Source organism: Microcebus murinus, chromosome 3 (genome assembly GCF_040939455.1).
Source record: "Microcebus murinus isolate Inina chromosome 3, M.murinus_Inina_mat1.0, whole genome shotgun sequence".
NCBI classification, from domain to species: domain Eukaryota; kingdom Metazoa; phylum Chordata; class Mammalia; order Primates; family Cheirogaleidae; genus Microcebus; species Microcebus murinus.
This window is the reverse complement of record NC_134106.1, coordinates 39,709,781-39,853,959: the sequence shown is the minus strand read 5'-3', so window position 1 is coordinate 39,853,959 and position 144,179 is coordinate 39,709,781. Positions and strand designations below refer to the sequence as shown.

General features: G+C 40.8%; 2 protein-coding genes and 2 long non-coding RNA genes across 6 annotated transcripts in view; 1 reads left to right on the top strand and 3 right to left on the bottom strand.

Moving 5' to 3' along the window:
• The window catches only part of STON1 (stonin 1), a 51,136-nt gene extending 3,877 nt beyond the window's left edge, over positions 1 to 47,259 (bottom strand). The window contains exons 1-4 of one of the 2 annotated variants that reach the window (XM_076000725.1): positions 47,142 to 47,236; positions 21,396 to 21,515; positions 10,505 to 12,466; positions 2,282 to 2,484 (exon numbers count right to left, since the gene is read on the bottom strand). In XM_076000725.1, coding sequence (XP_075856840.1) covers positions 2,282 to 2,484; positions 10,505 to 12,419 — 2,118 coding nt within the window. In that variant the 5' untranslated portion in view covers positions 12,420 to 12,466; positions 21,396 to 21,515; positions 47,142 to 47,236. Of the gene's footprint in view, positions 1 to 2,281; positions 2,485 to 10,504; positions 12,467 to 21,395; positions 21,516 to 47,141 lie in introns of both variants that reach the window. The other variant, XM_012755397.3, reaches the window with a different exon arrangement.
• Positions 47,260 to 58,848: 11,589 nt separating this feature from the next.
• PPP1R21 (protein phosphatase 1 regulatory subunit 21) lies at positions 58,849 to 118,521 on the bottom strand. Of its 2 annotated transcripts, none has more exons than XM_012755450.2 (22): positions 118,438 to 118,521; positions 106,721 to 106,789; positions 103,769 to 103,915; positions 100,796 to 100,897; positions 99,134 to 99,298; positions 98,895 to 98,953; positions 97,834 to 97,928; positions 94,047 to 94,099; positions 93,413 to 93,562; positions 89,760 to 89,861; positions 89,574 to 89,662; positions 87,453 to 87,589; positions 81,168 to 81,260; positions 76,895 to 77,022; positions 73,815 to 73,967; positions 72,589 to 72,681; positions 70,193 to 70,435; positions 67,826 to 67,858; positions 66,206 to 66,322; positions 63,798 to 63,896; positions 62,524 to 62,661; positions 58,849 to 59,535 (listed from the first exon to the last, which is right to left on the bottom strand). In XM_012755450.2, the coding sequence occupies exons 1-22, from the start codon at positions 118,492 to 118,494 to the stop codon at positions 59,506 to 59,508; spliced, it is 2,352 nt and encodes a 783-aa protein (XP_012610904.2). In that variant the 5' UTR covers positions 118,495 to 118,521; the 3' UTR covers positions 58,849 to 59,505. The 2 variants fall into 2 exon arrangements, with proteins under 2 accessions (XP_012610904.2, XP_012610922.2); XM_012755468.2 differs by having other exon boundaries at positions 62,533 to 62,661.
• A 280-nt stretch (positions 118,522 to 118,801) lies between these two features.
• Positions 118,802 to 125,630, top strand: LOC105866282 (uncharacterized). Its single transcript, XR_012918557.1, has 3 exons — positions 118,802 to 119,003; positions 121,687 to 121,816; positions 123,243 to 125,630. It is a non-coding gene; the product is annotated as an uncharacterized LOC105866282 (long non-coding RNA).
• A 7,456-nt stretch (positions 125,631 to 133,086) lies between these two features.
• LOC142870036 (uncharacterized) lies at positions 133,087 to 138,511 on the bottom strand. The gene is made up of 3 exons (XR_012918556.1): positions 138,267 to 138,511; positions 136,828 to 136,985; positions 133,087 to 133,171 (listed from the first exon to the last, which is right to left on the bottom strand). It is a non-coding gene; the product is annotated as an uncharacterized LOC142870036 (long non-coding RNA).
• Positions 138,512 to 144,179: the final 5,668 nt, after the last annotated feature.

The following is a 144,179-nucleotide window of genomic DNA, read 5'->3' as shown; positions in this document are numbered from 1 at the left end:
CCCTGTCTCAAAAAACAAAAAAAACAAACAAAAAAAAAATGTCATTTGTTGAAATTATATTATTTATTTGTTTACTAATTGTTTTTTGTTTCCTCCTCATAGAAGGTATACTCCATGAGGACAGGGACCTTGATTCTCTGTTCACTGCTGCGTCCACACATGCAAAGCAGTACCTGGCACTTTGGAACTGCTCGACAGACACTTTTTTTTTTTTTTCCAGACAGAGTCTCGCTTTGTTGCCCAGGCTAGAGTGAGTGCCGTGGCGTCTGCCTAGCTCACAGCAACCTCAAACTCCTGCGGTCAAGCAATCCTCCTGCCTCAGCCTCCCGAGTAGCTGGGACTACAGGCATGCACCACCATGCCCAGCTAATTTTTTCTATAAGTTTTTCTATATATTAGTTGGCCAATTAATTTCTTTATAGTAGAGATGGGGTCTCGCTCTTGCTCAGGCTGGTTTCGAACTCCTGACCTCGAGCAATCCGCCTGCCTCGGCCTCCCAGAGTGCTAGGATTACAAGCATGAGCCACTGTGCCCAGCCAACAGACACTTATTAAATGGAAAAAAACATTTTGAAGCTGCCACCAGGTGCAGATAAACTTGTAAATACTATTTAAGCTGAAGGTACTTTGGTAATTTTGAGTTGTCCACTAAAGCTACATGAAACTGGCATCTTCTGTGAATAGGAGAATCAGAACAAATGCAGTCTCCATGTGTGCTTTACTCACGTCTCAGTGCCATATAATACTTAGATACCCAGTGTTATAGGTCAGGTTCCCCAAGAAGCAGATTCTTAAGATGGAGATTTGTGTGCAGAGCGTTCACTGGGCAGTGCTGTTGGGGTCAACACCCAGGGAGGAATGAAGCAGGGAAGGGAGCAGAAGGGGCAGAGGGAGAAGCTGGGCTGCAAGGCAGTGGAAACCAAGGCTTCACCAATGCCCTTGCCCAGGAAGAGCTGAAGCTGGGCTGGCCCTGCAGTTAGCCCAGGTTGAGGCAAAGGGGCCTTTACACCCCTGCACCTACCCGTCACTGGACACAAGCTGACTCAGGAAGGGGGCATGGCCTCAGGCAGGGCAGCTGTCTTCAGCTGGGGCAATTCCCAGCTGCTAGGGGAATAAGTCCTTCAGCTGAAGGGGCTGCACAGAACTGCATGTACCCATCAGTACTTTTATCAATAGAAAGACGTCACTGACCCAAACATGTCGACTTCTAAACAGACGAGCCAAAATAAAGAAAAATCCTATAGTACAGGAGCATTGGTTGGTATTAATGAAATCTTATATAATATCACTATTATTAAAAATCACTATTTTTAATAGGAATAAATGAGTACAAAATCAGAATGGTATTGATCATAGCTGAGAGTCAAGCAACACAGATTTTAAAATGCTATTAAAAAGTATAAAATGTCATTCATGTGAAAGCTAAAAAACAAACATGCAAATTCTAAACTGAACCACCTGTTTGTTATGTGCTATTTAATTTTGGTGCATTTTTAAATACTTTCTAGTTAGAAAAAAAATACTCTTGAACAAACCAGCAACCTATGTCACCATTTCATGATACTATGGGAAATATGTGGCAGAGGTTATCCATGTATCTACTAACCTTGAAGATAAGAAGGAAAAACAAATTTAGAAACAGATGTAAGCGCATGCGGCTCTTTAATTCATCTGGCCCAAGAATGCAGAAGAGTTGAGGGTGAGCATTTAAAACTGTTGTCATAGAGTCACTCAGCATTTCTAAGAGTTCTCCAAATATTCCACAAGATACTGACAGGCATTCTACATACACATACCCACACAGACAAGATTCCATAGCCAGTGAGTTGGGAAAAACTGGGTTAAGTAAGTATAACAAGTTTCATTATTGCAGGACTTCTCAGAGCCTTCATCTAACATTAACTTAATGTATGGCATTCCCCAACTTAGTCTTTTCTTAGGTTATTATATGGGACAGATGTTTCACAGAACACATTTTGGGAAACAATGTTCTAACATCATAATTTTTATTGTGAATATGCTTCTAAAATATTAATTTTTTTAATGTTCTGTTTTTTCATGGAAACCTGAATTATTAGGTGTCCCAACATTCTCTAGAATGATGGGGAAGAGCTAAGCTCAATGGTGACCACCAAGTTTCCATAGCTGAGCTCCTGCCTAGGTGAAATGTCATCATACGCACGCACATACACAGTCATATAAGAGGGCAAAGCAAATATTTAAAGCCGAATCAGGGCACAGTTCTGGAAGCCCCAACTGGCACCAGGGGCTCTGAGAGGTACCTGGACGTTGTAGCAAGCTCGCTGTTGAACATGTTTCTGGGGCTGGACGTCACTCTCCACCCCCAGAGACCCGACCGCAGTCCTTGAGGCACAGGTGTCAAGCATTGAAAACTGAACAGTAGCAAATGGATACCAATCAGAGGGAATTTCTTGGTCTGATCCAAGTTCTAGTTTGTATGACAGACAATGGGGATGGTCAGGACCTTGAAAAAAAAAATCAAACAGTCAAAAGCATTTCAATGGCAACTGAACATTTCTCCTAAGCATAAAAGGCACTCGTTTCTCTCCTTAATAAGCAATTTCATTAACACTATGGCAGTGAGAATTCCAGTTAAGCAACATACCATCAAAATCTACCATTTTGCACTAACTGGGGGAAAGCTATCTGCAATTTTAAGTACTAGCTTTAAAAGAAGTATGACTTTATTACTATATATATGCATAGATTAACTCCTAAAGATGTTTTTAATTAGAAATAGTACTAAGTTTTCTTTAATTAAAAGATAGGAGTAATATTTATATTCAACATACTTATTTTGCTACAGTGTGCTTAGGTCTTGTAGAAAACACTTTCTCTTAAATAGACTGAGTAAGCTCTTACAATAATTCTTTTTTTTTTTTTTTTTTTTTTTTTTGAGACAGAGTCTCACTTTGTTGCCCAGGCTAGAGTGAGTGCCATGGCATCAGCCTAGCTCACAGCAACCTCAATCTCCTGGGCTCAAGCAATCCTACTGCCTCAGCCTCCCAAGTAGCTGGGACTACAGGCATGTGCCACCACGCCCGGTTAATTTTTTCTATATATGTATTAGTTGGCAAATTAATTTCTTTCTATTTATAGTAGAGACGGGGTCTCGCTCTTGCTCAGGCTGGTTTTGAACTCCTGACCTCGAGCAATCCGCCCGCCTCGGCCTCCCAGAGTGCTAGGATTACAGGCGTGAGCCACCGCGCCCGGCCAATAATTCTTAATTTATTCATTTTCTTACCACTCTATTTATAATGTGAAAGTAAACTTCAGCCCAAATTAGGTCATATTATTGAAAAAATCTGATTTTTAAAAGTTGGTGAAATTTCATTACATTTCAGAAAATATTCCAGGCCAACAATTTTTTTCAGTAGAACAGATTATTTTTCACTACTGTAATTCTCACTTATCCTTCCAAAACACTTTGACTGGAACAGATGTACGATGTAGAAATGGGCATATTGGCCTTCAATATTTCAATCTAATATTTATTTTCACTCAATTCAATTTGTCATTTATTGAGCATCAACACTATGCCAGGCTGGGCTCTATGCCAGACCCAAGGATATTAGATATACTCAAAGATTTTAGATGGGGGTCATATAGTGAGTGTGTGTGTTTGTGTGTGTGTGTGTGTTATAATGGAATGAAAAAATATTTTCACTGTAACCACTGTAGCAACTTTACAAATGTTCTGTGATTCTGTTGCTTTGTTCATAACATTTACATATCCAATGCAGCTGTCTTTACTGAAATAAACGTACAAGATAACAGTAATTTCAAAAGCCAGATTAAATTACTGTACCACCAACATAGCTGGAGAAAGAACATTGCTATCAGAACATAGCTTTAGGCACAAAAACAAGAGTTTAAAGGATTTTACTTAATTCTTAAAAGATAAATTGCCTTTCATTCCTTACACCCGGTTTCTTGTAGAGAGACTAATAGAATTCTAAGGCTATAAAAGGCCTTGAAATGTCATCAATCAATTAACCAACTGATGCTCATTATCTATCTCCACATTTACAGCTAGGGTAGGACAACAGTGGCCTTCCAGGTACTCTACACACCCCAGAGCACCGCAGGCAAGTGATAACTTCATTCACATCCACACATACCCAGAGACACCCCACACTCCATTACTCTTTCTGTCTGGAGTGAGGATATAGTACATTCATTTACACTTAACTCAGGCCCTCTTCAGTCCCGTTATGGCAAAGTGGCTAAAAACACAAACACTAGACCCAGATTGCCCAGAGTCCAATCTCAGCTCTGCTACTTATAGCTAGGTCATCCTAGACAAGTTGCTTATCCAAGTCTCAGTTCATCCATCTTAAAATAAGGGCAATGATGATAACCCAAACCTTATAAAGTTATCAGGATTAGACAGTTGATACACAATAAAGCACTGGGTCAGTAGTACTGGATAGTAGTGTAGATGGGCTGAACATACACTATTACTTTGCAAAGTGCTATTCAATTATACATCCAGTATTATTATTTAATTACTTTAACTTTGCTAATAAAGAGGATGAATTCTATATGCTTAGAGTTGAAAATGATATTGGAAGTGATCCGATATGCACCTTTTATAGGAACAAACATGTTCTCCGAAGTTTTGCAATGAAAATTGGAGGAAAAAAAATTAAACCTGAGTTGAAGATCTAGTATTCCAAAAATGTTAGAAACAAAACATTTCTACCAGCTTGTCTTAAAAACTGGTAAAAGATCAAAGAGAGGATTATTTTTCCACAAAGAAAAAAAATGATTTATTCTGTTGAGTTGCTTTGTCAGCTTTTTTATCCGCATAAAAAGCAGTTAGACCAAATTCACAAATTGATTTGGTGGAGGCAAATGGCGCAGAAAAACAGAACAGAAACACCAGGAGGCTTTAGTTTTGCGGGAGAACAAACATAAAGTACAAAATAACCTGTCCTCTAGGGAAAAAGTGACACCACTATTTTTTAAAAAATCGTATCTCAATGATTCTGTTGGTAAGAGAAAACAGAATTCTGATCTTATGCTTCTAACATGCAGAATTATGGTCTTAATCAAGAGTTGCTACGTTTTTGTGCCTTTTATTTTTCAGTCACTTTTAAATTGGGGATAAAGTGAACTAGGTATTTTCCCAAATCCATTCCTATTCAAAAGCACGATATGCACACAGCCTAGCATTACCCCTGCAACACTGGAACTTAATTTCATGTGAATGTAGGGTCCCAAAGGTTGCTGTGGATGGTTACCTGCATTCTCTGAAAGTGGCACCTCCAAGCCTTTCAGAAAGGAAAGATAGAGGATTGGGCCATCACAAAGGACCTAGGGCTGCCCAAGTGTTCAGGGGACCCAAGTTCAAACATACCAGTGTGTGGAAGGTTTTTACTGTCTACCTGTTTGAAAGAGGGCTCAGGAGCAAGCAGTCACCCTGGATAAGATTTGTGGGCGCTAAAGACCTACATGAAGCCTCCACTCTATTAACTAGCTGGAAAACAGGTACTCACAGTGAACACAGACTAACAGGTGTTGAGACGCTGCTAAACCCAGTGCAGTTGAGTGGCCTTTTCTGGCATTCCGCACCACCAGCGCTAAAACGATTTCTACCATGACTGGGAAACCAGTAGTGTTATCAGGCACTAAACGTCTTATTTCGGAACTCACTTAATCTTCTGAACAGCAAAGTACAAATATAAAATAGCTTTAAAAGAGAGCATTTTTCCTTTCAAGTTTTCTGGCGTATTCTGCCTGGCTTTTGGAAACTCTAAATACTCTACAGTGTTTAATTACACAGTCCCTCTTCAGATGTTGAGCCCCATAAGAACAAGTATCATATCTGTCTCTAGCACAATGTCTGACAGATTTGAGGCTTAACACGTATTTGTCAAATTCATGAATAAATGAATTAGATGAAATTTGTGTTATGTCGATGCTGACCACTAGGGGGCAATCTCGGGCTTTGGTAATTATTCTCTCACCCTAACTCCTTTTCTTGGGACCAGGAATGCAAATCATAAAATCTTCCTAGCTCTCGTTGATATTCAGTCCTTCTTGAACCAAAATATCACATATATAAAAGTGAACTGTTGAGGGGTAAAGGGTATGAATGGTAGGAGGATGACACAGGTGGAAGAGAAGAGAACCAGTATGCTGATGACAGAAGGCAAAGAAAAAGAGAAAAACTGGGAAGTTAGAGATGGATATAGGTGTTAATTGACCCTCCACCACTTCCATCCCCCTTTCTAATTCTATGCCACAGGTATACCTCCTTTGGCTAACCTGCGTCCTCCTTTGTCCTCAATTCTCTTTCTCCCCCTCCCCCAACAAAACCTAAGCTCCTCTGTTGTCACTCAAACATGAATTTGAATGAAATCTAGGAGCTACTGCCCCAAGCCAAGCTTTTTTTTTTTTTTTTTTTTTTTTTTTCACTGTATGGCTGTTTCCAGAACCAAGCCAAGCTTTGTTGTGAAATGAAAGGCAGGGGCACTGTTGAAGGAACATTACCGCCTGTGTTCCGCAGGCCAGCAGCATTGGCATCACCTGAGCACTGGTTAGAACCACAACGTCCTGGGTCCTTACCTGCTGACTCAGAATCTACATTTTAACAAGGTGACTCAAGGTCTGGCAAAAGTTTGAGAAAGATTTGCTCCCTGCCCCAGCCTTGCTCCTTCCGTGCCACTTCTCAGGAGAGAAATCAGGTAGTACAACACCCGGCTCCCTCCCACCTTCAGCATCGCCCTCCCCAGCCCATAGTGAAGCAGCCTTAGGACAGAGCCCTGTGAGCCCAGAAATGTCCCCAGCCCGGCTTGGGGCTGTGCCCTGCCCTGTGGGCTCCACCCCACACAGCCCCATTGCCTTTTCCCTGGGCCTTCTCTTTGCCCACAGACTCCATCTCAACAAAGCTGCCTTGGTCCCAAAGGATTGATTCAGTGAATTATCACCATATAATTGAAATACTTATGAAACATTGTTCTGCGTGGGCCTTGTGGTATGACAGTCTTCCAAGAATAATTCATGAAGGCCAAGATCCAGTCCAACCAGCCTCTCTGGGAATGTCCATTCTTGTAATTGTTCTTGGTGAGCTCAACGGCCAGTAACTGCTGGTGGGAGGGCGATAACAGAGCTCTAAAAGACACGGGGACACACGGAGCGGAGAGGAACGATGTCTGCCTAGGGACCATCACAGGCTTCACAGGAGAGCGACCAGGCAGTTCTCAATCCTGGCTGCCTGGGAGAGGCTTTACAAACACCGGGACCTGGGCCTCACCCCCAGAAGAGAGTCTGACTGGTAGGCCATGGGACCTAAACATGGGTAGTTTTTGAGGCTTTAATGATTCTAACATGCAGCCAGGGCTGGGAAATAGATTTTAAAAGGATGGGTAAGAAGAGGATGTTGTCTCAGCTGTCTCCGCTAACGGCACCATTGCCCACTACTTGCCAAAGCCAGAGCACCTGACCCATCCCATCCCCGCCCTTTCCCTCATGCCCATAGCCTGTCATTGTCTTGGGGACACCTCCTCTGAATTTCCTCATCCATCCCTCACCTCCCACTGCCACCGCCCTTGCTCGGCACCTCTCACCTCCTCCCAGCCTGTGGCTATCATCCTGAATCTCTCTCCCACGCTGCCCTGCCCTTCAGAAACAAGGTATGATTCTGTCACAGTCATGCCTGAAAACACCCTGAGGCCCTGCAGACAAATTCCACAGCCACAGCCTGCTCACAAGGCCTTCACACGCTGGTTTCTTCCCCCACTACTCTCTCAGTCCCAAAATGTAGGGAGCATCTGCCACCTGCATGCCTGGGGCTCTGCCGTTTCTGTCCCTGATGGAACCCTGCTGATTCTCCCATGCCAGACTTGACCATCAACTCTGCAGCAAAGCCCTCCCTGGGACCCAGGTAGTTTACACCCCTGTCTCTGGGATCCCTGTATGTTTGTACAGGCCTGGAACAGAGCACTTTTCCACAGTGCATTTGGATAGATGCTTCTGGATTTGTCTCATCTACTCTAGACCCTTAAGTTTCTGGAGAGCAGGGATCATGTTTGTGTCTGTATCTTCCAAGCACCTGGCACAGAGCCTATACCTAGAAAAAATGTAGTGGGTATTTGTGGAGTGAATGAGTGAGCCCTCTTCTCAACAAATTCTTGTTGATTGAATTCAGTTCACTACACCATTAACTCTGGGAAAATGCAGTGTTATAAACAGGATCATTTTCACAAGAAGCTTTATACATTGCTCCACTTACAAAATCAGAAAAGGTGATTGGTATTTCTCAGTTTGAAGAGTAAGTGAGGTTGCCCTGGCCAGGTCTCCTTCAGGGCCTCCGAGAGCATCCGCATTCCAACCTTTCTTTCCCTTTTTGCTTAGCAAAATAAAAGCCAATATCCTGATTTTGTTGAACCCCTCTAAGCTAAAAGTAGCACAAATAACTTTTAGAACAGATCATTTGGAACCTTGCACTCAAGATCTCAAAACTCATTTTCATGGCATGAAGATAGTCTGCAGATGCTTATACTCGCCTCCCCAGCCAAGTGACAGATGAAGGCAGGAAACGTTATCTCTGTGGATTATGTCATGGGAGATGTGGATGTTCCCACCGCACTGGAGCTGACCAGGGGTGCTGTCGGAGGCCATCCTTTATGACCGTTCTGCACTTTGTGACCATCACCACTTTGCCCTGCCCTGAGCCTGAGCTACCCTCACTACTGTGGGTGCAGAACACAACTCATGGGAGTCATGAGAACACTGTGGGGCAGATCTTTGTATTAATGAAGAAGACTGTGGGTGTCAGGGAGGACCACAGTGTAGGGACTTCCCTTCTGCCCGGGGTCTGTGGCTCCTCAGCCCACCAGGCCTGTGTCTCTCACCTGCTGGACTCTGTCCGTAGCTCAAGCTCCAATCAGCTGACAGATGTGAAGTCAGCAAACTGCTAGTCATAGACAAGGTGGTCCTGTGGCCCTCAGTGTACGCTCCATGCCTCAAGTCCACTGTAGTCGGGGGCTTACTCTTGCCACTCTAGAACATGACAGTGTTCCTCACCCTGGCTATATCACATTAGGTTCACCTGGGGAGCTCTTAAAACATGGCCCCTTCCCCAGAGATCCCAGTTTAATTGGCATGGAGTGGAGCCTGAACATCAAGATTATCCAAAAACTGTGAGCCTATTTTAATATACAGTCAGTTTTGAAAAATACTCCTATAAGGCCATCCCAAATAAAAATGCTTCCTCCAAAGTCCACAGCTTGGGGGGGCCTAAGAGGAGCTTAAATTTCCCTGAACAACTAAAGCAGCTGTGAGTTATTTGGAAACAGGAACCAGATCTCATTCCTCTTTATCCCCAGCACTTGATGGGGCTCTCGGTATACAGTAAGTGCTCGTAAAGGATTGGTTGAATAAATAAATACATGCATCAACTCAGATCCCCCAAATCTGCCCCCAATTTACCTCCTGCTAGACAAAACTCAACCAAAACAGGGAACAACTCTAATTTCAAATTTTGCTATTTTACTTTATTATGCCCACCACCAACTTACTATTCTAAAAGAAATGTGGTACTAGAACAGTCTCTTCAAAGTTCTGAACTCCTAGATTGTTTTCTTAGCAAAATTTTAGAAAAAATTAACTTATTTTTAACACTTAGGTTGTGTCTACTCAATTCTAAAACAACCAGCTGAGATGGTCAAATGGGTCATTCAGTCAAAGAAATCACTTTGATTAAAAATAAGACAGTCGGCCGGGTAGTGGCTCATGCCTATAATCTACCTGTAACCCTAGTGCTCACTTGAGCTCAGGAGTTTGAGACCAGCCTGAGCAAGAGTGAGACCCCATCTCTACTAAAAATAGAAAAAACTAGCCAAGCATGATGGTGCTTGCCTGGAGTCCCAGCAACTTGGGACACTGAGGCAGGAGGATCACTTGAGCCCAGGAGTTCAAGGTTTCTGTGAGCTAGGCTGACACCAAAGCACTCTAGCCTGGGCAACAGAGTGAGACTCTGTCTCAAAGAAAGAAAAATTAAAAAAATAAAAGGCGAGCAAGAGGCAAAAACCTAAGGAGGAAATGGTACTGGCTGAGAATACAAAAAAGCTCAGATATATTCATGGGTGACAGATCTTTAAGGGGTAATTAGGGAATCTAATCTATGTTAACAATACTTTTAAGAACTGAGGTTGATGGGTTAATCTCAAGAAGCTCAACCACAAGTGTCTACAAATTTTTCCTCAGTGCCACCAACCACAACAGATTCCCAGGATGGTGTTTCTTATAATATTAAAAACATGTAAAAAGTTAAACTTATGTGGTAGAAATAGGTGCAAGAGGAAACAAACAAACCAGCTGTTTGGCTTAATGTTCCCTCTCCCACCTGTCTAAGTATGTGTGGCCTCAGCTAACAAGTCACCATCTGTCTCTGCCTGGTTTCAATCCAAGAAGGAGAAGCTGAAAACATTTAAGCTGTTTCCCATGAAAATCAAACTGGGGTGTTGAATATTTACTTGAATTTTTGTCTGGAAGCCGGTCTATCTTCCATACCACCGCCTGGTAGGCACTCTCATATTTTGCTGACCCCACAGTGACCTGAATGACAGGTTCAGATTCAGGCTCATGGAAACTCCCCAGACATGCCCGGCGGTTCATTTTAGCTTTTAGGGACTTCTGCCTTTGGAGGTTCATGGTCCAGAGGGCCTTGATCCACTGTGATGGGACAGGAAAGTGTATCATTACATTGTCACAGGACCTCAAGGAACCAGTGTGGGATGGCCGCTGAGCCAACGGGGCCATGTTGACGAAGGCCTGAAGTTCCACATATGCGCCCTGGACAACCACTATAGACTTCACAGAAAAGGGGAGGTCGTCCTCGTGATACAAAGTCTTAAAACGCATCAGCTCAAACCGGCAGGCATCCAGGGGTACAAACTTGATGATTCTTGACTGCTCAAATTCTTGTGCTTTCACACACTTGTGAAAGTGGTAGTCGAGAATATCAATCCCCTTCTTTTCTGGGTCTTTTTCAAAATAGCATGCATCTCGCTTCTGCAGCTCAAGGTCATTCAGGGTTAAAAAGCATTCCATGTTCCCATTCAGGAAGCAGAGGCACCAGATTTGGGTCATCACAGCACTTTCAACCAATTTTCCTTCTTCTTTTGTGACTTTACCCCAAAAGTTATCCACAATTTCCAAGGAAATTTCTTGCTCCTCGTAGTTCTTTTTTGGTTTTGAAATAGCTGGCAGCTTCACCAGCTCCTCCTCCACAGTAGTCAGAAAGTCGAGGAAGTCGTGGTACTCTGTGGACCCTAACTTCAGCATCTGTTCTATGTCTGGCTCATGAGCTACTTCTGTCTTCGAGTGGTATTTCCTTTTTTCTGTGTAAGACACATGTTCGATCTTCACGGTGTGGATTTTTCCTGCCACACTAAAGTTCTCAACTTTGGGTTCAGAAAGCCTGCAATGTGGATCAAGCTGTAACTCTTTAAATGGTTTCTCTAAGCCCTGCTCATAATACATTTGCAAAATTCCTCCAGGTAAAACTTTCAGAAAAATTGGTCCCCACTGCCGGGAAGACATCATGTTCTTCTTCTCAGGGATTCTCAGCATGAAAGACCATCCAGCTTTTGGCTGACTCCTGAAGAGCGCTTGGGGGACAAAGGAAGGGACAGTGTCTTCAGCACACAGACATTGCATAGACAGGTTTCCAAGTGGGTCTTGGTTCTCAGCTGACTGTAGATGTTCAAGCTTCTCACAGATATAGTTGAGTGAACATTTATTTAGACTTTTTTGATCAATTGGTATCTCCTTGTCTCTCGATGAGAATATCTTTCTGCCTCCTGGGGGCTCAAAGGTAAACTGGGAAGCACTGCCTTCATCTTTCCAAAATGGACTTGAAAAAGCCCAGTCCTCCCGAAAATATTGAAACTGGGGAGCATCACCACTTTGAAACCCTTGGCTTTCAGCCTGGTGAGGGCTGATTTCATCTGGAAGACCAGTACATGAGTGGTCACTGGGTAAGAAAGCATGGGATAAGCAGGTAGGTTTAGTAGGCGGTAAGGAGGAACCTACTCCTGGTGGTGTGAGTGGGCTGTTTGAAGATGATTCTGGAATAGGATAAAGCACATGAGTCCCTGCTTTGGGGATGCCAGGAATACCCGGGAAGTCTTTGGTAGGTGTAGAAAGAGGAGAGTTACTTGGAGGTCCTGGACTGAAGTAAAAGTCTACAATGGGAGAGGAGAGAGGGGTGCTGCTGGTAGAGGAAGATCCACTGGGAAATTCCTTGAGGCCAGAAAGGTTCAGCTTAAGTCCATTTGGTCTACAGACACCTTGATTCTCCAAAGGCAAATTCTTTGACTTTTGAGAAGACTGGAAAGCGGGATCATCATCAAAGGTGACCCAGTTGCCTGGGTTTGTGGAGCACATGTTTGGGATCAGATTGTGGTCTTGTCAAGGAATCAAATATGTTGGCTCTGTTAAAGAAGAAAGAGAAAATAAGAATATAAAATGAAGGGAAAAACAAGATACTAAAAGTCTTTAGTTCTGAAAGATACTTGGATTTAAAAGCATTCAGATATATAGATTAACTGAGTTCAAAGAAAAGCTTAAAAACTCAACCCTTTTGATGGCTGAGTGGATAAAAAAAAAAAAAGAAAACAAGACCCAACTACATGCTGTCTTCAAGAGACTCAGTTTAGATTTAAGGACACACATAGGCTGAAAATGAAAGGATGGAAAGTAATTCCTTGCAAATGGATCCCAAAAGGACCAGAGGTGGCCATATTTATATCAGACAAAATAAACTTTAAGTCAAAAACTGTCACAAGAAACAAAGAAGGACATTATAAATAATAAAAGGGTTAATTCACCAGGAAGATATAATAATTATAAATATATGTGAACCCAACATCAGAGCACCCAACCAAATATATGAAGCAAACACTGACAGAACTGAAGGAAGAAATAAATACCCATACAATAATAGTATGAGATTTTAATACCTTACTTTCAATAATAGAATATCAAGAGAGAGAAGACCAATAAAGAAACAGAAGACTTGAACAACACCATAGACCACATGGCCCAGCCATATATGTACAGAACATTCCACCTAACAGCAGCAGAACATATATTCTTCCCAAGTGCACAAAGAACAAGTCTGAACAGATTTAAGAAGATTGAAATCATAAAAGTATCTTTTCTAACCATGGTGGAATAAAACTAGAAATCAATAGCAGAATGAAAACTGAAAAATTCCCAAATATGTGAAATTTAAACAAAATACGCTTGAACAACCAATGAGTCAAAGAAAAAATAAAAAAGCAAATTAGAAGATACCTTGAGATAAATGAAAATGAAAACACAGCACACCAAAACTTATGAGATGCCGAAAAAACAGTACAAGAGAAGTTTATAGTTGAGTGAACATTTATTTAGGCTTTTTTGCCTAAAAGCCTAAAAGAAGAAAGACCTCAAAAAAAAAAAAAACCTAACCTTATACTTTAAGGAACTAGAAAAAGAAAAATGAACCAAGCCAAGTTAGCAGAAGGAAAGAAATAATAAAGACTAGAGTAAAAATAAATGAAAGAGAGATAGAAAAACAATAGAAAAAAATCAATGAAACTGAGAGTCATTACAACTGATGCCACAGAAATAAAAAGGATTATAAGGGACTACCATGAATAATTACATATCAACAAATTGGATAACTTAGAAGAAATGGATAAATTCCTAGAAACATAGAATCTACCAAGACTGAACATTAAAAAAATAGAAAATAGGAACAGATCTATAACTAGTAAAGAGATTGAATTAGTAATCAAAAACCTACAACAAGGAAAAGCCCAGGACCATCCTGGGTTCACAGCTGAATTCTACCAAACATTCAAAGAATTAACATTAATTCTTTTCAAACTCTTCGAAAAAACTGAAGAGGAGGGAAAACTTCTAAACTCATTTTATAAAGCCAGCATCACCCAGATCAAAGCCATACAAAGACACTACAAGAAAAGAAAACTACAGGCCAATATCCCCCAATCAATATAAATGCAAAAATCTTCAACAAAACAATAACAAACAAAATTCAACAGCACATTAAAAGATTCCTATACCATGAGCAAGTGGGATTTATCCCTGGAATGCAAGTATGGTTCAATATATGTAAATCAATCAATGTGATACACTATGTTAGCAGAATAAGAAAGAAAATTCATTAAACTATCTCAATAGATACAGAAAAAGCATTTGAAAAATTCAGCATCCTTTCATGACAAAAAAACACTTAACAAACTATGAATAAAAGGAAATTACTTCAACATAATTTCCATATATGAAAAGCCCACAGCTAACATCATACTTAATGGTGAAAGCCTGAAAGATTTTCTCTAAGATTAGAAACAAGGCAAGGATGCCCACTCCCGCCATTTCCAACATAGTACTGGAATTCCTAGCTAAGGAAATTAGGCAATAAAAAAATAAATAAATAAAAGGCATCCAAATAAAAAAGAAAGAAGTAAAAGTATCTCTGTTACAGATGACACAATCTTATATGTAGAAAATCCTAACACACACATACACAAATCTGTTAGGACTAATAAGTAAATTCAGCAAAGTTGTAAGATATAAATCAACATATAAAAATCAGTTTTTTTCTATACACTAACAAAAAATTAATCAAAAAAGGAAATTAAGACAACAATCCCATTTATAATAACACCAAAAAGAATAAAATACTTAGGAATAAACATAAGCCAGAAGGCAAAAGACTTATACATTGAGAACTGCAAAACATGACTAAAAAAATTTAAAAGACACAAGTAAGTAAAAAGACATCCTCTATTCATGGATTGGGAGACTCATATTGCTAAAATGTCCATACTACCCAAAGCAATCTACGGATTCGATGTAATTCCTATCGAAATCCCAATGGCATTTTTCTCCAAAAAAAAAAAAATCTTATAATTCATATGGAACCACAAAGGACCCCAAATAGCCAACTTAAGAAAGAAGAACAAAACTGGAGGCTTCACACTTTTTTACTTCAAAATATATTACAAAGCTGTGGTAATCAAGACAGTATGGCAACTGGAATAAAGACAGATGTAGAGATGAATGAAACAGAATACAGAGCCCAGAAACAAATCCACAGTCAAATATATGGTCAAATGATCCTCAACAAGAGTGCCAAGATTATACAACAGGGAAAAGATAGTCCCTTCCTTAATGGTGTTGGAAAAAGTGGATATCCACATGCAAAAGAATGAAATTTGACTCTTACACCATACACACACAAAACTCAACTCAAAATGCATAAAAAATATAACTCATTGAGCTGTCCAAAAAAAAAAAGAAAAAAAAAAAAGAAAAAGAGAACAAAATGCATAAAAAACTTAAACATAAGACCTAACATTAAAAAACTCCTGGAAGAAAACATAGCAGAATAGCTTCATAATATTGGTCTTTGCAATGATTTCTTATATGTAACACCAAAGCACAGGCAATAAAAGCTAAAATAAGTAGGACTATATCAAACTAAAAAGCTTCTGCACAGCAAAGGAAACAATCAACAGAGTAAAAAAGGCAATATACAGAATGGGAAAAAAAAATTACAAACCATATATCTGATAAGGGGTTAATATCCAAAATATGTAAGGAATTCAAACAACTCAATAGCATGGAAATAAAAATCCCGATTAAAAAACAGGCAGAGGATCTAAATAGACATTTCTCCTAAAAGGCATACAAATGGCCAAAAGGTATATATGAAAAGATGCTCAACACCACTAATCATCAGAGAAATGCAAATCAAAACCACAATGAGATACCACCTCACACCTGTTAGAATAGCCATTATTTGAAAGAAAAAAAAGGAAAATAACAAATTTTGGCAGGCTTGTGAGAAATTTGAACCCTTATACACTGTTGGTGGGAATGCAAAATGGTGTAGCCGCTACAGAAAACAGTATGGAGATTCCTCAAAAAATTAAAAATGGAATTACCATATGATCAAACAAACTTACTTCTGGGTATTTAACCAAAAGAATTGAAAAAAGGATCTTGAAGAGGTATTTGCATTCCCATACTCCTTGCACCATTATTCACAATAGCCACTTGACAGAAACAACCTAAATGTCCATTGATGGACGCATGGATACAGAAAATGTGATATATGCATACAATGGAATATTATTCAGTCTTAAAAAGGAAATTCCTTTTTAAGAAGTTTAATATGTTACAACATAGAACCTTGAGCATATTATGCTAAGGGAAATAAGATAGTCAGAAAAAAGACAAATACTACATGACTCCATTTACATGAAGTATCTAAAGTAGTGAGACTAACAGAGAAAAAGTAAAACGATGATTGCCATGGGCTGGCAATCAAATGGGGAGTTGCTGTTCAGTGAGTACAGAGTTTCAGTCATATAAGATGAAAAAATTGTAGAAATAGGTACAATAATGTGCATATAGTTAATAATATTGTACTGTATACTTAGTAATTTGTAAAAGGGTAGATCTCAAGTTATGTGGGTTTTTGTAATCAAAATTTAAAAAATTGTAATGCTTTTCAATCAATTCAATAAATCTTTATTTGATTGATGGCTATGTAGACAGACCTTGTTAGTGCTATGGAAAATATAGGAGAAGATTTTAAAAACCCAATTTATAATAAATTTTAAAAGCCCAAAAATGTGCATAGTTTACAATTTAGAAACATTTTCAAATTCATGATCTCATTTATCAAAATGACCCCACGATTCCTGTTTCATAGCTGAGATTAATTGGGTTTAAGTTCATTGCCTAAAGTCATTCAGCCAGTAAGAGGCAGAACCAGGATCATATTTTATAATGGTTTTATTGAGATATAATTAAAATACTATAAAATTTACCCTTTTAAGAAAAGTGTACAACTCAGTGATTTTTTTAGTATACACAAGAGTTGTACAAACATCACAACTATCTAATTCCAGAACATTCTTATCACCCCAAAATAAACCCTGTGCCCCATTCTCCCTTTCCTCCAGGCCTTGGAAACCACTATACTCTCTCTCTCCATGAATTTGCCTAATCTGTACATTTCCTATAAGTGGAATTATACAATATACGGCCTTTTGTGGCTGCCTTCTTTCGCCTAGTTTAATGTTTTCAAGATTCGTCCATGTTGTAGAATGTATCAGTGCTTCATTCCTTTTTCTAGCTGGATAATATTCCACTATGTGGATATATCACATTTTGTTTATCTATTCATTAGCTGATAGACCTTTGGTTTGTTTCCACTTTTTAGCTATTTTGAATACTACTACTATGAATAGTTGTGTATAAGTTATGTGTGATCATTTTTCTTGGGTATATACTTAGATATGGAAAACAATCAGGATTTGAACACAAGTCACTTTAGCCCAATCTGATACAACATAAATTATCAAAATTATTCTAACGACACCAGAGGCAATGAACTATACAGACCACAGCACTGACATGGGGCTCGGGTCACCTGAATGCTGGGCACTGCTCTGTCACTTGCTAGCTATATGCACAGCCTCTCCAGACATTCTGTGATTATACTAGAATGATCTCTGGCATCCTTCCAACTCTAAGACAATTTTATAGTGATTGACATCCAATGGAAAAATTTTTCAAAAGCAGAAATTGTATTACCACTAAGTACATGGGCCTTAGTGCTGGGATTTTTAACCAAATGTTCAAACTGACAAAACTCCATGAGATCCACTGATGTGAAAACTCAAAACCTGCTGGAATAATGCCCATGGGAAAGGCCTATTTTTCTCCCTCCAGCCTCCCCTTGCGGATAATGAAGGCTCAACCAATGCAATCACTCAAGTCTGGAAAAGAGCCAACACAAAGAGCAGCGGGCCTGGGGCTCCGCCAGGGACAGACAGCAGCAGTGTTGTCATATGCTGCATCCACACATTCCTGAGGGCACAAAAACACACAGTGGAGCAGCAGGCCAGGCTCGCTGGATCTCTGGAGGCCATTTCACTGTCACTGCCCTTAGGCTGAAGTCACCATAAAGCATTTTCCCTCGGAGCTGGGTTTCGGTGGGACCCGCCAGGAGGCTCAGAGGCAGGAAATCAGCAGCAGTATCTCCCACCCATCCCCATCTCACCCTCTTCAGAAGGAATCCAGCAAAAATAACTCCTCAGATAGGGTGAGAGATCATAATAATATTTTCTTTAGTTGGGTTTATTAAAAAAGAAAGAAAGAAAAGAAGACCAAGAGAAGAAATAATTCAACTTCAGACTGAATCCTATTCTGACCTATGCCAACCATTTTGCCTGGTCACTTTTCCCTTGGTAAATTTAGAAGAGTGGTGTTAGTTTCTCCAGTTTTGGTTTATTTAGAGAAAAAATTGATTTCCATAAGCAAGACAAAAGAAATCAAGTTCATTATTTTGTAAATGGCCCTGAATTTTTTTTTAATCTTCTATCTTGAACCCAAACTCTATACAAAGTGCACTCCTATCCCCCACTCTCAGCTCTGTGCAGGACTCTTCCATAGGAGGCACTTGGAAAATGTGATATGAGTTTAATTCAACCAAACAATTTTGTATTGTGCTCAGTAGGAACCCAAACCTTTGTCTCTGCTTAAAAGGCGGGAGTTGGAGGCTGTTCTGAAATCAGCAGCTTAGGTAGGCTCTAGCTCCCCATGGTCAAGGTTAGGCTTGTTTCTCACTGTGCTCCTCTTTCTCCCTTCTTCTATCCTTGCTGCCTTTCGTTATCAATCCTTTTTACTCATTTCCATTTTCTTACCTCTTTCACCCCCTGCCTCTATATGATCTCACCTTTTCCTTCTGGTCTCAGAGGCCCCATTAGTCAGTTGGCCCAAAGTCAGCAACTAGGACCAATTCCATCGAGGCTTCCTTCCCCTTTCCTTCCTCCTAATCTTCTGGCAGGGAAAGGGTACCACACCCTGTCCAGAGCCCTGGTCTGTCAGAAAAGCCAAGGAGGAGGAGAAGGCTCAGGGAAGTCCAGATGCATCTTCCTTCAGTCCTCTGCCACTTCTCCCCACCTGCTTCAAGACATCGGAATCCAAAAGCATTCAAGCAGCAGCATCTATATTTTTTACCCCAGGTTCGTTTTGTTTTGGTTTGGTTATTTCTGCATTGCAAGGAGGGTTAGTACCTGCGTCTCCCAGATGGCCCTTTCGTGGGCAAGATCTCATGCAAACTGCACGACACTCCAGAGCAGACCACAGCTTCTGGGCGCTTTCCCCAAGGTCTAGAATCCAGTGAGAGCAGAGCCGGGAACCCAGGACTCCCAGAGCCAAGTCCCCAGCTGCCTTCCTCTGAAACAAAGATTCCTCCAGGCTGATTCCCTGGCCTTTTCCTCAGGATTCCATCCTACCCTGTGTGCCCCAAACCTTTCAGAGCACTGTTTTCAGCGAATCTACATTATCCTGTAAATTCCTACAAGACAATGCCACACAAAATTCAGAGATAGGGCAAGACACCAAGACTATGAATGAGAGACAGGTAGAAAAGGAAAATGTGTTATGGTGCGAATTTCTAGAAATCCATTTCTCAGGTTGGAAGGTTTCTAGGGAAGTGTTGATTTCCTCTTAAGATTATTAGACATGTTTTTCAGCTGACAATTTTCAAAGCACTGAAATCAAGAACAAATTAAAAGTAGACACATATGTATATTCACACTGGGAAACAGTGGTTTTCAAACTTATACCTCAGCACGTGTGACAGATGGCAATCAGAAGCCTAGCCATGCTCTTGGATGTACCCAGAGTTGAGTAATCCCCATATTTAGGGAAACCTTAAAGGAATTAATTGCCCCAACCATTCTAAATTGTGGGTCCACGACACCAGGGTGCGGACCACAGCAAACATGAACAAAAGCTGCACGTACAGTTCCTACACGCCACCCCTTTCTCCTGTGTAAGAAATCATATTGGAATTCTTGTAAAAGTATAAGGGAGATTATCATGAGTTGACACTAAATTGTTTAAAAATAAATCTTTCACAAACAGCAATGCCTTAAATATTAACAGAGGTCAAGTATTCCTAATCCAAAAATCCAAAATCTGAAATGCTTCAAAATTCAAAACTTTTTAAAGGCCAACGATATGCAAAGGAAATCTTTTTTGGTGCATTTTGGATTTGAGAATGCAAATATTCCAAAAAAAAAAAAAAAAAAAAATCGAAAACCCAAAACACTTCTGGTCCAAGCATTTTGGATAAGGGATATCCAGCTTTTGATAATACTGCAAATTATTCACAACGAGCCTTATGAATAAGAAGCACTAGTATGGAAAACTGGAGTCACCAAAAGAATTTAGGGATAAAAACTTTCAAGTTATCATAGAAAACATTCATACATTCTTTGAGAGACAGAGTGAAACGTTTTCAAGGAGGGGTCATGTCTCATTCATTAGGGCATTTTTCACATTGCCTACAAATGCCTGACATAAATAATGCATAGTTCAGTAAGTTTTCAGTTGAATAATTTTTAAATGGTCTTTTCACTTTTCCATAAAGCATATCTCTATATTTCCCTCCGCATTTCAAAGAATCACTGAATTTTAGAGTTAGGAAAAAATCAGAGGTATTCTGTTCAATTAACCACACTAACAAACATGTATCAAATGCCATGTGCACATGGTATGCAAAGGACTATATATGCATCTCATTTAATACTGACAACCTCATCAGGTAATATCATCATCATTTTGTAGAAGAGGAAAATAAAGTACAGAGAGGTTAAGCTACTTGCCTAAAGTTGCCCAGCGAACAAGAGGCAGAACCTAGACTATGACCAGGTCTGTCTGATGCCAAAGTCCACCACCCCAGAGGTCTAGAGAGACTTCACTGGTGTCAGGTGTCCTGCTTTTTCTGAGCACTTTCCACCACCCCACCCTTCACTGGAAATGGCACCAGGGTATAGCCAACATTTCCTAGAGCCAGGAATTCCCTAAATTGGAAAAATGCTATTCTCCCCTGAAAAGAGCCTGGTTTTCCACCGAGGCCACCACATGTATCTGCCCATTGGACATCAAACTGTGGGAAAAGCATAGTCTGGGAACTTTTCCCCAAGGTTGCTCAAGCACAACAACAGCTCAGTATCAATTTGGGTCATTTCTGAGAATAGCTTTCATAACTCAGCCTGCCCTATTTTTTGCCCCTTCTTGAATGCATCAACTGGCCATCCTACCCTTAGTGATGAACAATTTCTCAGAATTATCTAACAAATATATTTAGGGATCCCCCTCTCTTCTAGTGGCAATCTTGGTATACGGCCCAGTTCTCCAAGCTTTGTGTAACTGCCTGCAAAGTCCTCTCCCCTACCATCCCCACCTCTATTCTCAGGGTCTACTTCCACTGTTCTTTGCAGTTTTCCTTTGCTTTTCAAATGAAATGTAAATATGAAGCTCTACCTTCTCCTGCAGATTGTAGAGATTAGATTAGATGCATTTGCTTGGCGAAGCAGCATTCCATGTCATTTGCAGCTGAAGAATTTGTGTCCTCTTTGGTGTGTATCTGTGGAGAAAAACACCCTCCAATATGGTCCCTAATATCTGGCTTCTCTGAATCTGCCAGATGTCAGCAGAGAACTGATGCTGAGGAGGTATTCAGCAGCACCCAGGAACACTTCACCAACACCTATCAGTAGCCTTCTAGTACCAGCCCCGACCAAACTGTCACTGTCGCCAGTTCCTACTCGTCTGGACTCCCAGGAACACCCTCCCCTTTGCAGAGGGCTGAATTGACTCCTTTATGCCTGTGACTTTTTTGCTCTGTAACAATGCTCCATAATCTAGAGAAAGAATGTCTTAATGTCAGTATCTGTGTAGTTTCATTGGCTGTTCCCCTAATAAGGAATTCGCAGACTCCCTGTAGCGCCAGGCTTCTCAAGAGCAACACTGTAACCAGACAGGAGCTGCCTTTGCAAAGCCTCATTCTTGTTTTGTGTGGTTGGAGGTCTGCAATCTCATGACCCTCACTGCTATTCCAGAATGTATATCCTGGAAACGAAGCCAAAGTCAAGGACAGGCCAGTGTGTAAAAACGCATGCATGAAGAATTTTCTTAAAGGTTTGCTACGACAGTGTTTAAAATACCACTTCTATAAAAGTTTTCCCTTTAAAGGGGAAACTTAAAGTTTGAGACAAAAAGGAATTCTAAGATAACACAAAACCTTAAGGAAGATGAAAAGGCTTTATTGTCATCTTAGGTCATGGGAGAAGTGCCCACAGGCTGCATGAACCATATTATTAGCACTTATGTTCTGCAGCTCATAATACTCAATCGCAAACATGTGTGGTATTTAGTTCAGCTATGTGACAGGAAATAGCATTTGTAAAATATTAAACCACAGCAGAAATCTACCCATGCCTTCAAATATTGTCAGCACTGATTCCAACTCAACTCTCCAACCCTGCCCCTCCCCTGTGGCACTTAACCTTCACTTTTCCAGCATGAATTTGGGTCCTGGCTATTTTTTTTAACCTTGTTTTAATAATCTGTTCATTTCCTAGATTTAGAGAATAGTGACAAAGATTCTCTCTTGACCGAACTCTAGCCAGGCTCAGAGCCTGCTTCTTGAATAGGCCTTTCAACTTCAGCCTATAAAGCCTTGAAAAAACACTGATATCGTTTCTGATGGCTCAAGGCCACATCCCTAGGATGATGGTAGCCCCTCCTTAAAGTGCCTGTTTGGGAAAACTCAAGGCTGCCTAAAGAATTTACTGTTTCTTTTATCAACACTTGAAGACAGGGTCCCAGGGTCCCAGATTCGGTGGGAAGGTAGGAGCCTAACTTCCATGCATGCCAGTTTGCAAACCCAGATGGGTTTCACATGGACCAACCCCCTTTCTGACTTTTTGTAAGTTTTCACTTCCCCGACTCTACTGATCTCATTCTGTCTTTAAAATACCCAAGACACTTCCGTACAAATCAAAGTTGAGTTCAGTTCACAGTGGACTCTTTTCCCTATTGCAATAGTTAAGAACAATTAAAACGTTCTCATCACTTTACTGTCCAGCTGTGTTTATCTTTGACAGCAGAATGAACAGATATCAACCCAAACTGGCCAGTCCCAGGAAATGGTCTTTACATGAACAAAGAAAAGATTTGGAGTTGTGTAAGCATTCTGGTTTTAGAATTTTGTTCTTATTATCATGACATTTTTACTAATCCATACCGTATTTGTCACTGTCATAGAGGCTATAGAAATTTACTAAGCAGAGGACTCTGTGCCTCAGTTTCCTCATCTGTAAAATAGTGATATTAATATTTACCTCATATGTAAATTGCCTAATAGGAGGAACTCGATATACATCTTCCTTTCTGTTCCTCTCCCTGTTTCTCCTCTATCCCTACTCTAGCCTTTGGAACACATACTTCCATTAGTTAGGAGGAAACTAAGAAGCCCTAACTCTGGAGTTTACCATCAGGTCTGCTTGTTATGACTCCTTTTGTAGAACTGTGTCTCCATTCTGCCTAACTTCCTTGGGGATCTAATCATGTAGTTCCTGCCTTAGTCCCTGTGCCTGATTCCCTGCTCAGGGATTCTCCTTTGTTATGAGTTAAATGTGTCCCCACAAAATTCATATGTTGAAACTCTAATCCTAATGTGATGGCATTCAGAGGTGGGGCCTTTGGAAGGTGATTAGGCCACAGGGGTGGAGTCCTCATGAAAGGAGTCAGTGCCCTTATAAGAAGAGGCCAGAGAGTTAGCTCACTCTCTTTCTGCCATGTGAGGATACAATGAGAAATTGGCAATCTTTGCAACCCGAAAGAGAGCCCTCACTAGAACCCAACCATGCTGGCATCCTGATCTCAGACTTCCAATCCCCAGAACTGTGAGAAATACATTTCTGCTGTTTATAAGCCTCTCAGGCTATGGTATTTTGTGATAACAGCTCGTACTAAGACATCCTTGAAGACAGCACCTCCTATGGTGGAGAAAAGTTAATAGGTATGGAAAGAAAAGACCCATGGTCAATAGCATTTGAGAAATCCTGGTTAAAAAGAGTTTATAGGTCTCTCCATGGCAAACCTTCCCAGAGCCTGTAGGATACTAATGTTCTTGTGGGCCTCTGGGAGGAGGGAGAAACAGGTAGCTTTCCTTAAGAACCCCATGGAGGGTGTACTTCTGAACACTCCGGAGCATGAGAAAGATGAAAGTGCCCAGGGCCTATGGAACACTCGGTGCACCTTTGACTCTGGAGCCTCAGCCTTTCCGTTCTGTTGCCAGCCTCTCTGCTATGGCATGAGGATTGGCTCTGGGCCCGTAGCAGCTTCTCTGACCCTTCTCGTAACAGAGTCTTAGCATTGCTCTCAGGACAAGCTGCAGGCATAGGTTCTTTCCCTGGGACACCAGCAGTCCTCTTAGGAGGCCATTCCTGCCCTTGCTCTCCCAGAGAGGGGACCAACAGGCTTCCACATGGGCCAGGGTTGGAACAAACTCTGCATTCAATCTCAGCAAGTCTGTGAGGGCTGTCTTCCCCACAACATCCTCGGCAGCATTTGGCAGCTCTCATCACTGCCCCTCTGACCAGCAGCACTGAAGCCTACTCTCCCTCCCAGACCTGGCCTCTCCTCGCCAAGCCAGGCAGACTCAGACGCCCCACCCCATGGGAACGGGGCTCTGCAGTGCTACAGGACGCCCAGTGTGCCCTCTGCCTAGGGCCAGGGGGCCACAGTCTCTCTCCCCCAACCTCCAACCATGTCCCCACCTGGTCATCTACCCTTCACAGGTCCCTGGGGAGGACCTCAGTATCCCGCTGTAGAGGACCAGACTATGGGGCAAAGGTCAGCCTCTCACTTGCAAGCTGAGTGAGTGGCACTGAACTCTTGGCCTGTTCTCTCCGGGGAAAGTGAGCAACCAGCATCCTGTACAACCCAATTTTGTACAAGTTGTGAAGGAGGAAACTATCTTAATTGGGGCCTTCCCTATGCTGGACACAGTTTTGGGGCTCATGTTCTCAACCAGCCATCTGCCTAGGCCTCTAGATCTGTTCTCCATCCTTAGACCCTGTGGTGGCAAGATGGGGAGCCCCAATTAAGAGGAGCTCCTCCTCCATGGGTTCCTGTGCCCTAACCACAGCAAAGGCTGATCCAGGAAGGCAGAAGAACACAGAGGTTTAGTGCCACAGGCTTTTGTGCCATATTGCCTGGCCTCTCATTGCAATTTCTCTACTTTATATCTCTAAGGCATGTTCCTTAACATCCTTTGTGCTTGCTTTTCTTACCATTAAAGTAAAAATAAATAACACCTACTTCACAAGGACCAAATAAGTTAATGATAGTAAAATGCCACAGAGTAGGTAGGCGCTTAAAAAATGGTAGCATAGTGCTCACAAGAGTGGGGTTCCTGGATCTGCATTCATCATTGATACAAGCCAGGGCGCCCAAGCAGCAGGCTGTGCCAGGCTTCCAGGGGTCCCTGTGAGAGTCCTGGGGTTCCTTTTCCCACTGTAATTGGTCTTTCGCTCTCCAGCAAGAGAAAAACAAGGTGCAATCCCAGTGTATGCTGAATTGAGTTATGAAATGAAAGGCACTACTTAATGAAGCAAGTCAGCACAGTACCTGGAGACTTCAAAAGTAATCAAGAAAAAGACTAATCAGAAGTGATGTAGGCCCTTCATACATGTGGCTAATGACTGAAAGGTTAAAACCTGAAAACCTGGGCCTGTGCTATTACCCACAACCCAATACTCAGAGTCACTCTACTCCAGTGGGTCTCAACCATGAGCGATTTAACTTCCCAGGGAACATCTGGCAGTCTCTGGAGACATTTTTGGTGTCACAACTAGGGGTGGGAAGATGAATCTAGCAGGTAAGAAACAGGGAGATGCTGCTAAATGTCCTACAATGCACAAGACAGCCCACACAACAAAAAATTTTCCAGTCCAAAATGTCAATAGCAGCAAGATTGAGAAACCCTGCTCTATATCGAAATCAGAGAGCTGGGAGTGAGGCAAGCATGAGTCCACCCTTCTACATGTGTCTACTTTGTGGACAATGAATCAGGATTTAAGTGTGGCCATTTGCCCAAAGTCGTGCAACCAGAAAACTGTGCTGTCAGAATCGAACCCTGTCTCTGGGCCCAAGTCTGCACTTTCCACTACACCATACTGACTTCCAAATCAGAATAGAGGAAAGGGAAGATAAAGGAATATTTTACAAGAAAATCTGAGAGGACTTGGACACTAAATGTGATCTGGAAAACAAAGGAAAAGGGAAAGTGAGGCACTTGGACTAGTGAAGCCATAGGAGAGGCAGGAAGGGGAGCTGGTTTTACGCACCTAGGTCAGGTCTTGAGGCGCATCCGCGTGGAAACAGCTACCAAGAAGCCAGACACAAGAGGCAGGACCTTGAGAGAAAACCAGGGGCTAAAGATGTAGAGTTGGGGTCTTTCAGGGCTAGGAGAGGATGGGAAAAGCCCCAGGGCATCCAAAGTTAAGGGCTGAGTCATTTTACAGGAGGGAGAAATGAGAAGGAGAAAGTAAGACACATCCAGAAAGGCCAAGGTAAAACCAGGGGATGCAGGAACCACAGAGGCAGGGAAGTTTCTCTTGGGTCTTGAAAAATTGCAGAGCAGGGACACTGGAGACGGGAAGACTCTGGGGCTTACTGATTTGGTCAGTGGTGAGAGGCGGAGGGCAGTTTCAGTGAGGCCAGCTGCCAATCTGGAAGCAAGTAAGCAAGTGGCCTGTTCACCCTGCACGGATGCTGGGGCCAGTGGGCAGAGGCTGGGCTCTTGCTCCCCCCAGGTTCCTGGGTTTTTGCAGCTCTGTTTATGGCAACTGTGTTGCTTCCTGGGTGGACCAGTCTCTAGCAGCCCTAGTAACAGCCTGCCTCTTCTCACCCTACCTACCTTCTGGTCTCAGAAGCAGCACAAAGAGGACCCCAGGGCTTCCCACACTTCAAAAAATTCAGCCCACCACTGGCCTTCAGGAGGGGGCAGACAAGCAAGCCTTGGTCAGGCCAGGCTGGGCAAACAAGGCTTGCTTTCAGGGCTGCCTTCTGGCATCTGTATTCCCGTGGGCTCTTCAGTGGAAAGAGCAAGGCACTCAGAAAGAGAGAGAAATGAGAAAGGGCGTTTTCCCCGAGGGGCTCCCAGGGCTGGGCTGGGCTGCAGGCCCTGTGGTTACTAGATGGTGGTTCCTGGATTTTGATTCTGAATTCTCAAAGAAAGCCAGGAAAATGATGTGAGATAAAGTTAGCTAAGAGGGGTTTGGCTCAGATCACACACACATCTTAAATACCATATGCAAATCTCCTTCTTACCCTCTCCCCTGCAGGCCTGCTGCCCCTCCTGAAGATAAGCAGAAAATCCTGGATGTTTACAGAACTATAAAGAAGATCCCACTCCAGATTTATGGAGGAATAACCAAAATCAATCACTTTGCTATGAAAATCGATCAAGTAATTTATCTTAATTACCATGCAAGTGCTTTTAGTGTTTTGAGAGGAGGCAGTTAGCCAAATGGCCCAGAAAGGATATTTAATGCTCTGAAATATAATTCCTTCCCATACACGAAACAAGCTTTGTTCAGATTGGAATGGCCTGTATGAGAAGTTCGGGACCAGCACCTGCAGGGAGAGCCCTCCAGGGTCTCTACCCCTGGATGCTGGGCTTTGGGGAATGCTGGCCAAATGTTATAGTACGAATTCTTGTATTGCACATCCCACTGCTCGTTCATTCAGTGAATAATAACAGTGTCTCCTAAGTGCCAGGTTCTGAGTTGAGGAGCATGGAGACCACAGACATGAGTATGGCCTGATTTCCTGGTGGCATGGTGGGGAAGGAAGAGTTTAGAAGCTAGAGAGACTGGTGTTCGAATCCCACCCCTGCCACTGACTGGCATGTGACATAGAGCAAGTTACTTCACTTCCTCGAGCCTCAGTCTCCTCAGGTGTGAAACGAAGATAACATTACTTCTATGCTCTAAATATCTCCCCCAAATTCATATGTTGCAACTTAATCCCTAATGTGATAGTAGCAAGAGGTGGGGCCTTTGGGAGGTGATTAGGTCATGGGTCATAAGGGCAGAGCCCTCATGAATGGGATTAGTGTCCTTATAAAAAAGGCCTTTAGGAACTTGTTTGCCCTTCCACAATGTAAGGACACACAGAAGGTACCATCTGTGACATCTCACCAGACATCTAATCTGCCCACGCCTTCATCTTGGACTTCCCAGCTTCCAGAACTGTAAGCAATAAGTTTCTGTTGTTTATATTAATAAATTACCCACTCTAAGATATTTTTTTATAGCAACCCCAGCAAACTAAGTTACATTAAAAGGTTCTTGCAGGCCGGGCGAGGTGGCTCACGCCTGTAATCCTAGCACTCTGGGAGGCCAAGGCGGGCGGATTGCTCAAGGTCAGGAGTTCAAAACCAGCCTGAGCAAGAGCGAGACCCCATCTCTACTAAAAATAGAAATAAATTAACTGACCAACTAAAAATATATATACAAAAAATTAGCCGGGCATGGTGGTGCGTGCCTGTAGTCCCAGCTACTCGGTAGGCTGAGGCAGTAGGATTGCTTGAGCCCAGGAGATTGAGGTTGCTGTGAGCTAGGCTGATGCCACAGCACTCACTCTAGCCTGGGCAACAAAGTGAGACTCTGTCTCAAAAAATAAAAAAGGCTCTTGCACATACTAAAGTAACATCTGGAAAATAGCAGGTACATGGGGAATTGAGGATCCCTTATCTGAAATTCTTGGGATCAAAAGTGTTTTAAATTTCAGGTTTCTTTGTATTTTAGAATATCCGTATTATATCTACCAGTTCAGCATTACTAACCCAAAAATCAAAAATCAAAAATGCTCCAATGAGCATTTCCTTTGAGCCTCAGCTTAGCATTCAAAAAGGTTCAGACTCTGGAGCATTTCGGATTTCATATTTTTGGATTAGGAATGCTCAACCTCTATGAACTCCTGCCCCTACAGTGCTTATAACCTGGCAGGAAAGGCCAGAGCAAACAACAAATGAATGATAGGATGCACTCTTCCTCCTCCGCTTAAGTGAACGGGCAGCATCACATGCAGCCCTGGCTCAGGAGCAGGGACGGCTTCACGGGGAGGGGACAGCTGCTTCGTTGAAGACCCAGGACAGCAAATCAGCCACTCACGATTGCACACTCTGCTCATGTTTCTGTCGATTCGGGTCAGGTGCCAGTTAATACCAGTGTAAAAGAATTTCTCCCACCTGGCTTTATTCACCCCAGTAAGCAGACACAAAATCCAATTCCACACACTGTGATCATCGCTATGGCAGCTCTCCTTTCTGGCTGCCCAAATTGGGCCACAAGCTGCGGAGAGACAACCTCAGAGACAACAGAGACCGTGCACGTGCCCCAGGATCAAATGTGCATTTTGGTGTATCCGTGGCCAGTCCCCGGCTGTGGCTAACCACCAAGCTCACCAGCAATGCCCACATCACTGTAGACACACAGGCAAGAACTACTAAATTACAAAGAAAAGCATTTTTGCTTCTGTCCTCTCCATATCCATGGAATTCCATGAATACATGTGTGAGCAATTTGAGCAATCCCCAAAAGAGAGAAAGACTTTGAAAAAATCATTTATTAAGGTCCCATTTACGAACCAGTTATAAACGACCAGCATTGACTTAAGGTCTCAGTCTCAAATGCAGTTATCAGCAAAGAAAAATAATATTCATGCCTCTAAGTCCACAGAGAGTGCCTGCAAAAAACACTTGCAAATTATTTAGAATTTCAAAGGCCACCAAAGGCTTTAACAAAGAATTTTGCACTTAAAGCAAAGTCTGACTAGAAATGCATAAGTTGCTGCCAATGATTGGATTTGCCAACTGACATTCTCAGCATTTGCCTATATTTAAACTTACAGATCTCTAAGTTTCAACCTGGGGCGTTTGAGCCTGTGGCAGACTAACCTCCTCCTTCTCAATGCTGAGTCCAATTTAAATGAGTAACACCCAGCCTCCCACAAAGCCTGTTCTAAGGCCAAGGTCACTCCAGGTGTCTCCCCACAGCCCTGCCCAGCAAAGCCCACAAGCTCCTGAGAGATCCAGCCCAGCAGAGCAAGGGGCTCACCCAGCCTCTGGATGATGGCTGGTCCCCACACCCATCCTTCTACCAGACTTCACAGTCCTGCTCACAACACACAGAGATCCCTCTGGATGAAGTCCCCACAGCTGTTTGCTTGGCCTGGGAACTGGGAGGCCGGTGTTTGGGAGGTTTTATTCCAGCTCTGCTTCGCTCTGGATCTGTGAGTTTAAACACGTCACCACTAGCAGCTTGTTTCCAAGCTCCCTTCAAACTCTAACAACCTATGAGGGTCTATTCTCCTAAGAAGGGGTCTACAGAGAAGTGTATGCCTCCCTGAGCCCCCTTTCTGCCTACACCCTTCTGCACTCCTGCTACCAGCCTGCAGGCCAGAGGTTTTCCAAAGATGGTGCAACAATATCTTTCATGCCCTGCTATTCTGAAATGTCACCTTGTGCCTCCTTCACCAAGACAGGTTTCTGTCTCTCCTCTTGGATCTGGGTGAGCCCTAGCACTGCTCTGACCAATACAATGTAGCAGAAGTGACACCATGACAATTCTGGTCATAGCCCTTAAATGACCCAGAGGCTTCTGTTTCCAGCTTGTCAGAGCCTGAGACTCCAGGTAGGAAGCCCAGGCTACCCTGCTGGACAGAGAAGCCATGCGGGGCAGCCACTCCAAGGCACCATCTTGATGTCCAGCCCCAGCTGCCATCAGACTGCGGCTACATGAGAAACCCCAAGCACTGCCCAGTCAACCTACAGAATGAGGGGAAATAATATTAAATTGTGGTTTTTAAGTCTCGACATGTTTTTTGTAGTAAACTGTAAATAAAATTTACCATTTTTAAGTGCACATTTCAGTGGCATTAAGTACATTCACATTGTTGTATAGCCATCACCACTATCCATTCCTAGAACTTTTTCTTCTTCCCAAACTGAAACTCTGTACCCATAAAACATAACTCCGCAGTCCCCCTCTCCTCAGCCCTTGCAACTGCCATTCTACTTTCTGTCTCAATGAATTTGACTACTGTAAGGACCTCCTGTAAATGGAATCATACAGTATTTGTCCTTTCATGTCTAGCTTATCTCAACATTGTCTCAAGGCTCATCCATGTTGAAGCACATACTATAATTTCACTTTTTTTTAAGGTTCAATAATATTCCATTGGATGGATACACCACATTTTGTTTATTCATTCATCCACTAATGAAAACTTCTGTGTTTTGAATGGTTGCTCTGCAGCAATAGATCATTGGAGCAGTGGGCAGTGCAGCCATGGACAGCAGACCCAGGTCCCCAAGGCAGATGTCAGGACCTGGATAGTCTGGTGGAAACACAGAGCACCAGGGGCTACACCTCAGAGTAGGTGACATTGGCGACTGGCCAGGAATCCAGGTTGGAGCTCACGGTAGCATTTGTCACAGTGGACTGGTTGTCTCACTGGGTCTCCACTCCAGGCTAGGAGCAAGCCCAGGACAGTGACAGGATCTTATGCATGCCTGGGTCCCCAGCCCTGGCACAGGCTGAGGGCCTGGAGCCCAGTAAATGTTTGGGAGAGGTACCTTATACTTTAGCCCAGTTCTGACTCATCCCAGAGTTTTTCACATGCTCCCTGCAGGGCAAGAACTATGCCAAAGAAAGTGCAGAAGCACAGCTGCTTCTGGCAAGAAAGAAAAGGGAGAGGCAGCAACAGAAGAACATTCTGATAGATAAAAATTCACCACCAGACAGCTCAGGATCTCCATCAACACACCCGCCCCGACCCAGGCAGGCAGAGGCTTCAGCAGCTGGAGGTTAGGACAGCACACAGGGCCTCGTGCTAAGCATCAGAATAAGGCCTCCCAGGGATTAGCCTAGCTCAGCTTGTTGGGCCCAATTCCCAGGGCCTCATGTGCCCATTGCAAGGGCAGAGGCAGGGAGGGACAGGGCTTAGAGGGGCTTGACCCTTGGTCAGGGCACAGGTCGGGGGCGGGGGGGACTGGAACTGTGAGCTCCATTGCAAACCCTAGCCCAGGGAGCTTTGGGACAACAACCTTCCTTCATTGCAGGAGGACCCAGAGCGGTTGTACTATGTCCTCAGGCCTCTCACCTATAACCACTTTACCCAGGAAACCTCTATCTATAGCCCACCCTATTCTCCCTGCTGTGATATTCCCCTTGGCCACATAACTAGGGTGCCTGACACAGGTCAGGACATACCAGAGCACAAAGGTTAACACCAAGTTTTAGGAGACTTGTTTTGGTTGACTAAAAATGTGAATGCCAACATTCAAAGGCCCACTGGGAGGTTTAACAAAAAGTTGAATTGCAACTGTGCATTTAGGTTTTCCAGCCCATAAAGATAAAGTAAAACCTTGAGCAATAACTCTGAAGGTGTGTTTCCCTATTTGTCTTCCAGGCAATATACCTTGATATTTAGGAACTGCTTGACATGTGGAAAGCAGCTCTGAGCACCAGTGAAAGAATCCAGAAAACCTGGATTTGGGACTGGGCTCAGCTTCTAACTAACTGTGGGACTTTGAGCAAACCAATTAGCCTCTTTGAGCCTCAGTTTCCCAATCCATAAAATGGAAGATAATAGTATGTATTCCCATGGCTTGGTTATGTGCATTGATAAGAATATATGAGATATATTAATATATAATCTCATGAGAAAAATTATAAATATGTTAGAGATTTATTTATGTTCAGTGGGTGCTTACTAATACCTGCTGAATGAATGGATGAATAACCTAAAATTATAACAAGACTCCCATCTGGGTAGGGCAGGCCTCTCTTGCACTTCAGAATCCCCAGCTAGAGTATATAGCAGATCCTAGAAGGCCACCTTACTCCCCAGGGGCTGCTGCCCAGCTCACCTGTATCTGAATGACCGACACCCCAAGCCTGCCCTCATTCTTCCCACCTGTAGGCAAGCTGGAGCTGGCTTCATCTCAAGGACTGGAGTCTGCCCCACCACCCCTGGCCTAGCTCCCACCTCCAAAGACAGCACTAGGCTGCTTCTTGAGCCAACTGCCAAACCCAGAACCCTAGGTGTGCCCCAGGGTCTCCACCACCTTGGACAGCAGATGGAAACAACTCATTCCCCTTCTCTGGTTTGCCTGAAGCATAGCTGCACAGAGGGTTTGTGGACCAGGAACCAGAATCCACCCACATTGGACCTGGACTCCATCCTTGACCTTCACCTGCAAAATATGGTCCTATGGGCTCTTCTATCTCAAGGGGCTTTGGGGAGCCTCATATAAGGTGATGGACTTGACAAGTTCTTTGAAATATATAAAGCACTTGGTAAGTCCTATTGCTCTTGTTACACTTGTTGATTTACTTCGGTGTGGTCTCAGACTATGAGTCTCCAGTGGCCTAGGATGGTTTCCTGGGCAAATGCTTTTGGTACAGTGACCACACAGAGAGTGAACAGCTTGATGCTCTTTGGGACTCCAGTGCTATTAGCAAACACAGAAAGATCTCCAGGACAGAGGCTGGAGGGAAGTCAGGAAAGCTGGGTTCTGGCCTCTTCGGCTCTGCCAGTAAATTAAGCGCATCGCTTAACCTCTCTGGGCATTTTTCTTCATGGGCACAATGGAGCTTACAAGCCACCCACATTCCTATTCACCAGGATACCAAGAGGGCAAAGAGTTTAGGGAAAAACAACACTGCACAAGTAAAAATGTTGTAGTATTCAGTGGGCATGGGGAGTTGAGAAAGAAGACATGAAAAAGAAAAATGAAAGGGGAAAATAAATGAAAGAGACAGAAAGCAAGCATTTAGGGTAAAGTGTGAGGCTCTTAAGAAAGCAAGAATGGAAAAGCCATGGAAGTTCCTAGTGCAGAAAGTGTCTCCCAAGCCTGAGAGTCCATGTCTAGGTTAAACCATTTACCCCAGAGTCTCCGGTGGACAAAAGTAGAATGGGAGGAAATGAAGTCTTCCATCACCTGAGGTGGTAGGAGCACATGCCAGAAGCAGTCGAGGCTTAGTGCTGTTTGTTTTTACAGCTCAGCTCAGAACAAGAAAATAGATGAGGAAGTAACAGGTCCACTACCTATAAAACCTGTGCAATGTCCCTATAGAGGCTCTGGCCAGGCCACATCCTGACACGCGAGGTCCTATTCAGGGAGCTTCACTTTAAGGGGGGCATTCAAAGACTCAAGAGTTCCCAAAGACTGGTCACCAGAACAGCAGGGTGTGCTGAGATCACATCACAAAAGGAAAGGCTACAAGATCTAAAAGTGTTTACCTAGACAAGATTTGGTGAGGGCATGGGAAGCAAAGGCTCTCCTAGAATCAGAAAACACTTTAAACACCATCTAGTCCAATTCACAATTCAGGCATCTCTAAAACGACATCCCTGATGAGAAATTACCCAGCTGATGCGCAAACTCTTCCAGTGATGGAGACCTCATTACTTTGTGAGTTCACCTCATTATCATTTGGACAAGACTAAACTCTTCTCCCTCCAGTTAACCCCAAATTAACTTCCCCTGGCTTCCATCTATGCTCTGGGGGGACACAGATTAAGTCTAAACAATTTTTCACATACGCATCCTTCAGATAACTTGAGACAGACAGCTCGTATTGACGACTTGTATTGGGTCTTTCTGCAGACTTTCCTAAGCAGGGCACGTTTTCAGCATATCCCTGAAAACACACCACCTAGCCTCCTTCCACGCTTGTTTCCTGGTGGTCTCCAGCCAGCTTTGACCTCACACTGCCATGGGACACTGGCTGCTGCCCTTATCTCGCTCAAGGAGTATTATCCTGGCCTTGTCCCCTAGCTCTGTGTTTGCTTTACAACTAGGTCTTGGCCTCCCACCCCACTTTGGACAAACTCTGGTCCATCTCTTGGTCTCAGCTTTGCTGCTCTGCCCAGAGCTGAGGGCTTGACATGAACAGGCTCCATGATGAGGCCAAAAAATGAGAGAGCCCCAAATTCATGCCACTTAATGGAAAGCAGCTGGTCATTTAACTTTAGGCCTAATAACGATTGCATCTAGAATGTTCAAGTGGCATTAAATATCTTTTCTAACATTTCATTTGAGGAAACAAAAGTCCAAAGAGGTAAAATGAGTCACTCAGGGTAACAACACAGCTAAGAAGATGAATGTGAAATCTAATCTTATTTTCCTGCCCAATATTCTTTCTACGGCAGTTAAAAGGAAGCAAGGGTACATTATACCTCTGTTCTATTTTCGCGTTAATTTTCCAGTTTGTATATATGTACATTCATTCTTTCTTTGACTTAACAGAAATTCACTAAGCACCTACTGTGTGCTTTGTAAATATTCTCAGTAAGATTTGAGGTAAGCTTCCCTATGGGTTCTACGCCTTGGCGTGTGTGCTAGTGCAGTGTGTGTGAGTGAATTAATTCTTGGATGCATGTGCACATTCATTCGATAACAGAGCACTCTTAAAACTGCCACATACTGCTGCAAGTCAAAAACAGTCACGGTCCAGCACTCAGAACATTCTCTGTCTAGTAGGGACAATTCTCAAGTGTGTGTTAATGTGATAAAGCCAATTATGGGGCTCTCTGGAGACCCAAAGCCAGGTGCCTAGCAAAGATTGGGAGAAGCCATGGTGGTAATAATAACTGGGGGAGGGGGAGGCAGGAAGATGGAGCTGCTGGTCCCAGTGGATTGAAACGGCTTCTGAGCTGAATCTTGAAGGTTGATAGGGATTGATCAGGCAGAAAAAAGTGCCCATAGGTGAATGTGTGCAAAGACAGGGAGGCAGGAGAGAGCCTGACACTGGAGCCAGAAGTTGACGCAGGTGATGTGGGGAGAGGCCACGAGGTGAGTAAGGTCACGAAAGCCATTCTGCTAAGGAGTTTGATTTTATCCAAAAGACAATGAGGATTCAGTGAAAAAAATTAAAGTCTGAAATATAAGAGGGGGAAGGAGTTGTTTTCATGTACATCTCTCATGGCATGGGGCAATTTCCCCAAAGCTTTGCAGAACTACAACATCACCCTCATCATTCTTCACAGTGACTTGGTGGCCCCAGAGAGTGATGTCAGCTTAGAATCATGACCAGCTGTGATATGCGGAAGCCTCAAACAGAGCAACTGCTCAGTAAGTAGCAACCAAATGCCCCAGCCACATACAGCAAAGTGGGTGGAGGTGGAGAAGTCCTAAACAAAGTAAGGTCAGGATCTGGGAGGCACAGAGAAGTCAAGTCCAAGCAAGGCAACAAATCAGAAACAGGACAAATAGAAAAGTTCAGGTGGGGAGTGCTTAAAGGAACCAGGTGATTCATAGACATAGAGAATGAAGAGCACAGGCAGACTAGAAAACCAATACGGCAGCCGGCACCTGTCTCAGGTGGGGAGATTCTGCGTGTCTCCGTGGGCTGGGAGCACTCGGGGTAGCCTGTCTAGTGCCCCTGTGAGCCACGGAACGGCGCCCCCTCTGGTAAGACAGAAGACAAGCAGGCCACAGCAGTAGGAGTTTGCAGTAGGGTCGGGACGCGTGCTTGGCTGGGCGTGCACGCACACGTGGATGCGCATGTGTGAGCAGTTACACGTGTGAGCAGTTAAATCGGAACATCTGGCAGGAGAGGGGAATGTGTGGGTGAGGAGGAGACAGATCCCAACAAGCAGGGGGCTGTTTAAAGTGGGCTAAACCCTATCACGTGCGGTATAGAGCCATTTTCACTTGGCCTCTATAGTCAGACAATTGATAAAGAAGATGACGTCGGAAGCCTAAAATTAACAGTTTCCTGCCTTATTGGAGGAAAATGTTGATCTAGGCAAATGTGAGCCTTTTTGGAATTGAAGGATTCTGACATCATCAGCCTGCTCCCAGGAAAGACAGATCACATTTCTTAACAAGGTAATTTTTCTGAAAATCAGGAGCACCTGACCACCAGTATTATTACTACTAGTTAGAATGACCCCAACTAGGAACCTTCTGCTGAAGCCAAGACTAACAGAGGCACCAGGATTTTCACAAAATTTACAAGGCCCCACTTCAAGCCACAAATGAGCAACAGGCTTGGAGCTGCCCTAGGAGAGGTCCTTGATCGTAAAGGTTTGGGATGAAAACATTTCTCTACGTATGCGTTAACACTAAGCCAACAAAAACAAGGTTTGCTGCATCAATTATCATCTTCCCCGCCCTCCAAATTGGCCCTAAACACAAGCTACCGTGAGCTAGGGAAAAAAACATTCAAAGGGATGAACAGAGGCCAATGTTCAGCCCCGTCTCTGAATTTCTGGGCCATGGCTGTTTTAAATTAGATTCTCAATGCTGCTTCTATGAAGCTCTTGGCTTAGCTCTGCAAAGCAAAAGCTATTTTTGTGCTCTGAGCCATAGATATTTATACGGAGGCACATCCATAATTCCAATTACGTTTTGTTTTCATGATGCTCTTTTTCTCTACTTAAGAACAGTCATAGCTATCATCATTATTATTAATCCTGATAAGACACTTGCAAAAAGCAACATGCTCTGAGCCAAATACAGACTTCACAGGGCCCAGATAAGTGATAACTATAAAACAGGCAGATTTGAGGCCTTGTGTAATTCTCAAGGAATACCTTCAGTTCTTCTATCTCTCTGGCCACCTCTTGTTTGTTGGTTCCCTGACTCATATACTCCTCAGATACTCAGGGCCTCATGATCACTCCTGGGGAAACCTAGTCACAGAGGCGGCTCTATCTGATATTTATACCTTATATACTCCCTCTGAGGTCTTTGTATTTAAAATGTTACCTTTAACAATGAGATGAAGGGTTTTCATCTCCTTTAAGGACCAGAGCACCAACAAATTAAGCAAAGAGATATTTCTGGTTAAGAAGTGCATGGTTCTCAAATAACATCATAGTTACTCTAGAGAAAGGTCAAGCAATAGGCTGGTGGTGGCTGCTAAGGGACGGTAAAGAAACAGGCTATTAAGAGGTGGTATAGAACCAAAATAAAAATGGTAGTCCAAAAGCTTTAAAGAAATTCACCCAAGAAAAATATAAATTGATTACCAAGAAAACAAGATATTAGGAGGTATAACCATGGCCTCTCCCCAGTAATCTCTTTGATTAGACTTTCTGAATCACAGTCCTGGTTTGAAAGAATCAGAGAAGGGGAGGGAAGATGATGGGGGAAAACAAACATTTGTGAGCATTGACAAACGCCAAGCACTTGGCCCATCTTATTTCCAGTTATGTCATTTAATCTTCTGAACAACCTTTTGTTCCGACTGTTTTATAGAGAAGACAACTTAGCCTCAGAGAAGTTAAGTAATTTGCTCAAGACCACACATCTAGTAAGTGGCAAAGCTTGGATTCAAACCCAAATCTGCCTGACTCCAAAGTCCAAAATTTCTTTTCCATTGTCACTGAAGGCTGATATGAGGGCCAGAGGAGAAGACCAAGGACTACTGCTGGTTTGGCTTCCTTAAAAAAACAGGGTTTTTTGACAGGGCATGGGTAAGTATCTCTATATAGACTTCTTTTAACATTATAAATAGGCTCCACTGATGCTGATCAACATTCCCAGGAATGGTGCCAACTACAAATAAATAATCAATCGCTTAATATAAACTTCTGTGCACTGCGAGGGACACAAGTAAACTGCATGCCCAGCAGAGAGAAGAATATTATCTTCATATACCAAGGAGAACAGAAATCTTTTCACAAGTTTTTTTTTTCAGATGAGAATGAGACACCACACCAACGGTGCAGGGTCCCTGTGTGACGGTGGAATTGACACACAGTGGTAGTCCAGCCTCTTCTCTGCTGCATTCTCTCAGTAGCAGCAGATTTCACATTCAGGAGCCAATGTATAAAAATGGAGTCAGACGCGCTACCGTTGCACCATGAGCTCGGCCAACGAGCCAATGTATGTGTATTTACTTAATTGTATTCTATTTTACATATAACACAATAAAATAGACTTTAAAATTAGCAGTTAAAGACCTCAGTCAACATGATGAATTGGGTTGGAATTACCCCTCCCAATCTAAGCACTTCAAAACACTGAACAAAAGTATAATAACAAAAAAAATATCATCTAAAACCTAGATAAAATAGAAAAAGCTCCAGGTACCAGAAATGAAGAGGGAAGTCAAAGTTAAGTCAGTGAGTAGGAGCTGAAGCCAAGGGCCTCACAGAGAAATCCAGAACAATTAGAGGCCTAAATAATGGGAGGCTGGGACATCAATGATAAGGCAGGCAGTGAGGGGCGTCCAGGTGATGGCCACCTATGTCAGGAGCTGTTAGGATACACCTGCTTAAAGCCGGAGGTCATAAAGGGCTGCTTCGTAAATGACACAGGTCTACAGGAACATCACTTACCAACCTGAGAAAACAGCAAGAAAGCTTGTTATCTGCTTGTTATCTGCAAACAGAAAATGAGTGACCTCTAAAAATTTGAAATCCAGGCTTGTGCCACATGCAAGAACAAGGTTTAAATGCCCTCGTCCAGGAAGCACAGGGAAATGAGCCAAGAAATTAACAAAAAGGCCAGTTTGTAGTGGGCAAAATCCCAAAGAGTACCAGTAGAAGTAAACGTAAAACAGTTTCATGCGGATGTACTAACAATCTGAGGTCTATAAGATTTCTATGGAAAACAACTGCTGATGGATATGTAAAACCAAAGAGGAAACAAATCATCATTTAAAAAGGTCAAAAGTGGAGATAACAAATAATTGAAAAGTATGCTGAAAATACTGAAAGAGATACAAAAAGGATTAGAAATCATAAGGTAAAGGGATCATATAAAAAAAGGCAGATACGAAGTACCAAATAGAAATTCTAGAAATAAAAAATACATTAAATTTTAAAAATAAACCAATGAATGAGTTGAACAGTAGACTAAACACAGGTGATGGAAAACTGGAAGATAAAACTGAAAAAAATCACCCATAATGCAGTTAAGATAAAGAGATATGATATGAAAGAGAACTCTCTTAAGACATGGAAGATATAGAAGATAAAATGAGAAAGTTCAACATTTGCCCAATGGGTGTTCCAAACGGAGAGACTATAAAGTATGAGGGACTGAATATGAACACAGGGGCTTTTGTCTCTTACGTTCATTCCTCTATCTCTAGCACCTAGAAGTATTCCTGACACACAGTCAATGCTGAACAGTTATTTTAAAATAAACTTGTAGAGAAAACAACTGAGAAACCTTTAGATAGGAAAAGAGACATGAATCTTCAGATTAAAGGAGTACACTGAGGTCTAAGTAGGATATATAAAAACAGACTATCCCTAGACATAGTGACATAATGACAAGGACAGAATATAAAAGAAAAAAAATCTAGAAAATCTCCAAGAGAAAAAAATAAATTAGCTAAAAAAGAATGACAGACAAAAAGAGATTTCTCATAAGGAACAAATGAGGCTAAATAACAGTAGAAAAGTATCTCATAAAATGCTGAGGGAAAATATCTACTTAGAAGTCTTCAACTTGCTAAATTATCTTCCAAGAGTAACAAGAAATACAGACATTTTCAAAACAAAACAAAACATAAACATATCCACAAGACTGAGAGTATTACAATTCCAGATCTTTACTGGAAAAATTATCAGTATAAAGAAAATGAACACAGAGACAAGAAGCAATGTTGAGACAAGAAATTGAAAAAGCTAAATAAATTCTGACTGAAAAAAAATAAAGTAGAAATAACAACAGTAATGAGTAGTTGGTGGGGAGGAGGTTGGAGGACTGTATACATGTTGAACTAAACCACTAGACCACAATAACCAAGGAGATGGGAGGAAGGGCAGATTAGATTTAAAGCCATCTAAGGCCACTGTATCGTTTAGAGGAAAATAGAAAAAAACTGATTAGCTTAGTTAAATGAAATGTACATGCTAAAAATTTAAAGATAATTATTAAAGAATACAAACAGAATTTATCTCTTTTAAAACCGTTGACAGAAAAAAGTAAGAATATACAAAATCTGTTCAATTCAAAGGAAACCAGGAAAAGAGGAAAAAAAGAAGCAACAAAAAATGGTAAAAAGGAAATAAAAATGAGCGTGGCAGAAATGGGTCTCTCATAGATATATAATTACAAAGAATATAAAAGTTAAAAAAACAAATTTTCAGGTTACAAAAAAATCAATCTATATGTAAATGATGTTTCTAAGATACACAGTTAAAGCCACCATACCCGGCTAATTTTTCCAATTTTTAGTAGAGACAGGGTCTCACTCTTGCTCAGGCTGGTCTCGAAATCCCGACCTCAAGCGATCCTCCCGCCTCAGCCTCTCTGAGTACTAGGATTACAGGCATGAGCCACCATGCCTGGCCTCCTGGAAAGTCCTTAATTTAATAAAGAATATTTACTGAAACCTTAAGCAAACTTCATGCTTAAATGGAGAAACTTCAAAAGTACTTATTAAAGACAGTAAGAAAACTTGGTACCAACATTATCAAAAGGAAAAAAACAAAATAAGGCAAGGGTGCCCTCCATCATGGTTGCTATTGAACATTGTCCTGGAGCACCTACCCGATGCAATAAGACAAGAAAAAAGATACAGGAATCATAAAGAAGGAATGGAAAAGAAAAGGCAAATTACTCTTGTTTTGTGATTGTCTATATAGAAAATCCAAGAACATCTACATACACAGTATTAGAACTAATAAAAGAAGCAAGCTGGGATGCTGAGTAAAAGAACAAAATTAAAAAATCAAGAATGTTTCTATGGGCCAGCAAATAAATTAGAAAATATAATAAGGCAAAGGGTATCATTTATTAATAAAATATCAAAATCTAGAAAGTAAATACAGCAAAAGTTGTATAAGACATGAATAGGGAAATCACTAGCCATCATTCACCCAAATAAAAGGAGAAGATGGAAAAAAAAAAAAAAAAAAAGGAGAAGATGGGAAGATCCAACATTGTAAAGATGTCAGTATTAACCGAATGCATTTTCAAAAAGAATCTCAACAAGATTTTGCATGTGTGTGCAACTAGAAAAACTAATATTTATATCAGCTAGTAATATCCAAGAAGGTCAAGAACTTCTGAAATAATATAAAAGTAATCATAATAGCAATTATTGTGTGCTTCTTATATGACAGGCACTATTCTAACATTTTTCATGTATTCATCTCTTCATAATATCCTTGCAGTGTTTGCTGTTATTATTTCTACTTCATAGATGAGACTGAGAGAACTTGGGTAACTTGTCCAAGGTTACACAGCTAGGCAATCACAAATGCTCACTGACTGCTAGGTAGGATAAAATTTTCTAAGTCCTCACCTAGATATACCTGTATAACATTTTAGAAAAATCACGAAGGCTACCAGGGAGAAGATACTTTATTATGAAGTGACAATTCTTTGTCATCAGACTTCTTAGTAGGAGCAATATATGCAAGAAGATGATGCTGCAATATCTTCTGAGTACCAAGAGAATAATTTTGAGTCTAGAATTCTACAATCAGCCCAATTCTCATGCTTAAGAGCAAAAGAAAGACATTTTCAGGCATACAAATACTTTAGAATTTGCTCAATATCCTTTATGAAAGAGCTTCCAAATTTACATTAACATGAAGAAAAATGAACACAGGGCTAGGCACAGTGGCTCACGCATATAATCCTAGCACTCTGGGAGGCTGAGGTATAAGGATCACTTGAGGTCAAGAGTTCAAGACCAGCCTGAGCAACAGCAACCACCCACCCTCTACTAAAAATAGAAAAATTATAGGCAATGTGGCACACACCTGTAGTCCCAACTACTTACTGGGACTGGGACAGGAGGATCACTTGAACCCAGGAGTTTGAGGTTGCAGTGATCTACAATGCTGCCACTGCCCTCTACCCAGGGTGACAGAGCAAGACTGTTTCAAAAAAAAAAAAGAGGGGAGGGGAGGGGAGGGGAGGGGAGGGGAGGGGAGGGGAGGGGAGGGGAGGGGAGGGGAGGGGAGGGGAGGGAAGGGAAGGGAAGGGAAGGGAAGGGAAGGGAAGGGAAGGGAAGGGAAGGGAAGGGAAGGGAAGGGAAGGGAAGGGAAGGGAAGGGAAGGGAAGGGAAGGGAAGGGAAGGGAAGGGAAGGGAAAAGAAAAATGAACCCAGAATAAGTAGTATTCAAAGTAGCAGCTCCCAAAATGCACTGAATAAATAAAACAAAACAATATAAAATTGAGAGCCAAGGAAAAGTATAAATAGGAAATGTAAGGTGTATGTTATTAGTTGTGAAAAAGAGAGACCATAAAATCCTATACATTTGGTAAAAGTGGCTACTAAATTGGCTCTGAGCTACCTTTGGCCGAATGAGAAATGGAAAACATCACTTAAAGGGGTCACAGCATCCATAAGACATAACAGACAAGTTGCTCACAAGGACCATTCCTGCCACTGAGACCAGAAAGAAATTTCTCATAATGGTTAATGGATACAAGATCCGGGACATTGGTCTAAGTGTGCTAATTTAGGAAAGAGATCCTCAACCCTTATCTTACCACTTTTTTTCAACAAAGAAAAGATTATCATTCAGAATCATCATCCTTCCAGAAATTTCTTCCTTAAGGAATAGAAGAGATAGAGCCTTGTTATTTGATTGATCAGGTGCTTTAAGAAAGCTGATCCTTCTGGGAATCTTTAGGTATATTCCACAAAGAGGATGGGTAAGGTGGCCTTCTCTGGGACCTGGTTGCCTGTGAAAGCACATGGTGTTAGCGGCACGTGTGGGCATTTGTTCCCAGAGCTGGCCCCTGAACCACTCACACTGAATATTTCCATTTCCACTAAATCAATCAAACCTACCAATACATGAGATCACCCACACAGCCAAACTTTCAAAAAATAGTTTATTATTGTGTTTTCACAGTAATAAACATCCAGAAACAATGAGCTTTTCCTTTTCTCTTTCTTGTTCCAATGGTAAATCCTCAGCCTACTGACATTCCATGTAACACACAGGGAAATGGGGGGCTGGGCGCTTTCCCCAGGTCTTTCCACCCATCGCACTCACCTGACGCTGCACAGAACAATGACATCTCCCATAACTGGCAGAACTATGAAGACATAATTGGCCTGATCTACTTTCAAAATCTTGCCTTGTACTGGGACTGCTCCAGAATCCCCTGGGGTTCCTGGAACTCCAGCCTGGCTGGGGAAGTGTCCATGGAAGTCTGGATTGTTCTTGTGGGTAGGGCTGGCTCCCAGAGGAAGGGTGAGCTACCTCTGACTAAGTCTGGAACAATTCTTAAGGACTTCCAGAGAGAAATGACAGTGGGAAACGAGAGAGAAGGAAGGCAGAGGCATTTTACAATTAATCAAAATATCAGTTCTTATTAAAGCATGCAATATTTTCCCTTTCCTTTTCTATCTACTTTTTCCTTATAATTAAAATAATAATAATACATGTGCAAAGCAATGGTAGACAGCAGCGATTGAGGTGCATAGATTTTAGCCACTGACTGGAAATCAAAACTTGATTCTAGCACTTAGTGGCTGTGTGGCCTTGGGTAACTTACCCTCTGATTCTAGTTTCTGAATCTCCATAATAAAAATAACAGTAGTACTTACCTCAAAGTGTTTTAAAATAAAATACCATATGTAAATACTTAGTTCTCAATAAATGCTAGCTGTTATGGTAAAAAGTTGAGAAATATAGGCAAGCACAAAGAAAATAAAAATTACCTATAATCTCACCATCCATTTTAATGCCTAGATTATAATTCCAATGTTTCCTGGATGTATTTTCAAAGAGTGAAATTACTTTCTATTTTAAAACTTCCTTTTTAAATTTAACTCCATATCCCAAGCCTGTCCTATGTAATTCAGCATTCTTGGACAATCTGATTTTTAAGGTCACATGGTATCCTCCTTCGGGTTATTTTACTTCTTAATCACCCCAACCCTCCTTCCTTTCTACCGGTCCCACATTTCATATATTTCTAACTCATCCGACCTGTCCTGATGATGACTGGCTGCTTTCTATTGGCTGTTTGGGGAATGCAGGCATCATCTCACTATCCAGACCACCTTCTTAGATCAAGCACTCTTTATGGTCTTCTTTTCATCCCCAGCAGCCTACCTTGTGGCTGCTGAGCAAACCCTTGGGACAGGTGGCAAGATTAACAGTTTATAAAGATTCCATGAGGTGCTGCAAAAGCTAAACAAGGCAGAAAGGCAGTTTTTCTCCAAACAATATAAGGTTGACTTCCAGCATATTAAATACACTATTAAAATTGCTCAGGAAGAGGAAGAGACTAAAGATTTTTATCTGAGCACAGTACATTGTTTTTCTAAGTAACAGGGCCAAACAAGTTCAAAACTTAAGGGCTCTCTTTTTAGATGGAAGTCACAACACTTCCTTATCAATGATGTTTTGAGATTACAGTAAAACCTTACTGATTCATACTAATAGGGAACTGTTAAACTGAAGCAACAGAGAGAAGTGAATTACATCCTTTTAAAAATAAACTATTTTATTTCCAACGAAATTCATTTTAAAAAAATCTTTATTTCCAAATAGCTTGACCTGTTTTGACAGGCTGTTCAGAATCTGATCTACTACATTTGTTACAACCCCATTTATTGTTTGTATAGAAACGGGAATGGCTAAAGTTCCTGAGAAGTGTGTTCTCCTTAAAAAGAGTAAAAGTTCCACACCCCTCTGCAATCCTGCTCACACAGCTTGCTCCTTGGTAAAGCTTTTCCTTCCCAGGTCATGTGGAAGTACACCGGCTCAGGCTGCTTCCCCCTGCTCTGGTTTTGAGCGAGTGGGCAGAGGTTTGCAATATCAAGCCAGATAATTCCTAAAAAAAAATCTCCAGACTTGATCTGTCCAGATCCATCCGAGAATTAATAAACTTCCTCCAGCACCCAGAGAACCAAGCCCATCATGGAAACACTGATTCAACCATAATAAGAACTGACATAAAAACCACACAAATGAACCGAACATTTCTTCCACCCAATCAAGAGCGTAGTTGAAGCAATAGCCTCAGGATGAAAATAAATGGAGCTGTTTTCTCTTTGTGGTCCAGCTCATTTTAGCCTCTGTTTTCACAACTCCTTGTTATGAGGGAGAAAGTGGGAGTGGGGGAGTTGAGGGGAAGACTGGAGAGCTAGCAGGAGGGGAGAGAAACGCAGGGGGCATGCCAGGCTGGGAATGCCAACAAACGCTGGGGTTCATGTCAGGCAAATTAAAACTTCTAGCCTGGAGGAGGCTGTAATAGTCTGTTTGGGGTAGTGTGACAACAAGCTACGCTGAACTTCTGTCTCCCACTAAAACAGTCGAGTTGGATTGAAGTCTCTCCTTGCCAAAGATTAGGTTCTGCACAGTATTTTTAGCAAGCGTTCTTTTTCTCCCTCTCCTCTTACAAAAATTATCTTTTTTCCTGTTTCTATCTTTCAGAATTAGAAAGGCTAACTACATGACGTATCATTATTATTGGAAGAAAGCACAGTTAGAGAGTTTAAAATTTAAAAAAAAAGCCAAACCAATAGAAACAGTAAAATCCTAAACAGGAACATATTTCAATTTTCCCTCACATCCACAAGGTTCAGTTTGTCGGGCCAAGGTACCCAACGCTACTTTCCAGTGAATGTCATTCCTGCAGGAAATATTTGGGCAAGTGTGGCGGCGGCTGTGGCCCCTCGGCCTGACTTCTCGCCTTCTAGGGCGGGAGGGGACACGGGCTGCAGACCTCAGCGGCGGTGCGAGCCTGGGGGACAGCGCCTCTCAGGGAGGAGGGGGGAGAGGAGGTAGCAGCGCGAACAACAGGATCCAGAAAGAAAGAAAGAGTCCGGGGTGAGGGGGATCCGGAGCCCCCGAGGGAGGGATGAGGGACAGAGGCTGGCGACCCGGGTCCGAAAGGTCTGGGCACCGCGCGCGGGTCTGTGCGAGCCCCCGGGCCCCGCTCAGGGAACGGAGTCTGGATTCTTTGCTGAGTTTTCTTTCTCTTTAGAGTCGGACCCGGGTCACAGCAGCAGCCTCAGCAGAGGTGAGGAGAGGAAGCGCGGGCGCGGCCCACCGCCTCGCGGCCCGGAGCACCTCTGCAGGCAGCAAGGGCGGGTGTGGGGAGACGGGGCGTCCGGCGGGCCCAGGTGATGCCCGAGTCCCGGGGCGCCCGCGCCCCTGGAAGGGAAACTTTCCCAGAGAACTGGGGGAGGCCCCACCCTGGAGAGGGGGTCCCCCATGCCTCCCAGTCTCTGTCCCCTGGGGCTGGTCACTCACGGGCAGCGCGGCGGGGCTCCGAATCTGGCTGCCGCCATCCACTCCGCGAGGAGGCGGCGGCGGCGGCGGAGAGGGAGGAGGAGGCGACCCGGGAGGAGAGGGAGGAGGAGGGGGCGAAGGGGGAGGAGGGCCGGGTCCCGACCCGAGGGGAGGGGCAGGGAGGGGGCGGCCACGCACAGTGACTCCTCCCGTTCCAGCCCCGCCCCCCCACCCCGGGGCCTCCCTTCTCTCCTCATTCCTTCTTTCCCACCACGAGTACCCCAAAGTTCTTCTGGTGTCCGATTCTCTATTGTCTTCCCTCTGGCGCATCTTCTGTCCCCAAGTCTTCAGCCCCCCAAGAGACGGAAGAAGCTCCCTCCTGCCAAGGTGGGGAGGCGGGTGAGTATATGAGTTACTCCCTTGGAGAAGATGGCATGGACCCTTGGCAGGTCTTAAGCCACCTGGCGCTACCTTGTCCTCACCTCTGGGTGGGGGGTGATGGATGATGGAGGGACTTTGTGGTGGTGCTTTCCAAGTTGGTTTATTGAGTTGGTTTTTCTTCTTGTGATTAGAAGAACTAAAGAATTATTTTTGACGCCTCTATTGAGTACCTCTTCTTTTCGCTTCAGAAGGGACCAGCCCTCTTTGCCGGGTTAGATGAAAGGTAAAGGTGAAACCCCACCTCCGGGTAAATATTTACAGATGCTTTTTGTGTGCTGCCTGCAGAGTGCAGAAGAGAGGGAGAAGAGTTGACTTGTCCTCCTAGCAGAGATTATAGGGGCCGGTAGTCCCTAATCCACTGTGGACAAGTCACTTTCATCTCAGCCTCCTCCTCAATGGGGCCTCGCCCGGAGCCAGTCAGAATAAAAGGAGAAGGTGCCTTCCCCCACGTTGCCTATTTACCCTGGAGGGACACCAAAACCCGGGATGAGAGATTTGAACATGCTCAGAGAGAAGAGGGCATTCCAGGCCTGAGGAATGGTGCTTTGGAGGCTGGCAAGACTACAAGGCTTGTGGGGGGAGGTGGGAAATGTTTGGATGGGAAGGTGGAGCTTGGCATGAAGCAGAAAATAGGGAATCCACCAAAGTTTTTAAATCAAGGACTATTTTGATCTAAGTTGTGTCATATTCACTTTTGTGTTCCCAGAGCCTGGCATATAGTAGGCACCCAGTAAGTCCTTGTGGATTCAAAATGGCAATTGAGAAATCTTGGTTTAACGGTCTGCAAGATGGACTGCCTGGCAAGAAAGGGATGGCACCCAAGGAAAGGAGTTGGGGGGAGGGGGCAGGCGAAGTGCCTCACGCCTGTAATCCTAGCACTCTGGGAGGCTGAGGTGGGAGGATCGCTCAAGGTCAGGAGTTTTGAGACCAGCCTGAGCAAGAGTGAGACCCTCGTCTCTACTAAAACAGGAAGAAGTTAATTGGCTAACTAAAAATATATAGAAAAAATTAGCCAGGCATGGTGGCACATGCCTGTAGTCCCAGCTATTCAGGAGGCTGAGGCAGGAGGATTGCTTGAGCCCAGGAGTTTGAGGTTGCTCTGAGATAGGCTGATGCCATGGCACTCACTCTAGCCTATGTAACAGAGTGAGACTCTGTCTCAAAAAAAAAAAAAAAAAAAAAATGGAATTGGGAGGCCCTGGTGAGCATCTCTACCGGAAGCTTAAAGTGCTGTGTCCGATGGGGGAAAGGAAATTGCTCTTTCTGGTGTAGTCCAGTTTTTTACCTTGGGTTCGCAGGTGGAATGGAACAGGTATTCAGTACTCTATTCAACCAACTGCAGTGATAAGAACCTGCCCAGAGGGCTTTCAGAAAGGAGACCCTCAGAGAGGGAAGGTGAGTGCTTGAAGTCACACACCTGGAACCTATTTAGGATACTTATATTTGTTCTCAGATAAAATTTCTAATTGTGTTTATGCTTAATACAACCCACACAAACAGAAGAAGGCACCCGGTCCTCATCATCTCCCCATTTCCTCCAGCTACCTTCCTAGTGTTGGCCTAGGGTTGATGAGGGGCTAGTGAGAGCCTAGGGAATAGAACTCAACTGACTGGTAACTTTTCAAAGATTCTTCTGTGGAACCAGGCCTTACCAGACCCCTAAGCCAGCCTTCTGATAAAAAGCTGAGAGAAGGGAGTAAGAAGGACAAAGGAAGCAGGAGGTAGAGGAAGGAAAGAAAAAGAGAGGTGGCAACTCTTTGTTGTCCCTGAGCCTTGACCCTGGGCATTTTGGGGTTCTCACATCGAATCCCCAGATTGAACCTCTTGGGTCCTGTGTCCAGCCCACCCTTTGCCAGTAGGCCTTCCAAAGAGACCAGCCCATCTCGGAAATGCCACAGCTAACTGGAAATAGGACTCATATAGGTAACAACACATTTGACAAACAGCAATTATCATCAATTTAAATAGAGTTCCAAGTGCACCTTTTAAATTCTGTCATCTTTGAAATAAGTAGTATGTATTTATTAATGGCTAGGCAACCCGGCAAAAGAAATCTCTTTTGGAAACTTTGACACTTCTGCAAAACAAATAGGCCCATAATTTTCTAAGAACTAACTATATTTGATTGAAAACCATTTTGTCTTTTGCAAAGGAGAAGCCCTCCCCCTTCTGTGTGACTCAGTGTTGCCCCAACGATTACCACTTTCATGAATGAAGATTTATTTCTTGTAACTCCACCGCATATTTTCAAAGGACCCTTTCTGGCAGTGTTCCTTTGTATCAGAATCTGGTGGTAAACAGCTTAGCCTGGCCTCAATAGCTAAGCCACCACAGCCGTTCATCACAGCTGTGACCTCATTTTACTCTAGTTCCTGTTCTTTTTCTTGCTCTACAATAGGTAAACCCTCCATCTATGTCATTCTCCTTTTTATTAATAGATTTCCCTTTTCTGGCAGCCTTTTCATGGAAACATTTAGAACTTCCACACTGTTTAATAAGAGGTCCCCAAAGTGTTTAGATATGACCTAAGTAGATTAACTTGGAATTCCTCAAAACTCATGTCAGCTGAAGCTGTCAGGATCAATTAATATAAATTCAAGGGGAGGGACAAGCTGAGTCCTAAATGCTTGATAAGAATATTCCTCTCTAATAACTTTGCAATAGTAAATCTCTATTTACTATTATATTACAACACTCATTCAAAGTAGAGTAGGAGCTTTTTGAAAAATCATATCCAAAAACTATTACCCAGTGGATGGCTTCAACAGTAGTTAAAATGAAACAGGAAACATTAAAAAATCACCATTTTAGGTGCAGGATGCCTTCTGCCCTGATGTTTGATGAACACACTGTTGCTAAATGATTTTTTCTGTAAGAAAACCCAAATACTCTTTGGATGGAAAATTCCAGAGATAAATAAAAAGCCCACTTCTTTACTGAGAATGCCAGTTGAAATCAGTGATATTTAGGGGCATTATCACTTAATCAGTTCAAAATAGCCCAAGATTGGCTGTCCTTTGTCCTAAAGATGGGACACTTTTAGGTGCGGCTTTAGCCACACTGACCATTGCTGCAGTTGGCCAGTCTCTTGGCCTGATCCCTAAATGTATCCAACTAGCATTTATTGAACACCATGTACAAGACATTCTTTTAGGCACACAGGGAGTAAGTAAGTATAAGGCATGGTTCCAGAAGATGGTATGCATGAAAATAACTACATGAGATGTGTTGACAGTTGAACACAACAGAAGAGGTAGCCTAAAGAAATACAAGAAAGCTGAAGAAAGGGAGAATATTTTTCAGATCTGAGCAAGATGTATGTCAATGAATGACACTTTGTTCTTTGTTAAATGGAACTGCTATTTCTATTCTTGGGTCTACAGGATGTCACCACTAGCTATTCAGCTACTCTGGTGTTCAGAGCAGTGGAGTTGAGTTCACATAATTAAAGGCCCTGGTGAGACAAACACAAAGGTTCTAAATGGAGAGAGACCTTCTGAGGCCCCCACACCTGCAAACAAGACAACAGCCTCCAGTATGTTTCCACCTACCAGTCAATTCTTCTAATCCTCTCCTTATGAAAAAAGTTATTCTAATGCTCTCTAACCCTTTTTTCCCCAAAGATTTGGAAGAGCTATAATGGGTTTGCCTGCTTGAATACTTTGATTTCCAGTTAATTTCCTTATTTGGAGCTAATTACTAAACTGCTTTAAAGTTTAAGACAAAGAGGCAACCACTTACTGACAAACTTTCCATGGTGTATGAAGACATGGCTCTTAGCCGAGAACAGAAGCTTCCTCTTCTATCATAAAACAAACTATTCCCTTGTCAGTATGGCTCTGCCAGATGTTTTCGTAGCCATCATCAACCAACTATGTTGCTATCTTCATATGTTAAAGTTATAGAAGAGTTTGAAGCCTTTTAAGACCTGGGAGCAATCTCCAAGGTCAATGCTGCATAAAACAAAACTATAAACTGCACATTTTTTCTCTCTGAGGATTTTTACTTTAATTCATAGTCATTTGGAGGGAGCCTTTGGATCCAGCTCTTTTGGTGGCTTTCTTAGCTAATTGGGTCCTCCTTTTAATTATGTTTTTTTACAATACTTTGCTTAGAAATTGTGTAGCTGAGTTTTTGTTTTGCTTTAATGGGTGATGAATTTGAAAAGTGGTCATGTTGTTAAAAAGTATTTATTGAACTGATAGAGTTTCTTACCAAAAGCAATGGAAGAAACCAATTTTATCAGCTTTGCATAGTGAGCAGTATTGCATGTACCAAATTAATGCCAGGAGGGTGTTGACAAATGATATAATAAGATATAAGCTATTTATCAGTCTCAAGCAGTTCCTAGAGGTTCTTGTCCCACCTAGGATTGCTGGGTTTGCTATAGAACACGATATAAATGGCATCCCTGGTGTTGTACAGCCAGGTAACTTAACGACACCCCCTCCCCCCCACTAAAGAATCTTGTTTTTTTTCATTTGGAATTTCTTATAATCCCAGTTGTGATTAAAAACATATTTTAAGGCCAGGTGAGATGGCTCATGCCTGCAATTCTAGCACTCTGGGAGGCCGAGATGGGAGGATTGCTTTGGGCCAGGAGTTCAAGACCAGCCTGAGCAACAATAAGACCCCATCTCTATTAAAAATAGAAAAAATTAGCCAGCCATGGTGGCACACGCCTGTAGTCCCAGCTACGTGGGAGGCTGAGGCAGGAGGATCACTTGAGCCCAGGAGCTTGACGTTGCACTGAGCTATGATGATGCCACTATATTCTAGCCAGGGCGACAGAGCGAAACTGTCTCCAAAACAAACAAACAAACAAAAACCCCACATTTTATATATGTATGAAATAAGAGCAGGAATAAACAAAAATGTTAATAGCCAAATCTCTACAAAGAGAGATGTGTACTCCTGATACTCTTCTTCATTTTCCAAATTTTCAACAATAGGCATGGACTGTATAATCAGGAGAAAAGCAAGAAATATCATTTCAATAAGTTCTGAAAATTCCATCTTCTCCAGAAAGCAATGCATGATTATTAAAGTCCTTTTTTTTTTTTCACTCTGATGTGTACTCCAATCCCTACTCTGTGCCCAGACTGAGAATTTCCTCTCATTTTTCTTTCCATGCCACAAGAGGCCTAGACAAGGGAGAGAATTCTTTTGAGAGGTGGGCTGCAAAGGCAATTAGAGGGGTAGGGCAGTCACTGGAAGGGCTCGTGGAGTTGAGAGAGGGTTCTTTAAGGCTGAGAGACACTTCATGCCCAGGATGTTGAGGTAGGGAGATCCCAGGACAACAGCAGTGCCACCAGCCCAGAGAACAACCAGGACAGCCTGGAGTTGGTCAGAGGGCTCTGGGAGAGACTTCCTGAAGAAGATGAACTTGGCTGAATGTCCAGCTGAATTTGACCCCACTGAGAAGAGAGCTATATACCTGGGAGAGAATTTAGGAATAAATTAGTGATAAGTACCATAGAAAACATAGTAACTTTTTGTTTAAAAAAAAGATAATTATTAACTCCAGGGAAAACAAGAGTTTTACAGGAAAGGGAAAGTAGTCACACTACTTTATATGACTCAGCTTATCACTAGCATTTGAATAGTCATGATGAAATATATACTGAATATTGAACTACTCCAAAAGTTGATGTAACTAGTTTAAAGAGAACATATATATGTGTGAGTGATGGGCAGGGATAACGTGGGGCAGATGAACCAGGCAAATCATCATCTTCCACTGCAAAGTCAATTAATGTTGCCTAACGGGAAAAGCAAAAGCAGTGTGCCATTTGGAAATACAGATACCGAGACAGTGAGTGAAAATGGTTTTTCTCTGGGGAGCGTGATATAGGGGAAGGATCGGGAGACTGTTTTTTTGTTTGTTTTGTCTTGTTTTGTTTTTTCTTAGTAATAAGTGTTTTAGAAAAGCCTGGCTCATGCTAAGTTCATAACTTTGATTAAAATATAATATTTAGTTAAAAAATAGCCTCTGTGTATTATCTCTTGCTTACTGCCCAGTCTAAGATAATCCCAGGGCAGGATGCACAACAGATGACAGTTTGTGATTGTGATTTGTGGTCGCTTCTCTGCCTCACCAGCAGGCTGCAAGCTCTCAAGGGCAGCGGCACATCTGCCGTGCACGGCCAGCTGCTCTGCTGCACACTGAGCACGCAGCAGGCCCGGCCCACACTCGCTCAATGAGTGGTGGCAGGGGTGAGACAGACGCCCCATCTTTGCAAAGGTATGTAACTTGAATACTTACAGATGAGACGACTCAATGTCTGGGCATTGCCTTAGAATACGCCAGGAAAAAAGAAGTGTAGAAACAGATAAAACATGATTGGCAAAAAATGTTCATAATGAGTGATGGAGACATAGGGCTCGCACTAGTCTCTCTACTTTTGTGTATGTTAGAAAACTCCTGTAATAAAATAATAACCAAGTTTGTACAGAAAGAGGACTAGAACGAAGGGACAGCATCGTGGCATAAATATATAAAATCCAGAGTTTGGTGGTTAGAAACATTTGTGTAACACAGAATATGTAAATAAAAATAAAGGATCAGAGGAGGGAAAAAATCATGTTAAAAGCAAAGCAAAGTGTGCCAGGGCCTTTAAATTAGCGCAAGTAGCTATTAATAACTAAAAGCTGATTGAAAGAAGGGGTAACGGGTATTTAATGAAGATGTGCAAAGGGGAAGTGGAATGAAGTACTGGAGTTACTGAGATATTTAATATTTTTTGAGACAGAGTCTCACTTTGTTGCCTAGGCTAGAGTGAGTGCCGTGGCGTCAGCCTAGCTCTCACAGCAACCTTGAACTCCTGGGCTCAAGCGATCCTACTGCCTCAGCCTCCCAAGTAGCTGGGACTATAGGCATGCGCCACCATGCCCGGCTAATTTTATATATATATATATATTAGTTGGCCAATTACTTTCTTTCTATTTATAGTAGAGACGGGGGTCTTGCTCTTGCTCAGGCTGGTTTCGAACTCCTGACCTCGAGCAATCCGCCCGCCTCAGCCTCCCAGAGTGCTAGGATTACAGGCGTGAGCCACCGCACCCGGCCTAATATTTTATCTTCCAAATATATAGTACCTGAAGGAGCTGAAAGCCCCAATTTAAAAGTCTCACATTATAGTAGTGAATAATCCAGGCTCAGGGTTCAGACTAGCCTGGATCTGAATCCTGGCTCCACTATGTACTGTGTGACCATGGACAAGTTGTTCAGCCCTTCTAAGCCTTAGTTTTCTATCTGTAAATTGGGGATAATAATAGTATGTATGAGATACAGTTGTTGGGAAGTTTAAATGAAACAATACCTGCCAACTCTTACCTACACCTGACTCAGTAAGTGGTTAATAAACAGCAGTTACCTTGGGAAGTGACTCTGCCAAGAAAGCCAAAGATCTCAGGAGTTAAGTCAAAAAGGCACAATTTTGCCATGGATCCACTGTACCCTCTACAGCCCTGTCCCTCTGCCCTAGGAAACCTCCTAAGAGGACTGACCTCTAGAGAATGGCCAAGCAGTCCACAGCATGGACTATGGGTCTATGGGGCCAGATGCCATGTAAGGCAGCTCACAGCCAGAGGGGGATACCAGTCTTAGCCACAAAAGCAGAGAGGGAAACAATCCCAAGATTTGCATTGTATCTAAGAGGAAAACAGGCCCATTATTCAGGAGAAGTGGAACTTGTCCTGACCCAGAGGTCTGAGTTTTTGTAAAAGTAGAGGGCAAGCACACTGAGTACATGGAAGAGAATGAGGAGAAAGTGAGCCCAGGCCAGCTGGACAAGTGTCACACGTACACACCACTACTAGATCTCACTCGGCAGACAGTGAGGAGCAATTCTGAAGGCTTTCCATCAGGAAAATGGCTATGCAGAGATATTTTAGAAAGATACCTGGCAGAAGGGGTAGGAGGACTAGAGTGTAGGAAGACAAGTTGTCCAGACAATGGTAGCCAGGGCTTGATTTAAAGTAAGGAGAGGTTAGAAGTGAGACACACTGAAAGGCAGGAAGATTCAGTAAGACAAGATAACCATCCTATACCAATTCATCTGGAAAAAAAAAATTAAAAAAAAAAAAAAAAAGACAAGATAACCAATGAGATGTGTGAGATAGGGAGGGATCAAAGGTGACTCCCAGGTCTCTGGCTTACCTTACAACTAGCTGGAAGCTAGTTGCTTCTCCCGCAGTCCTCCCTCTCAGTCAAGTTTGTTCAGGCCAAAACCCCTGGCTACCTCCCTCTTTCTCACATATCACATCCTATCCAATCAACATTCATTCAACAAATATTCTCTGATTCCACACAGTGTGCTAGGCACAAGGAACACAGCACAGAAAAAAACACCAGCCTCAAGGCGCTATATCTTCTAGAGGTAGAAAGGTAATAAATAAGATAAATAGGAAAACATACCGTAGGTTAGATTATGGTAAGTATAAGAAGTAAAATAGAGAAGCATAATAGAAGTGTAGGGGGAAAGAGTTAAAATTTTAGATAAATCAGTCAGTGAATTGTATTGATTCTGTCTTCAAAATAAATCTAGAAACAGATTTCATGCAACTTGCACTGCCACCACCACTGTCCCAGCCACCATGATCTCTCAATGGCCTCCTATTATTGCAACAGCTTAACTGCTCTCTCTCCTTCTATCTTTGCTCCCCTATAATATACTCTCAGCAGCACAGCCAACAATTCTGTTAGAAGATATCATTCCTTTGTCCCTAACCCTCCAAAGCCTTCCCATTAATGCTTTAAGAGTCAAGGCCAAAGCCTCCCCAACCTACAGGACACAGTTATCTGGCCACTGTCACCTTCTGATCTCATTGTCTTGTGTGAGCTCCTTCCGCACTCCACCGGCACTGGCCTTGCTGTTCCTGCACTGGGGGCATACCCCCACCGTGGGACCTTAGTGTTTGCCTTTCTTGCTGTCTGAAGCACTCCTTGCTAGATGTCCAAGTGGCTCACGCCTTCAACTTCTTCAGATCTTTCCTCAAATGCCACATTTTTGTCAGCCCTATCTGGTCTCCCTACCTAAAAAGCAGTGTCTCATCAGGTCCTTGTCCCCCTTCCTGGCTTTATTCTTTCTCCACAGCATTTATAACCTTATAACACATTACACATTTTACTTCTCTTGGTTTTTTTGTTTTTTGTTTTCCCGTGCTAAGATAACTCAATGAGGGCACTTGTCTATTTTTTTGTATTCTAGCACTTAGGATCGTGACCAGTACGTAACAAGTACTCAATAAGTATTTGTTGAATGAATGAGTATAAGGTAAGAAACAGGTCTGGTGAGATGGCAAGAAAAAAAGGGAGAAATTGGGTGAGGGAATTTAACACTGAATGAGCCTCTTAGATTGCGAGCTGCCTATGGGACGTCCTGGTAGAGAATTCACAGGGTAGCGGAACTCGGGAAGTAGCTCAGAAGAGGTCGAAGCTGAAAAGATAAGATTGGACATGTAGCAGTACAGACTGGCGGAGAGAAGACAACAGAGAACCTTGGAACTCTAACATTTAAAGGAAAGATAGATGAAGAGGACCCAGAGAAGAGAATGAGAAGGAATTTTGACAGGGAGAGAGAACAAGAATATAAGAGAAAGAAGTGTTGGAAAAACCAAGGGAAGAAAAGATCTCAAAAGAGAAAGTGAGGAAGAGTGTTCCACATTATATAAAACTGAGGCCAAAGCACATATGAAAAGAAGCTGCTGGACTTGGCAAGAGCAAATGGGTCATGGTGAAGATGGGAAGATAATAACTAGAGACTGACTACTCTTTCACACAGCCTGGCAGTAAAAGGGAAAGCATATGGACAAAGGAGGAGGGAAAAAGAGAAATAACAGAAGTAGCAATAACAATGATATTACAAGTAACAAGTATTACTAAAATAACCTTTATACCAGGTATTCTAGGCAATTTACAACATTAATTCATCTAATCCTTACAAAAATCTTAGGAGGTAGATATTATCAATATCCCCATTTTACAGAGAAGGAAACTGAAGCACAAAAATGCTAACTTATTTAGAAGGACTTGAACCCAGAGAGTTTGGCTTCAGAGTCTAAACTTTTTAAAAGATAGGTTAAGTTCAGTCTGTTTGGAAGTTGAGAGAGAGGAGATAACACCATGAAAAATTGAAGATCTAAAAGTGAAAAAAACAAAAAAGCACTAGAAAAGGAACGGCATTAAGACATCAGAAAGAGGTTGGCTTTAAGGGCAGCAGTGACAGCTCTGCCCCTGAAGCAGGGGAAAGCTATAAGGATAGGTAAATATATAAACAAGTATGGTGGTTGAGAAGTACTGCTGAGAGGCTGTGATTTTGATGGTGTAGACCCTGAGAATGAAGGACACAAGGCTTAAGGAGAGAACTGGTATAGCCAATGGACTAAAAATGCCAAAGGACTGTCCAGGAACAATGAAAGTTTGGCAGGGGCTTGAAACCCTAAGTGTATGACAGAGCTAATCAGCATGGTTCTTTGATGTTTCCCTCACAGTGTCTTGGGGCCTAGGCATAGTTACAGTGAAAACAGCTGGTTCGGTTGATAGAGAATTGGCAATGGGCAGGGCCCAGGAAAGAGAGGGGAAGGGGGTAGGACCTGAAGGGCCGAGAAGAATGGCACTGAACTGACTAACCCAGGGACTCCCAAGTCAGGATCTAAACCCTCTCACTGCCATGAGGACTGGGCATAACAACCAGAGTCTGTCTCTGAGGCAGGCTGCTGAGGACTTAGGGCAGAGGCCCAGGAGCTGGCCTTTGTGCTATGCAGGGAGGGAAGCTGGCGATGGGCTCTCAGGTGAATAGAATAAAACATTGTGGAGGGCGACTGGCAACTGCGTAGAGAGTAGCCTCAAGGGAGATGGTGCTACAGGCAGGGAGGTGGGGAGGAAAGGGGTTCAGGAACCCTTCAGCTAATCTGGGAACTTGGACACAGGGATAAAATTGGCCTGTACAAGCAACTCAGAAAGGAGCCATGTATTTAGGGCCTTGGGAGTAGGGGGTGGGGAGTTCTCCGGGAGAGACACCCTTGAGATGGACACTGAAATGATAACATGTTTATAGGAGAAACCAAGGGGAGCCTTAAAGGGCTCAGAGTCCTTGCTTGAAGTGTGGTTATAAGTAGCTTTCGAGGCCAAAACTCAAGAGCCTTACTAAAAGATTAACCATACAATTATTCCAATTTGGGGAATTAGATTATATCTAAGTCAATTGGGATTTGATATATTTTGTAAAGCATACTTTAATAGGCTTCAGTTTCCTTTATCAAATTTTTATAGAGAGACTGAAAGTTTGATGTAAGTACGAATTTATTGACATGAATTTCCTTTAGCTATTACTCTAACACAGAGGGTACCGAAGAGCTGAAGACAATGATCATAAACCCATAAGATCTGAAGTTTGCAAGATTCACTCCCTCCCCCTCAAAGAGAGAAAGAGGGAGAAAGAGAGAGAGAGAGACAGAAAGAGAGACAGAGAGAGAATATGAACAAATCTTTAAAAAAGAATCTAGAGGCTATTTTCAATTATAGTAAGAAGTAATGACAGTTTGACAATTTAAGCATTTTTTCCAGAAACATATATCTATTCCATAGATACCAAATTGATTACCATATAATTGAATTTGAAAATATACAAAATATTTGTTGTTCTTACATACAGAAATTAAAACCTAATTTTAAAAAGTGCACAGTAAAAACAGCATAAGGAAACCTACAATATCCATGGTATGTGTATTGTTTTCCATTGTACTGCCAACATCAAATTCTGTATTTGCCTTATTGATTACAAATATATTTTAAATGTCTCAAGGCCATTTATAACACTGACTAGTTTACTGGGTCCAACAACACTTCGGCTTCCTGGACTGGACGTGGAGTCTCGGCCCTGCAGCTCTGTGCAGCAGAAGCAGCTCTGGAAAGAACAGTCGCCAACCAGCTATTTGAAAACTATCGACTCTTGTTCTTTTTAGAATTTCCCTGTGAAAAGAAAAATACCAACAATAAGAACACAAACTTCCAAAAAAAAAAAAAAAAAACTCACATAGTTTATAAACCAAGCTGTCTGAAAGCCATATTTCACTGTGGAACACTTCAGCTTCCACAAAGGAGGCTAGCTGGTAACTGCTGCATTGTTAACTTATATTCAGTAATCACTAATCAGTTTGTTATGTTTCACTCTCTACTTCTATGGACCCTAGCCTTCTAGGGGCTGAAGAAAGGTGATAAAGAAAGAAAAGAAAGCTACTACCTTTGATTTATCAAAACTTCAAACATCCAATTTGTTCTAAAGACAAGACAGCATAAGATTTCATGAAGCTGAATAAAAAACGGCTAGCTTAAACATGTTTGTTGTTTAAATAAACACCTTTTAAAGGTCTTAATAGGTAATAATCTTGAATATGTGCCAACTAACACCGATATGGCACTGATCATTTGTCAAAAGTAAGCTTAAATACCAGCTGAGAACAAGTTAGAAGGAAGATGCCTTAAATTATTCCCAATTCCTCAAATACAGAGATTTGGACTTTATAGTTTTGTCTAACTTTTCTTCTTTCTGGAGAGGCTCACTTCTTAGGGATACTTTCTATTAATAAAATTCCTATATTTGGCCAGGTATGGTGGCTCAGGCCTATAATCCCAAGGTGGGAGGCCAAGGCGGGAGGATCACTTGAGACCAGGAGCTCAAGACCAACCTGGGCAACATAGTGAGATCCCCATCTCTACAAAAAAATTAGCCAGGCATGGTGACATGTGTCTGTAGTCCCAGCTATTCTGGAGGCTGAGGCAGAAGGATCATTCATGCCTAGGAGTTTGAGGTTGCCCTGAGCTATGATCACACAATCACACTCTAGCCTGGGTGACAGAACAAGACCCTGTCTCTAAAAAAGAAAAAAGAAAGAAAGAAAGAAAGAAATGACATAAAATAAATTCCTATATTTAACTCTTAGGTATAAATCCATTTTCTTCATGTAAGTAAAAAATGTTTGAAGAATACAAACACTAAGAGCAAAATAATAACAAACAAATGGTTTAGGATGTTTACTTGGTATCCAATGGAGACAATGTCAACTTAGCCATAAGATGATGTTATAGCAATCTAAATTACTAATAAGCAGTGGGGGCAGGGGAAGCAAAATACAGGGATTATAGAATGATCAAAGAAAGTTTAACAACATAAATTCCAAATTAAAGAAGGGTCTCTTACTCAGAGTTTTATGTAATGATAAGTATTTTTAAAAATAGCTTAAAAGTTCTGAGAGGGCTTGAAAATTCCCCAACTTCTTAAAGTAGCCACAATCCAATTACCTTTGGGAATGAACTTTGCTATACTCAACATTTATCCTTCTCAATTCAAAACCCAATACTTCAGACTGGCACAGTGGCTCACGCCTATAATCCTAACATTCTGGGAGGCTAAGGTGGGAGGCTCACTTGAGCTCAGGAGTTCAAGACCAGCCTGAGCAAGAGCAAGACCCCATCTTTACTAAAACCAGAAAAAATTGGCCAGGCGTGGTAGGGTGTGGTGGTATGAGCCTTGTAGTCCCAGTTACTTGGGAGGCTGAGGCAGGAGGATCACTTGAACCCAGGAGTTTGAGGTTACTGTGAGCTAAACTGATGCCACAGCACTCTAGCCTGGGCAACAGAGCAAGACTCTGTCTGAAAAAAAAAAAACAAAAAACTTCTATAGCTCTGGAGACTAAATGTTTTCCTAGAATCATTGCTACTTCTTTTCAATGTTAGGTTCTAAAACAGGATTTCTCATACTATCACTAAAATAAATTATACATACCATAAGAAAAACCAAAACATGATCTCCTCAATGTGTGTGCTTCCTACCATTACCAGGAATATTACCTGTGAGTTAGATATTGTTCTGGTGAAATATCGTAGGATCAAAAAAGTTAAGGGAGGCATTCTCCAAGAGGACCCACTCCCCACCCCCTATCTCTAAGCTCAAGTTTCCTGAAGCCCAAGTAACTGGAGAACCATAATAAGGGCCCGATTGACTGGATACAGTCATCACAGAGTTGGCACAGAGAAGCATCAGAAAACCCTCCAAAGCAGCAAGAGGTCAATGAATATCATGAAACTACGCTGGCAAATGAAATTATATAATGTAGATTCCAATGCATTAACATGATGCATTTTCCAAGGAGACCCCAAATGAGCAGAATGCTGCCTTACACTACCACTAGCAGATGATAAAACAAAACCTTGCTTCATTCATCTCTCTTTCCTCCCCAATGCACATAGCAGGAACTCAATAAATGCCTGCTGAATCAACAAGGGGCAGCAGCACATCTCAAAGACTGCGAGCTAGGGACAGTAAGTTCCAGCTGGTGGTGGTATAATACGTCTGAGTTAGGAAAATGTGCTAGGAACCTGAGATGATGCACAGAACTGAGCCCCCAGATGCCCAAGATTAAGGGCAAAAGACTATATACCTTAAGTTACAATAATAGAGAAATGGTCTGTGGATATGCATTTCAACCTAAGCATATCACCCAATACCTACTAACCATGGTCTGAACAAGCAGAGTTTATGGGAAATGAAATCAAAGGAAGTCTCTGGAGTTAAAGGGCAAGACATTTCTAGGTTATATGGATAATTATGAGAATGAATTTTCTAAAGGTTCTTCTTCAACAGTATCATTTTAGACTCATATAAATAAAGAGCAATTCCCCTTCTAAGCCCTTTGTGAGTCACCCTACATTTTATACAACAATAGCAGAAATGCAAAAGTGCCAAAAAGCAGCAAATATAGCATTAAAGCCTTCAGTATCAGACTTTCTCAGCTTTTAACTCAGCCAAAGACATTTAATTTTACTTTTGGACGAAAGGACAAATGATATTAAGGAAAATGATTTATAAATGCTTTCGATCTCATCTTTTGCTCCTGAAATGCCTAACAAGGAAATACCTTAAGCTAAATATTATATTGCAGAGAGACTACCTCACCTCACCTCACATACCTTACTGGACATCTTGAGCGTGTCAATCTCTTCTCTCTGTTTGGATAATGTCTCGTTCATGCTGCACAGGTGGTCACTCATCATACTTAACTGATCCTCGTAACTCCTCTTGGTAGTTGTCAGCTCATCCTAAATAGCAAAGAAAAAAAGGGAAAAAGGAATAGAGAAAAATAAAAACCCCACTAGCCATACCACTCTGAAGCTTTTATAATTCCTAAAATAATTTGGATTAGGGAAATTATAATTAACAATAATTTATTGTATAATTCAAAAGTGCTAGAAGAGAAGAACTTTATGTTCCCAACACAAAGAAATGTTTGAGGTGATGCATATCCCAATTATCCTGATTTGATCATTATGCATCATGTATCAAAATATCACATGTACCCTCAAAATATGTACAACTATATCATTTTTTACAATTTCTAAAAATTTGGAAAAGCAACTTATCAAGATGGTTTATCTGATCAGTTAGCATGTACGTTAAGTCATAGGTCAAACAAGACAAGAAAATGAAAAGTGGGAAAAAAATTTTCTTATCCTTCAAAATATGTTCATAATTTCTTTGCAAAAATGTAATGGTTTCTTTCTATGCCCAGTATACAATTATAGGAAAAACGAGAGGGCTACATGACCTTTCCAAATCCCCTAGGTTTCCCTGAGCCTTAGGTGAGGCCTCTGACCATTCCTACCATCCCACAACCCTCCTGAAGGCATCTAGAAGAAACTCTCTTCCCACCTCTCACACTCTCTTCAGCCCCCTAAAATCTAATCCTGTGCTCCTAACTAACCTGATAAACTAATCTGAAATGAGGAGGAGGCAGGTGTTGCTATGCTGATGTTTTTCCTTGTCTGGTATTATGTTTTTATTAACAAGGACTTTCTGAAAGCAAGTGTTTAAAATAAGGCAGTAACCAAGGAAAGAGGAAAATTTTGCAGACCTACCTTTCAGTTTAGGTCAGTTTTATGAAACAGGAAAGAGAAGAAACAGAGTAATGTGTATAGAACATGCCAACAGCCCACCATGACAGGTATTTACAAGGAAGGGCAAAGAAAGGAGGATTATGAGTAAATAAATATTATTTAAGCAAACACTAACTATAAAATGATTTAAAATTTGCCTGACATAAGTAAGATGTTACTTTAAAAGAACACATGTCTAGAGGTCAAATGCCATTACTTTGGAAAGGAAATTCTGACTTTGCTACCTGAGAACTTTCAATGAAAAAGCGTTAAAACTGCTAAGGTAACATTTATGAAGTCACCTGAAGTCTGGTGATGTTCTGACTGGCAAGTTTCATCTCTTCTGTCAATGCCTCCTTAGACTTCTCAGCCAAGGCCAGTCTTTTAGAGAGTGCTCGGCACTGTAAAAGCAGAAAACATTCCATTACTAGAGGGAGTGCTTTTTTCTAAAACCAAACTTGCTTCAGGGAAGGTTACTAAAAACACTTCCCAAAGCCAAAAGCCATTCATCCATTCCACAAATATCTGCTGAACACCGACAGGCATTGAACCCCACACTGGAGTACACACAGATAGCAAAGAAGTGGGCCCCGCCCTCATCGTTTCAGTCAGGGAAAAAAATCTACCAACTCAAGCTCATCAGTGTTTTTTTTTCCCTAGCTCTGGCCTGACGACGAGTGGTTATAAACAACATAAGAACTTTCTACATTTACCCAGGATTCATTTATAGTTATACTGGATGAAAAGGGAAGTGATTATTTCAAAAGTATCAATGGCTTCTGCCCATGCAATGTGGATCCTAAGACACTTTTCTTGTGTTTTAAGTCTTTCATTAGAGATCACATTACAGGAACAATAAAAGCTCTACAGTCCTACCCTACAGATTATGCTCTGTCTACAAGGGAAAAAAAATGAGTGCAAAACCATAAAGATCCTGGCTGCTTTCTTTCGGGGTTCCCACCAAACCTACACTATCCAGAGACAGAATAGATCAAAAAGAAAAATCCTATTTCACACTATTGTTCAAAAAGGGTATGAGATTAAAAGGATCACTAAACTTTCTGATAAGGCCACTGAGACTGACTAGGAGGATCTGCGGGGACATACTTGAATGCTGTGTTGACATCAGGCACTTAGACTAACCATTCCAGTAAAGTCATACAGGGGGTCACCACTTCCTGTTTACGAATGAGAAAAAACTAGGACAATTTAAAAATTCTTGTGTCACAATCGTGCTAAAGACATTAACTAAAATAAACAAATCTCTTGGAAATAAAACAGCCTCAAAAATTCCTCAGTTACTCATTTAATTTCTCACAAGAAAATTTCAGGACAGTTCAGCCAACCAAATCAACTACCTCCTATTAAATAAATATCCATTCTGTGCTCAGCACTGAAGCTGACAAAGAGGGAGAGAGACATGCAAGGCAGAGGTCCTCATAAAGATGACAGTCAAGTCTGGGACACTCAGATAGCAGTTAGGGAAGCAAACAATGAGAATACGATTGCTTGCTCACTGTGTGGCTCAGACAGTGCGACAGCAGTTCCACTGCAAGTCATCCAGTCTGCTGTCCCCCTCCCCCGCCCCCACTTCTGCATTCCAACAAGCTGTCACTATTGATCAGCTTATCAAACATGTATGAGATGGCTGCTTGTGAACAACACTGAGCACATGATTTGTTTTAGCAGGAAAAAGAACAAAACCCCTCTGCACTTCTAGCAACTGGCCTCTTATCAACCTCTCCATTTCTGCAGAATAGAAGAAAATTACAAACTCAGGTTCTAATAAAGGATGTTATCTTTTCTCCTGCAATTTCTTTAACAACTTTAAACATTATAATTCTCCGTCTGCCATTTATAACTGACCTTTTCATGTAAAGTTTCAAATCAGAGACCTTAAAGGTACTTTTATATGTTGAATAGCATCCATTCTATCTTATTTATTTCTTATTCTTTGATATCCTTTCTTTCCTCATTTTCCCCCTTCTACTCAATGAATTGTGTATAATTTTATCGATTATATTGCATAGTACTTTTCTTTTCCTTTTTCTTTAAGCATGAAACAAAGTTTATTGAGGAAGGACAAGATAGATTTACAAAGTAAGAGCAAGATGGCAGAATGGCAAACAGGCCTCTTGTAACAAAAGGCTGCATAGTGCTTTTCTAATTCTTTTAAAAAAATTATCTGGTGAGACAGGAAACTATAACAAAAAATGAACTTGTATATGTTTTAAAGGTTGAAAATATTATATTTTTTATTTTATCATTTATAGTAATTAATTTCTATAAACTTATCATGTAGAAATTTAAAAGTATTTTAGAAAATCAGGCATATTTTGCTTTTTAACTTGCCTATATAAAATTTCCTTGAGCTCTGAATGTCCACCTGCCCATAACTCTAAAACAAATAATCTGTAACAAGAATGCTCCAAAACATGTTATGTGACCATAGGAAAGACTACCTATAAGTCTCCCAGCTATCTTGCAGTAAGTTAGAAATGACGAATCAGTCTTATATTTACTGAAATACAGATTTTTGGTTGGTACACAGACTAATCAATAAGAACTCCAACCAAAGTCATAGACATGTACAGACACAGAACACAAAGACTTCTTTCTTTTAGTGAACAGCAGAAGAATAGAACAGTGACCTAATTCCTGCAGGGGTCAGGAAAACCCCCCAACCTGGTATAACTAACTGTCCACTCACCTCAGCATAAAAATGCACTGACTTACTGTCAGCCAGCTGCAGTTGAGACGTAAGTTCCACTATCCTTGCCATGTAGTGATTTTTAATTAGGTCTTCACGAGATTCCACATCTGGAACCTACATAGAACACAAACACATATAAATAAATGCCAATGAGACTAAGCAATTCTAGGGGGAAAAAAAGACAACATTTTGTACATTGTCATTTGAAATTTGGTAGGGAATCACTATTTTCCTACCCCTCAAAGAAACTTCAGACATGGCAGGTAAATGTATATCCCAAATTTCTTTTATTCAGCATATCTCAGAATGAAGTTGTAGCTTCAACGGAACAGAAATGTAGTGAAGTACTGGGAAGCCTACTGAAACCATGTCCCTTTATCCAGCTTTTGTTAGCCACAAACCTGACTTTTAAAATCTCCACCTGTCTGACTCCTGTGTCCTCCTCTAACTGAAAGAGAGCAGGGAAAGGGGCTATTTATTGGAACCCTAAAATATGAACATGCTTGATTTCCCCCAAATTATCTTAAGATAACTCTAATGCTCTTAAAACATACTAATAATTTAAATTACTTCTATATCGAACAGTTTATGGCCTTTGTCCCAGACTAGTGTTTCTACTAGTTACTCTAGCCATGACATTCTATTGAGTTTAGTTTAAAAATACACACTAAAGGCCGGGCGTGGTGGCTCACGCCTGTGATCCTAGCTCTCTGGGAGGCCGAGGCAGGCATATTGCTTGAGGTCAGGAGTTCGAAACTAGCCTGAGCAAAAGCGAGACCCCATCTCTACTATAAATAGAAAGAAATTAATTTGCCAACTAATACATATAGAAAAAATTAGCCGGGCATGGTGGCGCATGCTTATAGTCCCAGCTACTTGGGAGGCTGAGGCAGAAGGATTGTTTGAGCCAAGGAGTTTCAGGTTGCTGTGAGGTAGGCTGACGCCACGGCACTCACTCTAGCCTAGGCAACAAAGCGAGACTCTGTCTCAAAAAAAAAAAAAAAATACACACTAAAGTTCAAGATTACATATAATATAAATAGGAAATCAAAGAATTTACCAATTTACTTGAACTATATTTACCTGTCTGCCATACTGAGTGGTAGACAGAATGACTTTAGAATTCATTTAATGTTTATAAAGTCACATCTTAGAACATTTCAAAATTCAAACGTGCAAACCTATCTGACAAGCCAAATATGATTTGGGTTCATGCACTTTGAGGGCTGGAAAGAGCTACCAAGCACACTATTGGTCGAGGCCCTGAAAAGCCCTGCTTTCTTGGCTACCCACTGGGAGGACTAACATGGCTCTCAGCCTCATGCCGTATGCCAGCAAGAGGATGGCCGAGCAGGAGCCACACCTTGTCAAACTACCAAGGCAAGTCACCCAACAAGGCAATTACAAAAAACAGGCTATCATTTGTTGGTGACAGTTAAAATAGAACCAGAGAGAAAAGCAACATGGATTCATCGATGAAAGGGGAAAACACTGGCTCCACATTTGCTAGAATTGTCAGAAGAAAACAAACGGACCAAGATGGCTTTCGCAGAACTTTGCCAACAAACACGCTGCCAGATATTTATAACAAACAGTATGATGCCAAGTGTACATTACCTCACTGTCAGACGTCCTGGTTAAAATCCCAATCTAGAACGTAAAGGAAAAGAAATCTTTAAAACTGAATGTTTACATTTCAAACACAATAGGTTCAATAATTATAATATTTTCTCAGTTCATAGTTTTACAGAGCACTGTGAGTGTAATATTAAGAGATCACCCTCAGATGGCCTTTTACTACAAGGATGCTATGCATGCTGATAGGTAACTGCATTCACTATTTCTGCCGTGAGGCAGGAACTAATAATAATCATTACTAAATCCTCTATCAAAATGCTGATTAGCCCATCTCACTGAAACCCAACAAATTATCTGGAAAGAAAGAAGATCAATTTTTAAACTCATCTTGTCATTTCTATACTTATTTCCAAAGCAATAGCCAAGAAGGGCTAAAGAAATATTTTTTATGTTTTTTTAATTAAACATTCTGAACAGAAAACACAAATAACCACCATTCTAGCTGAAAGCTCAAGAGAAGGAAGAAAAAATAAATATATTTTGATGTAATGTTATTATGACATTAGTGAGCATTAATTTCATATTTAAATTAATGAAAACAAAAATACAATTTTAAACACATTAAAGTGCTGCTAGATTTTTTAAAGCTTGCTTTTGTGGATTAAATTTCAAAATCTATTAGAATTATTGAATTCAGGTTATTGTTCAAGTTGGAAGGGCATGTGTTTGGGTCAAATGACTTAAGGAAACTACTGGAAACCACTGGAAGTTTCAATGGATTCTATTAGCCAGAGATGATACCTGATAAACAATTTTCATATAGTCTAAGTAGTATCCTCATGAGTATCATTCTGAACAGTGAGCAGTATATCAATTGAATGTGTGCTAATGAATGCTATGCCCACCTGGCTGTAAGAGTCTTTTATAAGACCTTCTCAAATAGAAGAGCCATAATTTCATACTCAATGAAGCAGAAGTAGCAATTGCTCTTTCTCTTTTAGTTAAAAACTGCTTACAATAACACACCAATTGTTTAATTTTATATATTCAATTATGACTGCATTTGATGAAATAAACTGCAAGGATGCATCTATTCCAACCCCCCACCCTCCATCTCTTACTTCTGGGTTATGGTTTGGAAATGTGGTACAGCATGAAGTCCTTCAAAGGAATGGTATTGTACAAATGGAAGGAAAAGTTTTAACATACATAATTTTAACATTTTGTCATATTCTACTAACAAGAATATAAACCCATACAGCCCTTTTAGAAAATAACTTGGCATTAAAGATCAAGGAACTTGAAAACATTCATGCCTTTTGACCCAATAATTCCAACCCTGAGAATATAGCCCAAGGAAATCATCTAATGTGCAAAAAGAATCTCATGCATAAAAATGAGATATTATTTAAAACAGTAACAATAATAACCAATGTCTAATTATGGATAAACTAAGGTATATTAGATATGGAATACTGTGGAATCAATAAGTTTATTCAGTGTTTGTAATAACAGATAAATATTTGTGTATTAACATTATGCTAACAGATTTGAAATTTTATGTAGTACAATTTCAACCATATATGAAATTTTATAGAAAAAAAGATAAAAGTGGTAACTTTTTTTTTTAATTTCTTTTTCTGCCCCATATCACTTGTAGAAAACAGTGGTAGCTTGGTTATTGATGATAATGTCATCTTTTTCTTCCTCTGTATTTTTTAGTTATCTATAATGTACATGTATTATTTTTATACTTAAAATATATACTGTAAAATTCTATTAATCTTTAATTCTAGCAAAACCCAGAAATTTCTTATTCTGTGCTTCTTCCTTCTTGACATTATTATTTTTTATTTTATTTTTAAACAGATGACCTCAGAACTTTATTAACATTATTGCTACCTTTTTTCTTTATAATAAATAATAGATGGCTGAATATTCAAATTACAATACTAGGTATTTTAATGAAAATAATACGCATTTAACTTTTGAAATGCTATAGAGTTAGAAATAGTAAGTTTCTATCTGAGGTTACTTTTTCAGCCTCAAAATGCTTGATATCAGGAGGTGGGGCCTTTGGGAGGTGACCTAATGGGATTAATGTCCTTAGATAAGAGAGCTCGTTTGCCTCTTCCACCAGGTGAGAACACATAAAAAAGATTGCTCTCTATGAACCAAGAAACAGACCCTCACCAGACAATGAATCTGCCAGTGCCTTAATCTTGAACTTACTAGCCAACAGAACTGTGAGAAATTAATTTCTGATGTTTATAAGTCACTCTGTTCACGGTATTTTGTTACATCAGCCTGAACAACTACAACAATGCTTAACACTAAACAATATGTTAAAGCCTTACCAACTGGCATTTAAAAAAGAAAACCGAGGCCAAACAGGAAGATACTTACCAGACTGGTGCTCTGAACGGGCTCTGGCACAGCCTTAGCTGCGGCTTCATCCTGGCCAGCAGCATTCGACAAGGCAGCGTTGTCCTGGGCCAGCCCAACCAACTGCCCACTACTCGTACTCTTCAGCTTATCCGCGATTCGCTGGTTTTCTTTCTCTAGCTTGATTTTCGCTAACTGTGCTTCCAGCATCCAATGTTCTTTTTCCTGCTCCAATTTAGAAATCTTTTCTAAACTCTGCTGGACCTTGAAAAGTAACAGAGTTTTGCATTTTAGAGAATGATGAAGACAAAACTCAGTGCCCCACCCCCCAAAAAAATTTTTACAGAATGTAAACCAAAACTACCTTACAGAGGTAAAAATGAAAGAGTCTGACCCTGGAATAGGGTCAGATTTACTAAACAGGATACCAAAAGTCCAACCATAAAATGAGAAACTGAGCTATAGTAAAAATAAAAAATCTCTACTCATCACTCTTTAAGAGAGTGAGAAGGAAAGCCAAGAATGAAAGAATCTATAAAGCATGTATGCCACAGAGATCTAATATCCAGAATACATAAAGAATTCTTGCAGATCAGTAAGAAAAAGATAGATAACCCAATAGAGATACAGGCAAAAAACACCACCCACAACAAAAGACTTAAACAGCCACTTGAACAAAACTATAAACATATAAAAAGAAGGTGTACGGTATCATTAAATATCAAAGAAAAACAATTTAAACAACCCATTTGGCTAAAGTTGAAAAAACAGAAAATACAAATGTAGACATGTTTGTGGAACAATTGGAACTATCATGTCGTGCTTAATGAAAGAAACCAGACCTGAAAAAGTATATACTGCATAATTGTATTTAATAAAAAGTTCAATAATGGGCAGCAAAACTAATCTATGGTGTTAGAATGCAGGAGAATGGTTATGTTTTGGAGAGAGGAGAGTAGTCACAAGAAAGGGGCATGAGGAAGGCTTCTATGGTCCTAGTGGCTTTTTTTTAATGTAGATTTTACATAGAGAAATGTTCTTTTTTTTCAAAATCTAGGTACTGATTGATTATATTATTGTGTTCACTTGTGAAGATTCATTGGGATGTACACTATTGATTTGTACACTTTTCTGTTAAGTATGTTATACTTTACTAAGAAGTTAAAAAAACCCTATTTCTCAGGGTAAATAAAAACTTGAGAATTACATGAAAATAATAGCAATCTTACAGTGAATTCCAAATGCTTCATCAACTATGGTGATGAGGAGTTACCATCTACATGGCACTGTTCATGGTATCTTACTTTCATTATCTCACTGAAGCCTCCTTCCAGTCCCACAATTTTCTTATTTCTCAAAGGGGACTAAAGTTCCCAGCAGCTACACCAAATGGCAGAACCAGGATTTGGATCCTGACTGTCCAGCTCACAAATCTGACTCTTTTTGCTGTATCACACTGTCTTCCATTGGCTCGATTAATTCTTACAAGACCCTGAAAGGCAGATATTATCCTCCCTTTTAGAGAGGCAAGAAGTGAGGGCCAGAGTGTTTATTAGACTGGCCTAAAGCTGGTCAATGGCAGAGTAGGAAAAGAATTAGCTTTGAGGTCAGACAGTTCTGCCACTTACTAATTTGGGTAAAAGTTGCTTAATTTCTTAGAGCCTTACTTGCCCCACATTTAAAAAAATAAAATCCAAAATTAATTTTTAAGGTATTCTACATTTTATTGTTTATCTCTGGAATTTTGTTTTTCAGGAATTATGCTGCGAATTAAATTTTTAGTTCTAACATCCTATTGCATTAATAATGAAAAGTGAAATGTTTCCAATGAAAATAAAGTCAGTATAGACAAAATATTGTCTCAGGTGAATCTATTTGTGCTCTCTTTAAAATAACTATTCTCCAAACTAAAAACAAGCCAGATGTTGAGGTGAATATTATATTCTGACAAATGCTAAATTGGTGTCAGTTTGTACCAATTTCTGAAAAACACAACACCTGCCACCTCCACCCACTCCCCAAGTTCACATGACCACTAAATACTGGAAACTTTTCATTCCTGCTCATTTAAGAAGTGAAAATAATTTACTGAATCACTAGCCCCTCTCCCTCTATGCCTTAATATTTTCAACATTTAAATCTGGTGCCTAAAGAAAGAATTACTCATCATGGCCAAAGTGTGTAGACATTACTTTAGTGCCAATTATAACACCCATTGAATCAAGATAACTTATTTAGAGTATCAACACATTTCCTTTAACAAATTATGTCTATGGCGCTCTTTCGTATGTATTAAACAGTTCATTTTATGTTTACTTAGGTAGATTTTGAATTCCTCTCTATATTTTAAACACCTTCTCTAGGGGACTTAACATTTCTGTTCTTTAACAATATCCACGATTTTTCAAGCGCCACACCTGTTGTGCAAGGCCTTCTCGACTTTCAGTAGAGCTGAGAAGGACCCGGCGGTTTGACAGTGCTTCTTCATAAGGCACAGACTCCAAGAGAGGCTATGGAAAAAAAGCATCATAAGAATTAAAAGAAAAATATTGTTACCCTACCCCACATCCTACATATACAAATAAGAATGATAAATGAGCTATGATAATAAATTCAGATATATGACAACATAAACTATTTCCTTTAATACATGTGAAAAGAAAAACAACTTTTTAAAAGAAAACTAATGAAGGAGAACTTATCACACCAATTATAGACAGTCCTAGATTTAGCAAGGCTCAACATCAATTTTTCAACTTTACAAAAAGCAATCTGCATTCAATAGAAACCATACTTCAAGTATCCATACAACCATTCTGTTTTTCACTTTCAGTATAGTATTCAGTAAGTTACATGAGATATTTCAACACTTTATTATAAACAGTGCAAAAGATGCAATCTAAACAGTGAAAAATAGTCAATCCACCAGCAATGAATGGGTTAATTAAATTATTACACATTTATAGAATGAAATACTATCAAGGCATTAATGATAGTAATTTATAGATATAATTTTTCATATATAGAAACATATCCATAATGTATTACAAGAAAAAAATCCTAAAACAATGTACTAGGATACACTTTGTTTTTTATAGTATATGTGCATGTGTGCACTTGCATATACGTTAAAATTTTTTGGATACAGATATACTGTTCTCCAACAAAGAGTAGATTCTAGCTCACTGATGGACTCTTAAAAAAAAAAAAAGAGTAGCTATTTTTGGCTGGTGGGATTTGGGGTGACCATAATTTTCTTCTTAATGTACTGCTGTATCTTCTGATTTTTTTCTGCAATGATCACATATTATTATATTCAGAACAAATTATAAACATATTTCATTATTTTTTCTGTTTCTACAGGTTTAAGTTTCTGAAGTTTGATACTTATTGATTGCCAGGCTACTACCTCACTCCAGGCACTTGGAACACGAGTCCAGCATAACCTACAAATACAGGCAAAGCTTCTTAGGCGAAGTTGAGGTCTCTGTCATCTTCTCTTCCCCGTAGATTCCTCCCAACACTCATGTGCCCAAAAATTGTATATAATATAAACAATATGAACTATGGGAAAACTCTTGCCATTCTCTAGAATGATTCCTGATTTTTCCTCTGATTTAAATGTTAACAGCAGCTCACAAACCTTTCTCAAAGACTTCATATAGGCAGCAGCTTTTTTCTTGTACTGTAGCATGCATTCGGCTGAAAGAGGACTAATGAATCCACTCGCTGCCTTAGGCCCATAGCTCAGTGAAGCAATGAAATAGTCCACATTGTTGCTGTAGAAAGATGCAATCTAAACAAAGAGTGACAAGAAGATAGATTTGGTTTTCCAATAATATATCTAAAATACATATCTAATAGCTTTTGGAGCCAAGTTTAAAGATACTGAGAATGGAAATAAATTTTTAACACCTATCCAAAAGGCCACATTTATTTATTTGAGGAGAATACCTAGGCAGTGATTTATAATAAAAAAGAAGATACCAGTATAAATATTGAAAACAGACTTCTGACATGTCCTATGCTAGACAATATCTATTCTTCCTGAAAACCAAGATTGATTTTGATTTATTCTGTAGGTGACTTTCATGAGCTATTTACCTCATTAACTTCTGCCACTGCTCTCAAAATATCCATGTTTGGGTTTTTATACTACATTTGTATTGTAACTTTGAATATTTCATATTCAAACAGAAGACATGACATAGCACCTTGAATATGTAATCTCTACTTAAATTTAATTCTGTAAATCTCAATTTGTGAATTACAAATATGACAGGAAAAAAGACTGAAAATTCAGCAGACTATCATTTACAGATTTAACACTTGTTAAATCTGTGCAAGCAGCCACAAAGATGCATGACTATAATTTTCTGAGCCATAATTTTGAATCTACAGTGCTATATGAAATGATGATATAAATAAAAATGTCTGGCCAAATGTCTTACCTGGAAAATTATAATCTTGGATACATTAAAGAGTATTCTATTAATATTCTGATAAAAAACATGACTTGTGAAACAGAGTATTCTACCTTGGCAAAAACTGCTCAAAAATTGGCAATTAATCACTAACGGTCTGAAAGGTTGTATTTTCCATTAATGTTTTACTATGTCAAATGAAATTCTATGTTAGGCAGTATTCAATAAAATGAACATTCTAAAAATGTTGAGCTATAAAATACTTGGGAATGATATGATACACCCAGTGTTTGAATTTAGGCCATAGTAGTATATGCTGAGGCTTATTTTCTTTCTTCTTTCTAATATTTCTACATTTTATACTTTCCTACTAGGTCTAAAAAAAAATCACAAAATATAAAATTTAGTTTAATCTAATCATATTAGCTAAATAGTAAGCTGACACCAACTAACATTAGTTTCAATACTTATTTTAGTTGAAAATCGTTTATAAAAAATTCTACAGTGAAGATCAGGATCTTTCCTTGAGACAACATTTTAAGTTTTCAAGCAAAGCAAAGCTAAAATAAGCTATGAAATATACAAGCATTTACTATTTCACAGTTCTCATAAAAGGCAGAAAATACAGAAACTCCTATAAAATAACATGTTATAATTATGGCCCCAAGCTATAGCAAATAGTCAGAAAGACCAGTCTGAGTTTGGCAAAGATGACATTAAATGTCTAACATGATCTATGATCATATCTCATTAATTCAAACTACTTGAAGAAAATTTGTTCCTATTACAGTCCACTTGTCAGAAGAAGAACAGCTATATAAATACAGATACAGAGATTAACATTGCCTTGAGAAATTATGTTGAGTCTGCTGAAATAAATGGGTTAAGATAGTTCTGAATATAATCCTTTTGGTTTTATACATATGGGGAGTTCTCAGAGAAACCTTAATTGTTGAAGGTGTTGATGACAGCCACATGAACACGCACGCTGAGAATATGACCTCTGCTAAAACTAGAATATCCATGATCAAAGGATTTTTTTTTTTTTTTTTTTTTTTTTTGAGACAGAGTCTCGCTTTGTTGCCCAGGCTAGAGTGAGTGCCGTGGCGTCAGCCTAGCTCACAGCAACCTCAAACTCCTGGGCTCGAGTGATCCTTCTGCCTCAGCCTCCCGGGTAGCTGGGACTACAGGCATGCGCCACCATGCCCGGCTAATTTTTTATATATATATCAGTTGGCCAATTAATTTCTTTCTATTTATAGTAGAGACGGGGTCTCGCTCTTGCTCAGGCTGGTTTCAAACTCCTGACCTTGAGCAATCCGCCCGCCTCGGCCTCCCAGAGAGCTAGGATTACAGGCGTGAGCCACAGCGCCCGGCCCATGATCAAAGGATTTTTAAAGAAACTTCACTTTGGTCAGTTTATAGTAAGAATTATGTAAGTGCTTAATGATCCAAATGATTATTACCTACAATTAAAGGTTCAAGAAAAGACACACATTGAAGTCACTTTGAAGTACTTGTTAAGATACAAAACCACAGAGGTAGCATTATCACAACTGTTACCAAAAAATCCCCCAAAAAAGTAGGAGGGAAAAACTCAAAATATTAACACAGGTTGTATTGGGGTTTTTTTGTTTGTTTGTTTTCTTTTTCTGTATATTCCCAATGTTCTATGTGGCAGACCCCTGAGGTACACAAGGATATATAATATTGAGACTATCTATTAATAGAATCTTCATATCATCCAATATTGCATCAAAACATCAACATTGAATGATCTACTCATTCAACAATGCTCAACAGTCACTATCATATTATATTATTTTATTTTATTTTAGAGACAGGGCCTCACTCTGTCACCCAGGCTGGAGTACAGTGGTATGATCATAGCTCACTGTAACCTTGAATTCCTGGGCCCAAGCAAACCTCCTACCTCAGCCTCCTAAGTAACTGGTACTACAGGCCTGTGCCACCATGCCTAATTTTTTAAATTTTTTATAGAGACAGGGGCCTCACTATGTTGCCCACACTGGTCTTGAACTCCTAGCCTCAAGCAATCCTCCCACATCAGCCTCCCAAAGCAACTGGGATTACAGGTGTGAGCCACTGCATGGGCCCATATTGTTTTAGAGCTTAGGTAGGGAGGGGGGAGAAGGGAACAACTTTATTTTACAAAAAAGCTTCATATTCCAAAATCCTTTTACAGATCAATTTTCCTATGTCATTCAAGAAAAAAGAAAAAGAAAAAAGGAGCACATATAAGAATTAATAACATCAATATAAGCCAGAGAATAATTACCTTTCCTGCTCCATTTGTTAATGCCACTACTGATGAGAGGATACAGTCATTAGTTGTTATCAGCTTTTGTGTTGTTGTTGGAAGTTCATGCTCTATTGTAGCTTTTTGACTATAATGTTTGGAAATATCTATAAAAGCAATTAAATGAAAACTCATTGTTATATATATATATATATATATATACAAGTCGCATACAAATAACCAGCTTGTTCACTTCTCATACCTACTTTTACAAACCTTATAAAGTAAATATGACAAAGAATGATCCCAAGTGTCAGGACTGTCACAAATCCACATGGAAAGAATGGAGAAAAGTGAGGATTTCTTAACACCATCTTGGATGTCTTTACTATAACCACTAGACTGTGGGTTTGATTCTTTCTCATCTGAGTATTAGCCCTTATTCTAACATTGGGTAAATGACCTTGACCAGTATTTATCAGTTAAAAACTACTGCTTTGACAGTCTAGCAAACACGAATGAGAAATTATCTTGTACTTATATAGGCAACCCAGGAAGCTGCAACAGAACAGCCAATATAAGAACAATGTCCCAAAATCCTTCTTGAACCTTAGCTAGTTTGCTAATATACACCCTAACTAGCAATGAGATATGTCTGCTCAGCCAAATAAGGATTGGATACTGCAGTGTCTGGCCTCCTGTGTGGCTGCCTCCAGTCCAATAATATTACAATAAAGGCACAGAAGAGACTTAAATTTTAAAAGTTTACGAGAAATTCCTAACTTAAGGTGAGATTGGTCAAATAGTTAACCTAAGCTTTGGAGTTTTCTGGGTCTCTTAGAGATATAATAATTTTGTCCTGGAAACAGGGAAAATGGGAGAATTATAAAAATAATGTTGATTTACAAGGAAGGGTAATTATATTTTTTAAATATAAAGCACATACAATATATTCTCCTTTGAATTTATCAGAATATTTCAGTTAGAAAGCACTAATGATCATTACCAACAAAGCTAAAAGTAAATCACAAAACATGGAAATTAACTTTTATAGCAGGTGTATATGCAGAGAATTCCATTTATTCAGAATCAAGAAATTTAGTTGATTTTAGATGACAGATAATTAAAGGGTCAAATAAGACTATTTGGAAAGAAACGGTATTTGAGATTTAATCTGATCTGATCATGAAATTTTAGGTCAAAATTATTATACTATGTCCTATGAACAAGATTACTTTTACTAAAATTTTAAAACTACGAAATTTTTTAATTAATACATATACTCATATATACATGCACCTTTAATTTAGGATAGTTTTAGATTTATGGAAAAAAGTTTAGATTTATAGAAAAAAAAAGTTACAGTTACACAGCCAGTTTTTCTTATTGTTAACATCTTATATTACTATGGTACAGTTGTCAGAGCAAAGGAACCAACCAATTGGTACATTACTATTTTTTAATTTGTAATTATTTATGGGTACATAATAGGTATATATTTTTATAGAGTACATGTAATGTTTTGATACAGGCATGGTACATTACTATTATGTTCAATATGTTTTTGAAAAGAAATGATTATCCTCTATATATTCATAAGATATCCAAGTATGTAAAAATTCAATTAGAAGGCTGGAAGTTTTTTGTGTATTGAACTTGCTAGCCCCTAAAGCAGACATTTTCTTTCTACACACCACAGACAGTTTTATTTAATATTTTACTGGAAGTATACAACGTTATAATAATACAACTTGGTAGGCAATCTTGGTTGATTGGTAGGTAATTGAAGTACTTACAAAAAGGAACAATACTAAGAACAATGCTATTCTAGTTTGATTATAATCATTCTCTTAATGGAATTGTTTACTCTTTAGTCCAAATATTTTAATTATTTAGGGTGTTCCTCGACATTAAATTTTAACTCCAAAAAATACAAAGGAATCATGTTACCTAGACCCTAAGTTTATTTTTCCTTTTACATTTCCTATGAGTCTACTTGCTTTAGACCTCTCTGCAGCTAAAGATCAAACAATTCTTAACTTAGACTATGACTATTTAAAAGACAAATTCGGCCGGTCGCGGTGGCTCACGCCTGTAATCCTAGCACTCTGGGAGGCCGAGGCGGGCGGATTGCTCGAGGTCAGGAGTTTGAGACCAGCCTGAGCAAGAGCGAGACCCCGTCTCTACTATAAATAGAAAGAAATTAATTGGCCAACTAATATATATAGAAAAAACTAGCCGGGCATGGTGGCGCATGCCTGTAGTCCCAGCTACTTGGGAGGCTGAGGCAGGAGGATCCCTTGAGCCCAGGAGTTTGAGGTTGCTGTGAGCGAGGCTGACACCACGGCACTCACTCTAGCCTGGGCAACAAAGCGAGACTCTGTCTAGATAGATACATAGATTAGATAGATAGATAGATAGATAGATAGATAGATAGATAGATAGATAGATAGATAAATAAATAGATAGATAAATAGATAGATAAATAGATAAATAAATAAATAGATAGATAGATAAATAAATAAATAGATAGATAGATAAATAGATAGATAGATAGATAGATAGATAGATAGATAGATAGATAGATAGATAGATAGATAGATAAAAGACAAATTCATTTCTATTTTAATTCCATGTAGGATACACATTTTGATAAATCCCTCTTTTTACACTGAGACAAGCCTATCAACCAATAGATTGAGCATCCCATATCTGAAATGCTTGGGACCAGAAGTGTTTCGGATTTCGGATTTTTTCAAATTTTGGAATATATGTATTTACATAATGAGATATTGTGGGGATGGGGCTCCAGTTTAAACATGAAATTCATTTATGTTTCACATATACCTTATATATGTAGCCTGAAGGTAATTTTAATATTTTTAATAATTTTGTGCATGAAATAAAGTTTTGACTGTGCCTTGTCACAGGGCACAGGTAGTCAGGTATGGAATTTTCCCCTTGTGGCGTCATGCTAGCAGTCAGAAAGTTTTAGATTTTGAAGCATTTCAGGTTTTGAATTTTTGACTGGGCATGGTCAACATATTTCAGCATAGAAAAAATTTAAAAACAAAAAAGCCTACAGTCACAGAGGTACTTGTGGTTTCCATAGTACGGATCTAGGCTAAGTAATGTTCTGGAATGGAGGACTACAGCTAAGTCTTAGCTCCTCAAATCAAAAGTGGCACAGGAAAAAAAACCACCATCTCTTGGGTTTTCTATAGGCCAAACTAAGTTCTGCAGGATTGGAGATGAATATTGTCAACTGCCACCCCAACTGCCACCCCCTATCTAACATGTGACTTCTGAAACCAGGGCTAGCTCCAGAAGTACGGTGACTTTTAAAATTCCTTATAATTGAAGACAAGGCACAGGAAGGCCCACACTCCAGACTGACTGGTAAAGTGGTGCTTGGTAATGACACTGAGACCAAGAATGAAACCCAGTTTCTCAGCTATATGCCAATCTATAAGAGGGACCCAAATACCCACCTCTTATACATGTTATACAACATAATTTTAAGTTTTTAAAAATTATTTTCTGTGAAATTAGTAACTGGTCACTGACTGTTTAACTAACCACCATAATGAATCATCTAGGGACCTGGGCTACATCTAATAGCTCCACTCTCTCCTCCTCCCCCTCTCCTAACAGTCACTAAAAGAAAAAGAAAGGGGAAAACCCAGAAGCAATGCAAAGCTTTAGCTCAGTCAGGACTAAGAATCACTGGCAAAGAAGCACATGAAATGCATTAAAAGATTTCCCTCTGCCCTATAGAAGACTATATTCTTAGGAGCAGAAAGGCAATTGAAAACTGACCTTCAAGGTTTAAAAACAGACCTTTATTTCTTAAGGCTATGCTGAATAAGATAGGACTTAAAACAGGCATTTAGACACTAAAATGCACAGGATGGTGGAAAGTCAGTGAATTCTTTCTGGGAACTTTAAACCTTGGTTTCCTCAATTCCTTCATGCTTGGCCTCTAACGAGATCAAAGTATTCTGCTAAATGTCTCTGAATAGAATGTCTGGTTTGGTAAAACTCACATACCTGCCTAAAGTCAGTGTAATGTATTTTTGGCTAAAGTACTGTGCACAAGGACTTCTCTTCAGCGCTTTGTTTACCTTCAGAAATGCAGCAGATGGGAAAAGCAGAAGGCGGTGAGCTGTGCACTTCCACATAATCCAACTGCTACTAAGCCTTTATCTGGGGTCTATTACACTTGGCAGTGTTTGCTTAAATCTCATTCCAGCAGATCTGAGAAAGTGGAGTGAAGGTTTTAAGCTTATTTATGTTCTTTTTCAAGGCTTACCTTTCATGACATCATGAAACCCATGCAGAGCAGCACCAACATTTGTTAAGACAGAACTGTAGTTTGTCCGAAGGAGTCCATCTGGCTCTGTACCTAAGAAACCAAAATCACAAACCTAAGCATTTTCCTAAAAAGGGGACAGACCCCATATCTTGGGGGGGGGGGGAGACAAAGAATGAAGACTACTTGTAGTATGTTAGAAATAATGGCTCTTAAAATCTTTCTAGATACATTCAGATATAATGGTGATAAACACAGACACATCTAAATGATTTGCATCTCCCATGTTCACAGACGTCTGTAATGGTTGAGAATCAAAATTAAATTGCTAAATAGGATTAGGTCTTCATAATTCATTCACTTATTTATTTAAGATACAGGGTCTCACTCTGTCACTCAGGCTGGAGTACAGTGGCGCAATCATAGCTTACTATAACCTCAAACTTCTGGGCTCAAGGGATCCTCCAGCCTCAGCCTCCTAACTAGCTGGGCCCACAGGTGTGTACCACCACACCCAGCTAATTGTTTTTTACTTTTTTGTAGAGATGGGATCCAGTTATGTTGCCTCGGCTGGTCTCAGACTCTTGGCCTCAAGTGATCTCTTGTCTCAGCCTCAGTGCTGGGATTACAGGCCTGAGCCACCACGCTTGGCTTTCTTTTTAAAATCAAAGTCTGTAAATTTCTATCTTGTTACCATATAACACATTTCTCATTTGTTTTACTCCCTACTCCTTATTATTTGCTGAACATCACTAAAAACACTCTTATTGAAACATCAGAGAGTTCTACTTCTGCCATGACAGCATGAGGAGCTCTGAGGACCAACTCCCCAGTGAAATTGGTGAAAATTCCAAAAAAAACCCAACCACTTCAAGTCTCTGAAAATAGTTCTAAAGGCATACAGCCAATGAAGAAACATTTACTCAAGAAAATCTTTAAGGACTCAGTAAGAATAGAGAGAATCTGTGGTATGTGAACTGTGAACTAAAATGCTCACCCCCTCCCCACCGGCTGACTGAATGGACCCCCTCATGGCCAAAGGAATATTCAAGGGCAAAGTTGCCAGCCAGGAGGAGGGAGGTCAGACAGGCCTTATCATGCCCCCCTCCCTTCTTGGAGACTTCCTCTGTAACACATTAATAGGCCTAAGGGTATGCAAGACAAACCTGCAGGCCCTCAATTTGCAACAAATGGTGGCTTATCTCTGGTAAACAGTTTATGTTAAAACATTCCAGGTCTTTAGACAAAGCTTCATGTCTTTAGCCAATTACAATCTAAAGAATCTTTAAACCCACCTATAACCTGTAAGCCGCCCCCCCCTTCGAGATGGCCCTCCTTTTTGGGCCAAACCAATGTATGCCTCCCACACATTGATTGATGGCTTTACCCATAACCCTTGTCTCTAAAATGTATAAAAACCAAACTGTAACCCAGCCACAGCGAGTCCACTTGCCCAAGGCCTCTTGGCAGTGCCTCCGGGTCATGGTCCTAAATTTGGCTCAGAATAAATCTCTTTAAAATTATTTTGCAGACTTTGGCTTTTTTTCCGTTGACAGAACCAAGACTCACTCTCCCCCTCCCCCTCCTCACCAGATCAGAGAGACTAAACCCCATTCCCAGTAACAGGTAAAGCCAAGAACACAGGACTCCCTCTCTCCCAACCCCTAGCTGGAGGGCTGGATTTCTCAATTTGCCCCCAGCTACCTGTCTCTGAGACTAAGTTCTGGACAAGAGCAGGCCAAGAGGTGTGGGGGGCAGAGGGATCCCTTCTTTCATCCAGCACCCACTGCCAAGGCTCTACCTTGGGCATGGTGCTGCTGAGAAAACTGGGGCCCTGATAACCTATGCCCCAGCCCATCAAAGGAGTTCCACACTGAAGAAGGCAGACCAAGGAGACCAGAGACTGCTGTCCTTCCCTCCAGCACCAAACACTCAGCTCCTATCAAGAGGGTGTGGCTCACACAGAAGTGCCCCAATGTCCCCACCCCAGCACCAGAACTATGGCTCAGAGATTTACCCCAGGGGATAAGTAAGCCTTAAAACTAGAGCTTTGAATCTCTTCTCAAAGGAATTTATTAATTTGCAACAGATTGTGGATAAATTCAAGCTTAAGGGTACTCTCTAAAAGAAAAACCTGGAGCTGTAGTGAAAGCCCTTAAGAGGAAATTGGTAGATTCCTTAGAGATGTAAATTAAACTCTAGGCTGGCTGGTTTATCAGAGAGAACCAGGGACAGAAAGGGCTACGAGGAGCCCTCCTGGGGTCAGGTCAAACACTGACCTAAAAACTATACCTGTGAGGTATACCCTAGGTCCAAACTATACCTGTAAAGGAGTCCACATATAATCGATTCCATCTGTGGACATGTTATGTTCCAAGGCATTTGGAAAACAAGAAAGCCATCAGCCAGCAATTAGTGGAGTTTAGGGAAAGAGATACTACTATCATCCCAGGGTGACCATGAGCATTCCCAAGGCTGAACTCTCTGAGAAGCAACACCACCATACAAACTTTATGCTCTGAAAACTAAAAATTAGTGTTTAAACAAATTAAAGAAATCTTGAAAAAGAAGAACAAAGTAGGAGGAGTCACACTTTCTAATCTCAAAATTTACTACAAAGCAATAGTCATCAAGACAGTGTGGTGCTGGCATAGGACAGACATATATTTAGATCAAGGAAACAGAATTGAGAGTCCAGAGAAATAAATCTATACATCTATAGTCAACTGATTCTTGACAAGGGTGCCAAGATCATTCAATAGGGAAAGAATAGTCTTTTCAATAAATGGTGCTGGGACAGTTAGATAGCCATATGCAGAAGATGAAGTTGTACTCTTATGTTGCACCATATACAAAATTTAACTAAAAATGAATCAAAGACCTAAATGTAAGAGCTAAAATGATAAAACTCTTAGAAGAAAATATGGAGAAAATATAGAAGGAATAACCTCAGATTTCACAATGTTGTCTTAAATTTGACATCAAAGGCAAGAGCAACTAACGAAAAATAGAAAATTGGACTTCATCAAAATTAAAAACTGTTGTGTTTCAAAGGACACTATTCAAGAAAGTGAAAAGACAACCCAAAAATGGAAGAAAATACTCACACATCCAATAAGGGACTTGTATCTATATTAAGAACTCTGAGAATTTGATAATAAAAAGATAGTCCAATTGAAAAATACACAAAGGGCCAGGTGTGGTGGCTCATGCCTGTAATCCTAGCACTCTGGGAGGCCGAGGCAGGCGGATTGTTTGAGCTCAGAAGTTCGAGACCAGCCTGAGCAAGAGTGAGATGCCATCTCCACTAAAAACAGAAAGAAATTAATTGGCCAACTAAAAATATATATATATATAAAAATTAGCCAGGCACGTGGCACATGCCTGTAGTCCCAGCTACTCGGGAGGCTGAGGCAGAAGGATCGCTTGAGCCAGGAGTTTGAGGTTGCTGTGAGCTAGGCTGATGCCAAGGCACTCTAGCCCGGGGCAACAAGAGTGAGACTCTATCTCAAAAGAAAAAAAGAAAAGAAAAATACAGAAAGGATCTCAATTAAAATTTCTGCAAAGATATACGAATGGCCAATAAGCACATTAAGAGATGTTCAAAATCGCTAGCCATCAGGGAAACGTTAATCAAAACCACAATGAGGGCCGGGTGCAGGGGCTCACGCCTGTAATCCTAGTACTCTGGGAGGCCAAGGCAAGTGGATAGCTCAAGGTCAGGAGTTCGAAACCAGCCAGAGCAAGGGCGAGACCCTGTCTCTAAAGAAATTAATTGGCCAACTAAAAATATATAGAAAAAAAAATTAGCCAGGCATGGTGGCTCATGCCTGTAGTCCCAGCTACTCGGGAGGCTGAGGCAGAAGGATTGCTTGAGCCCAGGAGTTTGAGGTTGCTGTGAGCTATCAGGCTGATGCCATGGCACTCTAGCCTGGGCAACGGAGTGAGACTCTGTCATTAAAAAAAAAAAAAAAAAAAAAAATGAGATACTACTTTATACCCACTAGGATTGCTAAAATAAAAAAGTTAGATAATAGTAAGTATTAGTAAGGATATGGAAAAACTGGAACCCTCATACACTGCTGGTAGGAATGTATTAGGTTGGTGCAAAAGTAATTGTGGTTTTAGCATTGTTGAAATTTGCCATTTGATATTGGAATGCATCCTTAAATAAATGTGGTTATGTTATACATCATTTTAATGCACATTTCTTTGTTTTTTTGCTAATGACAAATTCGAGTGATTTTCTTACTCAAGTTCAAACTGGGTCGTAAAACAGCAGAGACAACTAGTGACATCAAGAACGCATTTGGCCCAGGAACTGCTAATGAACGAATGTACAGTACAATGGTGGTCAAGAAGTTTTGCAAAGGAGACGACAGCCTTAAAGATGAGGAACATAGTGGCCAGCCACCAGAAATTGACAACGAGCAATTGAGAGCAATCATCGAAGCTGACTCTCTTAAAATTACATGAAAAGTTGCTGAAGAACTCAAACGTCGACCATTCTAGGGTTGTTTGGCACTTGAAGCAAATTGGAAAGGTGAAAAAGCTTGAAAAGTGGGTGCCCTCATGAGCCGACCAAAAATCAAAAAAAATCATCATTTTGAAGTGGCATCTTCTCTTCTTGTATGCAACGACGACAAACCATTTCTCCATCGGATTGTGGCATGTGACGAAAAGTGGATTTTATACAACAGGTGATGACCAACTCAGTGGCTGGACCGAGAAGAAGCTCCAAAGCCAAACTTCCACCACAAAAAGTCATGGTCACTATTTGGTGTCTGCTGCCGGTCTGATCCACTACAGCTTTCTGAATCCCAGTACAGCCATTACACCTGAGAAGTATGCTCAGCAAATCAATGAGATGCACCAAAATCTACAACACCGGCAGCCGGCATTCGTCAATGGAAAGGGCCCATTTCTTCTGTACAACAACGTCAGACTGCACGTCACACAACCAACACTTCCAAAGTTGAAGGAATCGGGCTATGAAGTTTTGCCTCATCTGCCATATTCACCTGACCTCTCGCCAACCCACTCCCACTTCTTCAAGCATCTCGATTACTTTTTGCAGGGAAAAAGCTTCTACAACCAGCAGGATGCAGAAAACGCTTTCCAAGAGTTCACGGAATCGGGAAGCACGGATTTTTATGCTACAGGAATAAACAAATTTATTTATTTTTGGCAAAAATGTGTTGACTGAAATGGTTCCTATTTTGATTAATGAAGATGCATCTGAGCCTAGTTATAATGATTTAAAATTCAGCCCGAAACTGCAATTACTTTTGCACCAACCAAATAAATGCAACAGCACTTTGGAAGACAGTCTGGCAATTCTTCAAACAGTTAAGCATAGAGTTACCACATGACCCAGAACTTCTATTCCTAGGTACACCGAAAAGCAATGAAAAGATATGTCCACACAAAAACTGGTACACTCTTGTCTATGGCATCATTATTCATAACAGCCAAAATGTGGAAAGAACCCAAATGTCCATTACCTAATGAATGGATAAATAAAATGTAGTACATCCATAAAACAGAGTATTATTCTGCAATAAAAAGTAATGAAATACTAATACATACTATAACATGTATGAATCTTAAATACATTATGCTAAGTGAAAGAAAGCAGTCAGAAAGTGCCACATATTATGTGACTCTATTTCTATGAAATGTCCAGAGTAGGCAAATAAATACAAAGTAGATTAGTAGTTGCTTAAGGAACAGGGAAAAGAGGAATGGGGAAATATGAGGCGATAAGAACATGGGATTTTTTCTTAAAGTGATTAAAATGTTCTAAAATTGTAATGATGGTGCACATATCTGTGAATACACTAAAAACCACTAAATTATACATTTTAAATTGGTTAAGTTGTATGGTATGTACATTATATCACAATAAAGCTGTCTTAAAAAACAAAAAAAAATCACAGTACCAGGAAAACCACGGCATTATTTAAAATGTCATTTACACTAAGGTCCACTCAGTTACTTGAAAGTACTTTTTTCAATTTAGGCCAAAGGGAAACAAATGGCATTTTTACTACTAAGGTTCCCTTATGCTACTTGTTGGAAAGTTGCTACAAATTCTTATGATTTGTCCCTCTTCATTTAAAAAAAAGGAAAGAGAGAAAGGGAATTAAAAAGGCTGGAGGATTTAAATTTGAGTTTTTCTGACTCAAGATCCTGTGCTCCTCTCCCTCTAAGCTAAATGATCTCCCTATTCCTGTTTCTTGTACTCTTAAGTCCTTCAAGTTGAACCATGAATAACGGACTTACTTGGCAAGGCGAGAAGAGCAACATAAGTCTGCAGCTTCTCAAACACAGCTGTCATCTTTTTCATGTCCTGGGACAGCTCTAGATTCCTGGCTCTTAACGCGGATGTGCAAAGAGAAGATTCACATTCTTCTTCTAAACTAGGAATGGGCATATTTTTAAGAAGTGAGCATCCTGAATGATTTTCAATTAGCTATTAGAAACCATTTAAATTCTCAAACAACAATATCCAAAGAGAGACATGCAGAAAAAGGAATTTGATCTCATTTATATGGCTCCATTTTGTACATCAATGAAACACACGCTGCTTGCATTAAATGTCAATGAAGTACCAGAGACTGAATGAAAAAAAAGCAGCACAAAAATATTAAAATATTTTTAATATTTTAAAGATTAAAAATCCTTAATATTTATAAGAAAAAATATTTCATGGACTGAATTCCTTAAGAAAATTAATTACACAGCAACTGGTATTACTGCCACTGAGACTAACAGAGAGAATCACTAAAAAACCTTTTTGAGTATATGTACTTTTTCAAATGCCAAACAGATTGGGGAAAAATAATCTAGAGGCTCAAATTTCAAAGTAAATGTTTAACATTCATAAAATACATTTTATCATTTTCAAGTTTAACTAGCTACATGGGAAAGCTTAATTATAAGGTTAAAAAAATGTAGACTCAACAGTGTTAATGAAAAAATGTGGAGGTAATCAAGCAAAAAGAAGCTTTTTACACAAAGCCAGAAAAGTTAGCATGGAATCTTAATTATATCCATTCTCTCTCCCTTGCCGCTTCTCTTCTACTTTATTTACAGCAGACAGCTTCATTCCATTCTAAGTCCATTTACTACTAAACAGCAGGTCATTTTGTCAATTAAAGCGGTATTTCAACCAATGCCACACAAATTGCCTAAAAACATGAATAACTCATGAGGCAGAGCTGCAACCATATTAACTAGAACATTCCAAAAACAGAAATCTCAGCTCAAGAAAGGATTTATGCAGTGTTTTTAAAACTGTAATTATGAAAAAAAATGAAGATAAAATAAAAATGAATACATTTTTCTAATAGTAAATACTTTTGTAATGGTTTTTAAACAGATTCTTCCTAAACATAAGCTAAATCAATAAGGTATATTCAATTTTAATGTTAAACTTCTAGAGTCAATTTTCAAAAAAGAAAAACTTTCATTATACTTAACTATAACATATAAAAATCTAAATGAAACTATAATTCATAATTATTAGTGTAGATCATAATTCCCAGATTCCTAAAATCCTAATAACACATGAACAAATCATAGAATTTGGTTACTGAAATAGCCGGTTAGGTTAGAATTAGGAAATAGGATGTCTCTTAACACATATTAATTTTAATAATGAAATTTTATATTTTTGAAAAGCTAACACTAGTTTTACAAGGACTTATGAACTATGATTACATATTTTCAATATCTGCAAGTGATTAACCTACATATTTTCTAAACCTTATTTTATAATATACTATAATAAATATATCCTTATTTTCCTTATGTTCCAGATATATTATTCTTTGATTTTTTTTTTAAAGACTAAATCTTAGAATGAAAAGATTTAGATAAAATAGGAGTCTTGGTAGTTTTAGACCAAATGCAAACTTACAAGCAACATTATCAAATTTCAAGTAATATATATTGTTTTTTCTGCCTTTCCAGAAATATTTCAGGTAGAAAGATGAAAGATTACTAAATGATATATCCTATCAGAGCTAGAGTAGTTAATGTTTTTTGTTTATAACTTAAATAAGTCACTGATAATAAATACAAGAATACACCTTTTCAAAGAAAGTTAGGGATTATAAATCCAAAGGTAAAGTTCACTCTTATAACTCCCATCTAGATGTTTACTTACCACAAAGAGAAAATAGTAACCATAGTGCAGAACTACTAAAAAACTGTAGCTGACAGACTACAATTCCATTTTCTTACATGTTAAGTTTTTATGCTGTTCAACTATGCTTTTCCTCTTCACAAAAGTCCAAATCAGCTGATTACAAGAAGCACATATTATGATTTCATTAACTCCAGAGCAGATCAAGTTACATCCTTAATTCCCCAAGCTCCCTGACCTCCAGGGGTAAGTACCTTTTTAACTGATAAGGAAGAATCTTCCTAAGAAAACATATGTAGGAGGTTAAATGCTCTGAAAAAGTTTTCAATTTCACAGTTGTCTCCTAGAAAAGAAAAATAATTTCAAAGTTTAAAAGTGCTATTGAGCAAAGAGGAATTCCCAGTTTCTAGAAGTATTAATAAAACAAGGAAGAAAATTACCAGGACAGTCACAGTATCCTCAGTGATACTTTCAAATAAATGAAGCATTCCTTCCTCAAGAGGGCGGACATAGGACGCATTTTCATGAAGGTACTGTGAGAACTAAATAGGGGAAGGAACTGTGAATTAAATCACTGGAAAACAACAAATGACACATTTCTAAATGAACCAACTGACTTATAAACCTAAATTCTTTTGGAAACTTTTCCTGGAAATTTGGCTTTTACACAGATGCTCCCCTCTAATAGTCCCAGATAATATCCCCAAGTCCCCATACCATTCCAAGTTGAGGAACCAGAAGAGGGGTGACACAATTAACAAACAGGATCAGAGGAAATGGGGAGGGATACTGCATTACAACCTAGCACCAACAGGCCAGCTTCCCTGAGCACCTGCTTCTCCATAGGGGTCCCATTCTAAAAAAAAAAAAAATTTTTTTTAAGATTTAAAAATCAAAACTGTACTAGCACTCTGGGAGGCCAAGGCGGGCAAATTGCTCGAGGTCAGGAGTTCCAAACCAGCCTGGGCGAGACCCTGTCTCTACTAAAAATAGAAAGAAATTAATTGACCAACTAAAAATATACATACAAAAAATTAGCAGGGCATGGTGGTGCATGCCTGTAGTCCCAGCTACTCGGGAGGCTGAGGCAGTAGGATCACTTGAGCCCAGGAGATTGAGGTTGCTGTGAGCTAGGCTGATGCCACAGCACTCACTCTAGCCTGGGCACAAAGTGAGACTCTGTCTCAAAAAAAAAAAAAAAAAACTGTATGACACAGATATTTGTGTTACATACCTTATTTTCAAAAAACAAGCCTATTCATGACAACTTCTTATTTTACTGTATACAATATTCAGGGTTGACGAATTTGAGGAATGTATTTATCATCAAATGAGGATACAAAAACTTTTATAATTGTCACTGATACCTTAGTATTTACAAAGGACTAATATGGTATAAAGAATAGAACCAGAAAAAAGTCCTATAGGCATTTAGATAATTTAGAGGCAAAAAACATAATTTCACTTATGAGATATTTCAATTATTTAAGTATTTTATAATAGCTCAAATTTTGATTTCTCAAACGTATAAGATCTCATTTTGCAGAAATGTGATTCAACTGATTCCACTGCAAACTACACAGATACATGGCCCTGGGAAACTCAATCTCTTTGGGCTTTAATCTTTACAGCTATAAAATAAGGTGAACTTCAATCTTACAGGTCTAAAGGTCTACTTTATGATTCCACAAACAAGTTTAAACACTCTGGTCATCTTTTAACAAATGGTTCCTGAATCTCCTTTAATATAATAGGCTTATTAGAAAAACCAGAAAGGGCCTTTCATAGGCCAAAGCACCAAAGGTAAAATATTGAAAAATACATGAACTTCAAAGTAATGAAGTGTTTCAGATAAATTAAGATTAAGATATTTGATTCTCACTATGTGGGTATAATATGACAACAAGCTAAAATAAAATTCCAATAATGGACAAAGAACTAGTATTGGGTAGAAAATATTTTTTGATATCATAGGAAGTATTAAAAAAAAGCATAACTACATTACAGTACTGTTTTTCCTATCCAGGACTTCTGAAAGCTTTTTGCCAGGGATATTAAAGAATATTTCAAAGTCCCAAAATTTAACTTCTATATACTTCAATAGATTTGTGGAGTAAGACCAAAATTGATGAAAATCAAGCACCTACTGAGGGCTTCCTATAAGTAAGGCATAACGGTGACAATGATAAGAGCTAAGCTTTACTGGGTGGTTACTATGTGCCAGGCACATTCTCAGTGCCATATATGTATTATCTTATTTAAATCTCACCCATGCATACCTGTGAGGTAGGTATTCTATCCCCCACTTTAAAGACAAGTAAACTGAAGCACAGAGAGATTAAGTAAATTTCCCAAGGGGCTATAACTAGAAAGTGGCAGGCCTGGACTGAGACCCCAGAATTCTGAGTCCAGAGTCCAAGTTTTTTCTACACCAATAGGCATATAGGAGACCCATGGACATAAACACTTATTCAAACCCTGGAAACACTGCATGATGCACAAAAACAAGTGGGGAAAAAGAATCTGGTTAAGTAGGAAGAGTGGCATGATTCATTTCAGACTGCCGTATCATGAGGCACCAGGAGCACATTTCCCTCAATGTCCCCCCTGTGTCAGCCAGCTTCCAAGATGGCCCCAGGGATCCCCACCTCCCAGTATTCTTGGCTTTGTGTACTACCCTCTTACATTGTCTCAGGGTTGGTCTGTGTGATCAATACAATATGGCAGAAGTGATGGTAAGTGACTACCTGGGCTATGTCATAAAAGGCATTGTGGCTTCCACCTTGCTCTCTTTTGGATCACTTGCTCTGGGGGAAGTTAGCTGCCATATCACGAGGACACTTAACATTATGGAGAAGTGCAGGCAATGAGAAACTGAGGTGTCTAGCCAACGCCCAGCAGTAACTCACCAGAACGTGAGTGAGCCACACAGGAGGCAAATCCCCAGCCCCAGCCACATCGCGGCTGAAACCCTGTAAGGGACTATGAGCCAGAAACCCACAGCAAATTACCTCCTGAATTCTCAACCCACAAAAACTATATGAGATAAATGTTTGTTGTTTTAAACTACTAGGTTTTAAAGTAACTTATTATATAGCACTACATAATTAATGCACTCACTAACATTTATTTTATCCTTTTCAGTTAAATGAAAATTTTCAGGCTACCTTCAATCATTTTTTAGAATTAGCTAGGGAGAAAAAAGGAAAGAGAGCAGCAAACTCTAATAGGCCCCCCAAAATAGCACACGGATTAAAGAAAGTGACATTTAAACCCTGTTTAAACCTCATGAACCCTGAAAATGCCCTCCAACCTCAACTAGAGAGGCAGTCTGACTCCCATTCCACAACCCAGCAGGAAGGGAAAAGGTCAACTACACCACATAGGTTGTTTCACTTTTAGACATGCCCAGTGATGAAAGTTACATAGTGAGTACAAACATGAAGACCGAAAAATGCCAGCAAATTAACTTTTCCAACAATAAAATGGCACTTTTCATTATGTCACCCCCGGATCAAAAAGCTACGAAGCCCTCAATTCTATAAACAAAATGAAGGTCCATGCCTTAGTTTGCCTTAGGGACCTTTCAGAACCTGGAGCCATATTTTCTCTTTTCAACCTTACTTCCCATTCCTCTCCTTCCAGGACTTCATACTCCAGCCAAGACAGTTTGTTCATTACTCTTTCCCCATCTCTATCCCCATCCCCCATGCCCCTATGCTTTCCTGCTCCATAATTTTACTTATGACTTTCCCTCTTCTGGGGGGAAAAAATCATCCCAATTCTTTCCTCTTATTCAAATCTTGCTCATTCTTCAAGGCCCATTCAAATCCCTGAAGAATCTTCCTCCCTGGTGATCTCAAACCACTTATCGGCCATATCTCTCATTCACTCTGAGGTCTTTTAAAAGCTCCTTAGTGTTTAATTTCTTTAAAATCTCCATTTTTGCCATATTTTATAGAGGTTAAAAACTACTTTTAGTGTTTTTCCATATCCTCCACAGTACTTGGCTGATGCACAGAAGTGGTCTGAAAATAAATAACGTCTGCCTCTTTGTTCAGGATAAACAAAATCTATTCTGAGTTAAATTTACCTTCTGATTCAATGGAGATATAGTGTCTATGGCAGAATCAACAGGAAAAATCTGAATCCTCTGTTCTGTGTAGGTGTGAAAGTTCAGAAGAGCTGTCACAAGATCTTGGACAAAAGCCAGGGCCTGCCCAGCAATATCCCTCATCTTCAGCTTTAAAATGAAAAAGTGCACAGTTAAAGTTAACCATCAATTATCAATCTACTTTATTAAGTCTGCTTCTGGAGAAAACATTTCAATTCTAGTAGGAATTCTTAAATTCATTTGGTCTCACTTGAATTTCAATATTCCTATCCAAGTAAATTAGAAAGCCACCAATTTGGGCAAATATACCTCCTCCACTTAACCTAGACCACTTAAGTGCAAAGTCTACCAATCTACAAGTATGGCTGAAAAATTAATGCCCCCCATAATTGAGTTCCAATGTTATGAGATAAGATACAGCAAAAATCTGTATTACTCATGAATTCAATAAAAAGTAAGTCACACACTTTGAAGAAATGTATGAGAAAGTAAAGCAAAAGTTAAATGAATGCAATGATTTAGTGCACTAAACAGAGGCCAAATAACTAATCCTTGTTTCTGGAAAGCCTGTCATACACATGGCTAAAAATAAAACATGTACTTCATCCTTTACCTGGTGTCTCCTATTGTGGAGTGGAACGTTCAGAGCGTTATATTGACTATATTCTACAAAACAAAAATAATGTGCATTAAGTCTCACTTTAATTTACAGAAAAACAGCTTAACTGCAAAATAAAGAATGCTCTACAGCAAAAGCAGCTTTACATAAGAATTTAAAATGATCAACACCACAATCGCAGTATAGGAGGCTAATGGAATTGACATAGAACCAGTGCTTTCTCAAGATAAAGTAATACTTCTAGTTTTTTTTTAACTTCAGGATTAAAAAAAACAAATCCTGCATTTCTATTTCTAAAAATCTCTTAGAATACTTCTTTGGGGACTATCAAGATTACTTAGAAAGGCTCATGGTGTTCTTGCTGTGTTCAGTCTTTTCTCCCTCTTAAAATAACCCTGCACACGGCTGCCACACTGATCATCCAAAAATACCACTGTTTTCACGACACGACGATATTCCAAAATCTATTACTATCTGCCACTGCTGATACTAATGACTCAATCCTAACTCTCCTGGGATGGTTCCAATATCTTTCTCACAGGGCTCCTTTATACATGAGTCTGTCATCAACCTCTGACAGCCTCCACACACCTGACCTCACATGTCCTCAACCTAAAGATCTGCATCGCTGCTCATCTCTACTCAGTACTTCAGCCACTCAAACTTGCCCTCCTCTGCCTGTGTCCTCAGTCAGAATGACTCCAGTGCCAAAAATCTGATTCTGAAAGTTCCTGTGCCATTCTCATCCAGTTCTCTGTCCCATTTGCTACTAAATCACTACGTATTCCCAGCTCAATCTCCTATCCATCAACACCTCTCTATTCTCCTATCAGCACTCTTTATTTCAGCCTTGATTATTTTGCTTCTAGGCCTGGACCATTATTTCCATAATGCTTTTGCTAACACAAAACCAGAGCAGAGTCCACTACAAGACAGTCTTCCTAACTTCGGGGGGCTCCAACTCTACTCAGCAATCCATAATTTCACTGCCATGTCCCTATCATACCTCTCATGACACCTATTCCAAACCTGTTCCACTTCAAGCCCCTAATATCATTGTTCCTCTCCTCCCTTGCCCCGATGGATAGGATGGGCTCCCCATTAATATGCCAAGATGAACAGAGCCAAAGTGAAAGGGTTCTTATGCTCCCCACCCTCCATCTCAGCGTACATGGCTCACAGACCCTCATACAGGGCCCTTAGCAACAGCTGCTTCTGATTGGCTCAGGGACCTAGTCCATCAATCATTCCCTCTTCCTGTCTTTAGTATCACCTCATTACCAAAAAAGCATTTGTTGCAGCTCATTTGACTCTATCTCCACAGTGAGTTCTTTTCCTTTACTTATAAAATACTTAATTCTCTGCCCTCACCCCATCCCCGCACACACAGCCTTTTCTTTTACTTTGCTAGCCTGTCGGGCTCTCATCCTTTTCCATTTCCTTCATTCTACACTGCTTTAAAATCAGCATTGTTCTGCCTGTTTCCTCGGCACCTATTCACTTCTAATCTGTGTGCTAGGAATCTGGTGTCCACCTAAACCCTGCATGGAAGTGCTCCTCTCAAATGGTAACCGTTCTCTTGAAGTCACAAAATCTAGCCACCAAACCCAGTTGATTACCACCATCATCTTCTAACCTCTCCACAGCAATGCGCAGCTGACCTGCAACCACCAAGTTGAAACTCTCCTTCCTCTACCTTCTATCTCACCCCGTTGCCACAGCCCTCCTCTCCTGATCTCTAAATGAGGGAGAGAACTCACCAAAGACCCTGCATGGACCTCATGGCACTATGCACCCCCGACTCCAACATGGGAGTTCATCCAGCCCAAGAGGGTCAGCACCAGTTTCTCTGCCAAGGTCTAGTCTTTTATTTATGAATGCACACACCAATAGGTAAACAGATACACATCCATCTGCCTGTCAGAAGAACACTAAACAACAACAAAGTTAACCTCATCACCTTTCCCATAAACCTGCTCCCCTCTACCTCTTTTATTTCCTGTTTCCCCCTCACTGCCTCCTTCCTCTTCCATGCCTCCTTCAAAGGAACATGCTGTTCCTTCTCCCTCCACAAGATCTTCTGTATCTCTCTGACAGCATAGGCTAAGCCTTCATAACAGGACACCAGGACCATCAAAACAATAGCCTTAGCCTTCCTCCTCCCACTCTAGGGTAATCTATCTCATCATGATGTTCCCTGGCTCAAAAACCTCTCCAACAACCCCACTGCCTTGTGAATAAGGGTCCCAGTCCCTTAGCCCAGAACTCTAGGGTCCAGTCCCATCCTCCCTTTCAGAACTTACCTGTCATTGCCCTTCTCTTCCCACCTGCTCGCCCTAGTCTCCTGTCATACTGGATTATGGTTGTGATGGCACCTTTCGCCCTATATATCACACTTTGTGCAATTCCCTGGCTGTTTCCCTTCATCTCTGCCCAATAAAACCTACGAATGCAGCCAGGCTCAGCTCAAAGCATACTTCCCCCAAACAATGCCAAGCAGCGGTAATATCTCCTTCCTCTGAAACTCCAAGAGGGTCTTCACGACACAATCTAATTTATATTCTAGTCAATTCTACATCTATCTTTGCCCAACTAGACTATAAACTTCTTGAAGGTAGAGATTTTTGTCTTATAAATTTTTGCAGTCCTTATGCTATCCACCCATCTAGGCACTCAGCAAATGATCTCCAAATATTTTAAGACTAAAAGTAGTAACCTACTTGTGACATGATAAGGACCTAAAACACAGTGACAGCTAGTGCTAGAAAAAGGATAAATCCCAGATTCAGAAGAAAATTATTAGAACCTAATGAATAACTGCTACAAATATTAAAGGTAAAATGTAATGCCAAAGTTTCAAACCCAGTGAATTAAAGTATGTCAGCGCTATTTATACTAATGTAGAATCTAGAAACAGGTGTTTTCAAAGGGGACTTTACGTTTTTGATATCATGATAATGCAGGCTGATTTTAGTGCTACATCAAACTGCTATCTTTCTTTGATTTCTTTCTTTTCCTCTTTTTTTAGGTCTTTCCTAAGAAAAATTTAGGGGAAGTAAAATAATTAATTTCAACCATGTGATTGCAGAAAAAGGAAATGTGTATTAATTTGAATATAGGTTTCAAAATTCAAACAAATATTTTATTTGCTTTCAAGGTTTTGACTTAATTCTCATCTAAAAATTATAAATTTGGTACCTATTACACATGTAAGGCAATAATTTTTAAGTTCATTTTTGTTGCTCTTGGGAGTGTAAATTACCAGACCATTCCCAGAAGAGGAAGGAATAGGAAACAGGGCTTAACTCATCAGCTTCCTAACTCTAACTGGGGGTTGACCAAGAGGCAGGAGATACCAGGCTGAGATATCAGTTTGAGAAGATCTACCTTCTACCACCAATCTCAGCTCCATGAACAACAACTTTTCTTTTCTTTCTTTTTTTTTTTACCTTCTTGAATTAAACAACTTTTCTTGTACAAATATTCAACTCCTTCATGTGCAGATTGGTTTTACTTTGGGATATGCCAAATACATGCAATCAAAAAATGTGTGGATTTTGGCTTCTTCTAGAAAGACTGGATTTGGAGTAGTTATATGACAATTTAAAATCTTCCTATGAAATATGAGGACCAAAGCTGAACAAAAGAACAAAAACAAAGCAACCCTCTATTGGACCAATTATATTTACTGCCAAATAGATTACAAATTATTTTAATTAGTCAGCTACCAGAGAGAGAGGTTCAAAGTTGCAAATAATGGAAAACAGTACATAATACCTACTTGTATCATTGAAAGGTACTTTTTCATTGATGACTGATAAGGATTCCTCTAATCTACCTGACAAATCTTCATGAAGATTCTTTAACTGTAATTGACTGGAAGAAAAAAATACAAAGCCACATTATCACCAATCATAGAGTGAATCCTCATTTGCTTGTTAGCTTAACAGTTGGTATAAGGATTTCAGAAAATTGTGCCTGACATCTGGGATATCCTAATGGAAAGTTGTTAAAAGATGAAAATAAGAAAAACATCAACCCTGGATTCTAAAGTCCCTGAGACTTCTGTAGAATGATATGTAAGTTTGGAAGAATTTATCACAGTGCCAGGATAGTATACAAACTTAAGTTTATTTCCTCAAGCTCAAAGTAATCTTAGAGCCACTTCAAAATCATAATTTTTTCTCATTACAGCACATAAATGTTTATTCAAGTATCACTGTGAAGTTTTTTTTAAGTACATATTATATCAGATTTTTTTCTTTGAGCTCAAAACTGACAATTTCTGTTTTTGATTTGACTATGAACACAGGTACACATCTAATCATGCATGTAATTCTACCAATGCAACTAAACTGAAGTGAGAAATCCACTTGATCAATCCTATTGGAGTATGCCTTTACCATGCATTACTAAATAATATTTTAAGATTTACATATATCCAAATTAAATCATATAACCTCTATTTTATCCAACCTCTATTAAAAGCTTGGCACAGTGATAACTGGTCAGGTTTCCTGTCTGGGATTATCAGAGGGCCCCTCTGTTTAGAGGAGTTTGAAAAAGAAAGTACTCAGTCCTCAGTATAGGAGCCCTAGAACACTATCTGCCATGGCCCAAAACACCTGCAGGCTGAGGACTAATGAACAAGCCACTCTATCAAGAATTTTCAAAGCCCCAGAGATCCCAGAACTGAAAAGGACCCTGGAAATTACATACTCCCTACTCCCATCTCCTCATTTTAAATGTGAGACAGTTAAGACAGAGGAGTTGCTAAAACCAAAACTCAAGTCTTCTGAGTCTTACTTCAAGAGCTGCCTTGGAATTCAAGTTTCCACATACCATTCTTCTGTTCGAAGTCGACATTCCTTGGCCTCCTTTTCTAGAGTCTGAGATTTTACCTGCATTTTAGAAGAAAGAGAAAAGCAGATGGCTCAGGCTACATATGTGAGCACACTTAGGAGACGCTGCAGGCAACAGTCTCAACTAGAATGACTAACTCTATGTTCTATAAAGTGCAGAGATGATTTACAAAAGCCTTAACTATTTCTTAAAGTGCTCTCACAAACAGGGGGGCTTACTTCTAGTTTAGCCTTGTCATTCTGTAGTTTCTCAATGGTTTCCATGTACTTCCGGGTCAGGCCGTCAACCACAGCTTGGTGCTGGGCTGCTTCTGTCTCCAGAGCAGCCAGCCGACTCCTCAGCTCTGCTTCCACATGCTTGTGCTGTTCATTAGCTTCAAAAAACTGCAAAGAAAAGACCATTTTCTCTTCTCACAATATCCTAATATACATAAATGAGAAAAAAAACAGCAGTGACTATCCACTGAGAAACTCTCATATGGTTCCACATGCTCACCGCACTAAACTTGCACAGGCATTATCTCCTTCAATCCTCATGATAATCGGAGCTAGTACTATGGTCATCCCTCTTTACAGATATGGAAACTGAAGCTTAAAAGGGTTACATAACTTGCCTAACATCTCATAGTTAAAATACAGTGGAAATGGGATTTAACAAAGGAAACCTACTCCAAAGCCTGCACCTTTTTCCTCTCAGTCTCCTGGATTTCTATTTCAAACAATTTATGGTACAAATACAATTCAACTGATCACGGTATAACTTTCTACTAGGCTACCTTCCAAAATGAAATAATCAAAATTAAAATAGGTGGTATTCCTAAAACAGGTAAAGCTCTTTCCCTTAATGAGAGTCCAATATCAATTAAGAATTACAAATACTTAGACGCAAAATATACGGAGGTCAAAAGTTCATTTTTTAAAAGTTCTCAGGCCGGGCGCTGTGGCTCACGCCTGTAATCCTAGCTCTTGGGAGGCCGAGGCGGGCGGATTGCTCAAGGTCAGGAGTTCAAAACCAGCCTGAGCAAGAGCGAGACCCCGTCTCTACTACAAATAGAAAGAAATTAATTGGCCAACTGATATATATATTAAAAAAAAAATTAGCCGGGCATGGTGGCGCATGCCTGTAGTCCCAGCTACTCGGGAGGCTGAGGCAGAAGGATCACTCGAGCCCAGGAGTTTGAGGTTGCTGTGAGCTAGGCTGACGCCACGGCACTCACTCTAGCCTGGGCAACAAAGCGAGACTCTGTCTCAAAAAAAAAAAAAAAAAAAGTTCTCAAAGAATGAGAATTAGTAGATTTATTTTTCACCATTTGACCAAAAAAAAAAAAAAAAAATCAGGAGGTATAGTTGGATACACACTACATTACAACTATGCTCAATGGTTTGGAAGCAGACATTGACTTTTCAACATTCCATAAATGCCATGAGTGAGGCCCTGTCCTGGTGCTAAGCTTACAACATATGTGGTCCACATCCTCACAGACCTTACAGTCTAACCTCGGTACAGAAGAAAACTAATAAAACATCAGTGAATTAAAAAGCAAAGACTACTTGTTGATAAGTCCCCATTTAAATGACCATCCAATCACTTCTGGATAAAAATGAATAGTACCCAGTACAATTCTGTATTGTTGAGTTATAAAGCTAATCTGCTGTACTCCAAACAAATGCATACAGCACTTAAAAGCACACATCCACACAAAGATATGTGTGAGAATTAAGAAAAGAATAAATGACACTGACATATATACTTAAAGACCATAGGAGACATTAAAACAGTCACACAGACACAAAACACTTTATGGGCCTTGGCTTTTCCACACTCTAGTTCATACAACCCATTTTTTATATTAATATGGAAAAACAGAAAGATTTCCTCACTTGTATGTGCAACCGTTCATTCTCTTCTATCTTCTTTTGCAGATCTTCATCAAAGACACTCTTCTGCTCTTGACTCAACTGAGAAGAAGATTCTCCACTTTTCTGATGGAAAGAATAAGTTATGTCCACATAACTTTCATCCTTTAGAGAAACATCCTAAGGTACACAGATTCTCTAGCACCTTAGTAGCTTGTTTCTTCTACGTGTTCACCATTTTCAAACAATCCTGCAAAAGGTATACAGTCCATCATTTAACTTTTCCTATGTGATACAAGTTGGAATTGCAAATATTGCAATGGGCAGGAAAGTTTTAAAAAGAGAGAGAGAAAAGAAGAGATAAGCCTCACTACTTTCTTGGCAAATGAATTCAGGAGCAGTTCTGTTGGAGAACAGAGCAGACCCAGAAAGCGAGCAATATAAACATGCAATAAATATTTCAATTTGGTTGTTTGGTTTGAGAAATGAGAGTTTTAGCAATTCCATAAGTCTGAATTATTAAACCCCATTAAGAAATTGTAATAAATTATGCAACAGCATCCACAAGCATAAGTTTGTATCAAAGCCCATATAAATTTCTAAATTTAAAAAGAAAACCACATAAAATAAAGCTATTATAAATAAACATAAGAAAAAAGCTCAAAGATTAATTAAAATCCCTTCTTTTTGGTCTTTTACTAATAAATAACTTATTCTACATAGAAGAATAGTACTATTTAAAAGATCTAATAATGAACACTTGTTTTCATGTAATACATAGAACTGAGACTATTCCAGGAACAGTCTAACAATGAAACTGTGTCTAGACATCTGTCACCACCCTTCTCTCTTTTTTGTACCCTCACTCCTCACTTAAAATGAAGTCACATACTGATCCAATGTAATCAGTGATTAAAAAGCCCTTTAAAAATGAAGCAGCTATATTGAAAAAACATTACATATGCACCATGTTTGGAACACAAGACATGCATAAGGAACACTGCTGAATGACATATTTCGGGTCCTCGGTGCTTCCAAATTTAGAAAGCTTTAATCAAAATTAATTTACAAGTGTCAAACCCAAGCCTCTACCAAACAGTCCTAGGCAGGGACATTAATAACCTGGGGAGCATGTTTGAAGCCTAGATGGTTATTCCCTCCCCCAAGCATCTTCAAGAATTTCCAGGACGTGTATTTTGACAAAGTTTCCCAAGTGCTTCTAATACACATCAGTTATACCTTCTCTGTCCCTCCAACCCCCCTTTATTTGAACACTACCACCCTACAGAATCCTCTCATGTAAGGGAAACACATATGGAAAAAGTAATAACATAGAATTGTGGCAACTTCCCAATATGTGGCAAATATGGTCCTAGGCACTTCTACATGATCCTATTTAATCCTCTCAACAAACATGAAAGTCTCATCTGCATTTTGCTGATGGAGAAACTGAGGTTGCAAGGTTAAAAATTTTGCCTAAAGTCATAGATTTATAAACGGCAGGCAAAGAATTCAAGCCCTGGCTTAACTCCAAAGCCTGTGATCTTCCCTCAACACTGCATTTCTTCAGAGTCACTGTGTGCCTTCTCTCCTTCCCTCCTCTCCATTCTATTGTTAACTGCCTCCATCTACTCATTTGTGGAGTGTTGTTCTATATACAGGATTTATAGACTCAATCACTAACTCCTACCCTTAAGAAAAAAAGCAACTTCTTAATTATAGAATGTTCAAAGTACCAGGTCAAAATCTTAGACCAGTAAGAATCTTGTCTCACCATATCAAACCATAAGGGAAAAAATGCATCTTTAAATCTCAGGACAGGCCGGGCACGGTGGCTCACGACTGTAATCCTAGCACTCTGGGAGGCCGAGGTGGGAGGATCACCCAAGGTCAGGAGTTCGAAACTAGCCTGAGCAAGAGCGAGACCCCATCTCTACTAAAATTAGAAAGAAATTGGCTGGACAACTAAAAACATATAGAAAAAATTAGTCAGGCATGGTGATGCAACGCCTGTCGTCCCAGCTACTCGGGAGGCTGAGGCGGGAGGATTGCTTAAGCTTAGGAGTTTGAGGTTGCTGTGAGCTAGGCTGATGCCACAGCACTCTAGCCCAGGCAAAAGAGCGAGACTCGGTCTCAAAAAAAAAAAAAAATCTCAGGACAAGAATATCAAATCGGCCTCATAAGAATAAACACTAAGAAAAGACATCTGGGCCGGGCGCTGTGGCTCACGCCTGTAATCCTAGCTCTTGGGAGGCCGAGGCGGGCGGATTGCTCAAGGTCAGGAGTTCAAAACCAGCCTGAGCAAGAGCGAGACCCCGTCTCTACTATAAATAGAAAGAAATTAATTGGCCAACTGATATATATATAAAAAAAAAATTAGCCGGGCATGGTGGCGCATGCCTGTAGTCCCAGCTACCCGGGAGGCTGAGGCAGAAGGATCACTCGAGCCCAGGAGTTTGAGGTTGCTGTGAGCTAGGCTGACGCCACGGCACTCACTCTAGCCTGGGCAACAAAGTGAGACTCTGTCTCAAAAAAAAAAAAAAAAAAAAAAAAGAAAAGACATCTGCAGTGAACTTATAAACCTAAGGTATGAATGTTTCAACTGCTATTTTCTCATGAGTAATTACACTTTCACAATATCTCTCATTTTATTTGTGCAACCTTGGGTTAATGGCAATTTGGTATAAGTAAAAGATGTCAACGATTTTGCCCAATATGAGTTATTCCATTGACTTTTCTCAGCCACTAAATTAACTATGCACATGTTTGCTCCCAATAAATTCTTTAAAATTGACTTTCATATGAAAATGTCCCTAACACTTAGTATATATTAATAGTAAATTTCTGCTCTTTTGACTCAATATCCAGATGTATCAATGGAACATTAGAGAATTTGTATTCTCTAATTGAGTGGGGTCTTTTGTTAAAACAAGGATGGCCTGTAGATGTCTGTGCCTAATGACAAGATCACATTGACCTGCATTTATTCGAACCTACCTTGTTTTTCTTGCCTCGGGGTTCACTTAGAGATAGTTCATCTTGAAGTAGCTCTACCCTCTTGGCAAGCTGCAGATTTCGAAATGTCAAACTGTCCATTTCCTGTTGCAGTTTTCTCAAAGACTGATCCTTCATTTTCAGTTGTTCCTACATCAAAGTGAAAACAGACCATTCCTCACAGTTTAGCCCTAAGGTTTATAAATAATAATAATAATAAAAATTTTTGTCTCACTAAAATATAATCAAAACCTCTTGCTTTAGGGAATTCAAGTTTTATGTTTATCACTGCAGTTTTTACGTTTTTAGCTCTGTCCTGTGGAAAAAAAATCATCTTCTGGCCAAACCAAGTAAATTTAAAAAGAAAATAAAAAGAGCATTTGCTGAAATAACATATTATCATCAACTTAAAGTAAAATATCCACAACTCTATGTTGTTATATCTATGGCAGTGAATAGACACAAAGCCTAAGGCTACAAGTTTATAAACTCAAATTTTAAAAGTGAACTTCAGACTCACTGATGATTCCCTTCAGTGAGCAAGAATGGGAAAAAAATATATTTATATTCCTTTTTTTCTATAATTCCCCTGAATTTAGTCAAAATGAAGTCCTTTCAATGCACTTAATTCTACTTTAACTATTCTGATATGTCAAAGACAAAAATCAATATTATCATAACAAAAATATTTTCAGACAATGTATTCACTGACAAACACAGATGGCCATATTCTACTGTTTATTAAAAGAAATGAGTGTTTCCAGTTTTATGACTTCTACTGAAACAAACAGTTATAAAGCCAAGAAGTCATGTTTTAATGAATAGATGATTTAACTATATTGAAACAGCAACCTTAAAACCACAGGCTGGTGTCTATAATCTTCTGATATTATTTTCATGTTCAAAGCAGTGCTAGAACAATATGCTTCCATTATAGAAAAGCACTTTTCTTGTCTACAGTTTGTTTAGTAAGTCCTTAATTTTTACTTGAAGTTCAAAGGTAAACTTAGGCCCAGCCCATGTCCAAATTATCATTTCAAATTAAAGAAATTCAAGTCAATGAATATTTACTATATCCACAGTTCATTAAAGAGGCAAACCCAATAAAAATCAAAAGCCTAATGAAACAAAGGACATCCTAATATTCCTGTCTAGAAAACTGGCAAATTGTCACCTTACTATAATTATAATGGCCACTGTAATAAATAGTAAAAGGAAAAGTAATTTCTTTATATTCTTATAATTAATTATCACTAGTTGACTAATGTTCCAACTCCATTAACCAATTGTTAATTTCAGGAGACATCTATCCCAACCTCTCTTTAAACTCCAGTTTCTGCAATGGGGATGATAATGTTATCTAGCCTCACAGGGCTGTTGTCAACACTAAATGAGAAAATGGGTACAAGGTACTTAGCAAAACACCTGGCACACTGAGTGCTCACTAGATGGTACACAAGGTGCCACAGTCACCCTGCCACCACTGTTGCCACCATCGCTGCCATCACAGAGTTAATCAAACACGACCAGCAATAGGAGGGTGTCAAGAGTAGTAGCCAGGCCAGGCGTGGTGGCTCACGCCTGTAATCCTAGCACTTTGGGAGGCCGAGGCGGGCGGATTGCTCAAGGTCAGGAGTTCGAAACCAGCCTGAGCGAGACCCCGTCTCTACCAAAAATAGAAATAAATTAATTGACCAACTAAAAATATATATACAAAAAATTAGCCGGGCATGGTGGCGCATGCCTGTAGTCCCAGCTACTCGGGAGGCTGAGGCAGTAGGATCGCTGAGCCCCGGAGATTGAGGTTGCTGTAAGCTAGGCTGACACCACGGCACTCACTCTAGCCTGGGCAACAAAGTGAGCCAGAGCAGGCTACTACAATAAGCTAGGAAATACCTTCCCCATTATTAGGAGAGCTGGTGATGATTTCTTCAGCATTTTTGATAAAACAGTAATGTGACTAACAAATCCTGACTAGAAAGCTTTTTTAATAACTTTGGCTTGGGTACAAAGAGCTTTGGAAGTATGAGTGGGGTGTTCTGAATCATCTCAGCCCTGAGACTGTGGTAACAGCGCCTGAGGACAACAGTCTCAGAGACATATTTTCCTAATGTAGGGACCAACACTGGCTATGTAAAAAGACGTATTTCTGGGGCTTAGTTATCTGAGTGGAGCCACCTAAGATAAATCCCTGGTTGGGGGCTACTCCAGAAAGAGATCAGAGTAAAAGGAATCCTAATCCCATCAGTCTAAAGAGAGGAGAGGGAACAAGAAAGAGAGAAAGTGAAAGAGTGAGGTAGGCAGTATATTTAACTGAAACTTGGCCAAGAAGGAATCCATACCCTAGAATTAATGTATCCATTTAAAATATCACAAAGCAATATTTATTACATGCCTACTGGAATGAGTTACACACCAATTCCTTCATCTCCTATCATATTTCTCCCCTCAGTTAACAAAGGTGCTGATGATAAAATGTATCACTTGGAGTGTCCTGATTAACATAGATGATTACTATTAAGTAGCTCAACTAAAGGGAAGATTAATGGAAATGATTCACACATTCAAATCCATTTATTAGGGCCCTACCATCTGCTGAGTGCTGGGGATACAAATATGAATATGACATAGCCTCCCTCAGAGTGCCCTCTAGTGATGACGACAGACAAGGAGCCCCATTAGTCCAGATGAACTGAGCCAAACAAAGGTTTTGAAGTATAGGAGAAATTAGATAAAGTCAAATCATACTTTTTTGGTAATTTTTAGCCAAGGAAATCAAAGCACATCATATTCACACCTAAGAAAGTTAACGACAAAACCTGTACTGCCATCCTCTACCCCTAGTGAATCAGTGTCAGAGCTGGGACTTTAACCCAGAAAACCAGCTGAATCCCCAGCTTTGAGCACCACCAAACACTAACTTAACCCTCACAATACAAATACCCTATTGCATACCTTTAAAGCAGCAGAATTTGCTTGTTCATCCACAACACCTTTTTTCAGGACCTGATTCTGAGCCCGAAGCTGAAAACAGAGAAAGTAATAATTTTCACATAAAGCAATCAGTTATATCAAGGAAATCGCTTAAACTATCTTACAGGGATCATGACACTGAGTAAATGTCTCCTCACACATATATGAGAACAAAAAAAATTAGCCTCAAAGATGATAATAGACACCTTAACACGTCACTTTACAGATATGGACACACAGGCCAAGGTGCCCAATGACACAAAACTAATGAATGGCAAAACTGGGACTAAAATCCACGTTTCCCAATTTCTAGTGCCTCATCCTTTCTATGAAACCAAGTCATGTTCCTAAATAAAATACAATAAATAACAGGGTACAGAATGTGCCATTTTTCTTAAAATTCTGGCACACCATTCATTTGTAAAATACATAAAATTGGACTAATTATGAAACAAGAATTGTACAGAAAATCAAAATGTGGGCCATCAACATTCCCAGTGGGACACTGCACCTAACATTAGACATGCAAATGTCATCATTAATTATGGCCACAGGAATGACAGACATGTTATCAGGCATCAGCTGAGGCAGTGTACAAAAGCAACTAAGAAGCCTAAATTTAAAAATTAACATCTGCTTACATTTGAATGCTTATTACATAGCAGACACCATCCTAAGTACTTTCCATGTATTATCCCATCTAATCCTCACAGTCCTATGAAGTAGGTACCCTAATTATCTCCATTTCACAGATAAGGAAACTGAGGCACTGAGAGGCTAAGCAGCAATACTGAGATTCAGACCCTACCAGTTTGGACTCCAGAGTCATAATGCCAATTAGACAATACTGGCTACTTTTTTACAAAGCTACATTTAAGTGAGAAAAGCAGTGAGTTGGAGAGGTGGGGGGAAGCCTTTGGAGAAAGGTAAAAATTGGGCTTTTTTTTCATAATTATTAAAAATTGAGGTATAGCTTTATTTTAAAAGAAGAATACACCTAGCACTCCGGGAGGCCGAGGCGGGTGGATAGCTCATGGTCAGGAGTTCGAAACCAGCCTGAGCAAGAGCGAGACCCCGTCGCTACTAAAAATAGAAAGAAATTAATTGGCCAACTACAAATATATAGAAAAACTTAGCCAGGCATGGTGGTGCATGCCTGTAGTCCCAGCTACTCGGGAGGCTGAGGCAGAAGGATTGCTTGAGCTCAGGAGTTTGAGGTTGCTGTGAGCTAGGCTGACACCACAGCACTCTAGCCCGGGCAAAAGAGTGAGACTCTGTCTCAAAAAAAAAAAAAAAAAAAAAAAAAAAAGAAGAAGAAGACTACAAATCAAAAATTATACAGCTTAATAAATTTTTACTTAATGTATACATTACTTATGTATATATCTAGTTATTTATGTAACTGCCACTGGCAGGGTTTTAAAAGATAAATTTCACTTCTGTAGTAAGAATAAAGTATTCTCACCAAAGAGAACACAAAGCATGTTAAGTATAGATACATAAGTCCATTGTAGCCAAAGCAAAAGGTTTACAGACTAATATTCTGAGGGCTCAGAGAGCATGAAAGACCAGGCTCTTCTCAGAGAAACTGAAAGAATGGGACAGTTTTATCTATAAGCTTTAAAAAAAAAATCTATTTCTAATTCTGTATAGCTCAGATCTGTCTCCTGAGAACAGAGAACAGAAATGACTCTTTTCTGTGCCAAAAGAGTAGGAATATTTGAATGCTAAATCTTAAACTGAGTATTTAAAACTCAATAAAAAATTTAGCTAAGATTCTAAAATGAAAAGCAAGAACACTGCAGGATATTCAACAGTTTGAGCAAAAGACAGACTAAAAAGATGAGCATCTTCTATTTTTAGAAAGTTAAAGATCACAGTTCATTACCATAATAGAAAGCAGACCCAAATCTTTGCTCTGCCATTTACTAGACTATATAAACTTGGAGAATTCACTTAACCTTCCTGAGCTTCAGCTACATAGTCTAGAGAATGGGTAAGCACATCTACTCTATCTTTCTTCTTCTGAGGCTATTGTGAGAACCAGACAAGAAACCTACGTCAAAGTACTTTCTAAACTATAAAATGCTCCACAAATGGAAACAGCTCTTATTATCAGAGTGGACTCAAAGGGAAAACAGATACATTTATTACAGTTGCCATGGTGTAAGGCATTGTATTAAATGATATGGGGAAGACAAAGAAGTAAAAGATGTGGACCCTGTTTCCAAAGAACTTACCATTTAAAAGGGAAGATAAAATATTTAAAAGATTACTAACAATACTAGTATTTCCTCCTTTAAAAAAAAAAAGTAGCATAAACCAAACCCAGTGTCTCATGCCTGTAATCCCAGCACTTTGGGAAGCCAATGGGGAGGATCACTTGAGATCATGGGTTCAAGACGGCCTGGGCAACACAGCAAAACTCTGTCTCTACAAAAAACATAAAAATTAGCCAGGCATAGTAGCATGCATCTGTAGTCCTGGCTACATGGGAGGTTAAGGCAGGAGGCTCACTTGAGCCCAGGAGTTTGAAGTTGCAGTGAGCTATGATGATGTCACTGTATACAGGCTGGGCAACAGAGTGAGACCATGTCTCACAAAAAATAAAAATAAAAAGTAGCATAGACATTAAATTCTCTAGAATAAGAGTTGACAAACTAAGGTCCAAGAGCCAAACTGCACTGCCAGTTGTTTTAAAGTTTTACTGAAAGATAGCCGTACTCATTTATTTACGTACTGTGTACGGCTGCTTTTGAGCTACAATGGAAGAGATGAGTAGTTGGAACAGAAACTACTATGACCCCAAGCCTAAAATATATACTATTTGTCCCTTTACAGAAAAAGTCTGGGAACCTCTGCTCTAGTTCAAAAGAGAGAAAAACTACTTTAATGTTGACTTCCATGATGTGGTGTTCTACTTTTTAAGCAGTATCAACATACTCTTGAATAATGTGCTACCTAGATAGCAGAATATAATAAATAAATATTTTCAAACCCATATAGCCAAGATAGCAATTCTACTTTAGTGTTTAGGTTTCATTTCATAAACCTATCCTAACTTTAATCTATAATCTCATGTTTTCTTTGTATGGTATTTAAACTCCTAAATGACTGCTTCAAAGATTAGGGATGAAGTTTGAACTCCATTGAGCTGATAATTTTCTGTAGGACCAGAACAACTAAACCAATCACAACAACTAAAAAAAAAAGAACTTCACCTTTCATTTCTATGGCACACTGAAGACTATTTAAAGCAAACTGAATAGCCTACTTTTGTTAAAGAGCAAAATGAAATTTTCAAATTACTCCTGTTTGGAATTTACTATAACTAATTATAACAAAAAATAATTTTGATTTTCCTTTGAAAAATACTGTTTACTCAACATAACAGCTCAAATATGGTTTCAATGAAACTTCTTAACACAAAATGCAGCTCCTTTAGAACTATTTACCTAAAATTCCTTTCTATATTTAGTAGACAGACATGGATGATGATGATAACACTGGCATACTCCATTGCCATTTTAACTACCCTTTGTGGCACTAGATGTTTTTCTGCATTTCAGCATCACTGTTACCACTCCTACTGCAATACTGAACAAGAAGCTTGTCAAATGCTGGTACTGCTATGATCAATCTGATCTTTTAGAATCTATTTTTCTCCTCACATATTCACCACATTGACAGCAAATGTACAGTAGTTTTGTTTTATAATAGATAAGAGGTACAAGATCACCAGATGGTCACTAATGCCTCTAAGAGACAAGTGTGAAGCCTCCAATGCGCATGATCTAACTAAGAAACAATTGCTCTGAAGTCTCTCTTAGGACAGAAAAACTCTCCTGAGGACAATATAGTCTATTTCCAGCAGGTGTGCACCAATCTCTTCTGTTCCATTCGGTGAGAAATAGTACCTCTGAATCCCAACTCTGAAGCCCTCTTAATCCTTTTAAATCTCATTTTTCCTTGTTTTGTAATCTTCTGATTAATTTTACCTTCACTTTGAATGCACAGTCCTTATTTACTTTGGCCAACCAAGTCCCATCTGTTCTTCTAGGAGCCTGTTTTTATTTTTTAAAATGTTTTAAGAGACAAGGTCTCACTTTGCTCCCTAGGCTGGAGTGCAATGGTGCAATCATAGCTCAATGCAGCCTCAAACTCCTGAGTTCAAGCCATCCTCCTGCCTCAGACTCCTAAAGTGCTAGGATTATGAGTTTGAGCCACCATGCCCTGCCTTAGGAGCCTACTTTTCACCTCTTGTTCTACTTCCTCCATAATTTTTTCCTAATCGCTCCCTGTGGCCCACAGTGAGCTTACTCCTCAGATCCTGTGGCAGTTACTAGTAACAAGGTATCTCTTACTAAACCAATCAGTTTTGTTTTTTTTTTGTTTGTTTTTTTTTTTTGAGACAGAGTCTCACTTTGTTGCCCAGGCTAGAGTGAGTGCCATGGCATCAGCCTAGCTCACAGCAACCTCAAACTCCTGGGCTCAAGCAATCCTGCTGCCTCAGCCCCCCCGAGTAGCTGGGACTACAGGCATGCGCCACCATGCCTGGCTAATTTTTTCTATATATATTAGTTGGCCAATTAATTTCTTTCTATTTATAGTAGAGACGGGGTCTCGCTCTTGCTCAGGCTGGTTTCGAACTCCTGACCTTGAGCAATCCGCCCGCCTCGGCCTCCCAGAGTGTAGGATTACAGGCGTGAGCCACAGTGCCCAGCCTAAACCAATCAGTTTTATGAGACTGAACTCAGGACCAAACTATTCAGTTGTATGTATGTATGTATGTATTTATTTTGAGACATAGTCTCACTCTGTGGCCTGGGCTAGAGTACTGTGGCATCAGCCTAGCTCACAGCAACCTTAGACTCCTGGGCTCAAGCGATCCTCCTGCCTCAGCCTCCCAAGTAGCTGGGACTACAGGCATGCACCACCATGACCAGCTAATTATATATGTGTGTGTGTGTGTGTGTGTGTGTGTATTTTTTTTTTAGTTGTCCAGCCAATTTCTTTCTATTTTTTTAGTAGAGATGGGGTCTTGCTCTTACTCAGGCTGGTCTCAAACTCCTGAGCTCAAATGATCTGCCCGCCTCAGCCTCCCAGAATCCTAGGATTACAGGTGTGAGCCACCACACCTGGCCCAAACTATTCAGTTTTAGTTTTACTTTTTAACACATTGACTGCCACACTAGAAAAAAGAATTTTTTCTTGGGGCCATGGTGTTTTATTATGAAAATAGAATAAAAAATTTGAAAACAAAACGATCCTTTCTAATTTAATGAAAAATTTGTTATTTTTTATTGTTTTCTGTGCATGAATTATATGCAATTATATAGTTAATATTAATTGTACCAATAAGAACATTAACAAGTAAGATTTTCAGGAAACAACTGCGGAGTCTTGCCCAGGGGGCCACCCGTCACACAACATGTATGCTACAGTATGGCAACCTGAGTGGCCTGCACACCACCTGGCTCCCAAGGTAAAGAGACATGTGAGTTACATATGCTTTACAAGGTCCCAGGTATTTAACTAGCTTGAGTTAAATACAACTCACATGGCAGTTAATGTGTTAAAGTAATAAACCTTACATTCACTCATCTATGATTTCTGTACTCATTTCCCATCGGCCAACTTAAACTGTTCTTCATGGTAGAGACTACAGTATACTTCCTTGTAGTTTCTACCTACAATGAAAGATCAATGCTATGGATAAAGAAGACACTCCATAAATTTTTTTTTTTATATATTTTTTTTTTCTTTTTTACAAAATACCCTCAGATTCTAATCCATAAATTTTTAGTTAATTAATCAAATACTATGTACAGGCCGGGCGCTGTGGCTCACGCCTGTAATCCTAGCTCTTGGGAGGCCGAGGCGGGTGGATTGCTCAAGGTCAGGAGTTCAAAACCAGCCTGAGCAAGAGCGAGACCCTGTCTCTACTATAAATAGAAAGAAATTAATTGGCCAACTGATATATATATAAAAAAAAAAATTAGCCAGGCATGGTGGCGCATGCCTGTAGTCCCACCTACTCGGGAGGCTGAGGCAGGAGGATCGCTTGAGCCCAGGAGTTTGAGGTTGCTGTGAGCTAGGCTGACGCCACGGCACTCACTCTAGCCTGGACAACAAAGTGAGACTCTGTCTCAAAAAAAAAAAAAAAAAAAAAATACTATGTACAAAAAATGTTTAAATGTAATATATAAGAGATTGTCATCACTTTAATAGTTCCCTTTTAAGAACCTTCTCCAAATGATTTGAACCTCATGGTCCTACTAGACACCAAAAATCCATCAAAGCCCTGAGCCTAACTCTCTAATGATCAGTGTCCAGACCTGCTCTATATAACTTTGGTTCCAGAATGGCCCAACCTCAGTCACACCTATCACAAAGCTGTTTCTCTAGTTACAGAAAGTGGTTGTAAGCCAACTATGATTTCTCTCATGTCTTTTTGACAATATGATGGGATAATTGGCCCAAGACTAGGTATTTACTACATTCAATGACAAACTGTTAGAAGAGTTTGTGAGGAAAAAGAGATGAATCACCCATACGCATTTTCTGAGCTAACCCTCAACAATCTTCTGTGTTAGAACCATTCTTACATGGCTGTTTTCATGCAATGGATGTTTTGACATTTACACACGTTTTACAACCCTATAAAACAAACCTTTAAACATCCAGCCTTTTCTTCATTACAAAGTGATGTGTGCAACAGACAACCCTAAGCCTCACCAAAAGCTTCCAAATACTTAAGTCATCCGTAGACTTCAGTATCTGGCTAGAATGATCCCGAAAACTCCTTCCAGTTCTAACATTTTAAATATTCCAAAGTACTGGGAATACCACTTAGTCTTTCTCTCTGCCTACTTACTTGTTCCTATCCCAGGAAGAGGATAAAGTATGTACAGGCTACGTACTATGTACTGGTAGCTGAGGTTATTTTGTCACCGAAGTAGGAAAAAACTCCTCTCAGACCTGCCCTCAATTGTAATCTTTTCCATTCAGGGAAAATCACTAGGACAAAACCCCCACTTCCCACCCCTTGCAGCCCCCATAAGTGACTGAGTCGGTAAGGCACTGAACTAAGGAGCAAGAGTAGGTCACCCCTTGTCTTTCTAGGGCCTTCCTATTCAGTGTGGTTTTCGGACAGCTGCAACAGCAGCACCTGGAAGCAGAATCTCAGGCCCCACCCAGACCTACTAAACCAGAATCTGCAGTTTAACAAGGTCTTTAAGTGAATCACATGACATCTACATTTGTGATGCACTGATCTAAGGTCTAAGCTAGCACTGTCCAACAGGGTAGCCAACAGCCACATGTGGCAATTTAAATTTAAATTATTTAAAATTAAATAAACCTAAAGTCAGTTCTTCAGTCACACTAGCTACATTTTAAAGTGCTCAAAAGCCACCACATGGCTAGTGTTATCCTGCTGGACAGCACAGATGTAGGACATTTTCATTCTCATGGAAAGTTCCATTGGATAGCACTGAACACAAAGCTGTTTTCCAATCCAGCTTTACTAGTGAGCCCTACCTACACATCCGGGTAAAAAAAAAAAAAAAAGCTGACACTCAATTTTAATCCAACCCAGGTCCTGAGTCTATTTCTCTTACAGGAGTGGGTGATTAATCAGGTTCCACCAAACCCTACTATCTGGAGAGCAAAGACACCAGATCAAAGCTGACCCTTTCCCAATGTGAGTAGTTCTGTACTAAGAATATAAGTCTAAAAAGTTCCCAAAGGCAATCCCCTCTGAAACTAAAAGAATTATCAATTACAAAGTAAACTATAGAGAAATAATGGATGTTTGGCTTTCCCACCGCCTCAAAAAGAGCTTTAAAAAGATTATCTTTATCTCAGCCAAAGCTACTGTCCTGATACCATTCCTTAAGCAATGATTCTCAAATGTTACCATGCATCCAAACCACTGGAGAGTTTTCTTATAACAGATTGCTGGGTCCCACTGCCAATTTCAGATTCTATAGGGCCAGGGTGGACCTGGGAATTTACATTTCTAACCCATTCCCAGACAACACTGACGATGAACTCACTCAGGGCTCACACTTTGAGAATCACTGACCCGGAGTGACACAAACACTGGGAAGACAGAACTAGAAACTTGCTTACACACATGCCATAGTGCCAGGCAAGAGTGCTTCTGCAAAGAAAGTAGGCTGAAATCAAAGGAGCCAGAACTGAGTATTTTTCACTTCCCTTCTCCATAATGAGATATACCACAGCATCAAAACAGAGCAGGTTGTGGAATAAATAGCAAGTAAGAAATATTCTTTCATTCTTAATCTATAATGTAGCAACTGAAAACTTGATTAGCTTTCCCTCACATTTCAAAGAGATAGCTTGCATCTATTACCTATTAACTTCATAAGGCTCTAAAAACCAGCCTCTACACACCTCCCCCCAGTCCCAAATTCAACTGAACTTTAAACTATAAAAAGCTTTTAATGACCTCCTAATTGCCCAAACCAGTGGATGTCTTAATCTCCATTTTTACTGATGTTTCCATAACACTTTATTTTAGCAACCTGTTTGCCTCAGCAATTCTCATCTGCGTTAGCCTAAACGATTCATCTTTTATCTAACTAGACTCTCAGTCTCTTTTTTTCTTCCTGAGGTGAAGGATCAGTCTTATTTTATGGCTTTATAGGAACTCCTCAGACCTTTTGTTTTTCTTTATTCCTTCTCAGAAGGAAAGGAGATTGTGACCACAGTTCACAGAAAGGAATGGGCCCTTTCCTGGAGCACAGGCTGAGATCTGCATTAAAGACGAATGAGAAGATTCTGCAAATGTTCTTGGTTTAAGGATCATGCTTGCTGCTCTCTTGATATGCAGGCTTCCTTCTACAGATTAAAAGGAAATATTTTTTCCTTTATATCCTAAATAAGGCAAAAGAACAATATAACTGGATTTCAGTATCTGCCCACAATTTCTGTGCCAGGAAAGGTAATAACAAAAAGGCAGACTCTCTCTCCCATAGCACAAAGTTGAAGAGAGCACAGAAATTGCCTAGTACCACAATTGACAGGGACTAAAAAGCACATGAAATCTTTTACCAGTCTCTGTTCTCTTGAGTCCTGAAATTTCCATCACATTGCAATTAAAAGAATAAAATATGGTCTGGTCCAATAGGGAAAATGATCCCCAATTCTGGCACATCTCCTACAGTCTCCTCAGCATCTCCTCCTCCTCCTCTCTGCACACTCTTCCCACAGGTGCTCCCCACAGTTTCTACCCTGGTTAACTCTTCAAGTTCCTCTTGATGGGAATTATTCCAAAAGCACTAGCCTTTGTCCTGACTTTTAGCCAGTCCATTTCCATTAGAAAGTTTCAGCAATTACCCCCAAGCTAGTATGTGAATAACATAACTTTAATGTGCCTTCCAACCCTAAAATTCCATGACTGCATCTAACCTTTAATATACTCCCTTCCTGCAAGCCCTCATTGTGTCAGCAGCAATCATGTTCCCTCACCTCAGAACTTCAGGGCCAATTCTCAGTCTTCCTTCACCCACCAAGTCCCAAAAAATGAATGAGACACAAGGATAAGTGCCTTAATCACTCTACAGCTTTTATAAGTTTAGTGCTGTGCACATAGCAGGCACTGAAAAAAGAGGTAAGCTAAAAAGTTTAACCATAATTCCTGAATCTAGCCCCTCTTCTCCATCCCCAAAGTCACCAACTTTATTTAATCCTGCATTACTCTCCCCAAAACTATTCCAACAGCCTGAAACTTTCTTTCTTCTTTCCACCAGTCTTTCCCTATTATTTCAATCCATCCTCCACATGATTACCAGTTTCCTTCCTAAAACTAATGTCACTCCCCAGCTTAACCTTTCAATGTCTCCCCATCACTCAAAAGATAAAGTTCACATTCCTTATTTGACATCCACAACCTTCCATGATCAGGTCCAAGTTACCTCTCCAACCTCATGTCACCACTTGCTGCCATTTATCTTAATGATTTGGCATGTCTGCAAACAGGCTGTTCCTTTTGCCAGGAAAGTTACCACTACCTCCTTCCCTCATCTCTACTCCCCAATCCAAGTAACTTCTACCCTTACCAATGTCTCCTCTGTGCTCCCACTGAAATAACATTTATCATATTATATCATAGTTATTTACCATGTTTGAATATTCTATTAAAGGTGACTCATTAAGCTGGAACCCTGTCTCACTCAACAGACCCTGGCAGACTGCTCACAAGGGGCACATGTTAAGAGTCTGCTGAACAAGCCTGCAAAGCCCAAACAATAAAATCTTAGAGTTCTTACTACTTTAGAAGGCCATTTAATTACTTCAACAATGCAGTCCCTGCTCAAAACATTTTTGAAACTCCTCTTCTGCTATTTGGAATCACCTTCTGAGCCTGTTTACTACTCTCCAGAAAAGAAAAATAAGTCCCCTTACTTTATACTCATGAAATGCTTTCAACCAAAAACAGTAGAGCCAAACTTGAGCATTGCCATCCCTCACCCACCCCACTTCATCGCATGAATTTGTTCCAAACTTCTGGCCCTTTAAAACAAGGAAATCCTCCCTCAACGATGAAAACTTGCCATCACTGACATTGTGCCAAAGGTTCTTAAGACAATTTCAAATGGAAATGCAAATATGTCCCCAATGGTGGCACCAGTGGCACCATCTCAAAAGACTCCCATTTGATGGTGAAGACTTAAATGTGTATGTTTAGGCACAGATTTTATTTTTCAAAGAATATTTCATTTCACCTTGCTGAATATTTGTTGAATGAAATCATATGGGGGAAAATGTGTGTCTCAATTTCCCTAATTGTAAAATGGGGCTAGGTATTCCTATTGACTTCATGAATGCCAAGATCACTAAAAACTAAACTTAATAACTGTTGAATCAATTTCTGAAGATATAAGATTCTGCTTTAATAACTTCATTCTTAAGGCAGAAAACATCCTACCCAGAAATTGTACCATCCTTTTCCAAGGAAAGGGTTCCATCATTTAAAGAGACTGACGACATAAACACGACAAAGGGGCAGTTCCTATCTTGTTTAATATGCACTGAGCACCTGCTGGGTGCTCCACCCCATCCCAGGTGACCGAGGGACAAGAGAGAGAAAAGGACACAGCCCTAGCACTCAAGCTTTCAAAATCATTCCAGACATCTTGTCAAAGCACTGAATACATTCGTAACCACCCATCACCAGGGAAGCAGTTTACAACAATGACTCTATTTACCCTCTCGAATTGATTTAGGGGCAGATAAGTCTCTTTAACCTCATATCATCCCTGTGAGGCAGGGAAAAAAGGGTGACTTTCCCCATCACTGGGCTGAGAAAATTGAGGAAGCAGCGAGGTGAGGAATGGTCCACACCTTTCCCTTCCCCTACTGGCCAGCACGAGGCAAGAAGCCAGGATTTATGACATTAGAGTCCCAAGCCCGCTACTTCAGTGACAAGGGAGAATTAAACTCCAGCTTCTTCCTGCAGAAATGCACACGGACCCAGACACCGCCCGGCCCCATCTCCTGGGATCTGCAGGTGGAGGCACGGTAATGGTGGACAGAGGAGGCGGAGGGGAGAGGAGGGGCGCGCTCCAGTGCCCCCTCCACAGTCCCCCTCCGTCCAGACAAGTAGCTGCCAAGGCAACCCGAGGCCGCAGGACCGGGGACCCCCTGTGCTCCCCGCCCACGATGGGTACCTTCGAGTATTCCTGAGCCAGCTTCTGGTACTTCCCCTGCAACTCTGCCGAGGCCATGGCCTCCCCCGCCCCGTCCAGGCCAGGCTGCCCAGGCCGTTCAGCCCTCCCCCCGCCCCCCGCCCCCAACCCCGCACACGCTCCGGGGTACGGCTCAGCCAGTGTCTGCTTGCTGGGCCACGGCCGCCGCGACTCCTCCTCCACTTCCGGGTTCGCGGGGTGGGAGGAAGGCGGAGTGGGACCGGGGGCGGAGCGAACACCGGGGGCGGAGCGACGTCTGGCGTCACCGCCCCACCCTCCCGCGCCTGAGTACGTGCGCGCGCAACCTCACCGTCGTGTCTGGGCTCTGCTTCTGGGACCAGGGGGCGCCATCTTGACGCATGGTCCAAGATGGCGACCTGGAACGGAGAAGGGAGGAATGAAGAGGGGAAGAGAATGCTGAGACCCTACAGAATGGGCGGGGGAGGAGACGGATGGTGGTTGCGAAGAGCAGAGGACCGGAAGAAGAAACATTCTAAGCGCATCAAGAATTCTAGCCATCTCCCCACCCCTGGTTCGGGGTTCCCATGGTAACCGCCTGGCGTTTAATGGTTACATCTTTCAGAAAGAGCATGAAGAGAAAGACCTTTGTATTCTGTCATCTCCTTATCCGGATGTGGTAGCACAGGACATGCCCTACACTGTAAACACTCTATAACGCTGTTAATGCCACTCTCCCCTGCTCCTAACCACACAAACCGTCGTTGTCTTTTGTATTTTGACAATGAGATTTCTTTGTGTCCATTCTCTACCCACTTCATCCGCCCACCCCTAACCCCTAAGCACACCACATCAGAGCCTTTTCCAGTGAGTTGAGTGAAAGACCGTTAGGAAATTTCAGGTAATGATTTCTGTCATGCATGCAGATGGAGTGGACATTACCAGAAAAAACAAAAAGACTAGAGGATTGAAGCAAAAATTAGTCTGCCTGAGATATTTTGTGCCTGTTTTGCTTGAATTAAAAGGCTGCCTCTACTCATTCATTTAAATATTTTTTTAGATAACTGTTCCAGGAATTGCATTCATTGTAGCATTAAATGTTCTTTCATAGTGCGTGGATATATATTAATAAATATAGGTATATGTTTACCAGAAATTACAATGTGGCAGTTAAAATGAAGGACCTAGATCGGTATATATATCATATTGTCTGTATATATCAACAAGGCAAAACAACACGTTAAATGTAAAAAGCATATTGCAGTGTACTGTAGTATAGAAAGATGCATTTTTAAAACATGAAGTAATATTTGTATTGTTCATGGACACGTATACTAAAAATACAGAAACAAGAACTGAAGCAGTACACATCAAATTCTGGATAGTAGTTGCCCCTAGTGAGAAAAATGGAAAGATGAATGGAACTAGAGAGAGCAAAGGAGCATAAACCTTATTCTTATTTAAATTTTTGTAAGTAGATATAACAGGATGTTAATATTTATTATCTAGGTAATAGGTACAAGGATGTTATATTGGCACTTGTAGAATGCTTGAAATTTTCCATGATTAAAAAAACTATTAGTACTATCTTGGTTTCTTGTTTGGTTATTAGTAAACCAGGACTTTTATAGTGAAGTGCTGAGGCTATGTGCATTTTCAGCTGTTGTAGTGTGTAAAAGAATTACATACTTTTGAAAATGTTTATATTTCTCAATTTGCTAATAGCCAGGTCCTACTGTCCAGCAAACTTTCAGAACAATAAATTTTTAAAATTATTATTAGTTTTCTATGGCACCACCAAGTGGCAGAAATAAATACTGTAAATGTATTTCTATGGTTTGTAAAATAATAGAATTTTCAATTATTAAAAAAAAAAAAATCACCATTCCAGAAATAACATTCCAAAGAAAGAACATGCAACTTTAGCTAGAGGGCCTGTGTAAGTTCATTTTACTGAATTTAAAAATGTATTTTCCACTGCCTAAGCCAGTTCTGTCAGATGCATTGTTATAAAATCCCAGTTGATAAAATTAAGAATCTGTCCCTCAAAAAACAAGTTAGTTAGAATCTGTCCCTCAAAAGATAAGTTAGTGAAAAGGCAAGCCACAGAATGGAAGAAGATATTTGCAACATATATATCCACAGATAGAGGTCCCTTATCCAAATATATAAAGATCTCTTAAAAATCAATAAGGAAAAAAGACAACCAAATAAAAAATAGCCAAGAGATTTCAACAAGCACTTAACAAAGGAAGACAAAGACCAATAAACATGCAAAAGGGTGTTCAGTTCCATTTGTAATCAGTAGGAAGTGAAATTAAAACCACAGTAAGATACCAATGTACACTCACACAAATGGCTAAAATTAAAAAGACTGACAAGTGTTAGGATATGGAACAAGAGAAACTCACACAAAATGCTGGTGAGAATGTAAAGTGGAACAGCAATTTAGAAAAAGAATTTGGTGTTATCTACTCACTTGAAAAGGTAAATATTCATGATCTAGCCATTCTACTCTTAAGTGCATCCAGTAAAAATGTGTGCATGTATTCACCAAGAATATTCATAGCAGCATTATCCATCATAGCCCAAAAACCCAAAACAAAAAGACTCCAAATGTCTGTCAACAGAATGGATGGGTGATTGTACATTCATACTATGAAATACTAAATAGCAATGAAAAAAACTATAGCTACAGCAATTTGAGATAGATCTCAAAAAAATAATCCAGTGCAAAAAAAGCTAGAATATCTATATCTATATATATATAGATATATATATATATAGTATGTCTTCGTTTATGTAGTGTTCAAAAAATGGCAGAACTCAAAGGTTCAAGGATGCATGCTTGGGTGAAACTAGAAAGAAAAGTAAGGAAGTGATTACCATAAAAGTCAAGAGCGTGATTACATTAGGGAGGGAGGAAATGGTAACTACCTGGAGGGGGGCATGAGATGGGCTTTGGGAGTTTGGGCAATGTTCTATTTCTTATCTGTGTGATAGTGACACAGGTGTTAAACTTCACGATAATTCCTTGCAACGTACATTTTTGTTTTGTGTACTTTTTTTGTATCAGTGTGACGTTTCGCAATAATGGAATTTTTTTAAAACCTTGATTATCTCATGTTTGCCAACAATAGTTCTCTATCTATAAACATAGTATACTTGTAGGGAATGGTGTAAATGAAAATTACTTGGAATTATCATAAATATGCAAGTGCTGGGATGATCATTAAAACATTTAAAAACATACTGTTTTTTTTTTTTTTTCAGTTGCAGATGTCAGAAACTAAACTCGCTGAACTAAACTCAAATAGCTTGGACTCAAAGAGGGAATTTACTGGAAGGGTGTGTGGCTATCTCACAGAACACTAGGAAGAAAAGAGGAGCTGCAGGAGCTCAGGTACAACTTAGACCAGAATCTGAGTGCTTCTGTAGCCCTCACATTGTCTCTGCCTCTTCTTGCAGGTCTCTTTCTGCTTCTATGGGGTAGCAAGTATACTAGCAGGTCCCAAACCTCCCATCCCATAGTTTTGCCTCCATTACCTCTGGAGAGGAACTAGGTTGCTTAACTTAGTTCTAGTTTGAAAAACCCCAAGGATTTTTCTGATTGGCTCCACTTGGGTCAGCTGTCTATCCCTGGGACAGTCAGCTCTGGCATGAGGTCTTAGTTACATAGGACAGGCAAGTCAGCTGGGAGAATCCCTAGGGCAGGCCATGACCAAGCCAAAAGAGACTAGATCATTCTTTCCCCAAATGAAGATTTCTGTGGCCGATGCCAGCAGGGTAAGCAAGGGACACCTCACCAAAGGGCCAGTAAGCAAGGGACACATCACCAAAGGGCTAGTGAAGACCAAAAAGCAGCATTAGGACCTGCTTGTTGTAGGTCCAATATCCATGCCCTGCCCTTTGAGAGCACACACCTGGAATCCATCTCAGGAGGTGAGAGAGAAGGGACAAAACTCAGAACAAGTGAGCATTTTCTGATGAGAGGGATTGTTGTAAACCAAAAGAAAATTATTTTCACTGAGGAGAGTGGTATATCATTAATTGATGAGTAGGTCTTTTCCCTTCCAGTGGAGTGGAGACTTCTAAGGAAGACTGGATCTGTCATAGAGAAAGGAGAGGCTCTGTTTTCTCTGCACACCTAAGCATAGTATGAATCAATTGTAGTCACACAGCATGAGCAAGAAGAAAGCTTCATTTGCATTGTTCTTACTCCACCCTGAACAATAGATCTGGCATAAAACAGGACTACTATGCATCATGGAGGGATAATAGGTTGCCATCTTCCATACAGTAAACCATGCAGATGAAGTTAGACCCTGGGGCAGAAAAGGGGACTAAGACAGGAATCATCCAGGTCTTGCCTGAAGAGCTATCTCACCTTTATATGGAGTATGTTCCACATCACAAAGATTGGATACTTTTGAGCTGGTATCCAATGGCTGGGTTACATAGCTATTTTTTATTTAGACAATGGCTGAGACACAGATGAAAAGTGAGATACTAAGTGAACTTGGGGAATGCATAATTTGGGGGGGGGTCTCAAATCCTTGTTAACATTGAAGAATAGCTCCTGATTTCAGAACTATTTTAAATGCAATGCCATTCCCCAAATAACTTACTGAATCTGAGAGTAAGTGACTCATATATGAATACATAGCACATTTAACCTCTCATGTCTCTAAAAAATAATGGAGGCAAAAATTGGATTTTGCCAATTTATAGTAGCCCCTTGTCTGTAGTGTTTACAGTAAATCCTCATTATTCATGGACTCTGTACCTGTGAATTTGCCAACTTGCTAAAATTTGTTTATAATCCCCAGATCAATTCTCATGGGACTTTCATGGTCATCTGCAGACATGCACAGAGCAGTGAAGAGTCTGAGTCACCCAGAGCCCATGTTCCCAGCTGAAGTCAAAGAAGAAAATGTTCACCTTCTCGTTTCAGCTCTCATACTATAAACATGTGACCTTTTTGCTGGTCTATTTAGTGCTACATTTTTTTTTTTTGCATTTTTGTTGGTGATTTTGCCATTTAAAATGGCCCACAAGCCTAGTGCTGCTGAAGAGTTATCTAGAGTTCCTAGATACAGGTGTATGATAAGCTTTGTTCAGACAGAAGTCATAGTGCTGTTGACCACCAGTTCAATGTTAATGAGTTAACAATATATATTAAATAAGGTGTCTTTAAACAGAAACACACATGAAACAAAGCTATATATTGATCGGTTGGTGAAAATGTTGTGACCAGAGGCTCACAGGAACCTACCCCTATAGATTCCCTCAGAGTAATATTACTCGATAATTCAGTGTTTGCTACAATGTATAGAACATAACTACTGTAAGTAATGAGAATCAACTATATATAGATGGAGAACAATGTGAAACTTCCCTTGGCCACACAGACGATGACCAGTTATGCCATCAGTAAAGTCACATGTTTACTGTCTTGGCTACAGGATATGTTTTCCATGTTTGCACACATCTGAAATTCAACAGCTCCTTTCAAGTTTCACAGCTTTCTCCATGCCCTTTAAATCGTACGTTCTACTTCATAGTAGCTTGCTGTATGCTGCAGCTACTACAGTGACATTGGAAATCCAGCTAGCCCCATCAGCACCTCCCCAAATAGTCACCAAGATAACTAAGCAAAGATTTTCACTGGTCTGGTTTCACAATCCCCATGGCTGTGATTACCAGGATAATGAACAACAAAGAGTGTTTATATGGGTGGATATAGGGGAAGGATTGAGGAAGGCAAGTGGTGGGCCTTTCATTATAACATACTATCCTTGTTGTTATTTTATTTTTAATCCAGTGAGATCATGCTTATCACTCTACCATGAAATGAAAAGGGGAGGAGGTGAGCAGGAAAGAAAAGAGTTTTCTTCACATGATTTTCTAGTTCCAAAGTTCAGGTTTAGTAATAAGAGCTCAGTGAAGCAAAAATCTGAACAAAATCTGATGATTTGCAACTTAGAGGAGTCCTACTAAAAATAGGAATTCTGCACTTTGAAGTTTTGCAACTGCTTCCTTTGGCTTTGCCCCAGTGCTTGCCCATCTCAGTTACAGCAAGACTGAAGACCAGCCGAACAAACACAGCATCCTGACGTCCTTGCCCAAAGTCACCTGGCAGAACCAAAACTAGAACCCATGTACTCCACCTCTACTACAGATTGTATATTCTCTAAGTTAGGTTAAGTACCACCATGTAGGAAATGTTTTGCTCTTTAGCTTAAAAAGTCAGAAAAGAAATGAGTCCTAGATTATGGGTGAGGTACCAAAGCAAGCCTTATACTTCTTGGTATTCATCTTAACCTGTACCTACACGCAGTAGATAATCACTGGAGTTGTTTGGTGGGGGAAGAGGTCAGGGCTGGTCTAAGTATCCTGGGGTTGCTCACGTAATCTGAGGGCAGGGTCTCGGGGAGTGGTTGGGATGATGATTAGTAGTGTTGAACATGCTTTCGTGTGTTTATTGGTGTCCTCACTTTTTAGGGATGCTTTACTACTGCCCATGGTTTATATTCTTACTCTACTACAAATGTCACTATTTTATTCCTTGCCAGTATCATGTAAAGAGACTGAGTAAGGGCACACGTCTCTGAACTCTGTAAGTAGACCTTTGGGGACAAGCTAGTAATGCCTTACTCCATAGCTCTACAAATATTACTGTCATCTGAGAGGCCAAAATAAATGCCCCTATTTCACTAAAACTGACTGTAAGGTCCCTAAGATTAAAGAAACAAAGTTCCCTATCGGTTGAGGGTTCAGAGCCCAGCGGGCATGGCAAATTTCTAAATTCCTATAGCTAGGCTCCCTAACAGTAGGGGCTAGCAACTCCGATTTACAACCAGACCACTACATCTCTGATGGGACAGAGGGCTGGCCTTACAAACATTCTTTTCTGATAAGCAATTGCAAACCCTAAGCCAGTTTCAGCCAGCTTACCAATGCTTCACGCAAACCCTCTTTGTGTCCTATAGATCACCTTTTGATGTAAAGAACCAAATTCCACCTCATTTTAATGCTAAAAACCCATCTCAAAGTGAACATGGGATGTATGTTTCATATATGTTTACTCATTGTGCATGCATCAGCTCCCTTCATAAATATGTATAGTTTTTTTCCCCAAACCTGCTGAATATGTATGATACCAGCCTTGTGAGGCATTAAACCCAACCAGTCCCTCCCCTCTTCAAAGAGGGAGCACCTTCGGTCTGCACTGGAGACTTTCTCTTCCCAGCTTGTAAACTGATATTGCCACTAAAGCCCTCCTTTCTGCTATTTAGCCATCCTGGTGGTCTTTTGGACAATGGCACCAATCATGAGCCCTCACCTAAGGGTACAGGTCTGCTGAAAAACAGCCTTCTAACCATTCTCCCTGACTCCAGCTTACCCTCCTTCCTGCCACAGATACTGGCTTCATAAATTAAAAACAGCTTCCTATTTCCATAGGAAAAGATCGAATTTCTGGGCCTCATCCCACTTTCCTACACTCTGCTTCAGGAGTTCCGATTTTCAGTCCACTTCCCCAACACCCCTCTGTGTCTTAGTGCACACCCTCTGCCTTACTCTTAGTGCCTTCCCTGCTCCCCGTCACCTCCACAGATCCTCCTCAAACATTACCTCTGCCTCTTTCTCCCAGTCATCCTTTCTCTGGTGTCCTTCAACATTTTTAAAATCTAGACCATTATTGACACTTATTTTCTTTCATTGATAATTGCCCATTGTACCATCTTGAGTCACGTGCCCTAGACTAAACTGCAAGATCCTTAGTGTGAGGTCTGCGTCTGATTCAGCCCTTATACTCAGTGATGCCTGGGAACAAACATACTTTCAAGACAGCCCAGAGTTGTGCCTGCAGCATGTGGACAGCTGTGCAGGGAAGTCCATCGCCAGAAAGAAAGTAATCACATCACACTCCCACAAGCCAGTGTTTCTTTGTTTTTCCCATTGCATTTCTGCCCATGTGGAGGTCATCTTGGATAGGTTTTCAGTTTTGCCTTCTCTCCCTGCTCTCTCTTCCTCTCATCTCCTTCCTTCATTGCCCCTTGCCCCAGGCTTCCTGCCTCCCCTTCCCAAAGCCCCTGGTTCCATTCTAGAGGCCCACCCTATAGCAGCAGTGGTCCTTTCCATGAGCCCTGTAGACTCTTGCCTGTCAGAGCAAAGCACTTAGGAGGCAGTTGATTTTTAATTTATTTTTTTAATTTTTGCTAATGTTGACTGCATCTCCAAGCATAACTTCAGTGCTTGTAAGGCTGCCAAGTCTCTGTGTCTTTACTTTCACTTGTCAAAGACCACCCTCACCACCAAGGGAAGGAAGGACAATAGCACAGAAAAAAAAATCTGACTTGCCACATACATAGTGTATGTATTTGCATAGCCCTGAATTTCAAGGAAGAAGATTGTTATTCACTGTTTCCTTCCCAAGCCAATACACTAGCAGCATCCAAATCTGTTTGCTGTTCTGTCTCCACTGCCATCACATCTTGTTCTGAACGCCTGGAAAAGCCTCCCAACTGGTTTCTCTGCTTCCATTCTTGTCCAGCTACTATCCTTTCTCCACATTTCACCCAGAGTGGTCATTTAAGGCATATCACTCTTCTTAAAACTCTCACGATTCCCCAGAGCACTTAGAATAAAATCTGAATTCCTAACCATGGCTGGCAAGCCTTTCCATGGTCTGGTTCCTACAACCTCTTCACTTCAAATGATAGTTATCTATGGCTGCATAACAAACCACCCCAAAAGATAGTGACTTAAAACAGCAATATTTTATTATTTCTCATCAGTCATTAGGTTTTTCTGCTGGTCTCACCTAAGATCACTCATACAGCTACAGTCAGCTTGATAGCACAGCTGTGGCTGGAAGGTCTGAATGCCTCATTGACATGGGCAATTGGTGTGGGCTGTTGTCTGGGCTCCTCAGTTATTCTCCTTGTGGCCACTTATCTTCCAGTAAGCTAGGCTGAGCCTTGCAGCATGGTGGGGTTTCAAAAGGGTCATGGGGCTGGGCGCAGTGGCTCACGCCTGTAATCCTAGCACTCTGGGAGGCCGAGATGGGTGGATTGCTCAAGGTCAGGAGTTCGAAACCACCCTGAGCAAGAGTGAGACCCCCGTCTCTATAAATAGAAAGAAATTAATTGGCCATCTGATATATACAGAAAAAATTAGCCGGGCATGGTGGTGCATGCCTGCAGTCCCAGCTACTAGGGAGGCTGAGGCAGGAGGATTGCTTGAGACCAGGAGTTTGAGGTTGCTGTGAGCTAGGCAGACGCCACGGCACTCACTCTAGCCTGGGCAATTAAGCAAGACTCTGTCTTAAAAAAAAAAAAAGGGTCATGGTAGCAAAGCGTCAAGGCCTCTTAAATTCTAGGCTCTGGAACCACTGCCATTTTCAATTGATAAAGCAAGTCACAAGGCCAGTGCAGAGTCAAGGGGGTAGAAAGAGCAGCAACATCCATTGCAAAGGGGCATAGACATAGGGAGGCGTGATTCTCTGGGTGCCATTACTACAGCAATCTACCACCCCTCACCTCCTCCACTGCCATTCTTTCTGTTCCTCAAACATACCAATCTTCAGAAAATTTGTACTTGTTTTTCCCTAGTGGCACCCTACAACTTCTAGGTAGGAGGGTTTTAGGAGGAGAGATCTGGTTGGAAGAGAAAACTAGGTGGGAGATGTAAAGTTGAGTTTGCATAGTGAACATACTGTTTTTACTTATTTGGCTTGGTCCAAGGGAGTTAAACCCCCACTCCAACTAGCTCTTCCATGGTGCCATTGCTCATTATACTTGGCCTGGTCTTTCACAGATCTTGGCATGACTACCTTCCTCTTACCACTCGGGCCTTAGCCCACATATCACCACTTCAGAGAGACCTAATCCTACCACCTACTAAAATACTCCCCCACCCTCTCTGCCTTATTATTTATTTTCTTCATAACACTTACTTCCATCTACTGATTACCAGAGGCAAATCAGCAGCTTTCATGGGATCCTCATTGTATCTTACCTCTAAGGGCTCTAAGAACCTTCTCCAGAAGGACCTCCCAGGGCACAATCTGTGGAGAGCCAGCTGCAGATACCCATCAGCACCTCGTGTTAGGAAGAATAATGGCCTCCATAGAATCCACGTTCTAGTCGCTGGAATCTATACACGTGTTAGGTTACATGGCAAACAGGAATTAAGTTTGCACATAGAATTAAGGTTGCTAATCAGATCTCCAAAGAGAAAACTAAAGAGATGGTGGTGTTAAAAGGACTGAGCCTAACACTGCTAACTTTGAAGATGGAGGAAGGAGGCCAAAAGCCAAGGAATGTGGGCGGAGAAGTGAGTAAAGGCAAGGAAAAGGATTCTCCCTTGGAGCTTCCAGAAGGAATACTGATAACCCTGCTGACATGTTAATTTTAGCCCAGTGAGAACCCTTTCCAACTTCTGACCTCTATAACTGTAAGATAATAAATTCGTGTTGTTTTAAACCACTAAGTTTGGGATAATGTATTATACCAGTAATAGGAAACTAAATAATCCCCAGGTGAGACAAGGAAATAAATCATAAGACTGTGCCCAGATCCTCTCTTCTACTGTGTCCTAAGGCCATTGACCATCTTGGCTCAGAGTGTAGTCCCAGACAGATGTTCCGACTCCCCAGCTGCCTGCTGTCTGTTGGAGTGGCTGCCCTATAACGCTGCAATGGCCGTGAACAGTGGTGTGCTGGAGCAGGCTCACACTGGCTCGTGAGCGCTGACTGTTAAATTTTCAGGAACTGTGAAAGCCACTTGTTAAATACAGTCATCATTAAAAATTAAATTATATTAACTTACAATTAAATAAAATTAAATTATAAAGAGAATAAATATTTAAAACTCATCACTTCTTTATTTCACTGTTCCCTATATTTGCCCATTATCTATGCTCATCAAGTTATTTACATCTATTGTAATTATATGGTGGAAATATTATATAATGGTAAGCTACACATATCTTTGCAACTCTGCATTCAGTGAGATCATGTTGGTAGCTTGAAATGGGCCATAATGGGAGTATTTGCCATAGAAATAGGCAAATGCTACAGATCAGGCCTTCTCCCTGCCCCCATCCGAGAGCCGGTTATATATTTGCCACCTGCATATAGGACAGGTGATGTATAAACTTGGGGTGTTGACAACAATTTCAGGGTGTTCTTTGTAAATACCACAACAAAGACCACAAACATCCGTGCAGAGCAAGTCCCAAGAACCACCAAAATAAAATTCATCTGCTAGGCCCCTTGAGGCCTCACAGAGTCTGGATCTAATTCATCTTTGTTGTCCCAATAAAATGATTGCTCAATAAATTTCAACTGAATAAAGAAATAAATTGATTATTTTCTAAGGGGAAAAGTTAAATCTAACTTGACTAAAACTCTTTGGATTTTATAATGACTAGAACTTTTATTCTATAACTGTTATTGTGAAAATTATTTCAATTTAATTACTGGTTAATTTAAATCAGTAAGAAATGTTCCCTAAATGTTAGTAATTATCATTACTTTTTTAATTTTGGGAGACAGAGTCTTGCTCTGTCGCCCCAACTAGAGTGCGGTGGCATCATCATAGCTCACTGCAGCCTCAAACTCCTGGGCTGAAGTGATCCTCCTGCCTCAGCCTCCCGAGTAGCTGGGACTACAGGTGCACACCACCATGCCTGGCTAATGTTTTCTATTTTTAGTAGAGACCAGGTCTTGCTTTTGCTTAGGCTGGTCTCAAACACCTGAGCTCAAGTGATCCTCCCACCTTGGCCTCCCACAGTATCATTACAATTATTAATGTTTAGCCCATTGATCCAAGTCCATTAATATATCAATGTTCTTCCATATTAGGCATCTCTTTCTTAAAGCAAGATGAGGGAGTTCTAATATTTACATTTTAAATAGTACTTTATTGTGAGAGCTTTTCTTGTCTTAGCCTTTAACAAGTTTCTTACAATCAATAAGCCAGATTAAAAATTTTCACTAGCAATTAAAGACAAATAGTTACATAAGTTCCCTGACTTTCCTATATGACAACAATTAGGGAAAGTTCATGAAGGAAGCTTCTTTATAGAAGAATTACAGGTAATAAATGTGGAGGATAATAGAATTTTAAAACCACCATTTTGCAATTTCTAACAAAAAATTGATTCAAAGTAAAGACTGTCTGAAACGATTAGATGAGGAGTTAATATGGAAGTTTACATGGGGGAAATCAGGCGGCCACCCTCTGGACCTACCGATCAGTCTTAGTGTCTTAATTACAAGCGGGCAACCGAGCCACTTACTTGCTTTCCGATGAGACAAAGAATGAAGTATATAGCACCACTTCTGAGTCATTCTTGCCGAATTGCTTAAACTGAATTTCATCTAGGCTTTAGATTCAACTTCCAGTTTATAAGAACCCTGGGATTAGAAAGACAAATTAAAAGTGTTGGCCGGGCTCGGTGGCTCATGCCTGTAATCCTAGCACTCTGGGAGGCCGAGGCGGGCAGATTGCTCAAGGTCAGGAGTTCAAAACCAGCCTGAGCAAGAGCGAGACCCATCTCTACTAAAAATAGAAAGAAATTAATTGGCCAACTAATATATATAGAAAAAATTAGCCGGGCATGGTGGCGAATGCCTGTAGTCCCAGCTACTCAGGAGGCTGAGGCAGCAGGATCGCTTGAGCCCAGGAGTTTGAGGTTACTGTGAGGTAGGCTGACGCCATGGCACTCACTCTAGCCTGGGCAACAAAGTGAGACTCTGTCTCAAAAAAAACAGTGTCACCACAAGGAAGTTGATGGACATGTGCAGAATGTCGAACTACTAGACTACTGAAAAAACGGGAGGAGAAGAGACATAAGGTTTTTCTCACAAGCTAAACATACTCATACACTATGACCAGTTATTCTACTCTGGGTGTTTACCCAAGAGAAAAGAAAACATACATCCACAAAAAGATGGATGCAAAAATATGAATAACAGCTTTATTCATAACAGCCTAAATTGGGAGCAATCCAGATGTCCAGGAGGAGGAGTGTGCATAAGCAAACTGTGGTATATATGCATGCCCTGGAATACAACTCAGCAATAAAAAGAAACAGGCAACAACGTGGATAGACCTCAGGAGCACCATCCTGAGCACAAAAATCCATACACAAAAAGTACATACTGTATGTTTTCATTTTATATAAAATTCTAGAATAGGTAAAACTTATGCAAGGTGAAAGAAATCAGAGCAGTGGTTGGGGGTGAGGAGGGAGTTGACTGCCACGACGCAGGAGGTGACTTTCTGAGGTGACAGAAATGTTCACTATCTTGGTAAGCGTGTCGGTTACCAAATGTATGCATCTGTCAAAACTCATTGAACTGTATGTGTCATACCTTGCATTTCACTGTAAGTAAAGATACATCAATTGAGAGGGAGGGAAGGAGGGAGGAAGAGCAGGGGAGGGAAGGGGGAAGGGAGAGGGAGAGAAAGAGAAAGGGAGGCCCAAGAGACATGAGACATAATGTGTGGACTTCCGGGATCCACAAACAACTGCAAAAAGTTTTCAAGAAAACCTAAATGTAGACTCTTTGGGCATTTAGATGACTCCAAGGAATTATGAAATTTTAGATGTGATAATGGCATCTAGCTATATAAGAAAATGCTCCCAGTTTTTAGAAATGCATACTGCATTTCTAAATGTCTAAAGTCACATAATGTCTGGGTTATAATACTTCAGGGAGAAAAAGAACAGATAAGAAAATAAAAAGGGGCGGGGCGCGATGGCTCATCCCTGTAATCCTAGCACTCTGGGAGGCTGAGGCGGTGGATCGCTCAAGGTCAGGAGTTGGCGACTAGCCAGAGCAAGAGTAAGGTCCTGTCTCTACTAAAAATAGAAAGAAATTATCTGGACAACTAAAAATATACATATAGAAAAAATTATCCGGGCATGGTGGCGCGTGCCTGTAATCCCAGCTACTCGGGAGGCTGAGGCAGGAGGATTGCTTGAGCCCAGGAGTTTGAGGTTGCTGTGAGCTAAGATGATGCCAGGGCACTCTAGCCAGGGCAACAGAGCCAGACTCTGTCTCAAATAAATAAATAGAAAGGTGTATATAAAGTGAGAGGGACAAAAGCTTGATACTCCAGAACCTGGGTGGTGGGTATACGGGGGTTGATCGTTTATTTTACTCTTTTGTGTATATTTGAAAATTTCCACGATAAAAAATTGGCTGCCGTAGGTAAACAAGGAGACAATATAATACCCACAGTATCAAAGCAGAACGTATATGGAAGCTCGCCGACTAATGTTCTTTTTTCTTATCAGACCAGAGATCAGCTCTCCCTGCTCTTTTTTCTACCTTGGCTGATTGTTCACTTTTTATTAAAATCTACGCATTCCAAGACCTTAATGACTAATGGATTACACGAATCACTTTTATTCTGTATTTCAATCAACAAATGTTTATTGAGAAGTAACCGTGAACGTGCACCGCTGCGAACCCAATTCTGCTCCATTCTCCTACCCAGAGGCGCCGCTTCCCCGACTGGGGCTTTGCGCCTGCTGTGATCCCGCGTCGCCACCAGGGGGCGCGCCCTCCCTGAATTTGCTCCGCGGCTGCTCGGGAAAGATAAAATCAGACCCGCAGTCTGAGTAACTACTCACCTGTCTTTTGAAGCGCCGAGCCCAGTATTTGTAATTGTTTAGGCACGTCTCTGGTGACCTCATCCCACGATACCTGAGTCTTTTTGAGGAAACAATTAGCCTGCTTGAACAGAACAGGTAAGGCAAATTAGTAACTGGAAAATTACTAAGTCCTTCTGCGGGGCGTGTTGGGGCGCCCTGTGCTCCCCGGGGGCTGAGAGCGAGGGTGTGCACCCTTCCTCCTCACTTGATGGCCGGGAAGGGAGACGACTCACCCTCCCTCCGCGGGGCGCAGCCCCTTGTCTGGCCTGGGTAGGCTGGCGGGCAGAGCCGGGCCTCACGGGGACAGACCTCCAGGGTGGGGAGACCCCACAGACGCGGCCCACCCTGATCGGCCACGTGCGCCGCAGGCCCGGGAGCTGGTCCTCCTCGCCATCCCTGGGCCCTCTGGCTCCTTCCGGCCGCGCACTGAGTGTGGGCTGGGTTCCAGCCGGGGCCCTCTGCAGCAAGGCCACGGGGACCCGGGCCGAGGGAGCCGGTGAGCAAGGGAGGGACTTCTCTCCCCCTGTAGGCTGCAGCGCTACTTCCTGCTCACGAAAACCCTGGGGAGGTGAGGGTCCCATGGCTCCTTCTGGGCAAGGAACAGACGTCCTGGTAGCCAGCACGGCCTGCACCGACAGCCCCTGCCCCTCGGCGGCGTCCTGCGCCCGGGCCTGTGCCCGCTAGGGTGGCATCGCCGGGCATCGCCGGGCCGGGCCTCCCCAGTCCCAGCTGCCGGCCCCTGTCGGGGGCCCTTCCAACATCTGAGCGTGTCCTTCAAAGCTTCTGCCACGAACCGTCAGCCCATGCTCTGACTCCCCCACTAGACTCCAAGCTACATCGGAACTCCAGTCTTTCCATGAAACTTTGTTGAAAAATAGAAAACACTTCCTCTACTTCTTCATCACAACCCCAGGTGGTGAACCAGGTCTCGGAGGCCGTTGCGAGGAGACCTCAAGGAAAGTGGCACGGGGGCAAAGAGAGTATTTGAGAACAGAGAACCTTCCCGAAGCCCCTCGCATCACACCAGAGCCAGCTGTCTCCTTTCCCTGTGTGGGAAGCTGACCCTCGCCCGGGGTCAAGGGAGATCGGAGCTTATGAAAGGCAGGAGTAAGGGCTGCGGAGAGAAAGTGGGAGAGCATGATAGGAGCAGATAATAACCGGAGCGCCTTCGTCCTCGCCCGCTGGGCGCCCGCTCCCTCTGGGATATCTCCCCACAGCCCCTGCTGTAGGCCCGCCCAGCACAGCCGTCACCAGAGGGGCCCTCCAGGGGGAGAAAAGGGATCAACCAATGTGAGAATTAAATCCGGCTACCGTTCATTTATGCATTCATGTGTTCGTTAACAGACGCCAGTGGGTGACTTGTGCCAGGCACTGGTATAGGCACCGGGCCACAGCAGGCAAGAGGGCGGGCCCAAATCCCCGCCCTCCTGGAGCTGGCATTCTAGGGGTTGGGGACACAGCATAAATAATAAACATAATAAAGTAGTGCATTCTACAGTAGATTAGAATGCTGTGAGGAAAACAGGCCAGTGTAAGGGGCCAGGAGAGTTGAGGGGGTTAGAACTCATGGTCAGTTAGCCCGGTTTAGAAGATGAGGACGTTTGAGCAAGAACTTATAGGAAGAGGAGGAATAAGCAGATCCCACAGTGCCCGTTATCTGGGGGAAGTGTTCCAGGGACAGGGAGTAGCCAGGGCAAAAGTCCCTGAGGTGAGAGTTTGCTGGCCTTTGAGAAACAGCAAGGAGGCCAGTGTGGCTGGAGCAGAGGGGAGGGAAGCAGGAGAAGAGGTCAGGTTACAGAGGGCCTCATGGGCAGTTATAAAATAAAGGCTTTGTGGGCTTTCGCTCCAAGAGAAATAGGTCACCACTGGAGCATTGCCGTGCTGGTAAACTGGGCCTCAAACAAAGCAAAACAAAACAAAGAACTCCCTGGTTTGTAGCATTTGCCAATTTCTATGGTGTAAACACTCTTGCCATGGCCTGTTTTGACATCACTGAACATAGAGCAGGGAAGGGATGAGCAAGATCGGCTCTCACTGACCAGTGGGAGCACCCCTGCCTACCACCATGGAGGGACTGAGCAGAGCTATGGCACGATCTGACTTGTGTTTCAAGAAGGCGACTCTGGCTGCTGTGTTGAGAGCAGAATATGAAGTATGGGGCAGCATGAGCAGGAGGAGGGCCGCGCAGGAAGCTCTTACAGTGATCCCGGTGAGAGAGGATGCTCTCAGAGATTAGTGGGAGTGGAGGCAGTGAGCTGTAGCAGATTCTGGGTATATTCTGAAAGAGGTATATGGAAACCCATCTGGACTTTCTGGCAGACTGGATGTGGGGTGTGAGGGAAGGAGAGCAATTCAGGGTGGCTCCAACGTTTAATGGAAGTTCTGGGGAGAATGAGAGGAAAGGCATCCCAGGCCTAGGGAACAGCATGTGAGAAGCCATGCTCATAAGCACACATTCTATTTGGGGAAAAGAAATGAGAGGGTGTGACTGGTGAATCAGTTGTGTGAGCAGAGGCAGCAGACAGGACTAGAGAAGAGGGTCCTGCCCAGGTGTACCACAGAGAGGAGCCAGGACTTGGGCCGTAGCCAGTGGAGAACCACAAAGAGGCTTTTATAGAGAAGTATGTGGTTAGGTTCATAATATTAAAAAATAACTGAAGTAACTGGAGGCAATGAGACCAGTTCGCTGTAGCATCAGTGTAAGAGGGAGAGCATGAGTCTGTCATCTGGACAGCGGTGGTGAGGCTAGACAGAAGAGGAAGGGTTGAGAGAGCCTGAAGGTCGTGGTACCAGTTCTAGGGCCAACCTTGCATGTAGATGAGGGAACACAGTGGACACACTATACAAGATGGTTCTATAAATCAACAAATCAGCTAATTGATGTCTTATCCTTACAAATCTCCTCCCATCCTCCCACTTATCTCCCAATCTAAAATGTCTTTCCTACATTACAAATAACCATACTGTTTCGAAGTATGGTTTAAATGCACATGCCCCTGTGAGAGAGCTGGAAGTGTTCTCACTCTTACTCTAGGGGTGGTTGCATGAGTGTACCTACATAAAGATTTTTCAAGCTGTACAGGTCAGATTTGTGTACTTTACGGTCATATGTTTTCACTCCTTGGAGAGGCAATACACATGTTGCCTGGCCATGACTCACTCTACCATGTAGATGACAGAACACAGAACCCTTACTTTAACCAAGCTCTTGTTTCTAAGAGGAGGAAGAGACCAGAAGTATTGGACTAGGACAGAGGAGGAAAAGAAAGTAGAAGGCACAACAAACTAGAAACTATGTTTTCACTCCTTGGAGAGGCAATACACATGTTGCCTGGCCATGACTCACTCTACCATGTAGATGACAGAACACAGAACCCTTACTTTAACCAAGCTCTTGTTTCTAAGAGGAGGAAGAGACCAGAAGTATTGGACTAGGACAGAGGAGGAAAAGAAAGTAGAAGGCACAACAAACTAGAAACTACTCTCTTGTTTGCTCTTGAAAATTCTTGTAGCCAGGGTTATCTGTAACATACAAACCTTCCAATTTAAGTAACTCCTTAGTTAAGGTGTGCATGATGGGAGGAAAAAGGACAGTGTTGGTACTTGGTGGTAGGCACAATACCACAAGACACTCAGGGTCCAAATTTGTGTGTCCAAAGTTGTGCAGGACAAATCCAAGATGTCATTTTTTTATGGCACTATAAAACCCCTGGTTCACCTATCCTAGAGGAAGCTTACTTCTTCTGTCCTTCAAATCACTTCCCACTCCATGAATGCCTTCTCTCATCCTCCAAGGCCAGCAGGAGGACAATCTCTTCCAAAAAGCTTCTCTGCACAGCACTTGTAGTCATAGGCCCATAGACTATTCCAGATGGGTCATGAAGTCCAAACTGCTCCTATACCACAGAATACAGTTATTATTTACTTAGATGCAGTCTTGGGTTGTTTTTCATACTTAATAGTTTTGTTTCCCCAGTTAGCCTGGAAATGTGAATTCAGGGGCTCACCTAGCCAGGGCTGGGCTTAAAGAGGCTCTCAGGGCCGGGTGCGGTGGCTCACACCTGTAATCCTAGCTCTCTGGGAGGCCAAGGTGGGCAGATCGTTTGAGTTCAGGAGTTTGAAACCAACCTGAGCAAGAGTGAGACCCCGTCTCTACTATAAATAGAAAGAAATTAATTGGCCAACTAATATATATAGAAAAAATTAGCCGGGCATGGTGGTGCATGCCTACAGTCCCAGCTACTTGGGAGGCTGAGGCAGCAGGATTGCTTGAGCCCAGGAGTTTGAGGTTGCTGTGAGCTAGGCTGACGCCACGGCACTCATTCTAGCCTGGGCAACAAAGTGAGACTGTGTCTCAAAAAAAAAAAGAGGCTCTCAGGAATATTTACTATATTCAGATGACCCATGCTCCAAAAAGCAAAGAATAGATATTCAACTTTCATGCTCAGACTCTGAAGAGAGCACCCATTTGTCTCCACTAGAGTTGGAATCTCTGTAAAAGGGCCAGAAGAGTATGTGTGTGTGTGTGTGTATACATAGCTGTGTATCTTTGTAGGTGTGTTGGTTTTTCAGGGTATAAACATATAAATAACAACTCTCATTTATTAGATGCCTACTGGGCACCAAGAACTTGATATTCTTATTGAAGCCTCACAACAGCCCAGTTAGGAATGTAATTATGGAATTTCTCATTAATAAACCAGAGGCAAACTAGTTGTGAGAATGACATGTGACTCCCTGATTTATTTTATCTTTGGTGATATTTGATGATTCTTACAGCTTATTTATTTGCAAAATAAATTTTACTAATTTATCCTACTTACAGCTTTTATGAGCTTGAATTGTTTGTAATTCAGACTAAACTATACATGATAACCAAGATTAATAGGAAAAATACAAATGCATTTCTGCATTCAAACATTTATAATGAATGGTAATATTAATAGATGGAAAGCTCGAAGCCAAATGAATTTACTAAAAGAAAATGCTCATTTGAATAACTGCTAGATCAGGAAGAATAAATCTTGAGCTAAAAGCAAAATAATAATAATAATGATGTCAGTTACAAATGTATATTCTGCATGCTTTGGTAATTTGTCCTAAATTTTCTCTTAAGAACACAAATTGCAAAATGCCTCTGTTGCTATGTTTTTATTCAGAGAAGTGAAGAGACTCACCCAGGGTCACACAAATTGTCTCCTGACTCCCTTTGTCTACCTCTTGGCACACAGAGAAAGTCTGGCAAGAAATACAGCTGTCTCCATCCTCCATGTGGGTGCGGGCTGGGGCTCCTCGCAATGCAGGTGGAAATCCCCAGGAAACAGCCTTCATGAACCAACTCTAAGCCAGGAGTGAACGAAGATGAATCCTTTAGAAACAGATGCTATTCCACAGCTGTGTGTGTGTGTGTGTGTGTGTGTGTGTGTGTGTGTGTGTGTGTGTGTCCCCTCATGGGCATGCGCACACAGTGGGGGTTGGGGGTGCACTGCTGACTGACCCTCACTTCCTTTCTGGATGGGAACACATTTCACAACAAAGGATTTTCTGAGAACAAAGATTCCATAAAGTAGCTGGAAAAGTGCCTCTGACAGTCATGGGGTTGGTCATCAGGCGCACGCTTCACTCACCACATCCTCAGAAATTGTGACACCTCTGCCGGTGTTTGGTTTCCGTTGTCCTAGCAACGGCCATCTCTAAACAGTCCCTCTCCCGGGCACCTCTGAAAGAGGGGCAGAGGGCCCAAGGTTTGACTGTGTTTCCCAACCTCAGGTGAAAGTGGTGGAGACTTATCTGGGGAGAAAGTGAGGATTGAATCTGCAAGGATCGTTATTGTTTATATTTGATTGTTTTACACTCCTCTCATTCCTATAAAGGCTCAGCAGCAAGTAGACATCGCCCCCAGCACAGTTCCACCCACAGGGGAGGCATTCAGACAACATTTGTGGATTGGATGGGATGGAGCAACATGATTTAAAAGGGGTTGTAACGTTTTACAGGTGAAGAAACAGAGAGGCTAAATTTTGTGCTCCTGACCGCAGAGCCTGCCCCAGGGCCCCTGCCGGCCTTTGCTCCAGCTTCGCCCCAGTTCAGCCTGCGGAGGTGCCTGTGGGTTCGCACGGGGTTCTCTGTCCCCCTGCTCTGCCTGGGCCAGTCTCCATAGGAGACACTGCTGCTTTGTGTTGCCCTCCTTGGCACAGGATGAAATCAGGTGGTCTCCATTCTTCCTGTTCCACTCTGCCAAGTCTATCTGAACACATTTCCTGTGCACAAAGCCAGCTCGCCAATTATCTGCTCCAATTAAGGAGAGCGAGATGTGGTTAATTCAGTCACTCCAGAGGGTTGACCAAGGCGAGCGGTGAGGCTGGCGGCGCTGGCCGCAGGTCCTCGCAGTGGCCCTGTGCATGCTGCTTCCCCTGGCACTCCTCCCTACCCCCAGATGGCCAGTGCGGTTTCCTCGCCTCCCCCTCCTTCCCTTCCCGAGTCCCTGGAGTTCCAGAGCTGTCTTGGCCTTGCCTCCCCTCCTTATCGACAGAGAGTTTCGTCCCAATCTGTGTCCTCTGATAAACTAATGTGTACAGAGTTGTTAGCGGTTAGAACATGGATTAATACTTAACTCTCTCAGAGAGAATTAGCTCTCAAGCGACATTGCATATGAGGCATCTTCTGCATTTGTGCCTAAAGCCTGGCTTGCCACAGATGAATATAAAAAGCATCCCTGTTTTGCTTTGAAGTGCAGACCCCAAACACTCAGCTCTCTATTGTCAATCCTTTCTGCCTCTTAGCAGTAAAGCAAAGAAAGTAGACAAAGGGCTGAGTGTGTATTAGTCTGTATCAGTTAGGACAGTAGGCATTGTCAAGACCAAAGCTCTCTCCCACCCCAAATTTATAGAGCAAATATCATGATCTGGAGAAGAATTTATAGATAATATAACCTACCTACACATACCTTCTCAAAAATTCAATCAGCATTATTTCTTGCCTGGAAAGATGCAAAGGAAAAATAAAAGGGAGTTAATTTATAATAAAGTAATAAATAAGTATTGTAATGTGGAAATGCTTGGGCCCAACGACACTAGGAGATAACAATGAAGGAGTCAAATACATTCCCCATGACTAGGGCAACTGTAAATGTAGATTAATACAATGTGTTATATTGGCTACAACTAGTGTTGCCAATGGTGATGTAACTTTGCAAATAAGCAAAGTAAAAGATTTCTTTGTTTTACATGGCAATTGAATTTCTGGAAAATTAGCTATGTCTGAATCCATGCAAAAAATATGTTGTGTTTATATGTAAAATATAGTTCAGTTCAAACCACAGATAATAATAAACACTTTGCTGTTGTCATTGTTTTAAATCTACATAAAGATTGGCAGCAGAACCTCCTAGGCTTTTGCATACTAAATACAAGTAGTCTTCCCATTCATTATGACAATAAAAAAATGCAATCCCCTAGCCCCCACAAATTTTCCAAAATGCCCTTAGTACGGTGCCTTCAACCAATAGAAAGACATTCCATTAGCAATTATCTTTGGTCACTACTAACAGAGTCCTCAAGTGACAATAGCGTAAATAAGATAGGGATTTGTTTTTATCTCAAATAAAATGAATCTAGAAGTTGGCAGTCTTAGGCTGGTTAGTCCAAGCCTCCTATTTTTTCTGCTCTAACATCCCTAGCATTGATTTCTAGCTTCACATTCATGGCCACAGAATGGTTGCTGAAGCTCCAGCCATTGTGTCTGTGATCTAGGTAGGAAGAAGAAAAAAAGGAGAAGACAGGAAGAACAAAGCCACCTAGTAGATGAATAAGCCTTCTTTAGGAGTACCCCTGAAAATCCCATCCAACAACTCTCTTTATATCTCATTGGCTAGCTCTGTCCTCAAAGCAGGCCTGAAAACATAATTTTTCAGTTAGGTATATTGATGTCTTTAATAATACTGAGTCCTATAGTGAAGAAGCAGGAGTGAAGGGATATTGGATAGGCAGCTAGCTATCTCTTCCACATTGTTTCACCCACTGACAATGTCCAAGGAACCTGCTGTAGTTCCAAATGCAGATTCAACGCACAGGTCCTAAGAAAGGTCAGCAATCTTTTGGGTTGTCTGGCTTAGCATCTCAAGCTTATGTGGGTTTCAATTTTTGGTTCCTATTCCATGCAAGGGAACAGAGGAAAGCTTATCACAATTATCTATTCTGACTAGATCCTGTTACTAAAACAAACTGGGGACAATAGACCCATTGGAGGACGAGGGACTCAAACCCAAATAATTGCCTAAGTCTCTAGTGTGAGAAACCAAGATGATGGTGGTTTAGCTTCTCACATTTGATGTTTGTTATTCAAATGTATATGCATGTGTGTGTTTTCCAGAGTTTGTGCCAACCCCTCTGGAGTTCTCCTAGGGGAGTTCTGTTCAGTTTCACAAACATGTATTGCATCTCCTATGTTTCTCATGCTTTGTGCCAGGGATGCAAGATGAAACCAGCAAGGGACCTTCCCTGGAGAGCTTACAGTCTGGGCATGGGGTGAGGGGAGGGAGGAGGAAAGAGACAGGCCACTGTACTCTGAACGGGTCAGTGCAGTGGGGAGAGTTGTGCTGGACATTGTCTGTTCAGGACAGCCACCACAATGCCATACCTAGTAGGTGCTCAATAAATAGTTGTGTTTGGACTTGTAATTCTTTCTGTGGTGCTTGGAGTGGAATATGTTCTTTTCTGAGCTGAGGTTTCTTGGACCGAGGAGTTACTCACAGCTGCTTCTACTGCTGAATGTTGTCTTCCCTTCCATTTCCTTCAGTCAACTCTGCCCTAGAAAAAGTTCCTGAAATATGTTTTCATTTTCAACCTTGCAGAAATCCTTTTTGGACTGAAACGATGCCAAACTCTTGGAACTGGGAAATATCCAGAGATATGCAAAGATAATAAAAATAATGTCGGTACTTGGAAATTTCTATTTCTTACTTAACCTCAAAATCATTCTGAGGGCAATTTGGCAACAGTTTTCAAAGTTTGCATAAAATGTTTATACCCTCTGACCTGGCAATTCCTATTTATACCAAGAAAATAAGTAAGGATATATACAAAGATTTAAAAATAGGGATGTTTGTTAGAGCTGCAGTTATAGTAACAAAAGACTGGAAACCACCTGGATGTGGTTGTTTCCAACCAATAACCAATAACCAATAAAAGCAGCTGAGTGAATCAATATGGCACATCCCAGATAACAACCCATTGCACCCACTTGAAATGATTCATTTAACAACTGTTTATTGATTACCTGCCACGTGCCAGGCACTGTTGCAAATAGAAGGATACATTAGTTATTAAAACAATGTGGAACTCACATTCTGGTTATGTGCTATAATTGTATTTATTGACATGAAAATAAATTCTTTCACTATTAAGGAAAAGAAGGCAGGTTACAAAACAGTAGTAGTAATAATAATGGCTAACATTTACAAAGCATGTATTATGTGTCAAACATCATTCTAGAAGCTTTATTTATCCTAAATCATTTTATTTATATAAGAACCCAGTATGATACAATACTTGTTTAAAAATATTTTTTATATTTGTTGCTATTTTGTTGAATGAGACCAACACAAATGCAATAATAAAGCAACTACTTTCTTTCTTCCACATTTATTTCACATCCACTCTCAGGATCTGCCCTTTTTCTTGCTATTGGATAAAATCTCGGGCAGATCTCACAGCTCACTGGTCCTCTTTAGTCAGTCGGACTGTCTTACTCCAATAATTAGAATGTCCAGCCCAATCTGAACTTCTTACATCTGGAAGGGCCTCTCCTCCTTCAAGCTTGCCAGCCTGAGGAAGTGGCAGGTAGGTTAGCAGTTGCCACCTTCCCTCTCAAACTCTTCCTCCTTCCTTCTCTGGCCCCTCAACGTGGGTCCCTGAGGATGGGGCTAGGAGAAGGGCACAGTGGACCGTGGCAGGCACTGTCCTGAGCCACCTTTTTTTCCTGAGGGTGAGGCAGATCACTTTTGCAGGCTCTTGCTCTGGCAGACGCTTTTGTGAGTTGTTCCCAAGATTTTTAGTGAAGGATGCTGTTTCTCCTCCAGCTAGAAGCTTCCAGTTGTCTTCTCAGCCTGGGGCTTCCAACAGTCTCCCTTACATTAACCCTCTCCTTTGGGCTTTTTTCACCCTTCCCCCTCCTCACTCATGAATCCTCTTGTGCAGTTCACCTTGAAAACAACCCCAGCCAGCTCCCTTTCCAGGTCCCCAGGGCCCCCAGTGAAACTCGTCCATCTTTGTCGGCCACTCCTTTCTCCTTGCTGTCACCCAGTTTAGTTCTAGCCACAGTCTCTCACCTGTAGGCTTCTTCTGGCAAAAGGCAAATACAAGTCTCAAAACTCCAGGGGGCACATGCCAAGCTCTCTGAGGAGGTCTCAGGAAGGCCCTCTCACTGGCATGAGGTGACAGCATGCACTACCTCCTCTTCCCCTGTGAGGCAAGTGAGGCCCAGCCCACTCACAAGGCTCTCCTGGACCCTCACTCACTAAGTCTTCAACCCGCACTTTTTATAGGCTGGAGGGGTGACTGCTCAATGCCTGCAGAGCCATTTGCATGATCTTCAGGCTACTCTATATAGGTCGCATAGGAGACATAGCTCCTCAGTTTGGATATTTAGGATGTAGGCATCCTTGGGCATCTATTGCATGGTTATCAGCCTTTTGGGCTTCCACCAAAGTAAGCAGGAAGAGTCCCATTGTAACATCCTGTTATAAACATATATACATGCACATATCTGAAAGTTTCATTTCAAAATGTTATCAGTGGTTACCTTTGGTCATGGAGTTAGTTTCCTCTTTTTTGTTTATCTGTGCTTTGTCTCTTTACTTGTCTCTTCACTAAACATGTCAGAAGAAAAATAATTCTTAAAAGGAAAAAAACGTGTCCAGAAAAAATGTTTATGCACACACTTTTATTTTTTATTTTTCTTGAGTCATTTTTAATAATTCGTGTCTTTCTAGGAATGTTTCCATTTCATCTAAGTTAACTGGCATATTGGTATACTGTTGTTCATAGTGTTCCTCTATAATCCTTTTAATTTCTGTAAAGTTGGTAGTGATG

Bases quoted from the DNA above. Each gene is read 5' to 3' on its own strand.
- PPP1R21 (XM_012755450.2), bottom strand. From the start codon at position 118,494: ATGGCCTCGGCAGAGTTGCAGGGGAAGTACCAGAAGCTGGCTCAGGAA. The intron at 100,898-103,768 runs GTAGGTTCGAAT...TCTTTCCATCAG, and splicing joins CCCGAGGCAAGAAAAACAAG to AAAAGTGGAGAATCTTCTTC. The intron at 94,100-97,833 runs GTAGGTATTATG...TTTGTTTTGTAG, and splicing joins AGTACCTTTCAATGATACAA to AATATAGTCAATATAACGCT.